General features: G+C 54.0%; 3 protein-coding genes across 9 annotated transcripts; 2 read left to right on the plus strand and 1 right to left on the minus strand.

The window, feature by feature from the left end:
* Positions 1-1,322: 1,322 nt before the first annotated feature.
* On the minus strand, positions 1,323-120,446 carry BRF1 (BRF1 RNA polymerase III transcription initiation factor subunit). Of its 7 annotated transcripts, none has more exons than XM_032621275.1 (18): positions 119,947-120,446; positions 111,762-111,842; positions 93,304-93,477; positions 77,504-77,535; positions 74,300-74,372; positions 17,630-17,779; positions 16,477-16,570; positions 15,126-15,252; positions 14,748-14,787; positions 14,323-14,415; positions 10,040-10,309; positions 8,424-8,485; positions 7,780-7,861; positions 7,547-7,602; positions 6,940-7,196; positions 3,539-3,590; positions 2,849-3,023; positions 1,323-2,382 (listed from the first exon to the last, which is right to left on the minus strand). In XM_032621275.1, exons 1-18 carry the CDS (start codon positions 120,128-120,130, stop codon positions 2,345-2,347), a joined length of 2,040 nt encoding a protein of 679 aa, XP_032477166.1. In that variant the 5' UTR covers positions 120,131-120,446; the 3' UTR covers positions 1,323-2,344. The 7 variants fall into 7 exon arrangements, with proteins under 7 accessions (XP_032477166.1, XP_032477171.1, XP_032477172.1 ...); XM_032621277.1 differs by having other exon boundaries at positions 2,157-2,382; positions 2,849-3,020; XM_032621280.1 differs by lacking the exons at positions 74,300-74,372; positions 77,504-77,535; positions 93,304-93,477; positions 111,762-111,842; positions 119,947-120,446 and adding exons at positions 26,987-27,059; positions 30,185-30,216; positions 45,983-46,156; positions 64,449-64,524 and having other exon boundaries at positions 2,849-3,020.
* Positions 23,424-25,958, plus strand: BTBD6 (BTB domain containing 6). The gene is made up of 4 exons (XM_032621283.1): positions 23,424-23,886; positions 23,974-24,064; positions 24,204-24,322; positions 24,492-25,958. The coding sequence occupies exons 1-4, from the start codon at positions 23,513-23,515 to the stop codon at positions 25,522-25,524; spliced, it is 1,617 nt and encodes a 538-aa protein (XP_032477174.1). The 5' UTR covers positions 23,424-23,512; the 3' UTR covers positions 25,525-25,958.
* On the plus strand, positions 70,737-73,271 carry LOC116748419 (BTB/POZ domain-containing protein 6). Its single transcript, XM_032621284.1, has 4 exons — positions 70,737-71,199; positions 71,287-71,377; positions 71,517-71,635; positions 71,805-73,271. Exons 1-4 carry the CDS (start codon positions 70,826-70,828, stop codon positions 72,835-72,837), a joined length of 1,617 nt encoding a protein of 538 aa, XP_032477175.1. The 5' UTR covers positions 70,737-70,825; the 3' UTR covers positions 72,838-73,271.
* Positions 120,447-129,631: the final 9,185 nt, after the last annotated feature.

Genomic DNA, 129,631 nt, shown 5'->3' on the forward strand with positions numbered 1-129,631 from the left:
CACCGAGAAGCATGGGGGGCCGCCAGGGCCCCTCTCCTGGCCTGGTGCCCAGGCCTCCCCAGGCCCTTGCAGTGCCCACTGCTGCCACGCACCCAGCAGGGCTGCAGACGTGGGGGTGGGGGGAGAGCCGTCAGGCTGGTGTCCTGTCCACACAGCTGCAGGACCTCTCCACACACTGGTGATCCTGGAAGGGGCCGAGACTTGCAGGGTGCTGGGGAGGGAGTGGTAGCCTGAGCCCCTCCCTGTTGGGGGCCACTCCCCAAGGCCTGCACCTGGGAGGGCTCTGGGCCAGCGGCTGGAAGGCCCCGGCTTTCGGCAGATGCCAGGCAGTGTGAGTTCTGGGGCCTTGTCTCCTGGCCTCCCCTCCCTCGATCCTGAGGTCAGACGAACAGGTCGTTCTTTGGGGTGGGAGAATGGCATGCAGATGTGGGACGAAGGTGTACACGGGCCTGCACGTCTCCCTTGGGCCAGCCCGTGGCAGTGGTAGCCTGCCCACAGGGCGTGGGCTGCAGCCCAGAGGCACCCCCAGCCACCCTGGGGCTTGACTCCTCCAACCAGACGCCACCCCCGGTCACCACCACTCGCCCCCAGACCTCCCCTTCCAGCAGCCCCCTGCCTCCCAGCGTCCTGTCCCCAGGGGGGGAGGAGGCAGGGCTGGGGAACCAGCCTCACTTCACCTCTGGGCCTCAGTGCTCCCCTCCAACCTCCCCCACCTCCCACTCCCCTCCACTCCGGCCTCAGCGGCCTCTCCTCCTCTGCACAGAACACCCGCTCGCAGACCTGAGCCTCACCTTATGGGGCTGGGCAGCACCGGCCCCTCCCACCCATCCTCCCATGCCTCCACCCGGACCCCCTTCTTGCCCAGCCTCCCAGGGGAACCATCCAGCCACAGCTCTGTCTTGAGAGCCAGCCCGGCACAGGCACAGCCAACGCGCACCAAGGAAGCCAGCCCTCCCCCTCCCCCCTCCCCTGCCTCCAGCCCACCTCCCGGGAGGTTCCCTGAGCATGCCCCTCCCCGGTCACCTCTGGTCCGGCCCACCATCTGCTCCCTGCGCAATGCAATGAGCCCCCAGCCCATGAGACTCCTCTAAGAGCCGCTGAAGCCAAGCACGTCCTCCTAGCCCCAAGAGGGGCCCAGGGCCAGGATGGCCCACAGCTGGGAACAATGGCACAGGGACTTCCTGTGAAGGTGGACATGTCACTGATGGTCCCCCATCAGTCAAGGCCATGAGCATGGAGCTTGGAGGGCAGGTACCCCTGCCTCAGCCTCACTCCTCCAGGGAGCCAGACAGGGAATTGTAGACCACAGACTCAGTGGGTTTCTGCTTAAGGAACGATCTTTCTGTTTCACCAAGCCAACCCTCCACTCCAGACTTGCAGGAGCCCTGGAGTCCAGGCTGGCTGCATGGTACAGGCCGAGGGGCACAGCCAATGGCCTCAAAATCCACCCCCCACCCCCGCAAACTCTGATGCACTCCGGGAGGGTGCACTCTAGGAGGGGTCTGCCCTCCCCGCAAGGACACCTCCAGGGGAGCGGTGCCCAAGCCCAGACCGAGAGTGGTCCCGGGGCCTTCCAATGAGGAGGCCTGGCCCGGGAGGCTCTGGGTAGCAGGAACCACCCAGAGCAGGGCTGCCAAGCTCGAGGCCCCTCTGCCGGCCATGCCTCTGGACGGCGAGCCTGACCGCAGCTCAGACAGGAAGCACCTCTGGCTCCCTCACCCAGGCGGCCACGCAGGCTACCCGCGGTGGCTGTGCACGTGTCTGCCGAGTGATGCCGGCTGGCCAAGCAGCCTCTAGGCTCTTGGGTGCAGATCTGTGGGGTCCCCAGGGCCCAGGCAGTGGCAGGGAGATGTGAGCGCCTGGCTGGAAACTTCGGCTGGAGATACACAATCAATTCTGGACCAGCGGGACACAAAGTGCTTCTCAGACATGGCAAGGAGGTGAGGGGTGCAGGGAAGCCAGCTCCACACAGGCGAGGAGGGTCCTGGAGCCCGCCCAGCCCTCCGCGCACTTGGACAAGCGGCTGGGGCTCCCCGTGCCTTAGTTTCCTTCCGTGGGACACGACATTGCCGCCTGCAAGCGTTCTTGGGCCGTGAGACCCACCTCTGACCAGATACAGACAGCTGGTCCGGCTCCCCTTGCTGGGCAGAAACACTCCTCACGTTGCTCAAAACACGGTCGCAGCGAACAGCAAGTGCCAGAGGCCCCGTGTGGCTGTGGAAGAGGGCGGCAGGGCAGGCGGGCCGGCACCCATCTTGTCACCAAGTCTCGGCGCTCACGCCTGTGAGCTGGCCCCAGAGGCCCATCTGACCCCTCAGGACACTGCCGGCAGCAAGGTCACGCCTCAGTAGCCATCGTCATCGTCGCCGTCACAGCCGTAATCTGCAAAGTACAAGAGAGTCACGGACACTGAGGGGTGCCGCGTGGTCAAGCAGCCCAGGCGCCACACGCTGCACCCGCCACCGCCCACCTCGTGAGTGGCGCCCCAGGCCACGGCCGCCCCAGAGAGGCTCCAGCCCCAGCCCCGCAGGCCACGGCTGCACGGGCCCCACCACCACTGACGGGGACCACCGCGTCGGTCCCTCCATCTCTGCAGGCCCCGGGGGCAAGCGCCCATGCGAGCGGTGCAGAGAGTGGGAACCTTTCTCCTGCTGGACGGGCAGCCCAGAGCCCCCAGTCTGCACAGCAAGCAGGTCCTGGCCAGCTCCTTCTAGCAGCCTGGGCCTCAAAACCAATACAGCCAATCGTAAGACGCCAGTTCAAATTCCCTTCCGAGGTGCAGGCAGGGGTCTGTGCCTCCTCTCCGGGAACCCCCGCCCCGGCCCAGCCGCTTGAGGAGGCTGCTCACCGTCGCCGCCCACCATCTGCAGGGCGCTGACACAGGGCTCCCCATCTTCCTCGTCGGGGTCCTCCTCGTCCGCGTCCTCCTCTGGGTGGTACGACACTGGCCCACTCTCCACCACGACCGCTGTGGGCCTGACGGGCTCGGCTTCCAGGGAGGGGGGACTCGGGAGCAAGGCCTGCTGGCGAGGGGGTGAGCTCGGGACAGAGCATGGCTCCCAGGCCACCGCAGGGGAGTGCTCTCCGGGGCAGGGTGGACACTCCCCACCCTTCAAGAGTGGTCAGTGAGGACACCCGATCCCCTGAGCCTGCCCCTGCAGCTGCCGTGTGACCCCGCAGGGGCCCTGCCTCTCCCTTTTGTTTCCTAGGCCAGACCAGGACCCCAACAATAAGAAGGGAAGACCCTTGAACCCCAAGACAAGGGAAGAGGGAAGGCCACTGACCACGCTGGACCCTGGGACCTGGGCCTGGCTTCCCACACGGAGGATTGCGATGGCCGTGGGCTGGCACACACGGGTGGGCTCAGGCTTTCAGGCCCCGGGCCGCCCCTGGGCCTCAGGCCTCCCCCTGGCTGGGCTGGGACTGCCGGAGCAGCGGTGCTGGCACTCCCTCCCTGACACGCTGCTCACGGACGCGGTGCCGGGCATCTGCTGTTTCCCAAGGATCCCTGTCCCCCGGCTATGTCCACACAACACACCTCTCCCACGGCCACCTTCTTAGCTGGCTGCGTCGACACCATCGGCCTCAACCTGGAAGAGAGCACAGCACCGTGGCCTCAGCCCAGGCTGCACCATCGGCCACGAGGACACGGGCCCTGCCGGAAGGCCCGTTCTCTGATGGCGGCATCTGGCCAGATGTGAAGGATGACGGTGTACTGAGGCTCCCGTGGCACCACCCTGACTGGGTCTTGTCCACCCAGTGGCTGCGCCTGGGCCCTGAGCGCTGTCCTGTCACCTCCTCCACCCAGGCCTGGCAGCCCACCCTGCCCCGCCCCAGCCCCTGCATTGTCCTTCCCCCGACCCCACCGGCTGGGCAGGTGGCTAGGTGAGTGGGCCGCCCTCTGGGCCTCTTCACGTCTACCCAACAGACATGGCGTAGGCAAGGTTCTTCCCCGGGGCCTGGGTGAGCACCGCACCCATAGGCAGGGCAGGGCCAGGGCGCTGGGGATGGGGGCGCGGGGAGCCAGAAGCAGCCGGAAATCTGGATTTTTGTATGAAAGCTTCTTTTTAAATGTTGGCAGCAAATTCAAATTTCATTGAAGCCACTCTGCAGGGCGACAGAAGGTGCCTCTGGACAGAACCCCCATGTATTCGTCAATACTTGATAAAGGATTAAAAACTAGAATCACACTGCACTCCCGGTCCCCCAGGCCAGCTGTTTTCTGAAGCGGTCCTGGGCCATCTGCTCCCTGCCACCCCCCATACTTCCAGGAGAACGTGTGGAGGCTGCGGGCAGCAGCTGCTGTGGGAGACCCCTGTTCAGTCCTCCCACTGGTCCATCCTGAGTTTTCCCTGTTGCTGGAAGAAGAGGGGGGGAGACGCACGTTCTAAGGCCCAAGCCTGCCCCGTCCCTCCCCTCCCCTCCCCTCCCCTCCCCTCCCAGCCTGAGAGCCTTGGTTGCCCCCTCCACCCCACCAGGCCTACAGCACCCCCCCCAATGGGCTTCTTCTTCCTCCCTCGGACCCTCCAAACACAAAACTCAAGGCGCTTTCTATACAAAACCCACTGCAAGGGGCCGGGGCGCACACCAAGGCTCCCCGGATGCCGCTGACCTGCCCAAGCGTGACGGCAGGACTCCCACGGGAGATGAGGCAGGTCCTCCTCCCAGCCCTGGCCGCAGGAGCCGTCCAGACCCAGGAACCCACCCACCAGACATGTGTAGGGTGGCCAGGGCAGGGGCAGAGTCCACACTGCAGCTGCTTCCCTCCAGGGCACAGCTTGAAGGAAGATGGGCGGGGCGGCCCCAGCCCCGCACACCCGCTACCCTGGACCCTCCTGGCTATCTGGCCCAGCCCTGCTGTGACGTGCCAATGAACGCTGGGCACACGGGGAGTGGACCCCGTAACAGCCTCCGACAGTGGACACCTGACGGCGGGGGTCTGGCCCGTCAGGCCAGGTCTGGGCAGCCCGCCCCGTGAGAGCATCGGAAGCAGTGGCTCTGGGGTCTCACAGGAAGCCCTCGTTCTACACGGTCTGGGGCTGCAGCCTGGAGGGGACAAGGCGGCAGCTCACGCAAGGCTGTGAACAAGCTCAGAGGAAGCCCCTCCCACACGGACGGCTCTCCGGGTCCCCACCCGTCACCTGGGGAGACGTGAGCTTGGAGCCAGAGCCGTAACAACCCGAGGCCCAGCAGAGAAGTCCAGAGTCCCCAGAACCCAGAAGGCGGGAGCCAGTGGCGCGCTCCCTACCGACTGAGGGCCAGCCTGGCTGGGAGAGCGCGCCATCAGCGGATGGGGTGAGAGCGGCTCCTGACATGAGGGCCGGCAGGAGGTGGGTCTGGGTCTCGGGCCCTCCTCTCAAGGAGCGTCCGGCAGCCGTCCACACACGGTCCTGCGGGCGGCCGGGTGACTGGCTGGGCCTCTCAGGGGGCTCTGCGAGCACTTGGGGACACGCTCCTCCCTTCAGCCCACAGCCCCAGCCAGCCGGTGGCCTGGAGGACCCGTGGCTGCCCCACAGGGCCACTGCCCCACCACTTTTGCAAATGCACTGCGGGCATCAGCCACCAAAATGCGCACGGCTGGACGGCGAACACCATGTCCACGAAGGAACGGCCGGACTGTGTGACGGGGCTCGGCCACAGCACCTTCCATTGACAAACACAGGCTGAACCTGAGCTCTGGGAAAGCAGCCCCCTCACCCCCGTGCATGGTGATGGGAGCAGGGGATGCCGAGCTTGGGGGTGAGGCGCCCCCTTGCCAAAGGGCAGGCTGAACGGGACAAGGCTGCCTGCCACGACCCGGGAGCACATGCAGCGGCCACACCGCGTCCAGGTGGGGGGGTGGGGGATGGGCGCTTCCCAGGCTCCAGGAGAGCAGGGGCGGGCCTCCCGCAGTGCCCGCTCTCGTGCCTGTCATCAGAAGGGAGCACGGGGGGCTTCCCTGGTGGCGCAGTGGTTGAGAGTCCGCCTGCCGATGCAGGGGACACGGGTTCGTGCCCCGGTCCGGGAAGATCCCACATGCCGCGGAGCGGCTGGGCCTGTGAGCCACGGCCGCTGGGCCTGCCCGTCCGCTGCCTGTGCTCCGCAACGGGAGAGGCCACAATAGTGAGAGGCCTGCGTACCGCAAAAAAAAAAAAGGGAGCACGGAGACACCCAACAGGACCAGGACCAGCTGTCCGGACACTGACAGGCTGTAGTACTGGGTGCTTGGGGACTTGGGGGTGTGGGGACTCGAGGAACAAGGAAGTGGGGTCACCAAATTACAGAAAAAGTGTCACAAAAACTGCGAAAAATGATTACTCCCACTTTAGAGAACAGAAATGCAAATCAGAACATCTTTACTTCTCAGATGAGTCAGCACTAGAAAACGGTAGCGACAGAGGAAAGGGGGTGGGGTGGTGGGAGTGCAGCCCCACAGGGCCCTCCCCTCTGCAATCCCCCTCGAGCACAGCCTGGAGCCAGGCTGCGGGCACACCGACCAGCCTGGGCCGTGGCAGGGGCTCTCGGCCTGGGGCGAGGGGCACTGCAGAGCTGCCAGGACCTGGCTCCACAGCGGGGGGGTGGCCCCACCAGCCGCCATCAGGAGGGCCCTGTGGTCGAGCTCATATTTTCCCCACCCTACCCCACTTGCCCCATCAGTGGTTTGCTCTCCCTCGGCAGAGAGAGCAGGGGGATGGGGGACAGGCAGGCAGTGCGCAGAGCAAGGCGGGGGCCCTACCGGGAGAACGGACCCCTGGGGTGGAGAATGGGCCCGGCCCACAAGTCTCTTCAAACAGAGCAGACCCCAATGCAGCAGGACCCCTTCCAGGGCTGAAACCCTGCTCAGCTCCTGGCCAGGGCAGCGGGGGCCACGCTGGACACAGACACTGGTTCCCAGCACACACGTGGGGAATGTCCCGCAGCCCCGCGCCCACCCGACACCCAGCCCACCTGGCACGGTACCTTTTCCCCACGCTGGCCACGGGATCAGCCCCGCTCCTCCTGGCTGGCGTTTTCCGCCGAGACAGCTTCCTGGCGCCAGCCCTCTCCTGAGGCCGGGCGTCCTCCCTGTGTGGGCTGCCCCCGCCCTTGCTGTCGAGGTCCCGGAGCACGCTGTAGTTGATCTTGCTGGAGATCTTCTTCTGCTCCAGCATCTTCTCGATGGCCTCCCCAGCCGTGCTAGCCTGGATCGGCTCCCGTCGCTTGCAAGACTTCTTGGGCTCAATGGAAACACAACATTACGCTTCCTGTAGGTCTTGGTCCTATGAACCTGCCAGGTGCCACTCAGGACGTGGGAGCGGGGCTCAAACAATCGGGGTCGGCTGGGGAGTCTTACTCTCCCTGGAGAGTGGGGCACCCGGGCAGTCCAGCACTGTAGGGGCCACTGGGCAGCTGCAATCTGCCCACAGCCCACCGTGCAGAGCCCCGGCCAGGCTGGGCCCCAAGCAGGCTTTCCCAGGTAACAGGGTGGGGGTGGGGGCTGGCCGGGCGTCTGCCAGTGGGAGGCCAGCACAGCGCAGGGTGGGTGGCCGGGAGCTCTCAGGTCCCTGAGGAAGAGGCTGCGCCCTACCTTGTGCTCCTTGTAGATGCCGAGCTCCCTCTCCTTCGCGATTCTCGCTTCTTTCTCTGAAAGGTCAAGGAGCAGGGTCAGTACGGCTGGCGCCCCAGGGCCCCTGGGCAGGTGGGGGTCCGTGAGGCCCGCGTTCCAGGGCGCCTGGGCGGGTGGGGGTCCGCGTCCCAGGGCGCCTGGGCGGGTGGGGGTGCATGGGGCCCGCGTTCCAGGGCGCCTGGGCGGGCACTCACCCCTCTGCTCCCGCAGGTACTCAGCATTCTCCCGCATCCACAGCTCGGCCTTCACGCGGGCTTCGGCCTCGTTCAGGATGTACTGGGGCAGAGCGCAGCATCACAGTCAGAGGGCACACGCAGAGCTCAGCTCTGCCAACGTGCTCCCCTTCATACACACTGGTCAGGAAGCAGGCCTCCGACCCAAGACGGAACGTGTGTGGAGACCCGGCTAACACCTCGGCGTCCTTCACCCTTTCCAGGCCGGCCTGAGGGCCACATCCATGAACCAACCCCGCAGCCAACGCCCCCCGACTCTTGGCAGTTTGCGGTCCCCCTGGGCACGGGAGCCAGGCCAGCCAGAGCGTAGGGACATAGGTCCCGGAGAAGGAACTGAGGTGAGGGCTCAAGACGGTGACTTAAGAACACGCAGGTGGCCTCAAGCACAAGGTGATTGGTGACAAATCAGGGGAAAGGCTTCCCGCCTGCCAGGGAACAAGCACTGCTGGACAAACTGCTAAGAGCCCGTCCGAACGACGGCAGGCCCAGGGGGATATGGAGCTGTGCCCCCAGCCCACAGGAGCTTCCCAATGGGGCGCAGCCTGGCACCCCACGGACCCCAAACAGCACCCCCGGAAAGGCCACTGAGAGCTCACGGCGCTTACCCTGTCAATCTCGAGGTCATCAATGCCGCTGAGGTCTAGCTCACCGTCCCCGGAAGCATCTTCTAAAGGGAAGCACAGCCTGGCGTTTAGGGCCGACGTCCAGTTAAATGAGCGCATACATCACCTGGGCCGTCTCAGGACTCCGGGGTGCGGCCAAGGGCTTCTAGCACCTGCTTCCTCCCGGCCACCGGCCGGTCCCGGCCCCACTCCTACGAGTGCGGGGCACAGGCTGAGGCGACACCCCAGCACCTTGCGGAGGAGGCGCGATGCTAACTCGGAAGACCTTCCAGTCCTCACGCTCTCCCGTACAGAGTGCTTTTCAGATCAACAAGCCCAGGAGAGGGGGCCTCGGGGAGCCTTCCGGGACCATGCTCAGGACACCCCCGTAACCTGTCGGCCACCACCCTCCTGCCCCCGCTGGTCAACAGCACAACCTGCACGGCCCAGAAACCGGGGCTGCCCCTCCTGTGGGCTGCCCTTCCCGTGGGCTGCCCCTCGTCATCCGACGGTTCTCTGCCCCGTCCTGCTGGTTCCAGCCCGACGGGAACCGGGAATGCTCTCCTGCCAGCAGGCTGTCGGGGATGCTCTCCTGTCATGTTGCTGCTCCGCGGCTGAGGCTGGGCGCTCGGACACACCCCCACGCCCCTCTGCGGTCAGCCTTGCTCCCCTTGCTCTCTCAGCTCCAGCCTCTTTCTGTCCAGGTCGCAGTGCCCCCCAGCTGCCTCGGGGCCTTTGCACATGCCCTCTGCTCAGTACACTGTGGGACCTGCCCCGGGTTCCACTCATACGGCAGCCCCTTTGGGGTACAACCCACATGTACCTAACTGATGGGCTGGGTCTGTGTCACATCCCTCTCCCCTCTAGACCACCACGGCCACCAGGGTAGGCGTATGACCGCCCATCGCCACGCCCAGCCACAGGGCACGGGAGGAACACCTGAGCAGCGTCCCTCTCACAGAGGTTCCCTGCACACAGACGCCAAGCCCTTGGTGCCCAGAAGAGAGGAAGCAGGGCCCACCTTATGGTGAAACTGCGACAAGACCAAACCCACCGCCCTCCTGGAGCTGCCTGCACACCAGGGCCCCCTGGGGGAGGAACAGCTGGGCCCCTGCGCAGGCACCCCGGCACTGCAGGCACTGGAGCCCAGCAAGTGACATCCGTCTGACCAGTGGAGATGCCGCCTTTGGCCGACACTTTCCCACCAGGCTGGGTGCAAAGGTGCGGGCAGGGGATGCCAGTCTGTCCCCGTGGCCGCTCTGTAGCATGGGGCCTCTGCAATGGGGCCTCCCGAGTTACACAGGGGCAGGAAGGAGCCTCCAGCCACAGCCCGACCAAACTGAGGGCTCTGGTCAGCGGAGGAGGTCCCAGAGATGCTGACAAGCCCTGTGGCATCCAGGCGTCAGCACAGCTGGGGTCACTGATTGCTCACACAGCCTGCAGCAGAGCTGGCCGTGCCCCTCCCAAGCCCACCCTCCTAGAAGGCCCCTCAGAAGCAGCACCTCCAACTCCCACAGGCAGGCGGGGACGACCCAGACCTGGAAATCCCACCCCACCCGCCCGGAGGAGCCCCCCACCGTCTCTCCATCACCCCCGCTCCCCCAGCCCCGGGCACTCACTGGGGTCCCGGCTCTGGGAGGAGATGCACTCTCGGATGGAGTCCGAGATGCCCAGACTGGCCGCAGTGGGCAGAGGGCCGAGCAGGGACTCCAGGGCGGGGGGCCTACCGCCTCCCTCAGGGCCTCCTGCCGCCTCCGAGCTGCCAGGAATGCCTCCACCAAGGAGCTCCTGGTAAAAGTCCTTGTTCAGGTGGCTGGCAGCGGCCTCCAGCTCTTCATCCTCAGCGTCCTCCTCACCAAATAAGCTGGATGTGGTGTCCTCAACGGAGCCTAGGGACACAATTTCACGCACCACGTGTTAACCAGGCAGGAAGCCAGAGGGCCCGCCTGGTGAAGAGGAGCGTTTCCGCCCAGCAGCAAAAGGCACTTATTCCAGAAGCCGCACCTCATCCCAAGGGCGCCCAACACCCACCCGCCCGTGAACGGGCCTCGGCCCACACTGCACACGCGACGCACAGGTTCACTCAGAAGCGATCAGCTGTGCCCCTAACAGCTAAAACGAGAAACATTCCAGAGAAACAATGGGAAGACAGGTGACCGTGAATTAAACAAAAACTTCTTATACGTGACGCCGAAAGCAGAATCAAGAAAGCACTGATAAGTCGGATTTCATCAAAATTGAGAACTCTAGGGCTTCCCTGATGGCGCAGTGGTTGAGAATCTGCCTGCCGATGCAGGGGACACAGGTTCGAGCCCTGGTCCGGGAAGATCCCACATGCTGCGGAGCAACGAAGCCCGTGTGCCACAACTACTGAGCCTGCGCTCTAGAGACTGTGAGCCACAGCTACTGAGCCCACGCACCTAGAGCCCGTGCTCAGCAGCAAGGGAAGCCGGTGCACCACAACGAAGAGCAGCCCCCGCTCACCACAACGAGAGAAAGCCCACGCGCAGCAACGAAGACACAACGCAGCCGAAAATAAATAAATAAATAAATAAATTAATTAAAACAAAAAACAAAGACAGTTACACGAATGTTCACAGCAGGTTACGTGCAACAGTCCAAGACTGGAAATAATCCCAGGGTCCTTCCACCCAGGACTGGGTGCACTCAGGGACCACTACTCCACAAAGAGGGCTGATCTAGCGACGGATGGCTCACAACTACACCGAGTGAAAAAGCCAGGGGAGAAACGGTACACACTACACGATCCCACGTACGTAAACAACATGCCTAGTTTTCAGCGACAGGAGGCAGCTGCACACCGGGGTGGGCACTCGCCAGGCCCTGGGCCTGGAGTACACACCCCCGACCACGCGCACAGCTCCCTCACGCCCACTCGGCCCCTTGCTTGGAAGCCCACGCCATTACCGTGTGTGTCACCAGACATCCCACAGGAGGGCCAGCAGAGGGAGGACATCGGTCGGTCCACTCTGCCCGCCGTGGGGTCCCAGGGCCCAGCGCCCTGCACGCACGCGACACGTCCTCCGCAGGGAAGGACTCGTACCTGCGTCCGTGGCCCGCGTCCTCCTCCACCCCTCCTCCAGCCCAGCCTCCATCCTCACTGCAGAGGAGGGGACGCGGGAGCTGCGGCTTCCTCGCCGGGGCTGGAGGCTCAGGGGCTGTTTGTGAGGCGGCAACGGATCCGAGGAGCAAGACCCGCGGCCAAGGCGGGCCGGGCCCGGCCCTTCCTTCTTGAGACAACGGACGCAACGTGGAGCTGGTCCAGATAACCAAACGCAGGGGCATGGAGGAGGACACGTCCCCGACGGTCTCCCCAGAAGGGAAACGTGTGAAAAGCTGGAACTGGAGCAGGAGATGAGCGGCCCCTCCACAGCGCCAGGTAAGTGCGACGGCGGCCACTGGCAGCCGGGCGCGGGCAGGAGAGCGAGCCCGCATCCTCGCCACAGCTGGGCAGGTGCGAACAGGTGCTGCCCGAGAAACAGAGGACTGAAGAAACCACGTGAAGGACACCACTGGGACAAAAGCCAGAGCTTCCCAAGGTCCAGAGAACAGCAAGCAGAAAGGCACCTGAGCAGACATAAGAGAGCTCACTTCCACTGCTGGAAGAGAAAAAGCTCTTGGGCTGGATCAGAAAGCAGAGCCCAATTCTCTGCTTCTAGAAGAGGAGGACATGGACGGAAGAGGTGGGGCAGGCAGAGCAGAGACCACCAGGCGTGCCCCCAGGCCGCGGAGGGCGCCAGGCACCAAAAACAAGCCAGCCTCAGCTAAAACACGGCGGCCACCTCCGTCTGCAAGAGGACCTCAAAACTGACGACGCGACCAGTGAGACGCCCCGACAGACACAGAGCCCAGCCCAGCCCAGCTGGACGGGAGCAGAGGGGGCCTCTTCCCAAGCACCACTGGTGTCTCCGACCAGCGCACCTGCGTTGATGGCACAAGGGAGGGACGGCGCCAGCAGCACACCCGGCCACAACGCAGTGCGCGTGGAAGTTAACAACAAAATCAGAAAGCAAAAGCCCCGCCCCAACTCTTAACTCCCTCGCTTGACTCTTAGCACCAAAGACCAATGTACTCCGCGACTGTGAGTGGCGCGAAGCGTCTGGTGCCAGGACAGCGGGTCGCAGCTCTGACGACGCTCGGGCCCTGCCCTGCGTGCGCACGTCAGAGGGAACCAGCCGGGCAGCAACCTCAGTTTAGAGCAAGGAGAGAAGCTGTGAGGAGGACAGAGCAGAGGGAAGCGGAAATCACCAGCAGTGTACAGGAAGGCAGCAGGACTCATAAATCAGTGCAAGAGCTGGTTGAATGGGAAATCAACAACCTAGCTAGGTTAAAAAAACCCAAAAAAACCATAGAAACAAACTATGCAGAATAAGAAAGGATAAAAATGAAAACGACCAGAGAAACAATAAAGTCAAAAGTATCGTAAGATACAAGTTTGTCCAAATCTGTGCCTGGATGGGGCGCTGTGGCAGCCTGAGAACAGAGAGGCACACCGTCTGGCCAGGGAAGGCCTTCCCAGAGCCACGGGACACTGTGGAAATGACGGATCACATTCATTGACCCAGGAAAACCCTGTGTTCCTCTCCGCAGACCCTGCAGACATCAGAAACACTCCCCGACGGCTGAGACAGGACGGTTCAGTGAGAACGGCGGTGGGTGTTTCCTTTACAGGACAACGTGGTATTTCAGCCCAAAGCGTGTAGTGTGTGTCCCGGGCAGCACAGAGGCCTTGCAGGGAAGCCGGATGACGTGCCCGTTGTCACAGGCAAGACTCAGCACGGTCTTTAAGGGTCAAGCAATGGACTAGGCAAGAGCTAGAAAGGAGGGGCCTAAAAATCGTGAAGGGCAGTAAAACACCACTATCTGTAGACGACCTAACTCACCAATTACTTGAACGATCCAATGATGAACGGGGAAGTACTAAGAGCAGTAACAGAACCCCTAACATACAGGCGCACGGAAGCAGCACCTAGAAATTAGCGTCTTCCACAAACACAGCGGAGACGCCACTTACGGCAGCAACAGAGAAGGCAGTGCAGCTGGGACCCAAAGCACCTGACGCAAGGCCTCAGACTCAGAAGGAAACCCCCGGGAGGGAGACACCCCACTCTCGCTCTCGGGGGGAGGAGGCGCCAACCTGCCTCAGGTGATCGACAGAGTGGAGAGCTGGGCTGGCGCGGGCAGCGGCCAGGATGACTCTAAAGATCGGACAAGAAAGTGAACAAGGGCGGCTACAAACCCCAGGGAAGAGGCGGTGAGCAGGTGCTCGCCTTCCAGACTGGATGACTGATGGAACCGACGCTCACTCAGCACCCGTCCCTGTCCTGTGAGCCAGAGAGGGGGTGGGAGGGCGCCGGCCGCGGACCTGCAGCGCGTGTGCGGAGGGGGCGCCCCGAACCAGCCGGGGTGTCCCTGGAGCACGGCAAGGGAGGCAACGTGGGAGAAATGAAAACCACACATGCACAAAGAGATCTGTCCGAGGGGGCTCACGGCAGCTTCGCGAGGCCCCAAACCAGAAACGGGGGTGCGCAAGAGCTGCGATGGGACGCAGGGACAGGCGGCAGCGGGGAGGGCTGTGTGGGCCGCGGCCACGGGCACAGGGCGAGCTCTTTCCCACAGGCAGCGTCTGCCAACGAGTGAGTACCCTGAGGGCAACGGGGACGGGAGACTGGTCCCGAAGACTCGGCCATCCCGGAGCTGCTGGGGGCAGGGTGGCTCGGGGTGTCCTGGGAGCAGCTGACGCCCAGCTTGGCGCGTGGAGGCCTGGGGCGGGGGTGGAGCCAAGAGACAGGACGCACGGCCACGGTGGGGGCGGCAGGAGGGGCAGGTGCCGGACACGGGTGAACCGAGCCAGCGGGCGAGGAGACGTGGCTGGACTCACCATCTTTTGTCAGGCTGGCAAGGGCCCCCTTTGCCTTTGGCCGGCTGTTTTCTAGTTCAATCTCAATTGCGTCCTGGTAGCTGGATATTTCACCTGAAGCAATAAATTAACAGCAAAATGTAAGCACAGGGGACTTCCCTGGTGGTCCAGTGGCTAAGACTCTGCGCTCCCAGTGCAGGGGGCCCGGGTTCGATCCCTGGTCAGGGAACTAGATCCCACATGCGTGACTCAACTAAGGAGCCCATGAGCCACAAATAAGGAGCCCGTGAGCCACAACTAAGGAGCCTGTCTACCACAACGAAGACCCAGTGGAACCAAACAAAGAAACAAATAAATAAATAAAATGTTTTTTTTTTTAAAAAGCAAGCACACAGTCCGTTCCTGTAAGGACCTGAAGTACCCGTACATTAAGATGGGCTGGTTACCTTCCACCTCCTCCAGCTGTTTTGACAGGACCTGTTCCAGCTGAAAAGGCAGAGAACGAATGCATTTAATGAGAGGAGCGAGAGCGGTGCCTGCCAGTACCTGGAGGCCTCTCGACCCCAACGCAGGTCCCTAGCCTGACAAGAGGGACTCGGGCTTCAGGCCCCCAGAGACATGAGCACCAGGGCCCTCAGGGAGGCGGCTTGCCCTGGAAACTGTATGGGATGCACTGAGGGGGGTCCGGGGAGACCCTCAGCAGATGAGATGGCTCTGGGCCCAGGAGGGACTGCGCTCAGTGTGGTGCACCCTGGCCCCCCCTTCAGTCTTCGTAGCTAAGCCACTGTTGCGAAGGAAGAGCAGGAAACGGGCGTGCGGCCCACCTGCTTCATTCGCAGCTTCCTCTGCCCAGCTGTGTACGACGGGGGGTCGCACTCCTCTTCCAGGTCGACCTTCATGAACTCGTCCACAGTCAGCTGACTGGTGGGGGTATCTTCAAACTCCGTGAGCCTGAAACAGACGCTTGAAAGGGAAGATGGTGCCCGAGAACAGCACTCAAACCAGCACCCAGGGCTTCCCTGCTGGCAAAGGGGCTGGGAATCCACCTGCCAATGCAGGGGACACGGGTTCGAGCCCTGGTCCAGGAAGATCCCACATGCCACGGAGTCACTAAGCCCGCGAGCCACAACTACTGAGCCCGCGAGCCACAACTACTGAGCCCGTGTGCCACAACTACTGAAGCCCACACGCCTAGAGCCTGCGCTCCGCAACAAGACAAGCCACCGCGATGAGAAGCCTGCGCACCCCAACGAAGAGGAGCCCCCATTTGCAGCAACTAGCGAAAGCCCACGTGCAGCAAAGATCCAACGCAGCCAAAAAATAAATAAAACAAATTTATAAAAACCCAACACCCCGTTTACAAAACAGTCCCTCGGGGTGCTGGTTCCCAGGCCCAGCACCCTGCCACACACAGCTGTGAGCACAGGCCCGGGGGCTGTCCGGCAGCCTCTCAGCCCCTACTCTATCCTGCCGATAGCTTGGGCCCCAGGGAGAAAAAGGCATGGCACCCTCATTGCTCCCACAGGTAGACTCAAGAAGGCCCCAGAAGGAAGGAGGCCGAGCCACGGGTCCCAGGCAGGCAGGGCTCCTGCACTGCAGTGTGCCCGGCCATAATTAATTCTTGTCCGTTTCCTACATTTCATACAATCTTCAAAATGTTCAACAGAAAAATTTTTAAAGAGAACCAGAGTTCAAGTAAGCAAAATAAATTTCCCTCTGCCTTTGAAAACTGCCACAGGATATGATCTCAGTTGAAAGACAGCCATCAAGAGCTCCAGACTCAGGGTAAATACCCTGTGCTGATGGCTGTGCCAGCGACTCTGGGCCGGTGACTCTCTCGTCACAGTCCACGTGGAGCTCCGCTGGAGCTGCCGTAATGACCCTGTGAACACGGTACCCAAAGCAGGGGCTCGCCCGACCACTCCGTTACAGGGACACAGTGGCCCTCTGCTTGAGCCTGGCTTCCCCCAGAGAGACCAGTCACTCAGGCTGCACCAGCCAGGACACAGGTGAGGCCACTCTCAGTACCTGTTTCCTGACCTGTGAGTCGGGGTGACTTTTCAAACCACTGTCCACCTCAACACAGGGTGGAAGAAAGGGGCCACCACTTGGACGGACTGAGACGCTGTGCAGGGAAGTCTGGCCAAGCCCCCGGCTGCAACAAGAGCGACCCACCTCTTGCGCAGCGTGGATTCGCACACCTTGACCACGCTGATGACCTCTTTGACGGTTCTCCGGAAATCGTGCATCCTGGCTGCAACTAGAAGTGCTGGAAAGGAACACAATGGAGAATTCAGAAACAGGGTGCTCCTGTCCAAACCAGGACCGATCCCGTGCGCGGAGGGCTGACGACCCCATAGTGCGACCAGCTGGAAGACAGTGCCAGAGGGTGCTCCGGGAGCCCCTGGGGCGACACCGTCCTCCTCACCTTACTGCGGGCGGTGCTGCACGGTCTGCACGACTGTCGGAACACCTAAGATCCACCGACCGCTTTGCAGGCAGTTATACAATAATTTTTAAAAACGTAAGAAGTACTGCACATTCCTTTTTTAAACGCGAGAAAAATTAAAATACACTTTTTGAGAACTTTGTGTAAACCTCTCAAAGCAAACGAGTGAACTCTGAGGTGACCTGTGTGGGAAACGCTGGCTGGTGATGGACAAGCCAGGGATCGGGGAGAGAGGGAGTGGGCCCGGGTGTGCTGTGCTGGTGACCATAACTGGCTGGACCCTAGGAGAGGCCCAGATTCTGGACTGCAAACTCGGGAGTTGGGCTTAGAGATGGAAAATGCATCTCAGCAAGCACTGATCCTGCTGGCTGCTGAGCGCTCTGGAAAGGAGTGGACTCGACCTTGTGGGCCAAGGTAAGAGGCTAAGAGGAAGGGTAACGGCCCTCCTGGGGAGGGGCTCCAGGTCCAGGGAGCATCAGGAACAGAGCAGGAGGGCCGTCTGTGGGCTGCTGCCACCTGGAGGGGAGATGAGACAACTGTCCTTTGGGGAACGGGGAGCTAGCCCGAAAGCCCGGGGTGTCCCCTGCAGCAATGACTCAGCACGGCTGCACCTCAACATTCAAGCCTGGGGTCAAGGCCAGGAAGCCTGGCAGCCCGCTTGGCCTCTGAGGGTCCTGCCTGCTCCCCAAGACGGAGGGGAGGCCAACAGGAAGCAGGTGGAAGTCCCCGAGGGCCGGGTGAGGGCCGGGCAAGCGAGGCCAGCAGGCAGCCCTGGAGACAGCCCACTACCTACCGGCTCGGCCTGCTGAAGAGTCGGGACAGAAAGCACCCGCACGCTGGCAGCGGGACGCAGCCAGCGCGACTCCGAGACCGCCTTACCTGCCCCACAGAGGCCCGAAGGGCGCCGGCCCGTGTGCATCCAGTCCCTCTTCATCCTCTGCAGGAGCCTCAGGGCCGTCATGGACACCTCGTGGTTCTTGTCACCGAACTCCAGCAGGTGGGCGAAGCGCGGGATGTACAGGCAGGGGTCTGCAGAAGACACGCACCTCAGCCAGCCGTACGCGCCCTGGGACAGGAGTGTGCAGTGCCAGGAGGCCCTGCGGTGCATGTGCTCCACATCTGGCAGCACACGGAAACCCACCTGGTGCGACAGGTACTCCCCCGCCCCGCCCACCCTCAGGCCACCCTCCCTGTCCTTCCACCGCACAGGCTCCCCAGGGCCCCTTTCCTCCGACACGAGCCCCCCTCCTGGACACGCAGCCTCCTGGAGCAGCTGTAGACACTGCGGCCGGGTGGCTGCTGCACCCAGAGTGGAGCCGGTGGGCAGGACGTGCGTGCCCTGCCACGTGACATGGGGGCCCCAAGCCTGCGTACACATCGCACACGCTCCTGCAGACACATACACAAAACCCGGCTGCTTAATTTGGCATTTTGTGGACTGCTGTGAGTCAGCCAATTTTTTACGTACTTATTTTCTGCACTTACTTTTGTGTAATGCCAGCTTATATCGTCTGCCCTCCTGTCTACGGGCGTGTGCACCTCTTCAGGTGAACACGTCTCTCACTAAGGGAGTGTCAGCCCGGCTCAGGAGGGACCAGAGCCGCCTGCACACACACCCTCTCCCTCCTTACCAGCACTCCCTCACGCAGCTTTGAGCTAGAAGCTTCACAGAGCGGGCAAAAACCACCAAGTAATTTACTCGATTCAGCTAAGCGTCTGGATTGCCATAGGCAACTGAAGGAACCCTACAGAGCTCTATGACAGAGAATAGCGGGGCGAGACCTCCTTTGGACAAGATCATCCAGGAAGGCTGTGCTCAGGGGGCCGTGGCGGAGGCCCGAGGACGGGGTTCCAGGAGGGGACGGGTTGGCCCGGAAGCAGGTGTGTACAGGCGGACGGAGGAGGATGAAGGGCAGGTCGGGAAGACCCTGGGAGGCACAGGACGGAAGGGAACTGGTCAGCTCATCTCTGACACCCCCAACAGCAGCGCAAGCAGGTGTGTCAGAGACCCCAGCTGTTTGCCAACATCCAGCACCGACCTTCTGGGCCCCAGCCTGCCCACTTCTCCTGGCCTCCCTACATCTACAGGGCATTCATGACTGAGCTCTGGTCCCTGGAAGCCCCATAGATCCTACGAGCACCTCTTCCATCCCTGCCGGCCTTGGCTCACATACAGGACCCAGGGAAGGTTTCTGAGGCCACAGCGATTGGCAGTCGCCCCTGAAGCAGCCTGGGTCGCCCGGGACCGCGTGGATTCAGGCGGACAATCCCCTGCACTGACCGAGGAGGCTGTGGTGGCGTAGGGAGCGGAGCAGTGCCTCTTGGTTGCCTTATGCCAGCCGGACCCTAACAGCCACCCAGCTCAGCCCAACCAACACAGTGTGGAAATTAGTAAGGGCAACCTCGAGTAAAACGGAGGCAGGAAGCCCTGAAGGTGGCGCTCCCACACTGGGCCCTCCTTCCCAGCTTGCTTTGCGCTTCTGGGCTGGAAGAAGCTGGTGCGCTACCCGGGGAAGAGGAAGGAAGATTTTCTCCCGGCCCAGCAACAGCCCAGCCAATGAGAAACCGCCACACCCTCAACTCTCACTTTCCTCCAATGGAGACTGGAAAACTTTCAAAGTAGCCCCGCCCAACTTCCTCCCCGCCCCCCCGCCCCCCAATAAAGGAAGGCTCCTCTCCATTGTTGCACGACTTGCTTGTGGTTTGCCATAGCTTGCGGGTCCCGAACTGCAATTCCCCTGCCTCTCCCGAGTAAACTCACGTTGCTGGTAACGTAACTGGCTGTTTTAGGTTGACAACAGGCAGCTACTACCACTTAACCCCCTTTTCAGAGACGACAAGGTGGCCAAGATGGGGCAGAGTCAGTTGAGCCTAGCCAGTCTGGAGCTACACCTACTTCCACTGTGGGTGTTTTGTTTTGGGTTGGTTTGGGGTTTTGGGGGGTTATTTGGTTGCTTAAGATATTATTGGGAGAAAACATATTTTAAAAATATAATTAAAAATATAATTGCTAAGGTTTCTAATTATTTACAATAAAACAAAACCCATCAGAACTAGGGATTAAATTGAAAGCACATTAAAAGATCTCATCCTGATTTGGGTGGAACTTCGACGCTGATTAGTTCTTGAAATAGAAAACTGTAGTACTGTAGTAAAAATTTCAAGGCAAACATGCCAGCAGTCTGGGATAGGTGTGGAATGGACTGGGGCATTTAAAGTAGGGAGAAGAAAAAAAAAGAAACTAGGAGAAAACAACAAACCACAAGTAAGTATATTTAACTTACCACACAATGTAAGTTAAATTCCCTAATCAGCTTGCACAAAAGCGCTAAAACCAGGATATGGTATTTACAAGAGACACTCAAAAATAATGCAAAAAGGTGAAGATCAAAAGGCTATGCTGGGACCCATGAAGCAGGTCACCAGGAGAAAAAGGGCAGCTGTGATGGGAGCAGCAACACGGGACTCAGGGCAAGGGATCACTGAAAGGGACACAGATGAATGTTTCTTATGATGGAAAAGGACAAGATAATCTTAAAGAAGACAGGACAGTCACAAATCTGTAGACACACCGGGAAAGAGAAAGCATTAAATAAAGCAAAAAGTGTTGGAAACAGAAATTTCCACACTTGATATTTTAACATAACCACAATGATATGAGATTTTTAACTCAATTCCCTCAAATTTGACAGACTGGCTTAGCGGAAAAAAAAAGACCAAATGGGGAACTGGATGCCATCACCATAGGCTCAATTTAACAAATATGTTTTAAAGTCAGTACCTTACAAAAAGTAATCATTCTTTTCCAAAGTCTGTGGAACAGTTATGAAAATTGACCATGTATTAAAGAACAAAGAAACCCTCCCTACATCCCAGAGAACAGAAATATTACAGGACGTGCCCTTTGACCTCAAGGGCAAGAAAACTAAAAATTAGCAAGACAAGGGTACACAGCCCCCTCACCTCCAGACAAACTATTAGGAAATTAAAGAACAATTTTCTAGGTAACTTAATAGACTTAAGTGCTTAGCTAAGGACAAAATAATGAACTAAGTAGTTAAATAAAAAACTGACAAAGTGAAATATTTAAAACAGGCAAAAAAGAAGACTTAAATAGACATTTCTCCAAATACGATATACAGATGTCCAACCGGCACATGAGAAACTGCTCAACATCACTAATTATTACAGAAATGAAAATCAAAACTCCAACGAGGTACCACCTCATAACAGTCAGAATGGCCATCAACAAAAAAACTTTACAAAAAATAAATGCTGGAGAGGGTATAGAGAAAAGGGAACCCGGAACCCTCCTACCCTGTTGGTGGGAATGTAAATTGGTACAGCCACTATGGAGAACAGTATGGAGGGTCCTTAAAAAACTACAACTAGAACTACCACATGACCCAGCACTCACAATCCTGTGCATATATCAGGAAAAGACACACGCACCTCGACGTCCACAGCAGCACTATTCACGGTAGCCAAGATGCCCATTGAGAGAGGAGTGGATGAAGATGTGGTACACAGATACAATGGAGTATTAGCCATCAAAAAGAGAAAGAGACTTCCCTGGTGGCACAGTGGTTAAGAATCCACCTGCCAATGCAGGGGCATGGGTTCGATCTCTGGTCTGGGAAGATCCCACATGCCACGGAGCAGCTAAGCCCGTGCACCACAATTACTGAGCCTGCGCTCTAGAGCCTGTGAGCCACAACTACTGAGCCCGTGTGATGCAACTACTGAAGCCCACGCGCCTAGAGCCCGTGCTCCGCAACAAGAGAAGCCACCGCAATGAGAAGCCCCTGCTCCCGCAGCTAGAGAAAGCCCGTGCGCAGCAATGAAGACCCAATGCAGCCAAAAATCTTTTTTAAAGGAAGGAAATAATGCCACTTGCAGCAACATGGATGGACGTAGACATTATCACACTAAGTGAAATAAACCAGAAAAGGACAAACACCATATGATATTGCTTGTATGTGGAATACTAAAAAAACAAAAGAGATACAAACCAACTTATTTACAAAACAGAAAGAGACTCACAGCCATAGCAAACTTATGGTTACCAAAGGGGAAGGGGCGGGGGATGGATAAATTAGGAGGTGGGGATTAACACATATACACCATTATATATAAAATAGATAACCAGTAAGGACCTACTATAAAACACAGGGAACTATACTCAATATTTTGTAATAGCCTATAAGGGAAAATAATCTGAAAAAGTACACAAATATATGTATATACATATGTATCTATATATAATTGAATCAAAGTGCTGTACACCTGAAACTAACATGATATTGTAAATAAACTATACTTCAAAAAAAGCTAACTAAAAAAAAAAGATTACATGAGTGTTGCAAAGCGGGCTAAAAAAGGGGAAATGGAAATATTATTTCTAAAGCCAAATGAAACATTAAAAAAAAAGGTTAAAAACCTCCATCTTAAGAAAAAAAATTAATACAGGAAAAAAGGAGTAATAAAGAAAAGTAAATGTATAAGTAAATTACTTTCACCAGGAAAAGAATTTTAGAAGATAAAACCAAAAACACTATGGTGCTGGTACAAAGACAGATATATAGACCAATAGGACAGAATAGAGAGCTCAGAAACAAACTCACACATGCACAGTCACATGATCTCTGATAAGGGTGCCAGGACTACACAATGGGGACAGGGTAACGTCTTCAACAAATGGTGCTGGGAAAACTGGACACCCACATACAAGAGAAAAAAGATGGACCCTTATCTCACACATCATATACAAAACTCAACTCCAAATGAATTAAAGACCTAACCGTACGACATGAAACTGTAAAACTCCTACAAGAAAACGTCGGGGAAGAGCATGACATTGGAATGTGCAATGACTTCTTGAATATGACACCAAAAGTACAGGCAACAAAAGCAAAAACAGACAAATGGGACTATACCAAACTTAAAACCCTCTGTGCAGCAAAAGAAACAGTCAACAGAGTGAAAAATGCCACCTACAAAATGAGAGGAAGTATTTGCAAATCATGCATCCGGTAAGGTATAAATCTCCAGAATATGCAAAGAACGCCTAAATCTCAGCAATGACAAAACCAACCCGATTCAAAAAGAGGCAAAGGAGTCCAAGACACTTCTCTCCAGAGACACAGAGGTGACCAACAAGCACCTGACGCGGTGCTCCACATCACTGACCGTGAGGAACTCAAACCCACCGTGAGACAGCACCTCACCTGTTAGTTAGGACGGCCGCCCAGGGGGGTCGTCTCTCCGGGAGTTCATCCCGTCCCTTCCGCCCCTGATAGTCCCACGGATTCCGGACCGCACAGGCGCGCAGGCTGCAGGGTGGGCCTCGAAGAGGGACAGCCCCTACGTCGGACCTCGGACCACGCCAAGATCACCAAAGCCGCCGCCGGCCGTCCCGCCGCGGGCACGCGCCCACACGGTCCCTCCAGCATCTCCGCGGCCGGATTCCAGCAAGCGCCCGCGCGGGGCGGGGCGGGGCGGGGCCGGACAGGGGCGGGCGAGCACGTCGGCCGCGCGGGGCGCAGCCGGGCAGGGGGCGGAGCCACAGGCGAGCACGTCGACCGCGCGGGGCGGAGCCGCGCCGCGGCGTGACGCGCGGGCGCCGCGGCGGTGCGGGCGAGGGCGGGCGGGCGGGCGGGCGGGCGGGCTGGAGGCTCCGGCCGGCGGGCGGGGCGGCGCGAGGGAGCAGCGCCCGCCGCCCCGGGCAGGCCGGCCCCCCGCGCGCAGGGCCGCCGCGGCCCCATGCTGCTGCCCCTGGCCTGCCTGCACGGCCGGGTGGCGCAGTGCCTCACCGCGCTCCTGGTGCTCGCAGAGCCGCCCCCGAGGCCCCGGCGCGGCGCGAGGGCGCACGGCGCGCCGCCCCCGCGCGCGGAGGCCGCCCTGCCCGCGAAGATGGCCGCGGAGCTCTACGCGCCCACCGGCGCCGCAGCCGCGGCCGCCACCGCCACGGACATCGCCAACAGCAACGCCGCCGCCGCTGCTGCCGCGGGCAGGAAGGGACGGCCCAGCGCCCCGCTGCCCGCCCTGCCACCGCCCGCGCCCGCGCCGCCCGCACTCGACAACAACAACTTGGAGAGCCCCAACTGGCAGTCCTTCCACCCGACCCTGCGCGAGAGGTGAGCCCGGACCTGCGCCCCCGCCCCTGTCCGCGCCCCGCGCCGACCCGAGCCCCGAGCCGTGTCCTGTGCCTCTGCCCTTTGCAGGAACGCGCTGATGTTCAACAACGAGCTCATGGCCGACGTGCACTTCGTCGTGGGGCCCCCGGGCGCGGCCCGGAGGGTGCCTGCCCACAAGGTTGGTAGAGGCTCGGCCCTTTGAGCTCCCAAAGGCGACCGGCCGCCTCCCGAGTATGGACGGTCCTCTTCCCGGGTGTGGCAGCCGCTGGGGGCAGGGAGGGCCCAGGGCTCAGGGCAGCTCTCTCTCTCATCCACAGTATGTCTTGGCCGTGGGTAGCTCTGTCTTTTATGCCATGTTTTACGGGGACCTGGCAGAAGTCAAGTCAGAAATCCACATCCCTGACGTGGAACCTACAGCTTTTCTCATCTTGTTAAAGTAAGTCTGCCTCCTTAGGGTGCAAGGATGGGGCGGTTCCTCGCTGCCTGGTTCCGCCAGCCAGCTGCCTGCAGCCTCCTGAAGTCCACAAGGATGGAGGGCTCCTCTCCCAGGCCCTGGGTGCGCGGCGTGCCCCACGCGGCCTGTGACTTGGCCCCGTCCTGCCTAGGTACATGTACAGTGACGAGATTGACCTGGAAGCTGACACGGTGCTGGCCACTCTGTATGCCGCCAAGAAGTACATTGTCCCCGCGTTAGCAAAAGCCTGTGTCAACTTCCTGGAGACGAGTCTGGAAGCCAAAAACGCCTGTGTGCTGCTGTCCCAGAGCCGGCTGTTTGAGGAGCCCGAGCTGACCCAGCGCTGCTGGGAGGTCATCGATGCTCAGGCTGAGATGGCCCTGAGGTCCGAAGGCTTCTGTGAAATTGACTGGCAGACGCTGGAGATCATAGTGATGCGGGAGGCCCTCAACACCAAGGAGGCTGTGGTCTTCGAGGCCGTCCTGAGCTGGGCCGAGGCAGAGTGCAAGAGGCAGGGCCTGCCGGCCACCCCGCGCAACAAGAGGCATGTTTTGGGGCCAGCCCTCTACCTGGTCCGAATTCCAACTATGACCCTGGAAGAGTTTGCCAACGGCGCCGCCCAGTCGGACATCCTGACGCTGGAAGAGACCCACAACATCTTCCTGTGGTACACGGCGGCCAACAAGCCCCTCCTCGAATTCCCCCTGACCAAGAGGAAGGGCCTCGCCCCGCAGAGGTGCCACCGCTTCCAGTCCTCCGCCTACCGCAGCAACCAGTGGCGCTACCGCGGCCGCTGCGACAGCATCCAGTTTGCCGTGGACAGGAGAGTATTTATTGCGGGGCTGGGCTTGTACGGCTCTAGCTCTGGGAGAGCGGAGTACAGCGTGAAGATTGAACTCAAGCGGCTGGGGGTGGTCCTGGCGCAGAACTTGACCACGTTTGTCTCCGACGGCTCCAGCAGCACCTTCTCAGTCTGGTTTGAACACCCCGTGCAGGTGGAGCAGGACACCTTCTACACCGCCAGCGCCGTCCTGGATGGCAGTGAGCTCAGCTACTTTGGGCAGGAGGGCATGACCGAGGTGCAGTGCGGGAAGGTGACCTTCCAGTTCCAGTGCTCTTCCGACAGCACCAACGGGACCGGGGTCCAGGGCGGGCAGATCCCCGAGCTCATCTTCTATGCCTGAGGCGCTGTGGGGTGGCAGGGATGCACTGCGAGCGGCAGGCCCTTTCTCTACAGGCAGCCCGTGACCGGCCACCTCAAAGCTTGCGCTCGCGGCGTGCCTCCTCTGCAAGTAGTCGGCTGGAGCCTGAAGCTGTGACACAAGATGCTTTCCTACACAGCCAGAGCCTCGGTCTCTAAATCTCTTGTACGTTGGGGCGCACCTCCCAGGTGGAGGGCAGATTTGGGGGGCACAAGGCAGGCTCCAGATTCCCTCCCAGGGGCACCCACACCGCCTGCTTTGAGGGCTTTGCCGTCCCTCGCATCCTCTTGGATTCTATTCTAAGTGGTTCTAAGCTTAAGATCTTCTGTTCAATCTAAAATGGGAAGAGTCACTCAAAGTAGTTCACCTGTTTAAGTGGATTTTCATAATAAAGTTTTAACAAAATGAGAGCCGTAGATAAATGACTGCGAGTCTCAAATTGCCCTAACAGTGCTTAGTGGGTAGTCCCAAGAGGCCCACCCGTCCCCGAGTTTGCCCTCTGCCGGCAGCCCGGGCCTCCGCCATCTGGGAGGGCTTGCTCTCTGGGCTGCAGCCAGACTGCTCTAGAAAAAGCCAGGTGTCAGGTTGTGTCTACTTCCTCAAGTGTCACTAGCTGCTCAGAATCCTACTGTTTGATTTCGACTGGGTGGGGGCGTGGGGGGTGCTCTGCCGGGCCCAGGGCTCCTGCCCCCGAGAGCGGACCTCCTACCTCAGGCTCCCCAGCAGCCTGCACGCGCGTGCTGTGGCGTCAGGCAGGCTCGCTGGGCCTCTTGCCTCTACCCTCCCTTGCTGCAAACTCCTTAGGCATTTGCTTTGTTTCTGAAAAACCTCCGCATGACCCCCGGAGGGAGGGACCGTGTCACTCGGCACGGGGATACAGCCCCCAGCCCCAGGTCTCCCTGTGCCTGCGGCCCTCCTCCTCCCGGCCCACCCTGCTGGACCGTGCCTTCCCGGCCCCAGGGACCACCCTGTGGGTGACCCAGGACTGCATGCCCTGCCCACCCTCCCTGGCCCCACACACCACCTCCTTAGTACAAGGAGGTGCCTCTAGACGCTGATGGGCGAAGGAGGGAGCAGCCCCTCCAAGCCAACCGTGCAAACAGTCCTCACGGTAAAGCTGCCACAAAGGCCGACCGACCGTGGCTGGGAAAGGCCCGGCTCCATCTGCAGGGGGCCTGCCCACCCCGAGGCACCGTGCTGCCAGGGGTGCTCCTCGAGAGGTGGAGAGACGGGCCCCCATCCACGCAACACTTCCGTCTCACTCCATCCCTACCTGCGGGCACTGACCACAGCATTCCGGTTTTAGACCAGAAATAACCCCCCAGGCTGCTGGGCTCCTGGCAGCCTCCAGGTGAGACACTTCTTCCCTGTTAGGTCCTCGCCCTTGCACACGCCGCCCTCCCACCCAGAGCACCGGCAGCGCGCCCCGTGAGCCCCGCAGTACCTATTGCTGGTGCGTTGATGCAGAGCTCTCTCGCCAAAAGAAGGAACGTCTTCCCCAGCACGTAAACGTTCACCTGTCGTGAAGACACCACAACTAAGAAGGGCGTTCATGTGCAGGAAATGTTTCCCTTTTTATTTCATTGTTCAGTCTTTAAGAGCCCCCCCTGCTGCCCCCCACGAGCCCCCAGAGCAGCCCAGGGCACTCCTTCCCTCCCCCAGGTGGCTTTTTTAGACTCTACCACTATCTCAGCAACGACTGAACTTGCTGAGAAGAAAAGCTGCCTCAAGAGTAGCTGGCTGAGCAGAATCATCAAGGGCGCAAGGCGCCACGACTGCGGGGCCCACGGGGGCATCCTCTTCTGTCCCCACGGGCCAGCTCAGTCCTGGCTGTGGGGTTCTGCAGGCCTCAGTGACCCTACCCTGCTCCCACCTCAGGTCCAGATCCACCGTGGAGCCTGCCCCTGACCCAGTCACCTGCCAGAACCTCCCCGGGTGCGACTGAGCCCGGGGCCTGGCCAGGCACTGTCCTCCCAGCCTGCCTGGCGGTGGCCAAGGGCCAGGCAGCTCGTGGGGAGGATGCTGCTGCGTGGACTTCGACGGCAGGAGTAGTGCAGGGAAGACTCGGATGGCGTGCGGATCCGAGAAAAGCCCAGGCTCTCACCCCAGGCCCAAGCTGTGGGCTTCGCCGTCCCAGCCTGAGCTGGAGAAACCCCTGCCCACCTGCCTTCACCCCAGCCCTGCCCACAGGACGCGGGCCTCACAGGAGGGCTGCCTCTGACCTCCTCAGAGGGCTCCCTCACCTGATCAAGCCTGGCCTGTGAGCCCCTTGGCCCAGCACCCAAGAGGGCACCAGAAAAGGTGCTGAGGAAGAGTGAAGGCCTTGTTGTGTGCCATATCCATCACGGGGCTTGCAGATGGCACACGGGTGCCTGCTGCCGCCAGGGGACCAGGGTGCCAAGGAGTGGTACGATGTTGAGTCTCCTTAGGGGAGGAGATGAGGGTACCTGTGGGCACCAGGCAGCTTGGGGCCTTCCCAGCGGAGGCCAGGCCTCCCTGTCCAGGCAGCAGAGGGCACCCCCCACCCCACTGGCAGTCACTCTCTGTCCTCCAAGATCCCCATCACAAGGGTTGGGGGCTCCCGGGGATGCCTGCCACCAAAGCACGCGTGGCAGCATGCATCCCCTTCCACTGGGTTCCCCCCAGGCTCCTGCATCCCGGCCCTCCTGCCTCATCCTGTGCTGAGGCCAGAGCAGAGTGGACTTGCCACCCAGCGCGGTGTCTCCACCTTCCCTGCAGCACATCCCGACCCTGCCTGCCCACGCCATAACCCCCACCACCCCAACCCCGGCACCGAGGCAGACGAAGCCTGAATGCTGCAGGAAAGCGTTCTCTGAACAACTTCAAGTGGAAAATCAAATTTTAAAAAGGATATGCCTGTAAAATGCGTGGTTATTGCCAGAGACGCTTTGATGGTCACTCTCCCGTGTCTGCGGCTGTGTGTGGGTGGCCAGCCCTCCCTGTGCCCCTACCACATGGCGGGCAGGCTCCGCAGACCTTGAGGGCTCCTGGCTCTGCCTCTGAGGGGCCGGGGCCCAGGCACGTGAGTGCCTATGTGTCAGCCTCACTATCAGGGGGGACAAAGGGACGTCCTGCCAAGACCCTCAGGGTGCAGTGGGCCCTCCACAGCTCCTGCCAGAGGGTGTTGGCTGTGAGCTGAACCCAGGGAGAAGCCCACCTTGGTGCGCGTGAGTGAGAACGGAGTGAGCCCTGAGCCTTCGGCTCACGTCCTCTAAGTGCTCAGCCCTCGGCAGTGCAAGCCTCCAAGTGGGACCCTCACCCGACACGCGTGCTCCACACCCACAGTCAGCTGCAGACATGTGTGTCCTGTGGGTGCTGAGCCTGTCCCAGCCCCTCCAGGGCGGGGCCGGCATGGGAGGCTGGGAGCGGGGGGCTGGGGGGTGACGGTTGCCAGGTCACCTCCCACCTTCCCAGTGCCCAGGCTGGGCTCTGCCCAAGACCAGGGGGCCCGAGGCTCACCCTTCCACCTGAGGTGTTAAAACTGTCTGTGTGTGTCCAGCCTGAACGTACGGGGTCTCACTGGTCAGCACAGTGACTCTCCGCTGGGCCCTGATCCAGCCCCAGGTGAGTGGGTGCATCTACTCTGTCACCCTCTCCCACTTGAACCCTGACTGGTGTCCCACTTCCCAACGTGTGAAGCAAGAAAGTAGTGGAGCACCTCCCCCTCCCTCCCAAGTGGTGCCCAAGCACTTCTGGAGCGCTGTCCTGTGCCAGCCCTCACTCCTGTCCTTCCTGGGAGTCACCAGGATGGAAACCACGCCACGTGGCCTTGCCCTGACCAAACACAGCACATGGAGTGCTGGATTTTCACGATTCCAAGGGATTATGTTTAGCGTGACCCCTGAATATTTCAGCAGGGCTCCTGAGAGATGCCATTTATAAAGGCACCTGGGAGAACACAAATACAGGTGGCATCTGAGTTCAGTGAAGGTCTGTCTGCCGGCACCGAGGGCACTGAAGGCCCAGCACCGGGGCGGCACAGCACCAGGCTTGCGAGGAAGCTTCCCCGTGGGGGTGGGATTCCTATGGATTCTGCATGAGTCCTCACACTGCAGTCACGTCTGCTTTCCATGACATTGGTTTTCCTTCCGAGCCCTCAGTGGAGTGATCACCACAGAGCCCAACTCCAGGGCACGGGGCCAAGCTCGCCCCAGCCCCAGCGCCATCACCAGGGACAAGTGCGGAGTTGCAGTGGCTCCGCCCCGGCGCTGCTCCCACCCCATGAGCGTCCCATCCACACAGGTGTCCCTCTTGTTGGGTCTTTCCATTACCGTCAGGCATTTGGAAATGAGAGGTGCCTTCCTGGGACTCAGAAAGCAAGTTTCCCTAAATAGACTGTACATGTAAGTTTTTATATTGTTTAAAATGTATGCATGTGAGTCCATTTTTTTTTTCCTTTTAAAGAATCTCCCTTGCCTTGGACAAAGTTCACCTGGGTCTCTCCATTGGTTCTAAGGCCAGGGCTGCCCAGCCCCCGGGACAACACCATCACCCTGTGTCCACTGTCTCCCTACCCACTCCATTTGCCAGTTTCCAAACAGAGACCCACACCCTGTGTGTCCTTCGCCTGTGGACCCTCCCAGCCGGGGCAGGAAAGGGCTGAGAAAGGAAACGCATCTACCTGGAGCAGGTCGCTGAGGTCGAGGAGCATGTCTGCAAGGGGAGTCAAGGAGCAGCGCCCGGCCCACAGGCTCCGGCCACCTGACAGCTTCCAGGAGGCAGACCCCTGCTGCAGGTCTAAGCTCAGCACTGGATCGTGAGGGCAGAGTGAGGCAGCCGCGTCAGGGCTCAACTTCTGGGAGACCTCCGAGTCAGTACCGGACGAGGGGGAGTGGAGCTGGGGTGGGGGCCTGCAACACGGTTCTTGGAGTGCAACTGCCTTGGCGGGGCGGCTCCCGCATCTGTGTGGGCCCTGCCCAGCCAGGGGTCCCCTGCTCCAAGGGGCCTCCCGCCCCGGCCTGCCCAAGGAGTGCACAACCACGCTCACTGCGTCTCACGAGCATCCACTGAGCGGCTGCTGGGTGCCCAGCAGTGTCCTGTGTCCCAGGACTCAAGGCTCCTGGGGGACAGACACACACACCAGGCCGCCACTTTTGGTGGCCGGTAGGCACCACTACGGTACTGGTGCTCGAGGGGGCAGCTGTGGGGACTCTGGCGTGGGACCTGTCCTTGCTCTCAGCAGATGGTTAAGTAGTAACCAGAATATGTCCTAAGCGATTCAAAACTCAGCCAGACACATAGCGGACACAGAAATATAAAACACGAGCCACTGAGAAAGGCAACTTGTCAAATGAAGTGAACTTAGCGTCATTCATGGATATGCTATGGCTTTGAGAAGTGACTAAGAAAGAAATCCCCACGATGCTGAACCAGAGCCCAGACCAGGTGTCCAGAGGGAAAGCCTGGGCCCAGCAGAGCAAGGAGAGAGGAAGTCCCAGTGCCAAAGCCTCACACCGGGCGGCCAGCATTGGAACGTGGCCTCCAAGGTCCTCGAATCAAAGGCACCTCATTTCTCAGTCTGAAGGCAGACGTTTCATCAGAGAGTGTAGTCACAGTAAGACATAATACTACAGTGCAGACCAACAAGCTAGTGAGAAGCACTTCGAGAAAAAGAGAAGTGAAATCACAAGAAATGAAAGGAAGAGCACCGCAAATATACAAGCAGGAATCAGTGACAACAGAACAAATCAACATAGCCAAGAGACTATGCGCCCTAAGATTCCAGCTCTATGACATTCTGGAAAAGGCAGTATTGTGGAGACAGTGAAAGGGTCGGGGTGGCCAAGGGTCAGGTGGGAGGATGAACAGACGGGGCACAGGGGATTTTCAGGGCAGCGAAGCTGCTTGTATGATCCCACGATGGTGGACACGTGGCCTTTCACTCGTCAGACGCATGGAGCATGGACCACCGAGAGCGAGCGCTCACATCAGCTATGGACTTCAGTTAACGATACTGTATCAACACGGGTCCATCAATTATAACATACAGCACACTGACATGAGCTGATCACAGGGAAACTCTGTGCTGGGTGGAGAATACAGAACTCTGCACAATTTCTTCATGAATCTAAAACTGCTCTTAAATATGAAGTCTATTTTAAAAATACTACTAATAAAATAAATGCAAAAAAAAGGGCAAAAGTTTTGAACAGATGTTTCATAAGAGAAGCAAAGAGCGCCCCCCTCAGCAGCTATCACAGAAAAGCAAACTAAAGCACCCCTACAACAGCAACAGATGACTGCAGCTGCCACGCCCGCCGGCAGGGCGCCCAGTGGAACACCGGCCCTGCTCGAGGGCCTCCGACCACGTGGAGAGGAAAAAGGAATGTTCACAGCAGCTCCGTGCACAAGAGCAAAAGACCGGGAACAGCCCGGGGGTCCGTCGACAGAGACACCGATGACCTGTCACACACTCGCCCCATGGAGACCAGACGGCAGAGGCCTGCCAGGCGACAGACCTGCAGGAAGAGCACACAGCCGCATCCCGGACAGGGCGTTCCAGAACAAGCAAAACTAACCCACGGGCGTCACCAGGAGAGCGGGTGCCTCTGGGGTGGGGTGTTGGCGCCGCCCTGCATCCTGACAGAAGACCTGGTCGCACAGACACATGCGCTCCTCAGAATTCATCAAATGGCACGATGAAGACTTGTGCATTTCATTTTATGCCAATTTTACCTTAAAAGGAAATAAGAACCATAAACAAATATGGGTATCTAGTCAGTTAATAAGCTGCCTGCTGAAGGGCTTGGGGGCACTGAATAGATGTCTGCACCCTACTTTGAAAAACACCAAAAAAGGACAGGCTGAGGGATGGCTGGCGGGTGGGAGGGGGCCGAGCATAGACTAGCAAGGTGTGGATGGAGACGCTGGGGTGGGGGGCGCCCACTGCATAATCAATCCTTTCAACTTTGCCACATGTTTGATATTTTTCATAATAAAATGATGGGGGGGGTGTGTGTTTTATAAAGGAGATTGGGATTCAACTTTTAACCAAGTTACAATGAAATGACATTTGCTGTCCGTGAAATGACAGTGGCAGGGCACCTGGCCCATGTCCACAGGAACGTCTAGACAGCCCTGGATCCTCTCGGAGCGGGGTGATCTGAATTACGTGCTTCCTGAACAAGCCCCCCCACCCATGCCCCATCCTGGGCCAGAGCCCACCAGCGCCCCCGGGGCCTGGGCCTCAGTGGGTCCAACTGATGGGCGTTTGGGGTTCTATGGCTTGGAAAAGTCTCCTGTCTGGCCGGCCCCTGGGCCAGTGTCTTCCCAGGAGCCGTTCCCTTTTGCTAGGCAGCTGCACCCAACCTCGGTGCAGAGACCCCAGACCCCCAGACCTGCTGGGACGGTAAGTAAGCCCACAGATGAGGCCTGCGTGAAGCCCTGGCTCGGCGTAAGTGTAGTTCTGCTGGCCTCTCTGTCTCCCTCCCATCCTCCTGGGGCCCAGCCGTATTCTAGCAGGCGGCACTTCTGCTCAACGAACACCCACTTGAGTGCCTGTCCTAGAAGAGGTGCATCGGCACAAAGAAGGGTGGCGGATAGAACACCTTCAGAAGATCCTGGACGCTCCTGAGGGTCCAAAGGCCAGAGTGCGTCCAGTGGGTTTAGAAAGCGCGTGGCAGCCCACGCTGGGCGACCACTGTCCCTGGGGCCTGGGAGTAGCTCCGCCCCGAGAGGACGGGAGACCCTCTGGCAAGCCCACACAGCACTGCTGGGAAAACAATCACAGACGGGACCTGATTTAAACTGAGACTCATTTTTGGTCAAAGGAAAAGTTTACAGAGATTTAAATAAGACAGAACTAAAGGTCAAAAGAACGCGATATTCCTCTACGCTGCCTCTGATACAGTGTCTCTCCGGGTGAAAAACTGCCCCTGCACATCCAGAAGGTCCGAAACGTCATGTGTGTGCGTGGACGCCACACCTGAGGACGGACAGTGAGGCCAGGGGGGCAGCCACGTGAGCCCACAGCACCCTCCCGGGGCCGTGCCGGACACGAGCCGGTGAGTCCCAGAACGACGGTGCCATCAGCACTGAAGAGCCGAACCTCGACGTCCCTGAGGACGACCTGCCCAGCAGCCACCCACCCTCTAACCCCGCGGGGCCCCCCTGCCCTGGCGAGCCCTTCTCCAGGCAGCCGGCCCACAGCCCTGTTTAGAGCAGGAGCCCTCAGCCACGCCGTACCAAGGACAAAGGCCACCAGGACACCTGCACCGGTTATTTCCGGGCAGTGCCGCTGTACCTGCACAGCGACATGGAGCCCTGATGTAAGTCTCTAAGAGATCACCCAAGTCCTGGAGGCAGTCCACAAAGGGGCCGGGAGTGGAAGCAGCCATCAAGGGGAGTTACAGGGCTGTGTGACAAGGCGGGGCGGCGCCTGGACGCGGGTCGTGGGGGCGTGGTGGGCGGCAGCCAGGAGCCACCGAGGAAAAGGAAGGGCTTCCCGTTGCGCCAGGGGCCCTGCCAGCTGCCCCTGCTCCCCCTCAGGGTACTGGCTGCCCCCACAGCACCAGGCAGAGGCCAAGGCCACAGCCTGGAGCTCACAGAGCCCCACCCGGGGGAAGATAAAACGGAGGGCTCGGGGACCTCCAAGACAGCCAGCCTCGAGGCGCCCAACTGTCGAGAAGTGGGCCAAACACCACGCACTCAGGCTCCCTCCAGGCCCTGGTCAGGTCCTGCTCCGCACAGGCACAAGGGCGCAGAGGCTTAACGCCACGGCCAGCGGCAGTCAGCCTGGAGAAGAGAAAGTGGGCAGGGACCCCTGTGATGGCACTGCCAGGTCCTGAGCCGAGCACACCCCAAGATGTGCAGTGAGGACCCAGACGGGCCAGCCTCCACTGGGCCCAGGCTAGCTCCCCACAACTCTCTCCCTGCCAGAGGAAACGAAGTCCCCAATTACCCACAGCTGCCACAGGTTTTCAAACACTATACCCAGCACTTCGATAAAAATTTACCAAGCATGACAAGAGACAGGACCAAATAACCAAAACCAAAAGAAAACTCAGGCAATAAAAACAGAACCACCGGGCTTCCCTGGTGGCGCAGTGATTGAGAGTCCACCTGCCGATGCAGGGGACACGGGTTCGTGCCCCGGTCCGGGAAGATCCCACATGCCGCGGAGCGGCTGGGCCCGTGAGCCATGGCCGCTGAGCGTGCACGTCCGGAGCCTGTGCTCCGCAACGGGAGAGGCCACAACAGTGAGAGGCCCGCATACCGCAAAAAAAAAACAAACAAAAAAACCAGAACCACCAATGACCCCACTGTTGGAGTTACTAAAGGCTTTCATATAACTGCAGAGATGGAGAATTTTACCAAAGAACTGGAATCTAATCTAAAGAATCTAATGTAAAACAATCATTGAAGTTAGGAAGTTAACAGATGGGTTTAACAACCAGTTGGACACTGCAAAGGAAAGGATGAAAGAACTCAAGACAGGTCACTGGACAATATTCAGAGTGAAACAGAGACAGGACAAATTTTAAAAACGGAATGGAAAATACACAACACAACCTGAGACATAAGGAAAGGGTCTAACGTGTGTGCAACTGGGATCCTAGAAAGGGAACAGAGAAAGAATGGCAGAGAAACTGTCTGAAAAGATACCTCCCAAGATTTCCCCAAAACAGACAAAAGACATTAAGTCACAAATACCAGAAGTTCTACAAATAACAAACTGGACAAAGAAAACCACATCTAAGTACATCAGCGTCAAACCCCTGAAAGAAAAACAAAGATATTTCTTAGAAGCAGGTAGTGATAAGAGATGGTAACCTTCAAACAGTGACAAGACGATGTAATGCCCACTCCACAGCACCACAGAAGGCAGAAGGCAGAAGCGGGATGACAGCAGTAAAGCTCCAGGAGAAACACCTGCTGCCCCAGAATTCCACACTCGCTGAAAATACCTTTCAAAATGAGGACAAAACAAAGATGTTTTCACATAAACAAAAGCTGAAGGAGTCTTTTCCTAGGAGGCATACTGTTTTTCAGACAGAGGACAATGATCCCAGATGAAACCACAGAAACACAGGAATGGAAAGGGCAGAGCGGGTAGGTGTGAGTGAACACACTAACGGCTGGGGAAGCAGTGCCAACAGCGCCCCTAGCAGTGCCCGGAAGAGCATGTCCTGCTGGGAAAGGCCAGCTTCTAACTTAAGGTCAAGGGCACAGGACACAGTCTCTAGGGTAACCACCAAAGCAGTAATAAGTAAATAAATAACAAAGTATTTGAAGAAAAACAGAATAACGAAATAATTGACTAAGAGGTTGTAAGAAAGGAAAAACAGAACAAATAGAAAAATAGTAAGATATTAGAATTAAATTCAAATATATCAATAAGCACACTGAATTTAAATGGATGAAATTCTCCAATAAAAAATACTTTAAGACTTGGGCTTCCCTGGTGGCGCAGTGGTTGAGAGTCCGCCTGCTGATGCAGGGGACACGGGTTCATGTCCCGGTCTGGGAAGATCCCACATGCCGCGGAGTGGCTGGGCCCGTGAGCCATGGCCGCTGAGCCTGTGCATCCGGAGCCTGTGCTCTGCAACGGGAGAGGCCACAACGGTGAGAGGCCCGCATACCACCAAAAAAAAAAAAAAAAAAATTTAAGACTAGATAAAAAAATTAGACAAATACACATAATTATGTAACCGAGCAGGACCCTGTGGGGCCTCCCCAGAACAGGACTCCTCCACCTCAGCCAGGCCGTCCACCTGCCTTTTGTCTGTAGAAAAACTTTAGTCAAAGAATAAATTTAACCAGAGCAGTGAAAAAAATTGCAGAAAGGAAGGAAAACAGTCAAGCAAGACAAAATAATAATAGTTTAGCCATTAAACAAAGTCAAGGACCTTTAGTTCCTCCTCAAGGGTGAGAGATACTGTTCTGAGCCACCGTCCTTGACACTGTTTTACAGACACTGAAACCCCCACCAGGTGGAAGAAGTTAACTGCATGCTGCCCACACGCACCGAGACCCCAGACCAGTCGGAACCAGAAGGCTGAGGACGTTGACTCCCGACTAGCTCTCCGACAACCCATCAGAAAAGCGTCCGTGAGCTGATCACGCGCCCCACAACCCCCTCCCCCACTCTGTCTTTAAAAACCTTTCCCTGAAAGCCTCTGGGGAGCTAGGCTCTTTTGAGCATTAGTTGCCTGGACTCCTTGCTTGGCGCCTGCAATAAACCCTGCACTTTCCTTCACCACAACCAGTGTCAGTAGGTTGGCTTTACGGTGTGTGGGCAAGAGGACCTAAGTTTGGTTCAGTAGCAATTATATGCTGCTTATAAGACACATTAAATATATCATGAAGGGTTGAATTTTAAAATATGGGGAAAGACAGACCACGCACATACTCAGCAAAAGAAAGCGGGTATAGTTATACTAACACCCAACACAGTAGAATTTAAGGGGAAAAGCATTTGGTGATAAAGAGGGACATTTTATAACGTTAAGCGTCATTTCCACCAGGAAGATACAGAATCCTGAATCTGTATCCTCTTAACACGGCATCAGAATATAATGGGAGGGCTTCCCTGGTGGCACAGTGGTTAAGAATCCGCCTGCCAATGCAAGGGACACGGGTTCGAGCGCTGGTCCGGGAAGATCCCATATGCCGCGGAGCAACTAAGCCCGTGCGCCACAACTACTGAGCCTCCGCTCTAGAACCCGTGAGCCACAACTACTGAAGCTCACGGGCCTAGAGCCCGTGCTCCGCAACAAGAGAAGCCACCGCAATGAGAAGCCCGTGCACTGCAGGAAGAGTAGCCCCTACTCGCCACAACTGGAGAAAAGCCCACGCACAGCAATGAAGACCCAATGCAGCCAAAAAGAACAAAAAATAAATATAATAAAATAAATAAATTTATTAAAAAAAAAGAATATAATGGGAAACCAACAAGATAAAAGGAAAAGTCGATAAGTCCACATCTGCAGTGGGAGTTTTAACACTCTTCTTTAGAACAAGGGGACCGAAAAATCGGTAAGGATGATTTGAACAGGACTAACCAACTTGACCTAATGGACATTTATAGACCGCTCCACCCAACAGGTGCAGATACCCATTCCTTTGAAGTGCACATGACGCGCGGCCACCAAAATAGACCATGCACTGAGCTGTAAATCAAATCTCAGCACACTGGGAAAAAAGGAAAATCGTTCAGTGTTTGTCCTCTGACCACAATGGGATTATACTAGAAACTGATAACACAGAGATAACTAGAAAACTCCCAACTGTTTTCAAAACAAGTGGTACACTTGTAAATGACTTAATATCTAAAAGAAATAAAAATGGAAATTAGAAAATATTTTGAACTGATCATAGTAAAAATGTAACACATCAAAACTGTGTGATGTAACTAAAACCTGCCTAGAGAGAAATTTATAGTCTCAAATTCTTATATTAGGAGAAACAGAAATAATGAAAATCCAGAACCTAAGAAAGCTGAAAAGAGTAAATTAAACTGAAAGAAACTAGAAGGAACGAAATAATAAAAGTAAATCAATGAAATATAAAATAAACGTACAATACAGATAAACAACACAGCGAAAGTCTGGTTCTTTAAGAAGGCTGATAAAAGCGCTGCTGAGGCTGCAGAGGAACTGGAGCCCTCCTACACTGCTGGCAGGAATGCAAAATGGTCCAGCTACTTTGGAAAGCGGTCCAGCCGTGCCTCACAGTTAAACACAGAGCTCCAATGAGAGCTTACATGATCCCATGTACATGAAATGTCCAGAACAGGCAAACAGAGAGTGGCAGAAAGCAGACTCCTGCTTGTTTAGGACTGGCGGCACGAGAGACATGCTTTCTGAGGCGATGACAACGCTCTAGCGTTGACCGTGGTGAGGGCCGCACACTTGTGTGCACGTAACTGAAAACCAGTGACTTGCGCAACGTAACGGGTGAATTTCATCTCAACAAAGCCATTACCAAGGAAAAGACTAAAAAAACTGGCAACCCCCTAGCAACATGGAGCAAAGAGAAAAGGGGCAAAATTACAAACATAAGACATGACAGAGGGGTCGTCACTACAAGTGCCGCAGACACGAAAGGGAAACCGGGAATGTTAAGGATAACTTTACTCTGATACATCTGGTCTCTGAAGTGACACACACAAAGCCTTTGCAAAATACAACCTAGCAAAACTGGAATGAGAAGCAGAAAGGCTGGCTAGTTCCACATCTACTATAGAAATTGAAGCCACAAGTACGATCTTACCACAAAGAAAGCTAAAGGCCCCGATGGCTTCACTGTGAGTTTTCCCAAACATTTCAAGAGGAAACAGTACTGGTCACCACTGGACTGCCCAGGGTGCAGAGCACGAGGGGGCACCTCCCAGCGGTGTCGGGGCAAGCACGACTGCGACACACCCAGTTGACGAGGACACTGCAAGAACACAGGCCACCTGCACAGCTCCACCCAAAATACCAGCAATAACTGGAGAGGGTAACTTGGCATGACCACATCTGGGTATGCAAGGGTGCTTTAACCTTAAAAATCAGTCAGTGTGGTGGTCCAACGGTTAGGACTCCAAGCTCCCACTGCCGGCGGCCCAGGTTAGATCCCTGGTCGGGGAAATAAGCTCCCAAAAGCCGCGTGGTATGGCACCCCCCAAAAAAATCGGTCAGTGTAATTAATTCACCTCGGCGCAGATTAAGGGGAAAAACCCACACGATGATCATACCAACACATACACAGACGACTCAACACCCTTCACTATAAAAGCTCCTGGCAATTAAGGAAAAGGAAACACCTTCAGTCTGTCACCTGATAAAGGCATCTTAGAGCAGACGTCTAAGGCGCTGGAAACACTCTCCGGAGCCAGGACAGAGCCGAGGACGCCCCCCCGCCCCACGCCCTGCTTCACCCCTTCACACCCCACAGGGCACCACAGACATGCAGACAGCCAAGAGAAACACATGACAGGCATACAGATCAGAAGGGAGCAACTAAAACTGGCAGCAGACACAACTGTATACATTAAGAAAACAAAACAAGAGGGCTTCCCTGGTGGCGCAGTGGTTAAGAATCCGCCTGCCAATGTAGGGGACACGGGCTCGAGCCCTGGTCTGGGAAGATCCCACATGCCACGGAGCAACTAAGCCCGTGCGCCACAACTACTGAGCCTGCACTCTAGAGCCCGCAAGCCACAACTACTGAGCCCGCATTCCCCAACGACTGAAGCCCGTGCGCCTAGAGCCCATGCTCTGCAACAAGAAAAGCCACCGCAATGAGAAGTCCACACACCGCAACAAAGAGCAGCCCCCGCTCACCGCAACTAGAGAAAGTTCGCACGCAGCAACGAAGACCCAACGCAGTCAAAAATAAATTAATTAATTAAATTTAAAAAAAAAGAAAAAGAAAACAAAACAAGAGATCCCAAAGCTCAATTAGTAAGGCTACTCACTGAATTTTGTATTTTTAGATATAACATCAACATACCTCAACTGTACTTCTATACACTGTAAACAAAAGATACCATTTACCTTAGCTCAAAACACAAATACTTAGGAATAAATCTAACGAACAAAGTGTAAGACCTCCTCATCAAAAATGAGAGAAAGCAGAGAACACCTCAAGAAATAAGGGAGGGCTTCCCTGGTGGTGCAGTGGTTGGGAATCCACCTGCAAATGCAGGGGACACGGGTTCGAGCCCTGGTTTGGGAAGATCCCACGTGCCACGGAGCAACTAAGCCCGTGCGCCACAACTGCTGAGTCTGTGCTCTGGAGCCACAAGCCACAACTGCTGAGGCAGCATGCCTAGAGCCCAAGCTCCACAACAGGAGAAACCGCTGCAATGAGAGGCCCGCACACTGCAGGGAAGACCGGCCCCTGCTCACTGCAGCTAGAGAGAAGCCCACACGCAGCAAAGAAGACCCAACGCAGCCAAAAATATAAAATAAATAAATTTTAAAAAAGAAAGAAGGGGGCTTCCCTGGTGGCGCAGTGGTTGAGAGTCCGCCTGCCGATGCAGGGGACACGGGTTCATGCCCCGGTCTGGGAAGATCCCACATGCCGTGGAGCGGCTGGGCCCATGAGCCATGGCCGCTGAGCCTGCACGTCCGGAGCCTGTGCTCCGCAACGGAAGAGGCCACAACAGTGAGAGGCCCGTGTACTGCAAAAAAAAAAAAAAAAGAAAAAAAAAAAAAGAAAGAAGGGATATTGATCGATTGGAAGATTCAGTATTGTTAAAATCAATGTCAATTTTCCCCAAACTGATCCACAAACCCCAATCAGAATCCCAGAAGTTTTTTTTACAGAAATGGACAATCTGATTTTAAAATTTATACAGAAAAGCAGAGGGCCACGAACAGCCCAGACACCCCTGAGGCAGAAAAACAGCTGGGATTCAAGGTCTCATGCCACAGGTCCTGAGACAGGTTATAAACCCGCCATACTGAAAACAGTCTGGTATTGGCACAAACAGACCAACAGAAGGGGTCAGGGACAGCAGCAACAGGCCCTCACCTAAGTTCAAAACAGTGGTGCCACCACTGTGCACTGGGAGGAATGGTTGTCAACAGATGGCACCTTGTCACCTGGACACCCAGTGGAAGGCAGCAAACTCTGACCATCTCCTCACAACAGACACACAGACCAACTCCTTAGAAGTCCTCAATCCAATGGGAAATGTAAAACCAAAAGCTTCCAGGAGGCAACACAGGAGAATATTTCCAGGATTTGGGGCAAAGATTTCTTAAACGGGACACAAAAACATTAATCACAAAGGAGAAGATGGATAAATTGTACTTAATTAGAATTAAGAGCTCTGTTCATCAAAAGATACTGCTGAGAGGTGGAGGGCAGCCAGGACGGGGAGGCTACCTTCCACGCTGATGCCCAGCCCCGGCCTCGGCCCAGGACATGCCTGCTGGACCCCAGGGTGCACCCATGCTCAGCATCACTGGATGCTGGCAGGCAGGACACACTGGCCAGCAGGTCACAGAGCTCCAGAGGCCCAAGGCTGGCCAACACTGGGCGGTCCTCTCCATCTCTGCCTGTCATGGGTTTGAAGTTGCAACTTCCTCACGCCCAGTGATGCTGAGTGCCTGCCGACAAAAGCTATTCAGTCACCCTGAGGCCTTCTTTTGACCACATACTCTCTGCATGATACCACAGATACATAACATCGTGTTATACATTCGCCAAGAGTGAGCCCCAAGGTAAACAAACCATGGGCTCTCGGTGATGATGAGGTGTCACTGTGGGTTCACCATTGGCAACAATGCACCGCTCTAGGGGATGTCCATCCTGGGCGATGCTGTACATGTGTGGGGACTGGGGGGTATGGGAAATCTCTGTACCCTCCTCTCAATTTCACTGTGAACCTAAAACTGCTCTTAAAAATAAAGTCTATTTAGGGCTTCCCTGGTGGCGCAGTGGTTGAGAATCCGCCTGCCAATGCAGGGGACACGGGTTCGAGCCCTGGTCCGGCAAGATCCCACATGCCGCAGAGCGGCTAAGCCCATGGGCCACAACTACTGAGGCCTGCACACCTAGAGCCCGTGCTCCACAACGGGAGAAGCCACTGCGATGAGAGGCCTGTGCACTGCAACAAAGAGTAGCCCCTGCTCGCCGCAACTAGAGAAAGCCCGTACACAGCAACGAAGACCCAACACAGCCATAAATAAATAAATAAATACGTTAAAAAAATTTTTTTCTTCAATTCTTAGGTTGTCCCTGGGGAGGCAAGCAGAGGGGGAGGGACGGAGGGAAGCGGGTAATGGTAGGCTGGGGAGAAGGGAGTCCCCAGCTACACTGCCCTCAAAGAAAGAAGATCCCCAGGTGAACCTGAGGAGAGGGACAGAAGCTCATTCTGGAAGCTACCCCCCCACCAGATTTGCAGACCAGAACCTGCTGTTAACAAGACCCTGGGTGTCTGAAGCCTGGGAGAGAAGAAGATCTGAAGGTCACGGTGGGCAGGACACGGCTGTGGCCGTGGGCACGCTCTACACAGAAAGGGTGACAGGTGACAGCAGCCTCCTGGCCTAGACCACTGCTAGGGCTCACCTGCTCATACACAGGCCTGCTGGTAGTTCGGCTGGAACCCAATAAAGACCAAAGACTTAAAAAATGGCTGTGGGCAAAAACACACCTCCCACGGATGTGTTTCACGAAAAGTTGTGGTGGGATTTCCCTAGTGGCACAGTGGATAAGACTCCACGCTCCCAATACAGGGAGTCCGGGTTCGATCCCTGGTCCTGGAACTAGATTCCACATGCATGCCGCAACTTAAACGCTCACATGCCACAACTAAGGAGCCCACGTGCTGCAACTAAGGAGCTGGCAAGCCACAACTAAGGAGCCCGCCTGCCACGACTAAGACCCAGTGCAACCAAATAAATAAATAAATAACTTCCCTGGCGGCCCACTGGTTAAGACTTTGCCTTCAAATGCAGGGAGTGCAGGTTCAATTCCTGGTCAGGGAGCTAAGATCCCACATGCCTCAAGGCCAAAAAAATCAAAACATAAAACAGAAGCAATATTGTAACAAATTCAGTAGGGACTTTGAAGATGGCCTATGTTAAAAAAAAAAGGGGGGGGGATTCCCTGGTGGTCCAGTAGTTAAGACTGTGCTCCCAATGCAAGGGGCTTGGGTTCAATCCCTGCTCTGGGAACTAGATCCCACATGCATGCCACCACTAAGAGTTCACACGATGCTACTGAAGATCCCACGTGCTGCAACTAAGACCTGGTACGGCCAAAACAGATAAATAATAAATAAATATTTTAGAATACATAAATAAATAAATTTTTAAAAAGCTGCAGTAACAATCTGGACACACAGCTCAGGAAGATGCGCTGGCTGGGTCACCGGCCTGGCAGCAACAGGGGTGTCTGCTCACAGCCTGAAAGTTTCTGCCAAATGCCCACCCAGGGACGGACGGTCTAGAGAGCAGGTCTCTCCGCAGCCTGCCCCGGCGAGGGCTTTACCTTCTGTGGGTCGGTGGGGGCGGGGTGGGGGGGAGGTGCTGTCTGCAGGGCCGGTGCAGCCCCAGGCAGCAGAAACAGGAGGGCAGCTGGGGCAAGGAGAGGAGTGTGAATGAAGCCTTCAGATGCGCTCTAGGGGCTTGGAATTTACGTGGAAGGAAAGGAGGTGGCACTGGCGGGGCTTCGGACAAGTCTGGGGACCCCGCTGGGGGATGGGGGCAGGGGAGTGCCGTCAACCAGAAGAGGACAGAGAAGACCGTGTCACACTTGTGCCCCCCCCCGCCGCCCCCAAACGGCCATCCTGAGGGGACCACCGGCAGGCCCAGCGGCCAGAGCGCTGGACTCCCCGCACACTGCTGTCTCAACTTCAACAGCTTCACGAGGTCAAAGTCAGGGCCACAAATGCACCTGTTCAAGGTGTACACTTCAATGGCTCGCAGTCTATTTACAGAGCTATGCAAACATCACCATAATCTAACTTAAGGACATTTTTATCCCTCAAAAAGAACCGCCCCTACCCCCACCCCACCCCCGTCACCGCCCCCCGTCCCCGGCACCCCCGGATCTGCTCTGTCTGGATCTGCCTCATCGGGACGTTTGGTACTCAGGGAATCACACAACGTGCGGCCTCCAGTGCGGCTCCTTCACGGGGCGCCGCGCCGCATCCAGGGTCACGTTCCTCTGCAGGCGGCACGCCGCCGCTCCACAGTGTGGGAGGCGCCCACCCCTCGGGTGTGGGCGAGCCGGGGCTGCTGTGGGCGGGAGGGGCGGGGCTACTGGGCCCGCTCACTCTCCTCCACCCGGGGGCGGGGCCAGGTCTGGACCCCTGGACGAGGTGCCCGCCCCTTCGCCCCAGGGGGGCGGGAGGAGCGCGAGGCGGGGAATGGAGCAGCCGCCTCCAAAGCCCCGCCCGCCCGTACACCTGTGTCCGCTCCCCGACCGCCCCTGCGGCCCCCGCGGCTCCGGCTCGGGCCACGCTCGGGAGGCAGAGCGGGGCCCTGACCCGAGCGCCCCGCACCTCCCTGCAGCCCCCCGGCTCCCCACCCCGCCCGAGCCAGGGCGGGGCAGGCCTCGCCGCGGGGCAAGGCGGTGACCACGGACGGAGCTCCACTGCGCCACCTCGTGGGGCCGCCAGGGCGCGCAGCTTCATCCCTTCAAGCAACAAACGCTCCTTTTATGCTGAAACGGTACCTTTCAAAAACTGAAAGACATTTTAGTGAAAGATTCTGATATTGAGGGTCGCCCACCCACGCACACTGTCTCGAGGACCCTTCCAGCACTCCATGCAAACGGGGGCGACGGCCAGGCCACCCGCCATCGGGGAAAGCCTGCGCGGCACACGGAAGGAACAGCAGGGGAGGAGAGAGCTCAAAGAGGCCACCGCTCCCACGAGAGACCAGACGCCGTGGCTCCCACGAGAGCCTCGCAGGACCGCCTCACGAGGAAGGGTGCGGATAACACGGAGCTGCTCCAGCTGACACCATGAAAGCAGAAACGCAGGCCTGGCTGGAAGATAAACTCTCTCAAAGCAGAAGGTAAGTAAGTGGGAAACAGGAAAGGAGACCAGAAGACGGGTCAGCAGGGCAGCAGAGTGAACACAGAAGACACAAAGGGAGAAGCCACAGTGACTCCAGAAGCCCGAGACGGGAGGCCGCGGGGGAAGAGCCGCTGGGGGCACCGCACGTGGACCTCTGAGCCTGAAGACAAACAGGAGGTGCTACAGCCTGGAGAGCAACGCAGCGTCCCACACAGAGGACCCCGAACCAGGGCATCCACCTGTCCCAAAGGCGCGCGGGACACAGGGAGACTATGGGCACCACTGTCCAAATGCTGAGGAGACCAATTTGCAGCCCAGAATCCTGCCAGACTATCCCCAAAACTTGGGCAGAAGGAAGACCACAGGGGGTCAGATGCTCAGAGGCGCCCATTCTCAGAAGCCACGGGGCACGTGCTGTCACATAAGGAGGAAGACACAGGGCCAGGAGCGTGGGTCCTGCAAGGAGAGGCGAGGGGAAAAGAGACACGAGGAGGCAGCGAGAGCAGAGGCCAAGTGGAGGGGCCAGAAAGCCCCAGAAGGCCCTCTTCAGGAATGCGCGATGGACAGAATTCCCAACACACGCAAACGCCTGCAGGGCAGCCGAGGGCGCCCCACCGTCCAGGCACAAGGGGAGAGCAGAGCACCGTGCTCTCGGAGAAGGCGGGGCTGGCGAGGAGGGGACGAGGTCAGCAGCCCCTCGGGACACCGGCCTGGCTACAACTGGCCAACCGCAGGAAGATGCTGAAGAGTCCTCCCCAGGGGCCGAGGGGGGACGGGCACCCAGCTGCCCAGCTCCTCAATCTGTGAAAGTCTCCTATCCATCCAGACGGTTAATCCAACAAGGTGCTCCAATCAAACACAAACACTAAGCTACTGGGACACAGAGCCCGACGGCAGAGGGAGGCTGACCAAGAGCCAAGATGGGGTCCTCCAAGAGGTCCCCAAACCAAAGGATACGCGGGGTGCCTTCCGTCCGGCACACCAGGTAGAGGCAGGCCGCGATCACGTGGGCCATCTTCCGGCCACGGGTCAGGTGCTTGCTCACGGCCATCTTGAAGAAGTTGAAGGCTGTGTCCAGGCAGTGTTGGTTCAGCTGCAGCTGGTTCCCCAGGTGATGGATCTGACGCCTCCCTAGGACACAACATGAAACGTTACCGCGGGTTCCCAACCGTCCGTTAACTGACAACTTTGTTAAAAATAAAAGGGTCACACAACTGCCTCGGCAATTTAAGATGGAAAGTGAAGATCTACCCTTTTCCTTTGACACTTTTAAGTTCACTTTTTGCATGGGTTCCAGTAAAATTTTATGTATGGACACTGGATGCAAACTTCCTATTATTTCCCGTGCTGTGAGACGCTCTCCTCCAGGCTGGAGTGGCATCAGGCCCAGGGGGCAAGGGCCCTTCTCAAGGGCCTTGAGCTCAGAGTGTCTGGAAAGGGCTCTGTGCAGGCCGGCCAGCCTGGTGCCGAACACCATTAAACAACATGGCCAGCAAGTTCCACACACTCAACCTCAAACGCCCCCTCCCCGTGGGTGAGCTCCCCAGGCTCTGCCTCCTGCTCCCACAGCCAGGGGGTGGGTCACGCCCACGCAGCCTTCCCTAAGGCCCCCACGCCAGCCTCGGTGAGGCCACAGACAGCACAGGCAGATTCGGGGAGGGAGGGGCGCGGGCCCTCGCACGGCCAGGATGTCAGCTGACCCGGGCCACAGTCTGCGTCCACACCTCTTAATGAAGCAAGGCCATCTCAGAAGCTATGGGCCAAAAGACGGCAGCAAGAGAGGAAGCAGACGTGCTGCCCACACACCAGCAGGTCATCGTGGGCCATCCCGCACGCGGCAGCGCGTTGCCCTTGTGAGCCGGAGCGCCCACAGCTTCCTACGTCTCTGCTCCAGGCCCAGCCCACACCCACCTCCGTGTGCTGTGTTGGTACAGCGAGCAGACAGGTCCCAGCACAGACTCCAGTTCCACCCAGTGTCCTCGGCACCCGAGACCCTCTCTCCTCTGGTGAAGGCCGCCCTACGCTGGGCCAGGGACCTCTGCTTCGCCCACAAAGAGCTAAGAGCCGATTCCGCTGCGCTCTCTGACAAGGACCATGGGCTCAGGGAAGCGAGGGCTGTGTGGTCTCCTCCTCCAGACTCGGCCGCTAACGGTATGGCCCGCACCCCCCACACACGCCAACACTGACCGCCGGCCAAAGATGGGCACCCAGGGAGCCAGCGCCCCGGGGAGCCGGCCACAGGCACGCAGGCTGGCAGCCCAGGGATGGGCCTGACGACCGTGGCATCAGGCAGTCAGCATGTCCCAGAAGCGTCCCTGCCCTTTGTGGCCCTGCTCCCTCGACCCCCAGCAAAGCTCGCCTGGAGCCCACACAGCTCTGAGGCCTCTGGTCAGCTTGCAGTGACAAGGGATCACGCTCGCCGCGCCAGAGCCGAGTCTGGGGAACAGCTGACATACTGACCATCTGGACAGAAAGACAGGGAGGCTGGGCACTGGCTCCCCGTCAGCACTGCATGCTCTCACGCCAGACACACCAGACAGACAAACGCGGTCCACCCCGCAGCCCAGCCAGCTCGGAGGTAAACGGGGCGGCAGATGGGAGACCTGCTAATGCCGGGGGCTCGCTCCCAGCCAGCTCCTCAGTGCGCGTTTGGGAGCTCCTGCAACGGAAGGTGAGAGAGAGGTGCTCCCCAGAGGAGCTCACGGATGCCAGGACCCACCCCACCCCCCACACCATGGGCCAGGGGCCCCCCAGCAGCTTGGGGGGCTTGAAGTTATTGCAGTAAGTTGTAACATCTTTACTGCAGTGTAACTCATGCACTGGAACATGTGCCCGCTTGAAATGTTCATAGGTTGAGTGGTTTAGTGTATTCACGGAGTTGTGCAACCCTCACCACACCTTGGTACATTTTCATCACCCAAAAGGAAACCCTGTACCCACTGGCAGTTACTCCCCACCCCCCCAAATGAGTTTTTAATTCACGCAAGTTCAGCAGCACAACTGGCAGACTGAACAAGTCATAGGACGCAGGCATGTGTGCAGCTTTTAAATGCACGAAGATGTTATTAACAAATGCAAACTCATGTAAAACAGACTCCTGATTAGCCAACCACAGCTTCCTCTCCTTGGAATAGTAAATGAATGCAAAAAGGCAACGCACGAGTACATAGGGTGTTCAAATTTTTGACATTTTGTAAAAATAAGGCCCGCTTCTCCCTTCGAGACGGTGGCCAAACAGCATCCTTCCAGGACGGTGGTGACGGCAGAGAGCACGAGAATGACCACAGAGCAGCATGCGGGCAGGCAAGTGCCCCGGGAACATGTGGAAGGAGGGTCTAACCTGGCCCAGCTCAGGAAGCTAAGCCACGACATCACAGGGCTTCCCCCCGAAGCCTCCCTCGGGCCGGAAGGACCTTCACAGCGCCAGCCAGGCCTGTGCAGCTGGCCTGACTCACGGTGCACTAGCATGCCACACCCGTCCCCACGCAGCGACACACTAGAAGCCACTCCCATGGTCACATCCAGGGGCACTCAGAAGCCAATGGGTGCCCCAGGTGGGCGACAGATATAGAGTTCAATTTAAAACCCACATTCGTATAAACATGAACTAACAACTGAGAATCTGTAGAAAACGCCAACATGAAGAGGGAGAAACACCAAGCTCCACAAGCAGACTGCTAACAGAAGAGAGCTTGGCAAGCCCCATCATAACCTCAAAATATTAGAAAGATGCCAATTCATAGAAATGTATGAATAGGTTGTAATTAAAAAGACACAGTCCAGGGCTTCCTTGGTGGCACAGCAGTTAAGAATCCGCCTGCCAATGCAGGGGACACGGGTTCGAGCCCTGGTCCAGAAAGATCCCACATGCAGTGGAGCAACTAAGCCCATGTGCCACAACTACTGAGCCTGTGCACTAGGGCCCACAAGCCACAACTACTGAGCCCGTGCACCCCGACTACTGCAGCCCGTGCACCTAGAGCCCGTGCTCCATAACAAGAGAAGCTACCGCAGTGAGAAGCCCACGCACCGCAACGAAGAATAGCCCCCGCTTGCCGCAAATGGAGAAAGTCCAAGTGCAGCAACGAAGACCCAATGCAGCCAAAAATAAGTAAATAAAATAAATTTATAAATAAATAAATAAAAATAAAAAGAGAGCTAGGAGTTGGAGGAAGGGACCCTCCCAGAATGCAGCCCCAAAGGAGAAGGGCAGCTGCCAGGTGACAAACCACAGAGGGAGGCTCACAGCTGATATGGGCAGGCCTCTCCCTCCAGACAGGGAGCAGACTTTTAGGCAAGAAGGATTATTAGAAATAAAGAGGGCATGTGATAAGAACATATGAACACCACAGGAAGAAATAACAATCCTACAGTGTGGAAATTAATAAGGGCAACCTCGCTTAAAACGGAGGCAGGAAGCCCTGAAGGGGGCGCTCCCACACCAGGCCCTCCTTCCCAGCTTGCTTTGCGCTTCTGGGCAGGAAGAAGCTGGTGCGCTGCCCCGGGAAGAGGAAGGAAGATTTTCTCCCGGCCCAGCAACAGCCCAGCCAATGAGAAACCGCCACCACCCTCAACTCTCACTTTCCTCCAATGGAGACTGGAAAACCTTCAAAGCAGTCCCGCCCAACTTCCTCCTTCCCCCGCCCGCCCCCTACCCATAAAATAAGGCTCCTCTCCATTGTTGCAGGATTCCTGTGGTTTGCCATAGCTTGCGGGTGCCGAACTGCAATTCCCCTGCCTCTCCCGAGTAAACTCATGTTGCTGGTAACATAACTGGCTGTTGTATCTGAAGGTGGGCAACAGTATGTACTTAATAGCTTACTTTCAAAACATACAAAGTAAAACTTGACAGAACTAACAGGAAAGGGACAATGCTACCTGACAGAATTCCGAAGACTAAAATGGTGCGGGGATGAGGGCCTTAGCACAAAAGGCGCTGCTGCAGGAAAGATCTGCTGAGGGCCACTGGGAGCAGCAGGCATGGCTTCAGGGAGAGGCAGGTTATTGCACAGCCACTAAGCTCCTCCCTGCAATCTTCCAGTAACATGTGCACGTTAACATCCCCCCTCCCCGGGGAGGCGGACTCAGTTTCCCTCCCGTTTCTGAGTGCGGCTGGACTCAGTGAGTTGCTTCTAAGGGACAGAGGATGGAAAAGAAACACGTGAGACATTTTGTGGAGGACTCTGGCAGTGTTCTAGGCCAACATCACCAGTGCCAAGTCACATGACCTGAGGTAGCCCTGCTATGGGGCAAAGAGAAAGGCGCCATGTCTCTGTGGGATCTCCCCCCAGAATCCACAGCAAACTCAAACTGAGGAACCTTCTATAAAACACCCACCCAGGACTCTTCCCGTGTGTCCAGGTTGGGAGAAACTGTCACAGATGGGAGGAGACTATGGAAGGTGAGGCTACATGCAGCCCGGGGGCCCTGACTGGACCCTGAAGCAGAGAGGGCATGAGTGGGCAGACCGGGACAGGGAGCCAGATGTGCAGCGTCGTCAGCAGCCCTGTGCCACGTGCCACACCTTCTCAGCATGGATCACTGTGCCAAGGTTATGGACCATGTGTGTGTTACCGGGAAAGCTGGGGACCGGAATGCTCAGGGTGCTATATCTGCAACTCTGCTGTAAGTCTGCAGGTCTGACACTATTTTAAATAAAAACTTTTTAAAAACCCACAGAACTAAAAGGAGAAATAGCTATCTGTAACACAACATGGTAAATCAACTATACTTCGACAACGACAACAACAACAAAAAACAAACAAAAAAAGAAATAGCTATCTCAAAACTTGGAGGTTACAGCTAGACCAAAGCTTAGAGAAATGTACAGCTTAAATACAAATATTAGAAAAAGAAAGCCTGAAAAACTGATGAAGTTTCCAACTTAAGAAGCCAAAAAAGAATAATGAACTACACAGAAGATGTGGAAGAAAGAGAATAATAAAGAACAGAACCCAATCAAATAGCAAACAGACAGCAGAAGATCAACAAAGCCAAATTCACTCTTTGAAAAGATTAACACAATTGCTAAACTGACCAATTCCTAGCAAGATCAATGAAGAGAAAAAGGGATAAAGCGTAAATCACTAATGTCAGGGATAAAAGGAGAGCATCACTAAAAATCTAGGAAACGCAGTAAAAGCATAAGAGGATATCACGAAAGACCATGACAACAAATCTGAATTTGAATTACTGAAACAGATATTAAATTGAAAAGCACATCTTACCAAAACTGACAAGAAGAAATAGAAAACCTAAGTGGTCCCAGTAAAATCCTATTTAAAATTGTCCTGTTAAAGAAATGTATCTGTAATTAAAATCTCCTTACAAGGAAAACTCAAAGCCCAGATGGCTTCGCTAGTAAATTCTTCCACACATTTAAAGAAGAAACAGGCAAATCACACATAGCTCTTACAGAGAACAAAAAAAAGAACAATGCATCGAGACCCAATGAGATTTATTCCAGAAATGTGGGGTGAGCTTCACATTCACAAAATCAATCAGTGTAATTAATTACAATAACAAAATTAACAGAAAATATATATAATCATTTCAATAATACAAAGAAGCATGTGACAAAATGCTAACATCATTCTCAATAACAGAGAAATACTGACCACTTCCCATCACTGTCAGGAATCAGACAAGAACACCCAACCCCACCATTCTATTCAGCACCTCCCTGGAGAGTGTAGCAACACACAGCAATAAAAATGTAACAAAGCCCTGAAAATAAATGATGACCATAAAGACGGGAAAGGAAGAAGCAATAATGTCTAGTCCTAGACCACATGAGTGTTAATGAAGGAGAGAATTTATAAACTATTAGATTTCATAAGTAAGCGAAACAAATTGATCTACAGATTCAATGCAAATCCCAATCAAAAAACTGGCAGGTTTCCCTGTGGAAACCAACAAGCTGATTCTAACATTTATTTTGAAACGCAAAGGAGCTAGAATAGCCAAGACAATCTCGAAGAACAACAACAAAGCTGGAGAACTCACACCACCACGTTACCACTGGAATGCCCAGTGATCAGGACAATGTAGCACTAGCTCAGGACAGACAGACCAACCGACAGCAGTTACAGAGTGTGTCTGTGGTGTCTTACCAGAGTCTGGAATTGACTCCTCCGTCTACGGTCACTTTATTTATGGCAAATGGACCAATGCAATTGACTAGGAAAGAATGGTCTCTTTGACAAATGGTGTTGTAACTGGATGTCCACAGTGAAAAATGCAAACCTCGAGAGAGCGGATCAAGATGGTGGAGAAGTAGGATGCGGAGCTCACCTCCCACAGATACATCAAAAATACATCTACAGGGGCTTCCCTGGCGGTCCAGTGGTTAAGACTCTGCGCTTCCACGGCAGGGGGCGCGGGTTCGATCCCTGGTCAGGGAACTGAGATCCCACATGCTGCGAGGTGCGGCAAAAAATTTTTAAAAATAAAAAATACAATCTACCTGTGGAACTCTCACAGAACATCTACTGAATGCTAGCAAAAGACCTCAGACCTCCAAAAGGGCAAGAAAATCTCCACGTAACTGGGTAGGACAAAAAAAAAGGGAAAAAAGAGAGAAGGGAATCAGGACAGGACCTCTGCCCTGGGAGGGAGCTGTGAAAGAGGAAAGCTTTCCACACACGGGAAGTCCCCTCACTGGTGCGGAGATCTGTCAGGACAGAGGGGAGCGCAGAGCAGAGAGAGACCTGCACAGAGGATCGGTGCCGACAGGCTCTCCACAGTCTGAGACGCCCGTCCACTGGGACCGGTGGGGTCTGGGTGCTGAGGCTTGGGCTTTGGAGGTCAGACCCTGGGGAGAGGACCGGGCTTGGCTGCACGAAGACAGCCTGAGGGGCTGGGGTGTGGTGAGCCACAAATGAGGGAGTCCAGGAAGAAGACTGGGCCTGCCAGAGAGGCAGGGCATCACTGTTGGGGGGCACACAAGGAGAGGAACGGGCCCACCACAGGAGCTTCTTTCTCCATGCTCTCACGCGGCAGGGCACCGCCTGCAAGAGCTCTAGGGGCGGGCGCTAGTCACTGCTGCCATCTCAGACTTCAGAGGCAGTGCGGGCCAGCGCTGCCAAGGGTCCTGTGAGCAGGTGCAGGTCACTGCCCCCACCTTCCCGGAGCATAGGCAGCCCACCACTGCCAAGGGTCCCTCGAGCCGGCGCCAACCACTGCCCCGTCTCCCGAGAGTACGTGCAGCCAGCTGCCTCCACCAGGGACCCATGACCAGAAGCCAACCGCTGCCCTGTGCCCCCGGGAGCATGCGCGTGGGCCATGCACCTGCACGCCCCTCTCAAGGGGATAAATGCCGGCACATGCTGAAGAAGGAGACGGCAAGCGTCCAAAGCAAGAACAGCCCTCACGCCAAAAACATATGAAACCCACACAAGCTACACAGAGACGCGCCGGCATATACACAGCCCTCCGGGACGACAGTAGAGATTTGTTTCTCCTGAACTCACAGAGTAAGAGAAACATAAACAGGGCTTCCCTGGTGGCGCAGTGGTTGAGAGTCCGCCTGCTGATGCAGGGGACACGGGTTCGTGCCCCGGTCCAGGAAGATCCCACATGCCGCGGAGCGGCTGGGCCCGTGGGCCATGGCCGCTGAGCCTGCGCATCTCTGCAACGGGAGAGGCCACAACAGTGAGAGGCCCGCGTACCACAGAAAAAAAAAAGAGAAACATAAACAAAATGAAGAGGCAGAGGAAGCACTCTCACTTAAAAGACCAAGAGAACTCCCCTGAAAGGGCAGTGAAACCTCTTCAGTCTAACAGACACCAGGTTCAAAAAGTCAGTAATGAAAATACTGAAAGAATTAAGAAAGGCTATTGACAGAAATGCAGATTACTGTAAAAAGGAACTAGAACTATAAAGAGGAGCAAAGAAAAATTAGAAAATTCATTTGCTGAGACAAAAGCTGAGCTAAAGGCAGAGAACCAGAATGAATAATGCAGAACAAAGAATAAGTGACCTGGAGGACAGAATAGTGGAAATTGCCCAATCAAATCAGCAGACAGAAAGCCAAATGAAAAGAATGAAAGCAATATAAGAGACATATGGGATAATATAAGCAAGCCAATGTACACATAATAGGGATTCCAGAAGGAGAAGAAAGAGAAAAGGGGACCGAGAATGTGTTTGAAGAAATTGTGGCTGAGAAATTCCCAAACCTAAAGCAGGAAACAGACATCCAGATACTGGAAGTATAGAGGGTCCCAAACAAGATGAACCCAGACAGACATACACCAAGAAATACTATAATGAAAATGACAAATGTAGAGATAAAGAGAAGATTCTAAAGGCAGCAAGAGAAAAACAGAGTTAATTACAAGGGAACTCCCGTAAGGCTATCAGCTGATTTCTCTGCAGAAACACTGCAGGCCAGAAGGGAGTGATAAAATACACTCAAAGTCTTGAAAGAAAAAACTCTGCAACCTACTGTAGAATACTCTACCCAGCAAGATTATCATTTAGAATAGGAAAAATAAAGAATTTCTCAGACAAGCAAAAACGAAAAGAATACAGCAATTACTAAACCTATCCTGAAAGAAATATTGAAAGGTCATCTCTAAATAGAAAAGAAGCAAGAAGATATAGGAAGGAAGAAATCACAATTGGACAGTAAATCACTTAAATTATCCAGTTAACAGATCAAAAAGAAAAAACACCTATTTGTAAAAGCAATGATAAACACAAGGAACAACAAAAGGATAAACATGAAGATGTAAAAAGGGACAACAAAGTCATAAAATGTGGGGAAGGACAGTAAGAAAATGCAGATTCTTTTTCTTTTTTTTTGGAATGTGTTTAAGCCTATATGACTATCAGTCTAAAGCAAGCAGATATAAGGAGGCGTTGACACACTTGAGAAACAGGGCAACCGCAAATCAAAAATATACAACAGATTCACCAAAACCGAAAAGAACACAAGCATGAAAGGAAATCATCAAACCACAAAAAGAAAAACAAAAAGAAAGGAACAAAGAAGAAACAAAGAATCAGCTGCAAAACAAGGTCTGAAATGGCAATAAATATATATGTACCTTAAATGTCAATAGACTGAATGCTCCAATCAAAAGACACAGAGTGGCAGACTGGAGTTTAAAAAAACAAGAGCCAGGCTTCCCTGGTGGTAGATCAGTGGTTAGGAATCCGCCTGCCAATGCAGGGGACATGGGTTCGAGACCTGGTCCAGGAAAATCGCACATGCCGCGGAGCAACTAAGCCTGTGAGCCACAACTACTGAGCCCATGTGCCACAACTACTGAAGCCCACGCGCCTAGAGCCTGTGCTCCACAGCAAGAGAAGCCACCGAAATGAGAAACTCACACACCGCAACAAAGAGTAGCCCCCGCTCACCACAACTAGAGAAAGCCCACGTGCAGCAACAAAGACCCAACACAGCCAAAAATAAATAAATAATTTTTTTTTACAAAAAAGAGCCTATAACACGCTGCCTACAAGAGACCCACTTTAGGGCAAAGGACACACACAAATTGAAAGTGAGGGAATGGAAAAAGACATTTCGTGCAAACTGAAATGACAAAAAAGTGGGAGTCACACTATTCGTATCAGACAAAATAGACTTTAAAACAAAGGCCATGAGGAAAGATAAAGGATCAATAAAAGAAAAGGATTTTACACTCATCAACATATATGCACCTAATATAGGAGCACCAAATACATAAAACAAATACTAACAGAGATAAAGGCAGACAAGGATAGGAATACAATAATAGTAGAAGACTTTAACATCCTACTCATTCAATGGACAGATCTTCCAGACAGAGAATCAATAAGGCAACAGAGGTCCTAAATAATACAACAGTTAGACTTAATTGATACTTTCAGGACATTACATCCAATAAAAAACCACCAGAATACACATTCTTTTCAAACGTACATGGAACACTCTCTAGGACTGACCACATACTAGGGCACAAAACTAACCTCAACAAATTTAAAACTACAGGAATTATTTCAAGCATCTTCTCTGACCAAAATGCCAATGAAACTAGACATCAACCCCAGGAAAGAAATGAGAAAAAAAAAAAAAGACTACATGAAGACTAAATAACATGCTACAAATACCTTAAGACAGACAACAATGAAAGCACAACCGTACACAATCTATGGGATACAGCATGAGCAGTTCTTAGAGGGAAGTTCATAGCAATACAGGTCTTCATCAAAAAACAAGAAAAATCTCAAGTAAACAACCTAACCTACCACCTAAAAGAATCAGAAAAAGAAGAACAAACAAACCTGAAGTCAGCAGAAGGAAGGAAATAATAAAGATCATGGAGGAAATAAATGAGATAGAGATTTTTTAAAAATAGGGGAAAAAATCAGGAAAACCAAGAGCTGGTTCTTTGAAAGGGTAAACACAATTGGCAAACCTCTGGCCAGGCTCACCAAGAAGAAATGAGAACCCAGATAAACATAATAAGAAATGAAAAAGGAGAAATCTCACCTGACACCGCAGAAATACAAAACAAAAAATAAGAGAATACTATGAACAACTATACAGCAACAAATCTGACAACCGAGAAGAAATGAACAACTTTCTAGAAACATACTGCCCATCAAAACTGAATCAAGAAGAAATAGATGATTTGAACAGACCAATCACTAGAAGTGAAATAGAATCTGTTAACAACACAAAACAAAACAAAACAAAAACCTCCCTACAAACAAGTCCAGGACCAGATGGCATCACAAGCGAATTCTACCAAACATACAAAGATGAATTTAGACCAGTCCTTCTCAAACTCTTCCAAAAGAATAAAGAGGAGGGAACACTCCCAAAGACATTCTATGAAGCCACCATCACCTTGATACCAAAACCAGACAAAGACACCACCAAAAAGAAAATGACAGGCCAATATCTCTGATGAACACATATGCAAAAATTCTCAACAAAATATTAGCAAACCGAATCCAATAACACATAAAAAAGATTATACAGGGCGCAGTGATTGAGAGTCCGCCTGCCGATGCAGGGGACACGGGTTCATGCCCCGGTCCGGGAAGATACCACATGCCGCGGAGGAGCTGGGCCCATGAGCCATGGCCGCTGAGCCTGCGCTCCGCAACGGGAGAGGCCACAACAGTGAGAGGCCCGCGTACCACAAAAAAAATAAAAATAAAAAAGATCATACACCACGACCAAGTGGGATTTATCCCAAGTTCACAAGGATGGTTCAACATTCGCAAGCCAATCAATGTAATACACCACATTAACAAAAGAAAAGTCCAAAACCATATGCTCACCTCAAATGATGCAGAAAAAGCATTTGACATGATTCAACATCCATTCATGATCAAAACTCTTACCCAAGTGGGAATAGAGGGAACATATCTCAACATAATAAAAGCCATTTATGACAAACCCACAGCCAATATAATACTCAACAGTGAAAAGCTAAAAGCCCTCCTGCTAAAATCTCAAACAAGTCAAGGATGCCCACTCTCAGCACTTCTATTCAACATAGTATTGGAAGTCCTAGCCACAGCAATCAGACAAGAAAAAGAAATAAAACGTATCCAAATTGGAAGGGAAGAAGTAAAATTGTCACTACATGCAGATGACAGGATACTATATATAGAAAACCCTAAGGACTCCACACAAAAACTACTAGACCTAATAAATGAATTCAGCAAAGTAGCACAATACAAGACCAACAATCAAAAATTGGCTGCATTTCTTTACACCAACAGTGAAATATCAGAAAGAGAATGTAAAAAAAACAATACCTTTTAAAATAACACCAAAAAAATATATATATATATACACACCTAGGAATAAACCTGATCAAGGAGGTAAAAGACTTATATGCTGAGAACTATAAAGCATTAATAAAGGAAATTAAAGAGGATTCAAAGAAATGGAAAGATATCCCATGCTGTTGGATTGGAAGAATTAATATTGTTAAATGGCAATACTATCCAAAGCAATCTACAGATTTAATGTGATCCCTATCAAAATACCCATGACATTTTTCACAGAACAGGAACAGATAACCCAAAAATTTATATGGAACCATAAAAGACCCAGAATTGCCAAAGCAATCCTGAGGAAAAAAAAACACAGCAGGAGGCATAACTCTCCCAGACTTCAGACAATACTGCAAAGCTACAGTAATCAAAATGGTGTGGTATTGGTACAAAAACAGACTTACAGATCAATGGAACACAATAGAGAGCCCAGAAATAAACCCATACACCTACAGTCAATTAATCTTCGACAAAGGAGGCAAGAATATAAAATGGGAAAAAGACAGTCTCTTCAGCAAGTGGTGCTGGGAAAAGTTGGACAGATGCATGTAAATCAATGAAGTTAGAACAACACACTCACACCATACACAAAAATAAACTCAAAATGGCTTAAAGACTTAAACATAAGACATGACACCATAGGGACTTCCCTGGTGGCACAGTGGATTAAGACTCCATGCTCCCAATGCAGGGGGCCTGGGTTTGATTCCTAGTCAGGGAACTAGATGCCACATGCATGCCACAACTAAGAGTTCGCATGCCACAGCTAAGGAGCCTGCATGCTGCAACCAAGGAGCTGGTGAGCCGCAACTAAGGAGCCGAAGAGCTGCAACTAAGGAGCCCGCCTGCCACAACTAAGACCCGCACAACCAAATAAATAAATAAATAAAGGACATGACACCATAAACTCCTAGAAGAGATCATAGTCAAAACATTCTCTGACATAAATTGTACCACTGTTTTCTTAGGTCAGTCTCCCAAGGCAACAGAAATAAAACAAAAATAAACAATGGGACCTAATCAAACTTACAAGCTTTTGCACAGCAAAGGAAACCAGTGATAAAGAATCTGCCTTCCAATGCAGGGGACTCGGGTAGATCCCTGGTCAGAGAATTAACATCCCACGTGCTGCTGGGCAACTAAGCCCTCACGCCACAACTACTGAACTCGTGTACCTCAACGAGAGAGCCCATGTGCCGCAAACTACAGAGGCCCATGTGCCGCAAACTACAGAGCCCACGCGCCGCAACTAGAGAGAAGTCCAGCGCCGCAACAAAGAGCCCAAGCGCCACAAAGAAAGATCCTGCACACCTCACAAAGATCCTGTGTGCCACAACTAAGACCCAATGCAGCCAAAAAAATAAAATGTTAAAAATAAAGAATGTAAAAACGTATTAAAAAAAAAAAAAAGAACACACACGGCAGCCAAAATTGGAGATGCCAAACGTCCATGGATAGGAAAAGCAGATAAATAAGTTGTGGTATATTCACAAATGAAATTCTACGTGGCAATAAACAAAACTGCTGATATACACACACCAAAAGGACATTCTCTGTGATTCTAATTATCTGAAGCAGAAAACCAAGTAAAACTAATCGACAGTGGGGAGCTTCCTGGGGTACAAGAAACATGCTCAACCATGATCTGAGCCCAGGCCTTAAGTCATACACATTAATCAAGCAGTTCACTTAAGGCTGGTATATTTTATGCACTTTACTATACATACGTTATATCAAGAAAAACAGACAAAAAGAATAGAATAAGAAGTTTCCCTGAAAAATGCCTCTCATATGAAAGGGTTCATCAAGTCAGTGACCAATGCTCCAGCCTAGAGGCATTTCAGAACTTCAAAGATAGAGAGAAAACCCAAAAGGTCCAAATTAAGAAAGAAAAAGAGAGTGAGACGGAAACTCAGATTGGACCAAATCCCCTTGCTGGTGCCCAGGATGCCCTTTACACACTAAGTGGGGCGCCCGCTCCAGCCCCTCCCAGGCACCCGGAGGGAAGAGTCCAGGGCTTCTCTCTCACTGAGCTGCACCTCAGTTGGGACCTGAGCACGTTCCCAATAAACCAGAGACGGCCCAAGAGAGGGACCTGTGCGGGCACCACGCCTCCAGGGAGGGAGGGGGCCAGGAGGCGCAGACCCCCGCGTGAACGGAATCACAATCCAAGCCGTCTGTTCCTCTCCCAACTCTCGTTTTCTAAGAAAGGCACCCAAAACCTAACACAAAGAGTAACAGTTGAAGTAAAATCCTAGATTTCAACCCAACCCAACAGACTGGGGGCAGGTGGTGGGAAGTGAAAAGACAGGAGTCCTTCCCCGGGGGAGGACAACAGGTCAGCTCCGGTCCGGTCCGGAGAAAAGAGGCGCCTTGTGGAGAGACGGCACCCCTCGGTCCCTGCAGCCCCCACCCAGACAGAGATAGGACGATAACACCGGGGGAGGCAGCCGAAGACAGGAGGGTACACCTGCCACGGTGGGCAGAGGGAGGGCCAGCCCCTCCTCAGGGGCCAGGCCGCTGGCCGCTGGCCCAGGCAGGAGCCCCGGGAAAGGTGTGAGGAGGACGACAGAGTAGGCTGCCCCCCAGGCTCTGGGCTTCCCCGAACAGCTGAGTGGGCTCCACCTCGGCCTCAGACCTCACCGAGCCCGTTCCGAGGAGTCCGCGAGTTCTGCTTTGATTTTGTACTTAAACCAAGGGCTATTTGAAGTTTTTTTTTAAATTAGGTGGGTTATTTCTCTTTCTTTATTGCTAGTTTCCAGTTTTACTTCCGTGAATATGTCTGCATGATTGCTGCTCTTTACAACTACAACTGATTTGAGTCTGATGTACCACCTATTCTTGGTTTTGGAAATATATACGTTCTTTTTTTTTTTCCTTATAAATTTATTTATTTTCTGGCTGTGTTGGGTCTTCGTTGCTGCGTGCAGGCTTTCTCTAGTTGCGGCGAGCGGGGGCTGCTCTTCGTTGTGGTGCGCAGGCTTCTCATTGCGGTGGCATCTCTTGTTGCCGAGCAACAGGCTCTAGGCGCGTGGGTTTCAGTAGTTGTGGCACATGGGCTCAGCAGTTGTGGCTCGCAGGCTCTAGAGCTCAGGCTCAGCAGCTGTGGTGCATGGGCTTAGCTGCTCCGCAGCATGTGGGATATTCCCAGACCAGGGCTCGAACCCGTGTCCCCTGAATTGGCAGGTGGATTCTTTTTTTTTGCTGTACGCGGGCCTCTCACTGTTGTGGCCTCTCCCGTTGCGGAGCACAGGGCTCCGGACGCGCAGGCTCAGCGGCCACGGCTCACGGGCCCAGCCACTCCGCAGCATGTGGGATCTTCCCGGATCAGCGCACGAACCCGTGTCCCCTGCATTGGCAGGTGGACTCTCAACCACTGCGCCACCAGGGAAGCCCGGCAGGCAGATTCTTAACCACTGTGCCACCAGGGAAGTCCGGAAATAGATACATTCTCTATAGGGGATAAACTTCTTCATGTGCAGAAGATCTTAAAGTCAGCCACAGAGAAAAAGAAACATTATGTGATAGCACCAGCTAGAAGAAAGCAGGTGGAACTAGGCCAGTACAAGTGGGATTGAAGGCCAGAGCACTACTTTAGCAACGGAGACTCAGGCTACCAGCCAGGAATAATTGTGAATTTGTGTTCACTAAGGAGTTCCCTGGTGGTCTAATGGTTAGGGTTCCGGGCTTTCACCACCAGTGGCCTGGGTTCAATCCCTGGTTTAGGAACTGAGATCCTGCAAGCTGCACAGCACGGCCTAAATAAATAAGTTTGTATGCGCTAAACTTCTATACACATAGTCTTAAAACAAGGCAAAACAAAAGACCAACAAAACTATGGGTAGAAATGGACAAACCCACAATCATCACGGAGATCTTAATATGCCCTTTCAGTGACAGACAGACAGACAAGCGGAACCAAAATCAGTGAGCACTGGAGGAAATCTGACCCAAGTGACATGTACAGAACACCCCACTTTTTGCAGAAAAAGATTTTCAAGTGCCCAAACTGATTGTAATTGACCATATGTTGGGCCACAACGCAAGCGTCAAATCATTTCAAAAGACTGAAATCCAACAGAGTATGAGCTCTAAACACAGAAGATTCAAGCTGGAAGAGCCAACAACACTAATAAACCCATGGGGTCAAAGGAAAAAGCTCAATGGAAAAATTTAAAACATTTTGATGCGAGTCATAATTAGAAGCCCACCACCTGCCCTCACGGTAGTCAGCCGACGCGGGTCAGCCGACGCGGATGTCAACCCTACTGGACGGGGAGTTGCGGCCGAGTCCTATGCTGGCCACTCCCATCCACAGCAGCTACAGGAGGCGGGTCCTCGAGAGCCAAGGAGAAGGTGACCAGCATATAGGCAAGGATGCTGGACCTCACCAAGCCCATCTTCCCAGCATGCAAGTGAAGATCGCGGAGCTTAGGGACACACCCAAGACGGAGGCACTCTTATGTGCCGTAACATTCCTGACAGCGTCCTCACAGAGTGTCTGAGAGGTCCCAGCAGAGGGTGTCCCTGGCCTGAGCTGACCACAGCCAACATCACACTTAATGGTGAGAGACTGGACACTTCTCCTGAAATCAGGAATAAAGACACCGGGATTCACCGTGGTGCTGGAGGTTCTAGCCAGGGCTGTCAGGGAAAGAAATTAAAAGGTGTCTAGGGCTTCCCTGGTGGCACAGTGGTTGAGAGTCCACCTGCCGATGCAGGGGACGTGGGTTCGTGCCCTGGTCCGGGAGGATCCCACATGCCGCGGAGCGGCTGGGCCTGTGATCCATGGCCGCTGAGCCCTGCGCGTACCAGAGCCTGTGCTCCGCAACGGGAGAGGCCTCAGCAGTGAGAGGCCCGTGTACCGCAAAAAAAAAAAAAAAAAAGGTGTCTAGATTGGAAAGTATAGCAAAAGCTATATCTATTTTCAGATGTCGTGATCTTATATATAGAAAATTCTCAGGAATCCGCTAAAAAAGCTATTATAATACGTGGGTTTTTCAAGGGCTGCAGGATACAAGATCAATATACGAATACCTCTCATATTTCTATACACTGGCAGCAAACAACCAAAAAATGAAATTTAAAGAGCAAGTCAATTTACAATAGTCAAAAAGAATAAAATATTAGGAATAAATTTAGCAAAGAAATGTACAACTTATACTCTGAAAACCATAAAAATTGTTGAAACAAATTATGGAAGACCTAAATCAATGGAAAGACATTCCACGTGTCAGGTCTCAGAAGACTTCATCTTGTTAAGACAGCAATACTCCCTGAATTGGTCTACAGAGTCAATGTAAATCCCTATCAGAATCCCAGTTGGCTGCCTTTGCAGAAACTGACAAAACTGAACCTAAAATTCATATGTAAATTCAAGGGACTCAGAATAGTCAACAAAACAATGTTAAAAATGAAGAACAAATTGGGAGGACTCACACTTCCTGATTTCAAAACTTGCTACAAAGATGCAATAACCAAAACTGTGTGATACTAGCAAAAGGACAGACACAGACCATGGAACAGAGGGGAGAATCCAAACCCTCACGTTACGGTCACTGACTTTTGACAAGGGTGCCAACTGAATACAGTCTGTTCGGCAAATGATGCTGAGAAAGCTGGATATCCACATGCAAAAGAGTGAAGTAGGGCCCGTACCTTACACTAGACACAAAAACTAACTCAGAGTGGATCAAAACCTCAACCTAAGAGCTAAAACCACAACACTCAGAAGGAAACATAAGCATAAATCTTTGTGATTTGGATTGAATCAGGCAACCTTTCTTACGACACAAAAAGCACAGGCAACAAAAGGAGTAAATAAACCGCACATCATCAAAATTGAAAACCTTTGTGCTTCAAAGCATACCACCAAGAGAGTGAAAAAACCCACAGAATGGTGTGAAAATTTTTCTGCAAATCATATAACTTATAAGAGAGACCTTGTATCTAAAACACATAAAGAATTTTTACAATTCAATAAGAAGACAAATAACCCAATTAAAAACAGGCCAAGGTTTTTTTTTTTTTTTTTAGCGGCACTTGGGCCTCTCACTGTTGTGGCCTCTCCCGTTGCGGAGCACAGGCTCCAGACGCGCAGGCTCGGCGGCCGTGGCTCACGGGCCCAGCCGCTCCGCGGCATGTGGGATCTTCCCGGACCGGGGCACGAACCCGTGTCCCCTGCATCGGCAGGCGGACTCTCAACCACTGCGCCACCAGGGAAGCCCCCAGGCCAAGGTTTGAACAGACATTTCTCCAATCTGTTGCGGACTGGGATGGTTACAAAATACAACAAAAATGGCACCACACATCAAACTGCTATAAATTTGTTTTTCCTGTGCTTATCGCGACTGAAACTGTAACAAACAGGTGTGGGCCCGTTAGGGTCCAGAGACCTCAGAGTAGCCCTGGCAGAGAGCCCCTGCAGGAGGCCCAGGGCACTGCAGGGCACCCAGGCAGGGTCCTGACGACCCGGGGAGGGGACTCTGCCAACAAGTCCTCCCAGAAGTGGGGCCTGCACTGGCTTGGTGACAAGGATGGGGGGTCACGGCAGGCTGTCACTCTTATCCTTCGTCCCACATCCCTGTCCCGCCTCAGGAGCCCACCCCCTTCCAGCAGCACCCACGGCGGGAAATACCGTTCTGCAGGGTCTGTGCTCTTGACTCCTTTCCCAGGTTCACGTGGAAGCCGCCGCCCAGGGTTGGGGTTTTGCCAGCACCTAGAGACACAAATCAGACTCATGAGCCGACGCTGGGCAGAGATCGGTGTCAACAGCCCTTTCGTGCATCAGCGTCTCTGGAGCAAGATTCAGAGCGGCAGGCAGCAGCGAGCATCTCACCGCACCACTCACACCTCTGCCCTGCTAACAGGGTCGTGGCTTTGACCTGGAGCCGAGGGCGTGGACCATGCCCATCTGCATCCTCTAACCATGTCCCAGAAGAGACAGTCACACAGCTCTCCAAACTACGGCCCAGGCCTGGCCCGGCCCAGCTCAGCCCCTCACCTTGGCCCTCTGCGGGCCCTGGGCCAGCCAATTCACATTTATTATCGCATCCATCTCCCGGGGTGGGGGGGAGGGCAGGAGCCAGTCTGCAGGAGACGCTCGCACCTCTACCCACCTGTGTGCTGCCCGCCCACAGAGCAGCAACCTAGGAAGCCCTGGAACCCAACGTGTAGCTATAGCTGCACCTACAGGCGCTCTGTTTTGAACCTCCCACCAACTGCAAGCCTCCCCAGGATGTCTCACGTGCTCCACTCTGCAGGGCTTCAGGGCGGGGACTTCTGCCCTGATACCCCGTGAAGACAGCCAGGTGGACATCCAGATTGTTCACCAGACTTACAAACCCCAGCGCTGAAGCGCGACCTCCAAAGGAGCACCACGCCTAAGTGAGGGGCGCAGGCGGCCAGGCACAGGCGGGGGAGCGGGGAAGCGCTGCGCATCCCACAGGCCAGTGTGCCTGTTACAAAGTACAGAGCAAAGGATTAGAGGCTCCTGAAGTTAGGGAACACGACCTCACACTGTTAGCCACGTGGGGGAGGTAAGGGTGCAGGGCCTGCTGGAGGATGAAATGGAAACTCAGAAGTGACAGGGATCTGGGAAGCCAGATCACTGAAGTCTGAGAATAGGCCCCTGAGGAGAACACGTGGCCCACCTCCTGGGGCCAGCAGGGACCTCTGGGTCATCCATAGGCCGGCTACCAGAACAGACAGCGGAAAACAAGTCGGCCTTCGGCTTCTCTGTGACTGCAACCAAATCCCAAACCAGCACTAACAAGATTCTTTAGAGATCTCAGCAAAACGATTCTAAAGGTCAGCTGGGAAAGAAAGAAATCAGATGGGCTAATAAAACTTTGAAACGAGCAACAAGTAGGCCTGGCTGGGCAGTTAGTGGGCTACGAGCAGCTGGAAGTAGCCGGGAGCACAGCAGGGGGCTGGCTGGCTGGTGGCCCCAGCACCCAGCGTCCCCGCCTCAGCAGCTTCCCTGGGGCTGAGGCCCAGGGCTGGGCAGCGTCCCCCACCAACTCCTGTGGTCCGACAGTGGGGTCTAAGCGCCGGCCCCAGTGGGTACTGGCAGGGAGCCCATGGCTCTCTCACAGTAGGATGTGGAGCCTGGGGACAGGTGGCGGTGCCTGGGGAAGGTTTTTGCTGTCACCCTGGGTGTGCTGGTTTTCTATCACTGCCCTGACAAGTTACCACAAACTTAGTGTCTTCAAGAAGCTGGCCATAGAGGGCAGGGAGGGAGAGGGCCAGGCAGGGCACACTGGGGGCCTGGAGAGGGGCCAGGAGCAGTGCAGGGCCCAGGGGAGACCTGTCCATCCGGCCCAGAAATGAGGAGCCTCCAACACTCCAGTGTTACCTCTGACTCTGCAGAAGCCCGACATGAGCTCACCGGCCTGAGACGGGGTCTGCGTCTTGTTCCCTCCTATTTTGTGGCAGCTTTTATACACTTCAGGATTGTTGTATTTGTGATCTTTTGGACGTAGGGACCACTGGAGAAGCCCACAACCCCTCAGCCCCCTGACGAGGATGGCCACATTTTGACCTGCGTGCAGTGCTGCCCAACTTTTATTGAGAAAAAGGGAAAAAAATCACCACATTGTTTTAACGGAAATCAGCACATGTTTTAAGCAAACAATTACAACAACGTTGCATTAGAAAAGGACAACGTAAGGGTATAAATCCCCTGAAGCCCCACCTTCCAGGCACAAGGACCCTGGGGGGCCTTCCTCCCAGCCAGCTCTCCCTGCTTAGACACAGATGGGAAGCGGCCAGGGCAGGTCACCCAAAGATGCTGCTGAGTAAGAGTGGAGCCTCGTTCTGGGTGAGCGTTGAAGGCACTGCAAGACCTTGAGAGGTCACGCCCTCCCCTCACCCTCTCCCCTCACTCCGCCCCCACCCCCGCACTCCCTGCACGCTCCCCCCTGCACTTCCAGGACCTCTGTTTCCCGCTGCGGTGCTGTCCTTCCCTGTCTCTCCCCAACGCCCCAGTCACGCTTCCTGGGGCTGCCCCGGCCCCGCCTGCTCTGGGAGCTGATGCTTGCTGCCCCGTGCACACTCACGCACGCTCACATATACACACACACCACCTGGTGCTCTCCAAGGCCTTGTACGTAGCCCCAGTCCTGCATGTGCTCCTGGGAGAAACAGGGACTAAGTCCTGGCAAGGAAGGTGCCTTACTAGGTCCAGCCAGCTGGGGGAAGGGAGGGGGCAGGTCAAAACCTGCTTGCCAAATGGATGCATATTCTTTTATTCAACAAATACTACCCACTGGGGATTTGGTTACAGTAGATAACACCTGGAAAGCAGTGGTGGAGCCTATGAAAAGTGCTTACTCAGCAAGTCTCAAATAGCTAACAGCACGGGGCTAGGGTCCCCTGAAGCGTGAAGGAAAGCTTGAGTACCACCTATGACCAAAACCATCAATGCATGCTGTACTCGTCTTTCAGATGCCCTTCATATTATTCCCTCTACTTCTAAAAACATTTGATATTTTCTATAACAAGATCCTGTAACAAACAAGATACAACCAGCTACATCTAACAAGTAGAAGTTGCAGTTCTTATCAGCACAACCGGGCCAAGACTGCCCCCTTGTGGACAGCAGGGGAGGGGCCGGAAATTCCACCCAGAGGCACCTGTGCCCCTCCCAGCTGTGGCTGCAAAAGCAAGAAGGTGCAAAGGCCTGACCCCCTGCAACTTGGTGGGGGGGCGGGTGGGTGCTTCTCGGCCACGCTGAGCACTGAGGACAAAGCCAGCAACACCAACACCCAAGACCGCAAACAGAAAAGCAGCACAAAGCCCCGTCCTCCATTTCACTCACGGATCCCTCCCACATGGGTTAGCAAAACCTTTCCTAAGTCTGTATTCATTTTATTTAAAGTGAGGGGTTTCTGTCACTGCTGTGAAACTCCTTTTTAAGGGGGGACAACTGCACGAGGTCCAGCTGGGCGGTTCCAGGACGGAAGAGGAATCCAGTGGCCCCTCGACCTGAGCTCGGACGTTGGCATAACTCCCCTAAGGCACCCGAAAGACACTCAGCAAGTCCACACTGAGCCCCGGGCATGGGGCTGTGGCTGGACACAGACCTCTCGCGGTCAGTGAATCAACAGCTAAACAGTGGCGGCAGCCTAAACTTCTGTCAACCAGACACAGCTACTGAAGAGCCTGTTTTGTCACGATTAGAAGTCTGATTATGGAAACCACGCAGCATGCAGCATGGCAGGTGATAAAAGCAGCAAATGACATTTTAGGAACAACATTCCTCTCTCACGCAAGTGCCTCCAGGACAAAACTCAGCCATTTCCTGAGAGCAGGTCCCTTCCCGCAGGAACTCAGTGGGGCTCTGAGGGGCCACAAGATAGAAACAGAGATGCAGAACCTCTGAAACTCCAGGATCAGAGCTTGGCCAGGACACCTGGTAGGCTGTGGCCGAGAGAACCCTCTCCGGGCAGGGCACAAGCCAGGCAGAGGGCAGGTGGGTCTGCTGTTCTTTAGGACCCAGGGAGCTGCCCCAGCGAGCACCAAACCTTCCTCATCGTTTTACGCATGGAAAGCACCTCATTACTCATAACCACGAGAACACTAGCACTTACAGACACCTTGACTTCAGGGACAAAGTTTGCAGCGATTTAAAAGCTGTGGTCATGGAACCCTTGGGGGTGCACCCCAGAAGAGGAAGGGAAGGACCCAGGGAAGCAGGAGCTCCCTCTGCCTCTGGGTTTCATCCTGCGGGAGCAGCAGGTACAGCTCCCGGGAGGGGCCCGCAGGCTCACACGTTGCACCATCAACTGCAGGGGGACACCCAGGGGAAAGACCTGCTGTCCTCGAGACCTTCAGCACCAACACCAGGGACGGGATGCTGGCGTGGGCCTGTGCCAGGAAGCCCTACTCTGCCCCTGAGCTCCTTGACGCTCTGGTGAGCCCTTCCCCCATGACTCAGTGGGACCCTCCTCAGGCCCGCAGAGGCCCAGCTGCCCCAGCTCTGCCCACCACCTTGCCATTCTGCAGTCCTCACATCCATCCCTTCTTTCAGCCACGCCCATCCCCTCACCAGCTGCCCATCAACTGAAAGACACAGCCCAGATGTCCCCCGGCACCACCCTTGCTGCCACCACTCTGTGAGTCCAGCCTGGGACGCTGGACTCACACTTTGCCGGTCCTCAAATATCTACCAGGGGACCCAGGGGGACTGGGATTCTTCGCCTCTGGACCCTGGGCGTGGGTCACAGTCAGAAACCCAGCTGGTGACAGGGCCGCTGGCCACAGGGCCCTGACGTCTAATTTACATATTCTCAAGTAAACTGAGGAGCTAACCATCCACCACTCCTTCTCAAAGAGTAAACAAGAACGCTAAGAAAGACAGCGGCCTTGGGCCCTGCACAAGGGCACCCCAGAGAGAAGGCCCAGCTTCCAGGATGAGGCTGGAGCAAAGGAAGAGCTGGGGGGCCAGCTGGCACACACTCCGCACCAGGGAGGCTGACAGCAGCCAGAGCTGACTACCAGGGTGGCTGCTGTTGTGATGGGGAAGGGAGGAGGCCAGGAGTCTGGGAGGGATCCACCCAGGGGAGGGAGGGGCTGCTGGAGGAGGCGGCGCCGCTTGCCCCTCCCTCTCCGCCCTCTACACAGGAGCTGAGAACCCACAACCCCTGCAGCGCTTCCCTCCAGAGAGTGAGCCCACCGGACAGAGCCAGCCCAGGTTCATACCACCTTTAAATCACACCACCAAAGGGCACCCAGCTCTGAGCCTGTGCTCACAGGCCGTGGGACCAACGTCACTGCCCACAGGTGGCAGCACATCTCTCACGTCCAGGACTCCTCTGCACCCAGCTCTGTCGTCCGCAGTGAGGACAGGCTGTCATCAGGTACAAGGGATGCACGCAGCACAGTGCCTCCCATGGGAAACCCTAAGTGTCAGCTACTATGATTATTCCTTCTTACTGTCGTTGTTACTCTCTTCCCAACAGGCATCAAAGTCTTGGATGACTGAGGGGGCAGTTTGGCAACATGTGACAAAGCTGCAAACACAGTGCCAGGGAGACTCCCCCACAGCAGTCCCAGGAAGTTGCTCAGGAAGGACACAAAGACGAAAAAAAAACAAAGAACAACAAAAAGCCGTGTGCCATGCAGAAAACAGGAGAGAAAAAGCAATGAAACCCAAAACTGGTTCTTTGGAAAGATCAAAAAAATTGATAAACTTCCAGCAGGAGAAACAAAGGGAAAAAGAGAGAAGATGCAAAACACCAATATCTGAAAGGAAAATGAGAGGAAGTATTTGCAAATCATGCATCCGGTAAGGTAAAATCTCCAGAATATGCAAAGAACGCCTAAATCTCAGCAATGACAAAACCAACCCGATTCAAAAAGAGGCAAAGGAGTCCAAGACACTTCTCTCCAGAGACACAGAGGTGACCAACAAGCACCTGACGCGGTGCTCCACATCACTGACCGTGAGGAACTCAAACCCACCGTGAGACAGCACCTCACCTGTTAGTTAGGACGGCCGCCCAGGGGGGTCGTCTCTCCGGGAGTTCATCCCGTCCCTTCCGCCCCTGATAGTCCCACGGATTCCGGACCGCACAGGCGCGCAGGCTGCAGGGTGGGCCTCGAAGAGGGACAGCCCCTACGTCGGACCTCGGACCACGCCAAGATCACCAAAGCCGCCGCCGGCCGTCCCGCCGCGGGCACGCGCCCACACGGTCCCTCCAGCATCTCCGCGGCCGGATTCCAGCAAGCGCCCGCGCGGGGCGGGGCGGGGCGGGGCCGGACAGGGGCGGGCGAGCACGTCGGCCGCGCGGGGCGCAGCCGGGCAGGGGGCGGAGCCACAGGCGAGCACGTCGACCGCGCGGGGCGGAGCCGCGCCGCGGCGTGACGCGCGGGCGCCGCGGCGGTGCGGGCGAGGGCGGGCGGGCGGGCGGGCGGGCTGGAGGCTCCGGCCGGCGGGCGGGGCGGCGCGAGGGAGCAGCGCCCGCCGCCCCGGGCAGGCCGGCCCCCCGCGCGCAGGGCCGCCGCGGCCCCATGCTGCTGCCCCTGGCCTGCCTGCACGGCCGGGTGGCGCAGTGCCTCACCGCGCTCCTGGTGCTCGCAGAGCCGCCCCCGAGGCCCCGGCGCGGCGCGAGGGCGCACGGCGCGCCGCCCCCGCGCGCGGAGGCCGCCCTGCCCGCGAAGATGGCCGCGGAGCTCTACGCGCCCACCGGCGCCGCAGCCGCGGCCGCCACCGCCACGGACATCGCCAACAGCAACGCCGCCGCCGCTGCTGCCGCGGGCAGGAAGGGACGGCCCAGCGCCCCGCTGCCCGCCCTGCCACCGCCCGCGCCCGCGCCGCCCGCACTCGACAACAACAACTTGGAGAGCCCCAACTGGCAGTCCTTCCACCCGACCCTGCGCGAGAGGTGAGCCCGGACCTGCGCCCCCGCCCCTGTCCGCGCCCCGCGCCGACCCGAGCCCCGAGCCGTGTCCTGTGCCTCTGCCCTTTGCAGGAACGCGCTGATGTTCAACAACGAGCTCATGGCCGACGTGCACTTCGTCGTGGGGCCCCCGGGCGCGGCCCGGAGGGTGCCTGCCCACAAGGTTGGTAGAGGCTCGGCCCTTTGAGCTCCCAAAGGCGACCGGCCGCCTCCCGAGTATGGACGGTCCTCTTCCCGGGTGTGGCAGCCGCTGGGGGCAGGGAGGGCCCAGGGCTCAGGGCAGCTCTCTCTCTCATCCACAGTATGTCTTGGCCGTGGGTAGCTCTGTCTTTTATGCCATGTTTTACGGGGACCTGGCAGAAGTCAAGTCAGAAATCCACATCCCTGACGTGGAACCTACAGCTTTTCTCATCTTGTTAAAGTAAGTCTGCCTCCTTAGGGTGCAAGGATGGGGCGGTTCCTCGCTGCCTGGTTCCGCCAGCCAGCTGCCTGCAGCCTCCTGAAGTCCACAAGGATGGAGGGCTCCTCTCCCAGGCCCTGGGTGCGCGGCGTGCCCCACGCGGCCTGTGACTTGGCCCCGTCCTGCCTAGGTACATGTACAGTGACGAGATTGACCTGGAAGCTGACACGGTGCTGGCCACTCTGTATGCCGCCAAGAAGTACATTGTCCCCGCGTTAGCAAAAGCCTGTGTCAACTTCCTGGAGACGAGTCTGGAAGCCAAAAACGCCTGTGTGCTGCTGTCCCAGAGCCGGCTGTTTGAGGAGCCCGAGCTGACCCAGCGCTGCTGGGAGGTCATCGATGCTCAGGCTGAGATGGCCCTGAGGTCCGAAGGCTTCTGTGAAATTGACTGGCAGACGCTGGAGATCATAGTGATGCGGGAGGCCCTCAACACCAAGGAGGCTGTGGTCTTCGAGGCCGTCCTGAGCTGGGCCGAGGCAGAGTGCAAGAGGCAGGGCCTGCCGGCCACCCCGCGCAACAAGAGGCATGTTTTGGGGCCAGCCCTCTACCTGGTCCGAATTCCAACTATGACCCTGGAAGAGTTTGCCAACGGCGCCGCCCAGTCGGACATCCTGACGCTGGAAGAGACCCACAACATCTTCCTGTGGTACACGGCGGCCAACAAGCCCCTCCTCGAATTCCCCCTGACCAAGAGGAAGGGCCTCGCCCCGCAGAGGTGCCACCGCTTCCAGTCCTCCGCCTACCGCAGCAACCAGTGGCGCTACCGCGGCCGCTGCGACAGCATCCAGTTTGCCGTGGACAGGAGAGTATTTATTGCGGGGCTGGGCTTGTACGGCTCTAGCTCTGGGAGAGCGGAGTACAGCGTGAAGATTGAACTCAAGCGGCTGGGGGTGGTCCTGGCGCAGAACTTGACCACGTTTGTCTCCGACGGCTCCAGCAGCACCTTCTCAGTCTGGTTTGAACACCCCGTGCAGGTGGAGCAGGACACCTTCTACACCGCCAGCGCCGTCCTGGATGGCAGTGAGCTCAGCTACTTTGGGCAGGAGGGCATGACCGAGGTGCAGTGCGGGAAGGTGACCTTCCAGTTCCAGTGCTCTTCCGACAGCACCAACGGGACCGGGGTCCAGGGCGGGCAGATCCCCGAGCTCATCTTCTATGCCTGAGGCGCTGTGGGGTGGCAGGGATGCACTGCGAGCGGCAGGCCCTTTCTCTACAGGCAGCCCGTGACCGGCCACCTCAAAGCTTGCGCTCGCGGCGTGCCTCCTCTGCAAGTAGTCGGCTGGAGCCTGAAGCTGTGACACAAGATGCTTTCCTACACAGCCAGAGCCTCGGTCTCTAAATCTCTTGTACGTTGGGGCGCACCTCCCAGGTGGAGGGCAGATTTGGGGGGCACAAGGCAGGCTCCAGATTCCCTCCCAGGGGCACCCACACCGCCTGCTTTGAGGGCTTTGCCGTCCCTCGCATCCTCTTGGATTCTATTCTAAGTGGTTCTAAGCTTAAGATCTTCTGTTCAATCTAAAATGGGAAGAGTCACTCAAAGTAGTTCACCTGTTTAAGTGGATTTTCATAATAAAGTTTTAACAAAATGAGAGCCGTAGATAAATGACTGCGAGTCTCAAATTGCCCTAACAGTGCTTAGTGGGTAGTCCCAAGAGGCCCACCCGTCCCCGAGTTTGCCCTCTGCCGGCAGCCCGGGCCTCCGCCATCTGGGAGGGCTTGCTCTCTGGGCTGCAGCCAGACTGCTCTAGAAAAAGCCAGGTGTCAGGTTGTGTCTACTTCCTCAAGTGTCACTAGCTGCTCAGAATCCTACTGTTTGATTTCGACTGGGTGGGGGCGTGGGGGGTGCTCTGCCGGGCCCAGGGCTCCTGCCCCCGAGAGCGGACCTCCTACCTCAGGCTCCCCAGCAGCCTGCACGCGCGTGCTGTGGCGTCAGGCAGGCTCGCTGGGCCTCTTGCCTCTACCCTCCCTTGCTGCAAACTCCTTAGGCATTTGCTTTGTTTCTGAAAAACCTCCGCATGACCCCCGGAGGGAGGGACCGTGTCACTCGGCACGGGGATACAGCCCCCAGCCCCAGGTCTCCCTGTGCCTGCGGCCCTCCTCCTCCCGGCCCACCCTGCTGGACCGTGCCTTCCCGGCCCCAGGGACCACCCTGTGGGTGACCCAGGACTGCATGCCCTGCCCACCCTCCCTGGCCCCACACACCACCTCCTTAGTACAAGGAGGTGCCTCTAGACGCTGATGGGCGAAGGAGGGAGCAGCCCCTCCAAGCCAACCGTGCAAACAGTCCTCACGGTAAAGCTGCCACAAAGGCCGACCGACCGTGGCTGGGAAAGGCCCGGCTCCATCTGCAGGGGGCCTGCCCACCCCGAGGCACCGTGCTGCCAGGGGTGCTCCTCGAGAGGTGGAGAGACGGGCCCCCATCCACGCAACACTTCCGTCTCACTCCATCCCTACCTGCGGGCACTGACCACAGCATTCCGGTTTTAGACCAGAAATAACCCCCCAGGCTGCTGGGCTCCTGGCAGCCTCCAGGTGAGACACTTCTTCCCTGTTAGGTCCTCGCCCTTGCACACGCCGCCCTCCCACCCAGAGCACCGGCAGCGCGCCCCGTGAGCCCCGCAGTACCTATTGCTGGTGCGTTGATGCAGAGCTCTCTCGCCAAAAGAAGGAACGTCTTCCCCAGCACGTAAACGTTCACCTGTCGTGAAGACACCACAACTAAGAAGGGCGTTCATGTGCAGGAAATGTTTCCCTTTTTATTTCATTGTTCAGTCTTTAAGAGCCCCCCCTGCTGCCCCCCACGAGCCCCCAGAGCAGCCCAGGGCACTCCTTCCCTCCCCCAGGTGGCTTTTTTAGACCTACCACTATCTCAGCAACGACTGAACTTGCTGAGAAGAAAAGCTGCCTCAAGAGTAGCTGGCTGAGCAGAATCATCAAGGGCGCAAGGCGCCACGACTGCGGGGCCCACGGGGGCATCCTCTTCTGTCCCCACGGGCCAGCTCAGTCCTGGCTGTGGGGTTCTGCAGGCCTCAGTGACCCTACCCTGCTCCCACCTCAGGTCCAGATCCACCGTGGAGCCTGCCCCTGACCCAGTCACCTGCCAGAACCTCCCCGGGTGCGACTGAGCCCGGGGCCTGGCCAGGCACTGTCCTCCCAGCCTGCCTGGCGGTGGCCAAGGGCCAGGCAGCTCGTGGGGAGGATGCTGCTGCGTGGACTTCGACGGCAGGAGTAGTGCAGGGAAGACTCGGATGGCGTGCGGATCCGAGAAAAGCCCAGGCTCTCACCCCAGGCCCAAGCTGTGGGCTTCGCCGTCCCAGCCTGAGCTGGAGAAACCCCTGCCCACCTGCCTTCACCCCAGCCCTGCCCACAGGACGCGGGCCTCACAGGAGGGCTGCCTCTGACCTCCTCAGAGGGCTCCCTCACCTGATCAAGCCTGGCCTGTGAGCCCCTTGGCCCAGCACCCAAGAGGGCACCAGAAAAGGTGCTGAGGAAGAGTGAAGGCCTTGTTGTGTGCCATATCCATCACGGGGCTTGCAGATGGCACACGGGTGCCTGCTGCCGCCAGGGGACCAGGGTGCCAAGGAGTGGTACGATGTTGAGTCTCCTTAGGGGAGGAGATGAGGGTACCTGTGGGCACCAGGCAGCTTGGGGCCTTCCCAGCGGAGGCCAGGCCTCCCTGTCCAGGCAGCAGAGGGCACCCCCCACCCCACTGGCAGTCACTCTCTGTCCTCCAAGATCCCCATCACAAGGGTTGGGGGCTCCCGGGGATGCCTGCCACCAAAGCACGCGTGGCAGCATGCATCCCCTTCCACTGGGTTCCCCCCAGGCTCCTGCATCCCGGCCCTCCTGCCTCATCCTGTGCTGAGGCCAGAGCAGAGTGGACTTGCCACCCAGCGCGGTGTCTCCACCTTCCCTGCAGCACATCCCGACCCTGCCTGCCCACGCCCCCAAACCCCCACCACCCAACCCCGGCACCGAGGCAGACGAAGCCTGAATGCTGCAGGAAAGCGTTCTCTGAACAACTTCAAGTGGAAAATCAAATTTTAAAAAGGATATGCCTGTAAAATGCGTGGTTATTGCCAGAGACGCTTTGATGGTCACTCTCCCGTGTCTGCGGCTGTGTGTGGGTGGCCAGCCCTCCCTGTGCCCCTACCACATGGCGGGCAGGCTCCGCAGACCTTGAGGGCTCCTGGCTCTGCCTCTGAGGGGCCGGGGCCCAGGCACGTGAGTGCCTATGTGTCAGCCTCACTATCAGGGGGGACAAAGGGACGTCCTGCCAAGACCCTCAGGGTGCAGTGGGCCCTCCACAGCTCCTGCCAGAGGGTGTTGGCTGTGAGCTGAACCCAGGGAGAAGCCCACCTTGGTGCGCGTGAGTGAGAACGGAGTGAGCCCTGAGCCTTCGGCTCACGTCCTCTAAGTGCTCAGCCCTCGGCAGTGCAAGCCTCCAAGTGGGACCCTCACCCGACACGCGTGCTCCACACCCACAGTCAGCTGCAGACATGTGTGTCCTGTGGGTGCTGAGCCTGTCCCAGCCCCTCCAGGGCGGGGCCGGCATGGGAGGCTGGGAGCGGGGGGCTGGGGGGTGACGGTTGCCAGGTCACCTCCCACCTTCCCAGTGCCCAGGCTGGGCTCTGCCCAAGACCAGGGGGCCCGAGGCTCACCCTTCCACCTGAGGTGTTAAAACTGTCTGTGTGTGTCCAGCCTGAACGTACGGGGTCTCACTGGTCAGCACAGTGACTCTCCGCTGGGCCCTGATCCAGCCCCAGGTGAGTGGGTGCATCTACTCTGTCACCCTCTCCCACTTGAACCCTGACTGGTGTCCCACTTCCCAACGTGTGAAGCAAGAAAGTAGTGGAGCACCTCCCCCTCCCTCCCAAGTGGTGCCCAAGCACTTCATGGAGCGCTGTCCTGTGCCAGCCCTCACTCCTGTCCTTCCTGGGAGTCACCAGGATGGAAACCACGCCACGTGGCCTTGCCCTGACCAAACACAGCACATGGAGTGCTGGATTTTCACGATTCCAATGGATTATGTTTAGCGTGACCCCTGAATATTTCAGCAGGGCTCCTGAGAGATGCCATTTTATAAAGGCACCTGGGAGAACACAAATACAGGTGGCCATCTGAGTTCAGTGAAGGTCTGTCTGCCGGCACCGAGGGCACTGAAGGCCCAGCACCGGGGCGGCACAGCACCAGGCTTGCGAGGAAGCTTCCCCGTGGGGGTGGGATTCCTATGGATTCTGCATGAGTCCTCACACTGCAGTCACGTCTGCTTTCCATGACATTGGTTTTTCCTTCCGCGCCCTCAGTGGAGTGATCACCACAGAGCCCCAACTCCAGGGCACGGGGCCAAGCTCGCCCCAGCCCCAGCGCCATCACCAGGGACAAGTGCGGAGTTGCAGTGGCTCCGCCCCGGCGCTGCTCCCACCCCATGAGCGTCCCATCCACACAGGTGTCCCTCTTGTTGGGTCTTTCCATTACCGTCAGGCATTTGGAAATGAGAGGTGCCTTCCTGGGACTCAGAAAGCAAGTTTCCCTAAATAGACTGTACATGTAAGTCTTTTATATTGTTTAAAATGTATGCATGTGAGTCCATTTTTTTTTTCCTTTTAAAGAATCTCCCTTGCCTTGGACAAAGTTCACCTGGGTCTCTCCATTGGTTCTAAGGCCAGGGCTGCCCAGCCCCCGGACAACACCATCACCCTGTGTCCACTGTCTCCCTACCCACTCCATTTGCCAGTTTCCAAACAGAGACCCACACCCTGTGTGTCCCTTCGCCTGTGGACCCTCCCAGCCGGGGCAGGAAAGGGCTGAGAAAGGAAACGCATCTACCTGGAGCAGGTCGCTGAGGTCGAGGAGCATGTCTGCAAGGGGAGTCAAGGAGCAGCGCCCGGCCCACAGGCTCCGGCCACCTGACAGCTTCCAGGAGGCAGACCCCTGCTGCAGGTCTAAGCTCAGCACTGGATCGTCGAGGGCAGAGTGAGGCAGCCGCGTCAGGGCTCAACTTCTGGGAGACCTCCGAGTCAGTACCGGACGAGGGGGAGTGGAGCTGGGGTGGGGGCCTGCAACACGGTTCTTGGAGTGCAACTGCCTTGGCGGGGCGGCTCCCCGCATTCTGTGTGGGCCCTGCCCAGCCAGGGGTCCCCTGCTCCAAGGGGCCTCCCGCCCCGGCCTGCCCAAGGAGTGCACAACCACGCTCACTGCGTCTCACGAGCATCCACTGAGCGGCTGCTGGGTGCCAAGCAGTGTCCTGTGTCCCAGGACTCAAGGCTCCTGGGGGACAGACACACACACCAGGCCGCCACTTTTGGTGGCCGGTAGGCACCACTACGGTACTGGTGCTCGAGGGGGCAGCTGTGGGGACTCTGGCGTGGGACCTGTCCTTGCTCTCAGCAGATGGTTAAGTAGTAACCAGAATATGTCCTAAGCGATTCAACAACTCAGCCAGACACATAGCGGACACAGAAATATAAAACACGAGCCACTGAGAAGGCAACTTGTCAAATGAAGTGAACTTAGCGTCATTCATGGATATGCTATGGCTTTGAGAAGTGACTAAGAAAGAAATCCCCACGATGCTGAACCAGAGCCCAGACCAGGTGTCCAGAGGGAAAGCCTGGCCCAGCAGAGCAAGGAGAGAGGAAGTCCCAGTGCCAAAGCCTCACACCGGGCGGCCAGCATTGGAACGTGGCCTCCAGGTCCTCGAATCAAAGGCACCTCATTTCTCAGTCTGAAGCAGACGTTTCATCAGAGAGTGTAGTCACAGTAAGACATAATACTACAGTGCAGACCAACAAGCTAGTGAGAAGCACTTCGAGAAAAAGAGAAGTGAAATCACAAGAAATGAAAGGAAGAGCACCGCAAATATACAAGCAGGAATCAGTGACAACAGAACAAATCAACATAGCCAAGAGACTATGCGCCCTAAGATTCCAGCTCTATGACATTCTGGAAAAGGCAGTATTGTGGAGACAGTGAAAGGGTCGGGGTGGCCAAGGGTCAGGTGGGAGGATGAACAGACGGGGCACAGGGGATTTTCAGGGCAGCGAAGCTGCTTGTATGATCCCACGATGGTGGACACGTGGCCTTTCACTCGTCAGACGCATGGAGCATGGACCCACCGAGAGCGAGCGCTCACATCAGCTATGGACTTCAGTTAACGATACTGTATCAACACGGGTCCATCAATTATAACATACAGCACACTGACATGAGGCTGATCACAGGGAAACTCTGTGCTGGGTTGGAGAATACAGAACTCTGCACAATTTCTTCATGAATCTAAAACTGCTCTTAAATATGAAGTCTATTTTAAAAATACTACTAATAAAATAAATGCAAAAAAAAAGGGCAAAAGTTTTGAACAGATGTTTCATAAGAGAAGCAAAGAGCGCCCCCCTCAGCAGCTATCACAGAAAGCAAACTAAAGCACCCCTACAACAGCAACAGATGACTGCAGCTGCCACGCCCGCCGGCAGGGCGCCCAGTGGAACACCGGCCCTGCTCGAGGGCCTCCGACCACGTGGAGAGGAAAAAGGAATGTTCACAGCAGCTCCGTGCACAAGAGCAAAAGACCGGGAACAGCCCGGGGGTCCGTCGACAGAGGACACCGATGACCTGTCACACACTCGCCCCATGGAGACCAGACGGCAGAGGCCTGCCAGGCGACAGACCTGCAGGAAGAGCACACAGCCGCATCCCGGACAGGGCGTTCCAGAACAAGCAAAACTAACCCACCGGGCGTCACCAGGAGAGCGGGTGCCTCTGGGGTGGGGTGTTGGCGCCGCCCTGCATCCTGACAGAAGACCTGGTCGCACAGACACATGCGCTCCTCAGAATTCATCAAATGGCACGATGAAGACTTGTGCATTTCATTTTATGCCAATTTTACCTTAAAAGGAAATAAGAACCATAAACAAATATGGGTATCTAGTCAGTTAATAAGCTGCCTGCTGAAGGGCTTGGGGGCACTGAATAGATGTCTGCACCCTACTTTGAAAAACACCAAAAAAAGGGACAGGCTGAGGGATGGATGGCGGGTGGGAGGGGGCCGCGCATAGACTAGCAAGGTGTGGATGGAGACGCTGGGGTGGGGGGGCGCCCACTGCATAATCAATCCTTTCAACTTTGCCACATGTTTGATATTTTTCATAATAAAATGATGGGGGGGGTGTGTGTTTTATAAGGAGATTGGGATTCAACTTTAACCAAGTTACAATGAAATGACATTTTGCTGTCCGTGAAATGACAGTGGCAGGGCACCTGGCCCATGTCCACAGGAACGTCTAGACAGCCCTGGATCCTCTCGGAGCGGGGTGATCTGAATTACGTGCTTCCTGAACAAGCCCCCCCACCCATGCCCCATCCTGGGCCAGAGCCCACCAGCGCCCCCGGGGCCTGGGCCTCAGTGGGTCCAACTGATGGGCGTTTGGGGTTCTATGGCTTGGAAAAGTCTCCTGTCTGGCCGGCCCCTGGCCAGTGTCTTCCCAGGAGCCGTTCCCTTTTGCTAGGCAGCTGCACCCAACCTCGGTGCAGAGACCCCAGACCCCCAGACCTGCTGGGACGGTAAGTAAGCCCACAGATGAGGCCTGCGTGAAGCCCTGGCTCGGCGTAAGTGTAGTTCTGCTGGCCTCTCTGTCTCCCTCCCATCCTCCTGGGGCCCAGCCGTATTCTAGCAGGCGGCACTTCTGCTCAACGAACACCCACTTGAGTGCCTGTCCTAGAAGAGGTGCATCGGCACAAAGAAGGGTGGCGGATAGAACACCTTCAGAAGATCCTGGACGCTCCTGAGGGTCCAAAGGCCAGAGTGCGTCCAGTGGGTTTAGAAAGCGCGTGGCAGCCCACGCTGGGCGACCACTGTCCTGGGGCCTGGGAGTAGCTCCGCCCCGAGAGGACGGGAGACCCTCTGGCAAGCCCACACAGCACTGCTGGGAAAAACAATCACAGACGGGACCTGATTTAAACTGAGACTCATTTTTGGTCAAAGGAAAAGTTTACAGAGATTTAAATAAGACAGAACTAAAGGTCAAAGAACGCGATATTCCTCTACGCTGCCTCTGATACAGTGTCTCTCCGGGTGAAAAACTGCCCCCTGCACATCCAGAAGGTCCGAAACGTCATGTGTGTGCGTGGAACGCCACACCTGAGGACGGACAGTGAGAGCCAGGGGGGCAGCCACGTGAGCCCACAGCACCCTCCCGGGGCCGTGCCGGACACGAGCCGGTGAGTCCCAGAACGACGGTGCCATCAGCACTGAAGAGCCGAACCTCGACGTCCCTGAGGACGACCTGCCCAGCAGCCACCCACCCTCTAACCCCGCGGGGCCCCCCTGCCCTGGCGAGCCCTTCTCCAGGCAGCCGGCCCACAGCCCTGTTTAGAGCAGGAGCCCTCAGCCACGCCGTACCAAGGACAAAGGCCACCAGGACACCTGCACCGGTTATTTCCGCGGGCAGTGCCGCTGTACCTGCACAGCGACATGGAGCCCTGATGTAAGTCTCTAAGAGATCACCCAAGTCCTGGAGGCAGTCCACAAAGGGGCCGGGAGTGGAAGCAGCCATCAAGGGGAGTTACAGGGCTGTGTGACAAGGCGGGGCGGCGCCTGGACGCGGGTCGTGGGGGCGTGGTGGGCGGCAGCCAGGAGCCACCGAGGAAAAGGAAGGGCTTCCGTTGCGCCAGGGGCCCTGCCAGCTGCCCCTGCTCCCCCTCAGGGTACTGGCTGCCCCCACAGCACCAGGCAGAGGCCAAGGCCACAGCCTGGAGCTCACAGAGCCCCACCCGGGGGAAGATAAAACGGAGGGCTCGGGGACCTCCAAGACAGCCAGCCTCGAGGCGCCCAACTGTCGAGAAGTGGGCCAAACACCACGCACTCAGGCTCCCTCCAGGCCCTGGTCAGGTCCTGCTCCGCACAGGCACAAGGGCGCAGAGGCTTAACGCCACGGCCAGCGCAGTCAGCCTGGAGAAGAGAAAGTGGGCAGGGACCCCTGTGATGGCACTGCCAGGTCCTGAGCCGAGCACACCCCAAGATGTGCAGTGAGGACCCAGACGGGCCAGCCTCCACTGGGCCCAGGCTAGCTCCCCACAACTCTCTCCCTGCCAGAGGAAACGAAGTCCCCAATTACCCACAGCTGCCACAGGTTTTCAAACACTATACCCAGCACTTCGATAAAAATTTACCAAGCATGACAAGAGACAGGACCAAATAACCAAAACCAAAAGAAAACTCAGGCAATAAAAACAGAACCACCGGGCTTCCCTGGTGGCGCAGTGATTGAGAGTCCACCTGCCGATGCAGGGGACACGGGTTCGTGCCCCGGTCCGGGAAGATCCCACATGCCGCGGAGCGGCTGGGCCCGTGAGCCATGGCCGCTGAGCGTGCACGTCCGGAGCCTGTGCTCGCAACGGGAGAGGCCACAACAGTGAGAGGCCCGCATACCGCAAAAAAAAAACAAACAAAAAAAACCAGAACCACCAATGACCCCACTGTTGGAGTTACTAAAGGCTTTCATATAACTGCAGAGATGGAGAATTTTACCAAAGAACTGGAATCTAATCTAAAGAATCTAATGTAAAACAATCATTGAAGTTAGGAAGTTAACAGATGGGTTTAACAACCAGTTGGACACTGCAAAGGAAAGGATGAAAGAACTCAAGACAGGTCACTGGACAATATTCAGAGTGAAACAGAGACAGGACAAATTTTAAAACGGAATGGAAAATACACAACACAACCTGAGACATAAGGAAAGGGTCTAACGTGTGGTGCAACTGGGATCCTAGAAAGGGAACAGAGAAAGAATGGCAGAGAAACTGTCTGAAAAGATACCTCCCAAGATTTCCCCAAAACAGACAAAAGACATTAAGTCACAAATACCAGAAGTTCTACAAATAACAAACTGGACAAAGAAACCACATCTAAGTACATCAGCGTCAAACCCCTGAAAGAAAAACAAAGATATTTCTTAGAAGCAGGTAGTGATAAGAGATGGTAACCTTCAAACAGTGACAAGACGATGTAATGCCCACTCCACAGCACCACAGAAGGCAGAAGGCAGAAGCGGGATGACAGCAGTAAAGCTCCAGGAGAAACACCTGCTGCCCCAGAATTCCACACTCGCTGAAAATACCTTTCAAAATGAGGACAAAACAAGATGTTTCACATAAACAAAAGCTGAAGGAGTCTTTTCCTAGGAGGCATACTGTTTTTCAGACAGAGGACAATGATCCCAGATGAAACCACAGAAACACAGGAATGGAAAGGGCAGAGCGGGTAGGTGTGAGTGAACACACTAACGGCTGGGGAAGCAGTGCCAACAGCGCCCCTAGCAGTGCCCGGAAGAGCATGTCCTGCTGGGAAAGGCCAGCTTCTAACTTAAGGTCAAGGGCACAGGACACAGTCTCTAGGGTAACCACCAAAGCAGTAATAAGTAAATAAATAACAAAGTATTTGAAGAAAAACAGAATAACGAAATAATTGACTAAGAGGTTGTAAGAAAGGAAAAACAGAACAAATAGAAAAATAGTAAGATATTAGAATTAAATTCAAATATATCAATAAGCACACTGAATTTAAATGGATGAAATTCTCCAATAAAAAATACTTTAAGACTTGGGCTTCCCTGGTGGCGCAGTGGTTGAGAGTCCGCCTGCTGATGCAGGGGACACGGGTTCATGTCCCGGTCTGGGAAGATCCCACATGCCGCGGAGTGGCTGGGCCCGTGAGCCATGGCCGCTGAGCCTGTGCATCCGGAGCCTGTGCTCTGCAACGGGAGAGGCCACAACGGTGAGAGGCCCGCATACCACCAAAAAAAAAAAAAAAAAAATTTAAGACTAGATAAAAAAATTAGACAAATACACATAATTATGTAACCGAGCAGGACCCTGTGGGGCCTCCCCAGAACAGGACTCCTCCACCTCAGCCAGGGCCGTCCACCTGCCTTTTGTCTGTAGAAAAACTTTAGTCAAAGAATAAATTTAACCAGAGCAGTGAAAAAAATTGCAGAAAGGAAGGAAAACAGTCAAGCAAGACAAAATAATAATAGTTTAGCCATTAAACAAAGTCAAGGACCTTTAGTTCCTCCTCAAGGGTGAGAGATACTGTTCTGAGCCACCGTCCTTGACACTGTTTTACAGACACTGAAACCCCCACCAGGTGGAAGAAGTTAACTGCATGCTGCCCACACGCACCGAGACCCCAGACCAGTCGGAAACCAGAAGGCTGAGGACGTTGACTCCCGACTAGCTCTCCGACAACCCATCAGAAAAGCGTCCGTGAGCTGATCACGCGCCCCACAACCCCCTCCCCCACTCTGTCTTTAAAAACCTTTCCCTGAAAGCCTCTGGGGAGCTAGGCTCTTTTGAGCATTAGTTGCCTGGACTCCTTGCTTGGCGCCTGCAATAAACCCTGCACTTTCCTTCACCACAACCAGTGTCAGTAGGTTGGCTTTACGGTGTGTGGGCAAGAGGACCTAAGTTTGGTTCAGTAGCAATTATATGCTGCTTATAAGACACATTAAATATATCATGAAGGGTTGAATTTTAAAATATGGGGAAAGACAGACCACGCACATACTCAGCAAAAGAAAGCGGGTATAGTTATACTAACACCCAACACAGTAGAATTTAAGGGGAAAGCATTTGGTGATAAAGAGGGACATTTTATAACGTTAAGCGTCATTTCCACCAGGAAGATACAGAATCCTGAATCTGTATCCTCTTAACACGGCATCAGAATATAATGGGAGGGCTTCCCTGGTGGCACAGTGGTTAAGAATCCGCCTGCCAATGCAAGGGACACGGGTTCGAGCGCTGGTCCGGGAAGATCCCATATGCCGCGGAGCAACTAAGCCCGTGCGCCACAACTACTGAGCCTCCGCTCTAGAACCCGTGAGCCACAACTACTGAAGCTCACGGGCCTAGAGCCCGTGCTCCGCAACAAGAGAAGCCACCGCAATGAGAAGCCCGTGCACTGCAGGAAGAGTAGCCCCTACTCGCCACAACTGGAGAAAAGCCCACGCACAGCAATGAAGACCCAATGCAGCCAAAAAGAACAAAAAATAAATATAATAAAATAATAAATTTATTAAAAAAAAGAATATAATGGGAAACCAACAAGATAAAAGGAAAAGTCGATAAGTCCACATCTGCAGTGGGAGTTTTAACACTCTTCTTTAGAACAAGGGGACCGAAAAATCGGTAAGGATGATTTGAACAGGACTAACCAACTTGACCTAATGGACATTTATAGACCGCTCCACCCAACAGGTGCAGATACCCATTCCTTTGAAGTGCACATGACGCGCGGCCACCAAAATAGACCATGCACTGAGCTGTAAATCAAATCTCAGCACACTGGGAAAAAAGGAAAATCGTTCAGTGTTTGTCCTCTGACCACAATGGGATTATACTAGAAACTGATAACACAGAGATAACTAGAAAACTCCCAACTGTTTTCAAAACAAGTGGTACACTTGTAAATGACTTAATATCTAAAAGAAATAAAAATGGAAATTAGAAAATATTTTGAACTGATCATAGTAAAAATGTAACACATCAAAACTGTGTGATGTAACTAAAACCTGCCTAGAGAGAAATTTATAGTCTCAAATTCTTATATTAGGAGAAACAGAAATAATGAAAATCCAGAACCTAAGAAAGCTGAAAAGAGTAAATTAAACTGAAAGAAACTAGAAGGAACGAAATAATAAAAGTAAATCAATGAAATATAAAATAAACGTACAATACAGATAAACAACACAGCGAAAGTCTGGTTCTTTAAGAAGGCTGATAAAAGCGCTGCTGAGGCTGCAGAGGAACTGGAGCCCTCCTACACTGCTGGCAGGAATGCAAAATGGTCCAGCTACTTTGGAAAGCGGTCCAGCCGTGCCTCACAGTTAAACACAGAGCTCCAATGAGAGCTTACATGATCCCATGTACATGAAATGTCCAGAACAGGCAAACAGAGAGTGGCAGAAAGCAGACTCCTGCTTGTTTAGGACTGGCGGCACGAGAGACATGCTTTCTGAGGCGATGACAACGCTCTAGCGTTGACCGTGGTGAGGGCCGCACACTTGTGTGCACGTAACTGAAAACCAGTGACTTGCGCAACGTAACGGGTGAATTCATCTCAACAAAGCCATTACCAAGGAAAAGACTAAAAAAACTGGCAACCCCCTAGCAACATGGAGCAAAGAGAAAAGGGGCAAAATTACAAACATAAGACATGACAGAGGGGTCGTCACTACAAGTGCCGCAGACACGAAAGGGAAACCGGGAATGTTAAGGATAACTTTACTCTGATACATCTGGTCTCTGAAGTGACACACACAAGCCTTTGCAAAATACAACCTAGCAAAACTGGAATGAGAAGCAGAAAGGCTGGCTAGTTCCACATCTACTATAGAAATTGAAGCCACAAGTACGATCTTACCACAAAGAAAGCTAAAGGCCCCGATGGCTTCACTGTGAGTTTTCCCAAACATTTCAAGAGGAAACAGTACTGGTCACCACTGGACTGCCCAGGGTGCAGAGCACGAGGGGGCACCTCCCAGCGGTGTCGGGGCAAGCACGACTGCGACACACCCAGTTGACGAGGACACTGCAAGAACACAGGCCACCTGCACAGCTCCACCCAAAATACCAGCAATAACTGGAGAGGGTAACTTGGCATGACCACATCTGGGTATGCAAGGGTGCTTTAACCTTAAAAATCAGTCAGTGTGGTGGTCCAACGGTTAGGACTCCAAGCTCCCACTGCCGGCGGCCCAGGTTAGATCCCTGGTCGGGGAAATAAGCTCCCAAAAGCCGCGTGGTATGGCACCCCCCAAAAAAATCGGTCAGTGTAATTAATTCACCTCGGCGCAGATTAAGGGGAAAAACCCACACGATGATCATACCAACACATACACAGACGACTCAACACCCTTCACTATAAAAGCTCCTGGCAATTAAGGAAAAGGAAACACCTTCAGTCTGTCACCTGATAAAGGCATCTTAGAGCAGACGTCTAAGGCGCTGGAAACACTCTCCGGAGCCAGGACAGAGCCGAGGACGCCCCCCCGCCCCACGCCCTGCTTCACCCCTTCACACCCCACAGGGCACCACAGACATGCAGACAGCCAAGAGAAACACATGACAGGCATACAGATCAGAAGGGAGCAACTAAAACTGGCAGCAGACACAACTGTATACATTAAGAAAACAAAACAAGAGGGCTTCCCTGGTGGCGCAGTGGTTAAGAATCCGCCTGCCAATGTAGGGGACACGGGCTCGAGCCCTGGTCTGGGAAGATCCCACATGCCACGGAGCAACTAAGCCCGTGCGCCACAACTACTGAGCCTGCACTCTAGAGCCCGCAAGCCACAACTACTGAGCCCGCATTCCCCAACGACTGAAGCCCGTGCGCCTAGAGCCCATGCTCTGCAACAAGAAAAGCCACCGCAATGAGAAGTCCACACACCGCAACAAAGAGCAGCCCCCGCTCACCGCAACTAGAGAAAGTTCGCACGCAGCAACGAAGACCCAACGCAGTCAAAAATAAATTAATTAATTAAATTTAAAAAAAAAGAAAAAGAAAACAAAACAAGAGATCCCAAAGCTCAATTAGTAAGGCTACTCACTGAATTTTGTATTTTTAGATATAACATCAACATACCTCAACTGTACTTCTATACACTGTAAACAAAAGATACCATTTACCTTAGCTCAAAACACAAATACTTAGGAATAAATCTAACGAACAAAGTGTAAGACCTCCTCATCAAAAATGAGAGAAAGCAGAGAACACCTCAAGAAATAAGGGAGGGCTTCCCTGGTGGTGCAGTGGTTGGGAATCCACCTGCAAATGCAGGGGACACGGGTTCGAGCCCTGGTTTGGGAAGATCCCACGTGCCACGGAGCAACTAAGCCCGTGCGCCACAACTGCTGAGTCTGTGCTCTGGAGCCACAAGCCACAACTGCTGAGGCAGCATGCCTAGAGCCCAAGCTCCACAACAGGAGAAACCGCTGCAATGAGAGGCCCGCACACTGCAGGGAAGACCGGCCCCTGCTCACTGCAGCTAGAGAGAAGCCCACACGCAGCAAAGAAGACCCAACGCAGCCAAAAATATAAAATAAATAAATTTTAAAAAGAAAGAAGGGGGCTTCCCTGGTGGCGCAGTGGTTGAGAGTCCGCCTGCCGATGCAGGGGACACGGGTTCATGCCCCGGTCTGGGAAGATCCCACATGCCGTGGAGCGGCTGGGCCCATGAGCCATGGCCGCTGAGCCTGCACGTCCGGAGCCTGTGCTCCGCAACGGAAGAGGCCACAACAGTGAGAGGCCCGTGTACTGCAAAAAAAAAAAAAAAAAGAAAAAAAAAAAAAGAAAGAAGGGATATTGATCGATTGGAAGATTCAGTATTGTTAAAATCAATGTCAATTTTCCCCAAACTGATCCACAAACCCCAATCAGAATCCCAGAAGTTTTTTTTACAGAAATGGACAATCTGATTTTAAAATTTATACAGAAAAGCAGAGGGCCACGAACAGCCCAGACACCCCTGAGGCAGAAAAAACAGCTGGGATTCAAGGTCTCATGCCACAGGTCCTGAGACAGGTTATAAACCCGCCATACTGAAAACAGTCTGGTATTGGCACAAACAGACCAACAGAAGGGGTCAGGGACAGCAGCAACAGGCCCTCACCTAAGTTCAAAACAGTGGTGCCACCACTGTGCACTGGGAGGAATGGTTGTCAACAGATGGCACCTTGTCACCTGGACACCCAGTGGAAGGCAGCAAACTCTGACCATCTCCTCACAACAGACACACAGACCAACTCCTTAGAAGTCCTCAATCCAATGGGAAATGTAAAACCAAAAGCTTCCAGGAGGCAACACAGGAGAATATTTCCAGGATTTGGGGCAAAGATTTCTTAAACGGGACACAAAAACATTAATCACAAAGGAGAAGATGGATAAATTGTACTTAATTAGAATTAAGAGCTCTGTTCATCAAAAGATACTGCTGAGAGGTGGAGGGCAGCCAGGACGGGGAGGCTACCTTCCACGCTGATGCCCAGCCCCGGCCTCGGCCCAGGACATGCCTGCTGGACCCCAGGGTGCACCCATGCTCAGCATCACTGGATGCTGGCAGGCAGGACACACTGGCCAGCAGGTCACAGAGCTCCAGAGGCCCAAGGCTGGCCAACACTGGGCGGTCCTCTCCATCTCTGCCTGTCATGGGTTTGAAGTTGCAACTTCCTCACGCCCAGTGATGCTGAGTGCCTGCCGACAAAAGCTATTCAGTCACCCTGAGGCCTTCTTTTGACCACATACTCTCTGCATGATACCACAGATACATAACATCGTGTTATACATTCGCCAAGAGTGAGCCCCAAGGTAAACAAACCATGGGCTCTCGGTGATGATGAGGTGTCACTGTGGGTTCACCATTGGCAACAATGCACCGCTCTAGGGGATGTCCATCCTGGGCGATGCTGTACATGTGTGGGGACTGGGGGGTATGGGAAATCTCTGTACCCTCCTCTCAATTTCACTGTGAACCTAAAACTGCTCTTAAAAATAAAGTCTATTTAGGGCTTCCCTGGTGGCGCAGTGGTTGAGAATCCGCCTGCCAATGCAGGGGACACGGGTTCGAGCCCTGGTCCGGCAAGATCCCACATGCCGCAGAGCGGCTAAGCCCATGGGCCACAACTACTGAGGCCTGCACACCTAGAGCCCGTGCTCCACAACGGGAGAAGCCACTGCGATGAGAGGCCTGTGCACTGCAACAAAGAGTAGCCCCTGCTCGCCGCAACTAGAGAAAGCCCGTACACAGCAACGAAGACCCAACACAGCCATAAATAAATAAATAAATACGTTAAAAAATTTTTTTCTTCAATTCTTAGGTTGTCCCTGGGGAGGCAAGCAGAGGGGGAGGGACGGAGGGAAGCGGGTAATGGTAGGCTGGGGAGAAGGGAGTCCCCAGCTACACTGCCCTCAAAGAAAGAAGATCCCCAGGTGAACCTGAGGAGAGGGACAGAAGCTCATTCTGGAAGCTACCCCCCCACCAGATTTGCAGACCAGAACCTGCTGTTAACAAGACCCTGGGTGTCTGAAGCCTGGGAGAGAAGAAGATCTGAAGGTCACGGTGGGCAGGACACGGCTGTGGCCGTGGGCACGCTCTACACAGAAAGGGTGACAGGTGACAGCAGCCTCCTGGCCTAGACCACTGCTAGGGCTCACCTGCTCATACACAGGCCTGCTGGTAGTTCGGCTGGAACCCAATAAAGACCAAAGACTTAAAAAATGGCTGTGGGCAAAAACACACCTCCCACGGATGTGTTTCACGAAAAGTTGTGGTGGGATTTCCCTAGTGGCACAGTGGATAAGACTCCACGCTCCCAATACAGGGAGTCCGGGTTCGATCCCTGGTCCTGGAACTAGATTCCACATGCATGCCGCAACTTAAACGCTCACATGCCACAACTAAGGAGCCCACGTGCTGCAACTAAGGAGCTGGCAAGCCACAACTAAGGAGCCCGCCTGCCACGACTAAGACCCAGTGCAACCAAATAAATAAATAAATAACTTCCCTGGCGGCCCACTGGTTAAGACTTTGCCTTCAAATGCAGGGAGTGCAGGTTCAATTCCTGGTCAGGGAGCTAAGATCCCACATGCCTCAAGGCCAAAAAAATCAAAACATAAAACAGAAGCAATATTGTAACAAATTCAGTAGGGACTTTGAAGATGGCCTATGTTAAAAAAAAAAGGGGGGGGGATTCCCTGGTGGTCCAGTAGTTAAGACTGTGCTCCCAATGCAAGGGGCTTGGGTTCAATCCCTGCTCTGGGAACTAGATCCCACATGCATGCCACCACTAAGAGTTCACACGATGCTACTGAAGATCCCACGTGCTGCAACTAAGACCTGGTACGGCCAAAACAGATAAATAATAAATAAATATTTTAGAATACATAAATAAATAAATTTTTAAAAAGCTGCAGTAACAATCTGGACACACAGCTCAGGAAGATGCGCTGGCTGGGTCACCGGCCTGGCAGCAACAGGGGTGTCTGCTCACAGCCTGAAAGTTTCTGCCAAATGCCCACCCAGGGACGGACGGTCTAGAGAGCAGGTCTCTCCGCAGCCTGCCCCGGCGAGGGCTTTACCTTCTGTGGGTCGGTGGGGGCGGGGTGGGGGGGAGGTGCTGTCTGCAGGGCCGGTGCAGCCCCAGGCAGCAGAAACAGGAGGGCAGCTGGGGCAAGGAGAGGAGTGTGAATGAAGCCTTCAGATGCGCTCTAGGGGCTTGGAATTTACGTGGAAGGAAAGGAGGTGGCACTGGCGGGGCTTCGGACAAGTCTGGGGACCCCGCTGGGGGATGGGGGCAGGGGAGTGCCGTCAACCAGAAGAGGACAGAGAAGACCGTGTCACACTTGTGCCCCCCCCCGCCGCCCCCAAACGGCCATCCTGAGGGGACCACCGGCAGGCCCAGCGGCCAGAGCGCTGGACTCCCCGCACACTGCTGTCTCAACTTCAACAGCTTCACGAGGTCAAAGTCAGGGCCACAAATGCACCTGTTCAAGGTGTACACTTCAATGGCTCGCAGTCTATTTACAGAGCTATGCAAACATCACCATAATCTAACTTAAGGACATTTTTATCCCTCAAAAAGAACCGCCCCTACCCCCACCCCACCCCCGTCACCGCCCCCAGTCCCCGGCACCCACGGATCTGCTCTGTCTGGATCTGCCTCATCGGGACGTTTGGTACTCAGGGAATCACACAACGTGCGGCCTCCAGTGCGGCTCCTTCACGGGGCGCCGCGCCGCATCCAGGGTCACGTTCCTCTGCAGGCGGCACGCCGCCGCTCCACAGTGTGGGAGGCGCCCACCCCTCGGTGTGGGCGAGCCGGGGCTGCTGTGGGCGGGAGGGGCGGGGCTACTGGGCCCGCTCACTCTCCTCCACCCGGGGGCGGGGCCAGGTCTGGACCCCTGGACGAGGTGCCCGCCCCTTCGCCCCAGGGGGGCGGGAGGAGCGCGAGGCGGGGAATGGAGCAGCCGCCTCCAAAGCCCCGCCCGCCCGTACACCTGTGTCCGCTCCCCGACCGCCCCTGCGGCCCCCGCGGCTCCGGCTCGGGCCACGCTCGGGAGGCAGAGCGGGGCCCTGACCCGAGCGCCCCGCACCTCCCTGCAGCCCCCCGGCTCCCCACCCCGCCCGAGCCAGGGCGGGGCAGGCCCTCGCCGCGGGGCAAGGCGGTGACCACGGACGGAGCTCCACTGCGCCACCTCGTGGGGCCGCCAGGGCGCGCAGCTTCATCCCTTCAAGCAACAAACGCTCCTTTTATGCTGAAACGGTACCTTTCAAAAACTGAAAGACATTTTAGTGAAAGATTCTGATATTGAGGGTCGCCCACCCACGCACACTGTCTCGAGGACCCTTCCAGCACTCCATGCAAACGGGGGCGACGGCCAGGCCACCCGCCATCGGGGAAAGCCTGCGCGGCACACGGAAGGAACAGCAGGGGAGGAGAGAGCTCAAAGAGGCCACCGCTCCCACGAGAGACCAGACGCCGTGGCTCCCACGAGAGCCTCGCAGGACCGCCTCACGAGGAAGGGTGCGGATAACACGGAGCTGCTCCAGCTGACACCATGAAAGCAGAAACGCAGGCCTGGCTGGAAGATAAACTCTCTCAAAGCAGAAGGTAAGTAAGTGGGAAACAGGAAAGGAGACCAGAAGACGGGTCAGCAGGGCAGCAGAGTGAACACAGAAGACACAAAGGGAGAAGCCACAGTGACTCCAGAAGCCCGAGACGGGAGGCCGCGGGGGAAGAGCCGCTGGGGGCACCGCACGTGGACCTCTGAGCCTGAAGACAAACAGGAGGTGCTACAGCCTGGAGAGCAACGCAGCGTCCCACACAGAGGACCCCGAACCAGGGCATCCACCTGTCCCAAAGGCGCGCGGGACACAGGGAGACTATGGGCACCACTGTCCAAATGCTGAGGAGACCAATTTGCAGCCCAGAATCCTGCCAGACTATCCCCAAAACTTGGGCAGAAGGAAGACCACAGGGGGTCAGATGCTCAGAGGCGCCCATTCTCAGAAGCCACGGGGCACGTGCTGTCACATAAGGAGGAAGACACAGGGCCAGGAGCGTGGGTCCTGCAAGGAGAGGCGAGGGGAAAAGAGACACGAGGAGGCAGCGAGAGCAGAGGCCAAGTGGAGGGGCCAGAAAGCCCCAGAAGGCCCTCTTCAGGAATGCGCGATGGACAGAATTCCCAACACACGCAAACGCCTGCAGGGCAGCCGAGGGCGCCCCACCGTCCAGGCACAAGGGGAGAGCAGAGCACCGTGCTCTCGGAGAAGGCGGGGCTGGCGAGGAGGGGACGAGGTCAGCAGCCCCTCGGGACACCGGCCTGGCTACAACTGGCCAACCGCAGGAAGATGCTGAAGAGTCCTCCCCAGGGGCCGAGGGGGGACGGGCACCCAGCTGCCCAGCTCCTCAATCTGTGAAAGTCTCCTATCCATCCAGACGGTTAATCCAACAAGGTGCTCCAATCAAACACAAACACTAAGCTACTGGGACACAGAGCCCGACGGCAGAGGGAGGCTGACCAAGAGCCAAGATGGGGTCCTCCAAGAGGTCCCCAAACCAAAGGATACGCGGGGTGCCTTCCGTCCGGCACACCAGGTAGAGGCAGGCCGCGATCACGTGGGCCATCTTCCGGCCACGGGTCAGGTGCTTGCTCACGGCCATCTTGAAGAAGTTGAAGGCTGTGTCCAGGCAGTGTTGGTTCAGCTGCAGCTGGTTCCCCAGGTGATGGATCTGACGCCTCCCTAGGACACAACATGAAACGTTACCGCGGGTTCCCAACCGTCCGTTAACTGACAACTTTGTTAAAAATAAAAGGGTCACACAACTGCCTCGGCAATTTAAGATGGAAAGTGAAGATCTACCCTTTTCCTTTGACACTTTTAAGTTCACTTTTTGCATGGGTTCCAGTAAAATTTTATGTATGGACACTGGATGCAAACTTCCTATTATTTCCCGTGCTGTGAGACGCTCTCCTCCAGGCTGGAGTGGCATCAGGCCCAGGGGGCAAGGGCCCTTCTCAAGGGCCTTGAGCTCAGAGTGTCTGGAAAGGGCTCTGTGCAGGCCGGCCAGCCTGGTGCCGAACACCATTAAACAACATGGCCAGCAAGTTCCACACACTCAACCTCAAACGCCCCCTCCCCGTGGGTGAGCTCCCCAGGCTCTGCCTCCTGCTCCCACAGCCAGGGGGTGGGTCACGCCCACGCAGCCTTCCCTAAGGCCCCCACGCCAGCCTCGGTGAGGCCACAGACAGCACAGGCAGATTCGGGGAGGGAGGGGCGCGGGCCCTCGCACGGCCAGGATGTCAGCTGACCCGGGCCACAGTCTGCGTCCACACCTCTTAATGAAGCAAGGCCATCTCAGAAGCTATGGGCCAAAAGACGGCAGCAAGAGAGGAAGCAGACGTGCTGCCCACACACCAGCAGGTCATCGTGGGCCATCCCGCACGCGGCAGCGCGTTGCCCTTGTGAGCCGGAGCGCCCACAGCTTCCTACGTCTCTGCTCCAGGCCCAGCCCACACCCACCTCCGTGTGCTGTGTTGGTACAGCGAGCAGACAGGTCCCAGCACAGACTCCAGTTCCACCCAGTGTCCTCGGCACCCGAGACCCTCTCTCCTCTGGTGAAGGCCGCCCTACGCTGGGCCAGGGACCTCTGCTTCGCCCACAAAGAGCTAAGAGCCGATTCCGCTGCGCTCTCTGACAAGGACCATGGGCTCAGGGAAGCGAGGGCTGTGTGGTCTCCTCCTCCAGACTCGGCCGCTAACGGTATGGCCCGCACCCCCCACACACGCCAACACTGACCGCCGGCCAAAGATGGGCACCCAGGGAGCCAGCGCCCCGGGGAGCCGGCCACAGGCACGCAGGCTGGCAGCCCAGGGATGGGCCTGACGACCGTGGCATCAGGCAGTCAGCATGTCCCAGAAGCGTCCCTGCCCTTTGTGGCCCTGCTCCCTCGACCCCCAGCAAAGCTCGCCTGGAGCCCACACAGCTCTGAGGCCTCTGGTCAGCTTGCAGTGACAAGGGATCACGCTCGCCGCGCCAGAGCCGAGTCTGGGGAACAGCTGACATACTGACCATCTGGACAGAAAGACAGGGAGGCTGGGCACTGGCTCCCCGTCAGCACTGCATGCTCTCACGCCAGACACACCAGACAGACAAACGCGGTCCACCCCGCAGCCCAGCCAGCTCGGAGGTAAACGGGGCGGCAGATGGGAGACCTGCTAATGCCGGGGGCTCGCTCCCAGCCAGCTCCTCAGTGCGCGTTTGGGAGCTCCTGCAACGGAAGGTGAGAGAGAGGTGCTCCCCAGAGGAGCTCACGGATGCCAGGACCCACCCCACCCCCCACACCATGGGCCAGGGGCCCCCCAGCAGCTTGGGGGGCTTGAAGTTATTGCAGTAAGTTGTAACATCTTTACTGCAGTGTAACTCATGCACTGGAACATGTGCCCGCTTGAAATGTTCATAGGTTGAGTGGTTTAGTGTATTCACGGAGTTGTGCAACCCTCACCACACCTTGGTACATTTTCATCACCCAAAAGGAAACCCTGTACCCACTGGCAGTTACTCCCCACCCCCCCAAATGAGTTTTTAATTCACGCAAGTTCAGCAGCACAACTGGCAGACTGAACAAGTCATAGGACGCAGGCATGTGTGCAGCTTTTAAATGCACGAAGATGTTATTAACAAATGCAAACTCATGTAAAACAGACTCCTGATTAGCCAACCACAGCTTCCTCTCCTTGGAATAGTAAATGAATGCAAAAAGGCAACGCACGAGTACATAGGGTGTTCAAATTTTTGACATTTTGTAAAAATAAGGCCCGCTTCTCCCTTCGAGACGGTGGCCAAACAGCATCCTTCCAGGACGGTGGTGACGGCAGAGAGCACGAGAATGACCACAGAGCAGCATGCGGGCAGGCAAGTGCCCCGGGAACATGTGGAAGGAGGGTCTAACCTGGCCCAGCTCAGGAAGCTAAGCCACGACATCACAGGGCTTCCCCCCGAAGCCTCCCTCGGGCCGGAAGGACCTTCACAGCGCCAGCCAGGCCTGTGCAGCTGGCCTGACTCACGGTGCACTAGCATGCCACACCCGTCCCCACGCAGCGACACACTAGAAGCCACTCCCATGGTCACATCCAGGGGCACTCAGAAGCCAATGGGTGCCCCAGGTGGGCGACAGATATAGAGTTCAATTTAAAACCCACATTCGTATAAACATGAACTAACAACTGAGAATCTGTAGAAAACGCCAACATGAAGAGGGAGAAACACCAAGCTCCACAAGCAGACTGCTAACAGAAGAGAGCTTGGCAAGCCCCATCATAACCTCAAAATATTAGAAAGATGCCAATTCATAGAAATGTATGAATAGGTTGTAATTAAAAAGACACAGTCCAGGGCTTCCTTGGTGGCACAGCAGTTAAGAATCCGCCTGCCAATGCAGGGGACACGGGTTCGAGCCCTGGTCCAGAAAGATCCCACATGCAGTGGAGCAACTAAGCCCATGTGCCACAACTACTGAGCCTGTGCACTAGGGCCCACAAGCCACAACTACTGAGCCCGTGCACCCCGACTACTGCAGCCCGTGCACCTAGAGCCCGTGCTCCATAACAAGAGAAGCTACCGCAGTGAGAAGCCCACGCACCGCAACGAAGAATAGCCCCCGCTTGCCGCAAATGGAGAAAGTCCAAGTGCAGCAACGAAGACCCAATGCAGCCAAAAATAAGTAAATAAAATAAATTTATAAATAAATAAATAAAAATAAAAAGAGAGCTAGGAGTTGGAGGAAGGGACCCTCCCAGAATGCAGCCCCAAAGGAGAAGGGCAGCTGCCAGGTGACAAACCACAGAGGGAGGCTCACAGCTGATATGGGCAGGCCTCTCCCTCCAGACAGGGAGCAGACTTTTAGGCAAGAAGGATTATTAGAAATAAAGAGGGCATGTGATAAGAACATATGAACACCACAGGAAGAAATAACAATCCTACAGTGTGGAAATTAATAAGGGCAACCTCGCTTAAAACGGAGGCAGGAAGCCCTGAAGGGGGCGCTCCCACACCAGGCCCTCCTTCCCAGCTTGCTTTGCGCTTCTGGGCAGGAAGAAGCTGGTGCGCTGCCCCGGGAAGAGGAAGGAAGATTTTCTCCCGGCCCAGCAACAGCCCAGCCAATGAGAAACCGCCACCACCCTCAACTCTCACTTTCCTCCAATGGAGACTGGAAAACCTTCAAAGCAGTCCCGCCCAACTTCCTCCTTCCCCCGCCCGCCCCCTACCCATAAAATAAGGCTCCTCTCCATTGTTGCAGGATTCCTGTGGTTTGCCATAGCTTGCGGGTGCCGAACTGCAATTCCCCTGCCTCTCCCGAGTAAACTCATGTTGCTGGTAACATAACTGGCTGTTGTATCTGAAGGTGGGCAACAGTATGTACTTAATAGCTTACTTTCAAAACATACAAAGTAAAACTTGACAGAACTAACAGGAAAGGGACAATGCTACCTGACAGAATTCCGAAGACTAAAATGGTGCGGGGATGAGGGCCTTAGCACAAAAGGCGCTGCTGCAGGAAAGATCTGCTGAGGGCCACTGGGAGCAGCAGGCATGGCTTCAGGGAGAGGCAGGTTATTGCACAGCCACTAAGCTCCTCCCTGCAATCTTCCAGTAACATGTGCACGTTAACATCCCCCCTCCCCGGGGAGGCGGACTCAGTTTCCCTCCCGTTTCTGAGTGCGGCTGGACTCAGTGAGTTGCTTCTAAGGGACAGAGGATGGAAAAGAAACACGTGAGACATTTTGTGGAGGACTCTGGCAGTGTTCTAGGCCAACATCACCAGTGCCAAGTCACATGACCTGAGGTAGCCCTGCTATGGGGCAAAGAGAAAGGCGCCATGTCTCTGTGGGATCTCCCCCCAGAATCCACAGCAAACTCAAACTGAGGAACCTTCTATAAAACACCCACCCAGGACTCTTCCCGTGTGTCCAGGTTGGGAGAAACTGTCACAGATGGGAGGAGACTATGGAAGGTGAGGCTACATGCAGCCCGGGGGCCCTGACTGGACCCTGAAGCAGAGAGGGCATGAGTGGGCAGACCGGGACAGGGAGCCAGATGTGCAGCGTCGTCAGCAGCCCTGTGCCACGTGCCACACCTTCTCAGCATGGATCACTGTGCCAAGGTTATGGACCATGTGTGTGTTACCGGGAAAGCTGGGGACCGGAATGCTCAGGGTGCTATATCTGCAACTCTGCTGTAAGTCTGCAGGTCTGACACTATTTTAAATAAAAACTTTTTAAAAACCCACAGAACTAAAAGGAGAAATAGCTATCTGTAACACAACATGGTAAATCAACTATACTTCGACAACGACAACAACAACAAAAAACAAACAAAAAAAGAAATAGCTATCTCAAAACTTGGAGGTTACAGCTAGACCAAAGCTTAGAGAAATGTACAGCTTAAATACAAATATTAGAAAAAGAAAGCCTGAAAAACTGATGAAGTTTCCAACTTAAGAAGCCAAAAAAGAATAATGAACTACACAGAAGATGTGGAAGAAAGAGAATAATAAAGAACAGAACCCAATCAAATAGCAAACAGACAGCAGAAGATCAACAAAGCCAAATTCACTCTTTGAAAAGATTAACACAATTGCTAAACTGACCAATTCCTAGCAAGATCAATGAAGAGAAAAAGGGATAAAGCGTAAATCACTAATGTCAGGGATAAAAGGAGAGCATCACTAAAAATCTAGGAAACGCAGTAAAAGCATAAGAGGATATCACGAAAGACCATGACAACAAATCTGAATTTGAATTACTGAAACAGATATTAAATTGAAAAGCACATCTTACCAAAACTGACAAGAAGAAATAGAAAACCTAAGTGGTCCCAGTAAAATCCTATTTAAAATTGTCCTGTTAAAGAAATGTATCTGTAATTAAAATCTCCTTACAAGGAAAACTCAAAGCCCAGATGGCTTCGCTAGTAAATTCTTCCACACATTTAAAGAAGAAACAGGCAAATCACACATAGCTCTTACAGAGAACAAAAAAAAGAACAATGCATCGAGACCCAATGAGATTTATTCCAGAAATGTGGGGTGAGCTTCACATTCACAAAATCAATCAGTGTAATTAATTACAATAACAAAATTAACAGAAAATATATATAATCATTTCAATAATACAAAGAAGCATGTGACAAAATGCTAACATCATTCTCAATAACAGAGAAATACTGACCACTTCCCATCACTGTCAGGAATCAGACAAGAACACCCAACCCCACCATTCTATTCAGCACCTCCCTGGAGAGTGTAGCAACACACAGCAATAAAAATGTAACAAAGCCCTGAAAATAAATGATGACCATAAAGACGGGAAAGGAAGAAGCAATAATGTCTAGTCCTAGACCACATGAGTGTTAATGAAGGAGAGAATTTATAAACTATTAGATTTCATAAGTAAGCGAAACAAATTGATCTACAGATTCAATGCAAATCCCAATCAAAAAACTGGCAGGTTTCCCTGTGGAAACCAACAAGCTGATTCTAACATTTATTTTGAAACGCAAAGGAGCTAGAATAGCCAAGACAATCTCGAAGAACAACAACAAAGCTGGAGAACTCACACCACCACGTTACCACTGGAATGCCCAGTGATCAGGACAATGTAGCACTAGCTCAGGACAGACAGACCAACCGACAGCAGTTACAGAGTGTGTCTGTGGTGTCTTACCAGAGTCTGGAATTGACTCCTCCGTCTACGGTCACTTTATTTATGGCAAATGGACCAATGCAATTGACTAGGAAAGAATGGTCTCTTTGACAAATGGTGTTGTAACTGGATGTCCACAGTGAAAAATGCAAACCTCGAGAGAGCGGATCAAGATGGTGGAGAAGTAGGATGCGGAGCTCACCTCCCACAGATACATCAAAAATACATCTACAGGGGCTTCCCTGGCGGTCCAGTGGTTAAGACTCTGCGCTTCCACGGCAGGGGGCGCGGGTTCGATCCCTGGTCAGGGAACTGAGATCCCACATGCTGCGAGGTGCGGCAAAAAATTTTTAAAAATAAAAAATACAATCTACCTGTGGAACTCTCACAGAACATCTACTGAATGCTAGCAAAAGACCTCAGACCTCCAAAAGGGCAAGAAAATCTCCACGTAACTGGGTAGGACAAAAAAAAAGGGAAAAAAGAGAGAAGGGAATCAGGACAGGACCTCTGCCCTGGGAGGGAGCTGTGAAAGAGGAAAGCTTTCCACACACGGGAAGTCCCCTCACTGGTGCGGAGATCTGTCAGGACAGAGGGGAGCGCAGAGCAGAGAGAGACCTGCACAGAGGATCGGTGCCGACAGGCTCTCCACAGTCTGAGACGCCCGTCCACTGGGACCGGTGGGGTCTGGGTGCTGAGGCTTGGGCTTTGGAGGTCAGACCCTGGGGAGAGGACCGGGCTTGGCTGCACGAAGACAGCCTGAGGGGCTGGGGTGTGGTGAGCCACAAATGAGGGAGTCCAGGAAGAAGACTGGGCCTGCCAGAGAGGCAGGGCATCACTGTTGGGGGGCACACAAGGAGAGGAACGGGCCCACCACAGGAGCTTCTTTCTCCATGCTCTCACGCGGCAGGGCACCGCCTGCAAGAGCTCTAGGGGCGGGCGCTAGTCACTGCTGCCATCTCAGACTTCAGAGGCAGTGCGGGCCAGCGCTGCCAAGGGTCCTGTGAGCAGGTGCAGGTCACTGCCCCCACCTTCCCGGAGCATAGGCAGCCCACCACTGCCAAGGGTCCCTCGAGCCGGCGCCAACCACTGCCCCGTCTCCCGAGAGTACGTGCAGCCAGCTGCCTCCACCAGGGACCCATGACCAGAAGCCAACCGCTGCCCTGTGCCCCCGGGAGCATGCGCGTGGGCCATGCACCTGCACGCCCCTCTCAAGGGGATAAATGCCGGCACATGCTGAAGAAGGAGACGGCAAGCGTCCAAAGCAAGAACAGCCCTCACGCCAAAAACATATGAAACCCACACAAGCTACACAGAGACGCGCCGGCATATACACAGCCCTCCGGGACGACAGTAGAGATTTGTTTCTCCTGAACTCACAGAGTAAGAGAAACATAAACAGGGCTTCCCTGGTGGCGCAGTGGTTGAGAGTCCGCCTGCTGATGCAGGGGACACGGGTTCGTGCCCCGGTCCAGGAAGATCCCACATGCCGCGGAGCGGCTGGGCCCGTGGGCCATGGCCGCTGAGCCTGCGCATCTCTGCAACGGGAGAGGCCACAACAGTGAGAGGCCCGCGTACCACAGAAAAAAAAAAGAGAAACATAAACAAAATGAAGAGGCAGAGGAAGCACTCTCACTTAAAAGACCAAGAGAACTCCCCTGAAAGGGCAGTGAAACCTCTTCAGTCTAACAGACACCAGGTTCAAAAAGTCAGTAATGAAAATACTGAAAGAATTAAGAAAGGCTATTGACAGAAATGCAGATTACTGTAAAAAGGAACTAGAACTATAAAGAGGAGCAAAGAAAAATTAGAAAATTCATTTGCTGAGACAAAAGCTGAGCTAAAGGCAGAGAACCAGAATGAATAATGCAGAACAAAGAATAAGTGACCTGGAGGACAGAATAGTGGAAATTGCCCAATCAAATCAGCAGACAGAAAGCCAAATGAAAAGAATGAAAGCAATATAAGAGACATATGGGATAATATAAAGCAAGCCAATGTACACATAATAGGGATTCCAGAAGGAGAAGAAAGAGAAAAGGGGACCGAGAATGTGTTTGAAGAAATTGTGGCTGAGAAATTCCCAAACCTAAAGCAGGAAACAGACATCCAGATACTGGAAGTATAGAGGGTCCCAAACAAGATGAACCCAGACAGACATACACCAAGAAATACTATAATGAAAATGACAAATGTAGAGATAAAGAGAAGATTCTAAAGGCAGCAAGAGAAAAACAGAGTTAATTACAAGGGAACTCCCGTAAGGCTATCAGCTGATTTCTCTGCAGAAACACTGCAGGCCAGAAGGGAGTGATAAAATACACTCAAAGTCTTGAAAGAAAAAACTCTGCAACCTACTGTAGAATACTCTACCCAGCAAGATTATCATTTAGAATAGGAAAAATAAAGAATTTCTCAGACAAGCAAAAACGAAAAGAATACAGCAATTACTAAACCTATCCTGAAAGAAATATTGAAAGGTCATCTCTAAATAGAAAAGAAGCAAGAAGATATAGGAAGGAAGAAATCACAATTGGACAGTAAATCACTTAAATTATCCAGTTAACAGATCAAAAAGAAAAAACACCTATTTGTAAAAGCAATGATAAACACAAGGAACAACAAAAGGATAAACATGAAGATGTAAAAAGGGACAACAAAGTCATAAAATGTGGGGAAGGACAGTAAGAAAATGCAGATTCTTTTTCTTTTTTTTTGGAATGTGTTTAAGCCTATATGACTATCAGTCTAAAGCAAGCAGATATAAGGAGGCGTTGACACACTTGAGAAACAGGGCAACCGCAAATCAAAAATATACAACAGATTCACCAAAACCGAAAAGAACACAAGCATGAAAGGAAATCATCAAACCACAAAAAGAAAAACAAAAAGAAAGGAACAAAGAAGAAACAAAGAATCAGCTGCAAAACAAGGTCTGAAATGGCAATAAATATATATGTACCTTAAATGTCAATAGACTGAATGCTCCAATCAAAAGACACAGAGTGGCAGACTGGAGTTTAAAAAAACAAGAGCCAGGCTTCCCTGGTGGTAGATCAGTGGTTAGGAATCCGCCTGCCAATGCAGGGGACATGGGTTCGAGACCTGGTCCAGGAAAATCGCACATGCCGCGGAGCAACTAAGCCTGTGAGCCACAACTACTGAGCCCATGTGCCACAACTACTGAAGCCCACGCGCCTAGAGCCTGTGCTCCACAGCAAGAGAAGCCACCGAAATGAGAAACTCACACACCGCAACAAAGAGTAGCCCCCGCTCACCACAACTAGAGAAAGCCCACGTGCAGCAACAAAGACCCAACACAGCCAAAAATAAATAAATAATTTTTTTTTACAAAAAAGAGCCTATAACACGCTGCCTACAAGAGACCCACTTTAGGGCAAAGGACACACACAAATTGAAAGTGAGGGAATGGAAAAAGACATTTCGTGCAAACTGAAATGACAAAAAAGTGGGAGTCACACTATTCGTATCAGACAAAATAGACTTTAAAACAAAGGCCATGAGGAAAGATAAAGGATCAATAAAAGAAAAGGATTTTACACTCATCAACATATATGCACCTAATATAGGAGCACCAAATACATAAAACAAATACTAACAGAGATAAAGGCAGACAAGGATAGGAATACAATAATAGTAGAAGACTTTAACATCCTACTCATTCAATGGACAGATCTTCCAGACAGAGAATCAATAAGGCAACAGAGGTCCTAAATAATACAACAGTTAGACTTAATTGATACTTTCAGGACATTACATCCAATAAAAAACCACCAGAATACACATTCTTTTCAAACGTACATGGAACACTCTCTAGGACTGACCACATACTAGGGCACAAAACTAACCTCAACAAATTTAAAACTACAGGAATTATTTCAAGCATCTTCTCTGACCAAAATGCCAATGAAACTAGACATCAACCCCAGGAAAGAAATGAGAAAAAAAAAAAAAGACTACATGAAGACTAAATAACATGCTACAAATACCTTAAGACAGACAACAATGAAAGCACAACCGTACACAATCTATGGGATACAGCATGAGCAGTTCTTAGAGGGAAGTTCATAGCAATACAGGTCTTCATCAAAAAACAAGAAAAATCTCAAGTAAACAACCTAACCTACCACCTAAAAGAATCAGAAAAAGAAGAACAAACAAAACCTGAAGTCAGCAGAAGGAAGGAAATAATAAAGATCATGGAGGAAATAAATGAGATAGAGATTTTTAAAAATAGGGGAAAAAATCAGGAAAACCAAGAGCTGGTTCTTTGAAAGGGTAAACACAATTGGCAAACCTCTGGCCAGGCTCACCAAGAAGAAATGAGAACCCAGATAAACATAATAAGAAATGAAAAAGGAGAAATCTCACCTGACACCGCAGAAATACAAAACAAAAAATAAGAGAATACTATGAACAACTATACAGCAACAAATCTGACAACCGAGAAGAAATGAACAACTTTCTAGAAACATACTGCCCATCAAAACTGAATCAAGAAGAAATAGATGATTTGAACAGACCAATCACTAGAAGTGAAATAGAATCTGTTAACAACACAAAACAAAACAAAACAAAAACCTCCCTACAAACAAGTCCAGGACCAGATGGCATCACAAGCGAATTCTACCAAACATACAAAGATGAATTTAGACCAGTCCTTCTCAAACTCTTCCAAAAGAATAAAGAGGAGGGAACACTCCCAAAGACATTCTATGAAGCCACCATCACCTTGATACCAAAACCAGACAAAGACACCACCAAAAAAGAAAATGACAGGCCAATATCTCTGATGAACACATATGCAAAAATTCTCAACAAAATATTAGCAAACCGAATCCAATAACACATAAAAAAGATTATACAGGGCGCAGTGATTGAGAGTCCGCCTGCCGATGCAGGGGACACGGGTTCATGCCCCGGTCCGGGAAGATACCACATGCCGCGGAGGAGCTGGGCCCATGAGCCATGGCCGCTGAGCCTGCGCTCCGCAACGGGAGAGGCCACAACAGTGAGAGGCCCGCGTACCACAAAAAAAAATAAAAATAAAAAAGATCATACACCACGACCAAGTGGGATTTATCCCAAGTTCACAAGGATGGTTCAACATTCGCAAGCCAATCAATGTAATACACCACATTAACAAAAGAAAAGTCCAAAACCATATGCTCACCTCAAATGATGCAGAAAAAGCATTTGACATGATTCAACATCCATTCATGATCAAAACTCTTACCCAAGTGGGAATAGAGGGAACATATCTCAACATAATAAAAGCCATTTATGACAAACCCACAGCCAATATAATACTCAACAGTGAAAAGCTAAAAGCCCTCCTGCTAAAATCTCAAACAAGTCAAGGATGCCCACTCTCAGCACTTCTATTCAACATAGTATTGGAAGTCCTAGCCACAGCAATCAGACAAGAAAAAGAAATAAAACGTATCCAAATTGGAAGGGAAGAAGTAAAATTGTCACTACATGCAGATGACAGGATACTATATATAGAAAACCCTAAGGACTCCACACAAAAACTACTAGACCTAATAAATGAATTCAGCAAAGTAGCACAATACAAGACCAACAATCAAAAATTGGCTGCATTTCTTTACACCAACAGTGAAATATCAGAAAGAGAATGTAAAAAAAACAATACCTTTTAAAATAACACCAAAAAAATATATATATATATACACACCTAGGAATAAACCTGATCAAGGAGGTAAAAGACTTATATGCTGAGAACTATAAAGCATTAATAAAGGAAATTAAAGAGGATTCAAAGAAATGGAAAGATATCCCATGCTGTTGGATTGGAAGAATTAATATTGTTAAAATGGCAATACTATCCAAAGCAATCTACAGATTTAATGTGATCCCTATCAAAATACCCATGACATTTTTCACAGAACAGGAACAGATAACCCAAAAATTTATATGGAACCATAAAAGACCCAGAATTGCCAAAGCAATCCTGAGGAAAAAAAACACAGCAGGAGGCATAACTCTCCCAGACTTCAGACAATACTGCAAAGCTACAGTAATCAAAATGGTGTGGTATTGGTACAAAAACAGACTTACAGATCAATGGAACACAATAGAGAGCCCAGAAATAAACCCATACACCTACAGTCAATTAATCTTCGACAAAGGAGGCAAGAATATAAAATGGGAAAAAGACAGTCTCTTCAGCAAGTGGTGCTGGGAAAAGTTGGACAGATGCATGTAAATCAATGAAGTTAGAAAACACACTCACACCATACACAAAAATAAACTCAAAATGGCTTAAAGACTTAAACATAAGACATGACACCATAGGGACTTCCCTGGTGGCACAGTGGATAAGACTCCATGCTCCCAATGCAGGGGGCCTGGGTTTGATTCCTAGTCAGGGAACTAGATGCCACATGCATGCCACAACTAAGAGTTCGCATGCCACAGCTAAGGAGCCTGCATGCTGCAACCAAGGAGCTGGTGAGCCGCAACTAAGGAGCCGAAGAGCTGCAACTAAGGAGCCCGCCTGCCACAACTAAGACCCGGCACAACCAAATAAATAAATAAATAAAGGACATGACACCATAAAACTCCTAGAAGAGATCATAGTCAAAACATTCTCTGACATAAATTGTACCACTGTTTTCTTAGGTCAGTCTCCCAAGGCAACAGAAATAAAAACAAAAATAAACAAATGGGACCTAATCAAACTTACAAGCTTTTGCACAGCAAAGGAAACCAGTGATAAAGAATCTGCCTTCCAATGCAGGGGACTCGGGTAGATCCCTGGTCAGAGAATTAACATCCCACGTGCTGCTGGGCAACTAAGCCCTCACGCCACAACTACTGAACTCGTGTACCTCAACGAGAGAGCCCATGTGCCGCAAACTACAGAGCCCATGTGCCGCAAACTACAGAGCCCACGCGCCGCAACTAGAGAGAAGTCCAGCGCCGCAACAAAGAGCCCAAGCGCCACAAAGAAAGATCCTGCACACCTCAACAAAGATCCTGTGTGCCACAACTAAGACCCAATGCAGCCAAAAAAATAAAATGTTAAAAATAAAGAATGTAAAAACGTATTAAAAAAAAAAAAAAAGAACACACACGGCAGCCAAAATTGGAGATGCCAAACGTCCATGGATAGGAAAAGCAGATAAATAAGTTGTGGTATATTCACAAATGAAATTCTACGTGGCAATAAACAAACTGCTGATATACACACACCAAAAGGACATTCTCTGTGATTCTAATTATCTGAAGCAGAAAACCAAGTAAAACTAATCGACAGTGGGGAGCTTCCTGGGGTACAAGAAACATGCTCAACCATGATCTGAGCCCAGGCCTTAAGTCATACACATTAATCAAGCAGTTCACTTAAGGCTGGTATATTTTATGCACTTTACTATACATACGTTATATCAAGAAAAACAGACAAAAAGAATAGAATAAGAAGTTTCCCTGAAAAATGCCTCTCATATGAAAGGGTTCATCAAGTCAGTGACCAATGCTCCAGCCTAGAGGCATTTCAGAACTTCAAAGATAGAGAGAAAACCCCAAAAGGTCCAAATTAAGAAAGAAAAAGAGAGTGAGACGGAAACTCAGATTGGACCAAATCCCCTTGCTGGTGCCCAGGATGCCCTTTACACACTAAGTGGGGCGCCCGCTCCAGCCCCTCCCAGGCACCCGGAGGGAAGAGTCCAGGGCTTCTCTCTCACTGAGCTGCACCTCAGTTGGGACCTGAGCACGTTCCCAATAAACCAGAGACGGCCCAAGAGAGGGACCTGTGCGGGCACCACGCCTCCAGGGAGGGAGGGGGGCCAGGAGGCGCAGACCCCCGCGTGAACGGAATCACAATCCAAGCCGTCTGTTCCTCTCCCAACTCTCGTTTTCTAAGAAAGGCACCCAAAACCTAACACAAAGAGTAACAGTTGAAGTAAAATCCATAGATTTCAACCCAACCCAACAGACTGGGGGCAGGTGGTGGGAAGTGAAAAGACAGGAGTCTTCCCCGGGGGAGGACAACAGGTCAGCTCCGGTCCGGTCCGGAGAAAAGAGGCGCCTTGTGGAGAGACGGCACCCCTCGGTCCCTGCAGCCCCCACCCAGACAGAGATAGGACGATAACACCGGGGGAGGCAGCCGAAGACAGGAGGGTACACCTGCCACGGTGGGCAGAGGGAGGGCCAGCCCCTCCTCAGGGGCCAGGCCGCTGGCCGCTGGCCCCAGGCAGGAGCCCCGGGAAAGGTGTGAGGAGGACGACAGAGTAGGCTGCCCCCCAGGCTCTGGGCTTCCCCGAACAGCTGAGTGGGCTCCACCTCGGCCTCAGACCTCACCGAGCCCGTTCCGAGGAGTCCGCGAGTTCTGCTTTGATTTTGTACTTAAACCAAGGGCTATTTGAAGTTTTTTTTTAAATTAGGTGGGTTATTTCTCTTTCTTTATTGCTAGTTTCCAGTTTTACTTCCGTGAATATGTCTGCATGATTGCTGCTCTTTACAACTACAACTGATTTGAGTCTGATGTACCACCTATTCTTGGTTTTTGGAAATATATACGTTCTTTTTTTTTTTTCCTTATAAATTTATTTATTTCTGGCTGTGTTGGGTCTTCGTTGCTGCGTGCAGGCTTTCTCTAGTTGCGGCGAGCGGGGGCTGCTCTTCGTTGTGGTGCGCAGGCTTCTCATTGCGGTGGCATCTCTTGTTGCCGAGCACAGGCTCTAGGCGCGTGGGTTTCAGTAGTTGTGGCACATGGGCTCAGCAGTTGTGGCTCGCAGGCTCTAGAGCTCAGGCTCAGCAGCTGTGGTGCATGGGCTTAGCTGCTCCGCAGCATGTGGGATATTCCCAGACCAGGGCTCGAACCCGTGTCCCCTGAATTGGCAGGTGGATTCTTTTTTTTGCTGTACGCGGGCCTCTCACTGTTGTGGCCTCTCCCGTTGCGGAGCACAGGCTCCGGACGCGCAGGCTCAGCGGCCACGGCTCACGGGCCCAGCCACTCCGCAGCATGTGGGATCTTCCCGGATCAGCGCACGAACCCGTGTCCCCTGCATTGGCAGGTGGACTCTCAACCACTGCGCCACCAGGGAAGCCCGGCAGGCAGATTCTTAACCACTGTGCCACCAGGGAAGTCCGGAAATAGATACATTCTCTATAGGGGATAAACTTCTTCATGTGCAGAAGATCTTAAAGTCAGCCACAGAGAAAAAGAAACATTATGTGATAGCACCAGCTAGAAGAAAGCAGGTGGAACTAGGCCAGTACAAGTGGGATTGAAGGCCAGAGCACTACTTTAGCAACGGAGACTCAGGCTACCAGCCAGGAATAATTGTGAATTTGTGTTCACTAAGGAGTTCCCTGGTGGTCTAATGGTTAGGGTTCCGGGCTTTCACCACCGTGGCCTGGGTTCAATCCCTGGTTTAGGAACTGAGATCCTGCAAGCTGCACAGCACGGCCTAAATAAATAAGTTTGTATGCGCTAAACTTCTATACACATAGTCTTAAAACAGGCAAAACAAAAGACCAACAAAACTATGGGTAGAAATGGACAAACCCACAATCATCACGGAGATCTTAATATGCCCTTTCAGTGACAGACAGACAGACAAGCGGAACCAAAATCAGTGAGCACTGGGAGGAAATCTGACCCAAGTGACATGTACAGAACACCCCACTTTTTGCAGAAAAAGATTTTCAAGTGCCCAAACTGATTGTAATTGACCATATGTTGGGCCACAACGCAAGCGTCAAATCATTTCAAAAGACTGAAATCCAACAGAGTATGAGCTCTAAACACAGAAGATTCAAGCTGGAAGAGCCAACAACACTAATAAACCCATGGGGTCAAAGGAAAAAGCTCAATGGAAAATTTAAAACATTTTGATGCGAGTCATAATTAGAAGCCCACCACCTGCCCTCACGGTAGTCAGCCGACGCGGTCAGCCGACGCGGATGTCAACCCTACTGGACGGGGGAGTTGCGGCCGAGTCTATGCTGGCCACTCCCATCCACAGCAGCTACAGGAGGCGGGTCCTCGAGAGCCAAGGAGAAGGTGACCAGCATATAGGCAAGGATGCTGGACCTCACCAAGCCCATCTTCCCAGCATGCAAGTGAAGATCGCGGAGCTTAGGGACACACCCAAGACGGAGGCACTCTTATGTGCCGTAACATTCCTGACAGCGTCCTCACAGAGTGTCTGAGAGGTCCCAGCAGAGGGTGTCCCTGCCTGAGCTGACCACAGCCAACATCACACTTAATGGTGAGAGACTGGACACTTCTCCTGAAATCAGGAATAAGACACCGGGATTCACCGTGGTGCTGGAGGTTCTAGCCAGGGCTGTCAGGGAAGAAAATTAAAAGGTGTCTAGGGCTTCCCTGGTGGCACAGTGGTTGAGAGTCCACCTGCCGATGCAGGGGACGTGGGTTCGTGCCCTGGTCCGGGAGGATCCCACATGCCGCGGAGCGGCTGGGCCTGTGATCCATGGCCGCTGAGCCTGCGCGTCCAGAGCCTGTGCTCCGCAACGGGAGAGGCCTCAGCAGTGAGAGGCCCGTGTACCGCAAAAAAAAAAAAAAAGGTGTCTAGATTGGAAAGTATAGCAAAGCTATATCTATTTTCAGATGTCGTGATCTTATATATAGAAAATTCTCAGGAATCCGCTAAAAAAGCTATTATAATACGTGGGTTTTTCAAGGGCTGCAGGATACAAGATCAATATACGAATACCTCTCATATTTCTATACACTGGCAGCAAACAACCAAAAAATGAAATTTAAAGAGCAAGTCAATTTACAATAGTCAAAAAGAATAAAATATTTAGGAATAAATTTAGCAAAGAAATGTACAACTTATACTCTGAAAACCATAAAAATTGTTGAAACAAATTATGGAAGACCTAAATCAATGGAAAGACATTCCACGTTCAGGTCTCAGAAGACTTCATCTTGTTAAGACAGCAATACTCCCTGAATTGGTCTACAGAGTCAATGTAAATCCCTATCAGAATCCCAGTTGGCTGCTTTGCAGAAACTGACAAACTGAACCTAAAATTCATATGTAAATTCAAGGGACTCAGAATAGTCAACAAAACAATGTTAAAAATGAAGAACAAATTGGGAGGACTCACACTTCCTGATTTCAAAACTTGCTACAAAGATGCAATAACCAAAACTGTGTGATACTAGCAAAAGGACAGACACAGACCAATGGAACAGAGGGGAGAATCCAAACCCTCACGTTTACGGTCACTGACTTTTGACAAGGGTGCCAACTGAATACAGTCTGTTCGGCAAATGATGCTGAGAAAGCTGGATATCCACATGCAAAAGAGTGAAGTAGGGCCCGTACCTTACACTAGACACAAAAACTAACTCAGAGTGGATCAAAACCTCAACCTAAGAGCTAAAACCACAACACTCAGAAGGAAACATAAGCATAAATCTTTGTGATTTGGATTGAATCAGGCAACCTTTCTTACGACACAAAAAGCACAGGCAACAAAGGAGTAAATAAACCGCACATCATCAAAATTGAAAACCTTTGTGCTTCAAAGCATACCACCAAGAGAGTGAAAAAACCCACAGAATGGGTGAAAATTTTCTGCAAATCATATAACTTATAAGAGAGACTTGTATCTAAAACACATAAAGAATTTTTACAATTCAATAAGAAGACAAATAACCCAATTAAAAACAGGCCAAGGTTTTTTTTTTTTTTTTTTAGCGGCACTTGGGCCTCTCACTGTTGTGGCCTCTCCCGTTGCGGAGCACAGGCTCCAGACGCGCAGGCTCGGCGGCCGTGGCTCACGGGCCCAGCCGCTCCGCGGCATGTGGGATCTTCCCGGACCGGGGCACGAACCCGTGTCCCCTGCATCGGCAGGCGGACTCTCAACCACTGCGCCACCAGGGAAGCCCCCAGGCCAAGGTTTGAACAGACATTTCTCCAATCTGTTGCGGACTGGGATGGTTACAAAATACAACAAAAATGGCACCACACATCAAACTGCTATAAATTTGTTTTTCCTGTGCTTATCGCGACTGAAACTGTAACAAACAGGTGTGGGCCCGTTAGGGTCCAGAGACCTCAGAGTAGCCCTGGCAGAGAGCCCCTGCAGGAGGCCCAGGGCACTGCAGGGCACCCAGGCAGGGTCCTGACGACCCGGGGAGGGGACTCTGCCAACAAGTCCTCCCAGAAGTGGGGCCTGCACTGGCTTGGTGACAAGGATGGGGGGTCACGGCAGGCTGTCACTCTTATCCTTCGTCCCACATCCCTGTCCCGCCTCAGGAGCCCACCCCCTTCCAGCAGCACCCACGGCGGGAAATACCGTTCTGCAGGGTCTGTGCTCTTGACTCCTTTCCCAGGTTCACGTGGAAGCCGCCGCCCAGGGTTGGGGTTTTGCCAGCACCTAGAGACACAAATCAGACTCATGAGCCGACGCTGGGCAGAGATCGGTGTCAACAGCCCTTTCGTGCATCAGCGTCTCTGGAGCAAGATTCAGAGCGGCAGGCAGCAGCGAGCATCTCACCGCACCACTCACACCTCTGCCCTGCTAACAGGGTCGTGGCTTTGACCTGGAGCCGAGGGCGTGGACCATGCCCATCTGCATCCTCTAACCATGTCCCAGAAGAGACAGTCACACAGCTCTCCAAACTACGGCCCAGGCCTGGCCCGGCCCAGCTCAGCCCCTCACCTTGGCCCTCTGCGGGCCCTGGGCCAGCCAATTCACATTTATTATCGCATCCATCTCCCGGGGTGGGGGGGAGGGCAGGAGCCAGTCTGCAGGAGACGCTCGCACCTCTACCCACCTGTGTGCTGCCCGCCCACAGAGCAGCAACCTAGGAAGCCCTGGAACCCAACGTGTAGCTATAGCTGCACCTACAGGCGCTCTGTTTTGAACCTCCCACCAACTGCAAGCCTCCCCAGGATGTCTCACGTGCTCCACTCTGCAGGGCTTCAGGGCGGGGACTTCTGCCCTGATACCCCGTGAAGACAGCCAGGTGGACATCCAGATTGTTCACCAGACTTACAAACCCCAGCGCTGAAGCGCGACCTCCAAAGGAGCACCACGCCTAAGTGAGGGGCGCAGGCGGCCAGGCACAGGCGGGGGAGCGGGGAAGCGCTGCGCATCCCACAGGCCAGTGTGCCTGTTACAAAGTACAGAGCAAAGGATTAGAGGCTCCTGAAGTTAGGGAACACGACCTCACACTGTTAGCCACGTGGGGGAGGTAAGGGTGCAGGGCCTGCTGGAGGATGAAATGGAAACTCAGAAGTGACAGGGATCTGGGAAGCCAGATCACTGAAGTCTGAGAATAGGCCCCTGAGGAGAACACGTGGCCCACCTCCTGGGGCCAGCAGGGACCTCTGGGTCATCCATAGGCCGGCTACCAGAACAGACAGCGGAAAACAAGTCGGCCTTCGGCTTCTCTGTGACTGCAACCAAATCCCAAACCAGCACTAACAAGATTCTTTAGAGATCTCAGCAAAACGATTCTAAAGGTCAGCTGGGAAAGAAAGAAATCAGATGGGCTAATAAAACTTTGAAACGAGCAACAAGTAGGCCTGGCTGGGCAGTTAGTGGGCTACGAGCAGCTGGAAGTAGCCGGGAGCACAGCAGGGGGCTGGCTGGCTGGTGGCCCCAGCACCCAGCGTCCCCGCCTCAGCAGCTTCCCTGGGGCTGAGGCCCAGGGCTGGGCAGCGTCCCCCACCAACTCCTGTGGTCCGACAGTGGGGTCTAAGCGCCGGCCCCAGTGGGTACTGGCAGGGAGCCCATGGCTCTCTCACAGTAGGATGTGGAGCCTGGGGACAGGTGGCGGTGCCTGGGGAAGGTTTTGCTGTCACCCTGGGTGTGCTGGTTTTCTATCACTGCCCTGACAAGTTACCACAAACTTAGTGTCTTCAAGAAGCTGGCCATAGAGGGCAGGGAGGGAGAGGGCCAGGCAGGGCACACTGGGGGCCTGGAGAGGGGCCAGGAGCAGTGCAGGGCCCAGGGGAGACCTGTCCATCCGGCCCAGAAATGAGGAGCCTCCAACACTCCAGTGTTACCTCTGACTCTGCAGAAGCCCGACATGAGCTCACCGGCCTGAGACGGGGTCTGCGTCTTGTTCCCTCCTATTTTGTGGCAGCTTTTATACACTTCAGGATTGTTGTATTTGTGATCTTTTGGACGTAGGGACCACTGGAGAAGCCCACAACCCCTCAGCCCCCTGACGAGGATGGCCACATTTTGACCTGCGTGCAGTGCTGCCCAACTTTTATTTGAGAAAAAGGGAAAAAAATCACCACATTGTTTTAACGGAAATCAGCACATGTTTTAAGCAAACAATTACAACAACGTTGCATTAGAAAAAGGACAACGTAAGGGTATAAATCCCCTGAAGCCCCACCTTCCAGGCACAAGGACCCTGGGGGGCCTTCCTCCCAGCCAGCTCTCCCTGCTTAGACACAGATGGGAAGCGGCCAGGGCAGGTCACCCAAAGATGCTGCTGAGTAAGAGTGGAGCCTCGTTCTGGGTGAGCGTTGAAGGCACTGCAAGACCTTGAGAGGTCACGCCCTCCCCTCACCCTCTCCCCTCACTCCGCCCCCACCCCCGCACTCCCTGCACGCTCCCCCCTGCACTTCCAGGACCTCTGTTTCCCGCTGCGGTGCTGTCCTTCCCTGTCTCTCCCCAACGCCCCAGTCACGCTTCCTGGGGCTGCCCCGGCCCCGCCTGCTCTGGGAGCTGATGCTTGCTGCCCCGTGCACACTCACGCACGCTCACATATACACACACACCACCTGGTGCTCTCCAAGGCCTTGTACGTAGCCCCAGTCCTGCATGTGCTCCTGGGAGAAACAGGGACTAAGTCCTGGCAAGGAAGGTGCCTTACTAGGTCCAGCCAGCTGGGGGAAGGGAGGGGGCAGGTCAAAACCTGCTTGCCAAATGGATGCATATTCTTTTATTCAACAAATACTACCCACTGGGGATTTGGTTACAGTAGATAACACCTGGAAAGCAGTGGTGGAGCCTATGAAAAGTGCTTACTCAGCAAGTCTCAAATAGCTAACAGCACGGGGCTAGGGTCCCCTGAAGCGTGAAGGAAAGCTTGAGTACCACCTATGACCAAAACCATCAATGCATGCTGTACTCGTCTTTCAGATGCCCTTCATATTATTCCCTCTACTTCTAAAAACATTTGATATTTTCTATAACAAGATCCTGTAACAAACAAGATACAACCAGCTACATCTAACAAGTAGAAGTTGCAGTTCTTATCAGCACAACCGGGCCAAGACTGCCCCCTTGTGGACAGCAGGGGAGGGGCCGGAAATTCCACCCAGAGGCACCTGTGCCCCTCCCAGCTGTGGCTGCAAAAGCAAGAAGGTGCAAAGGCCTGACCCCTGCAACTTGGTGGGGGGGCGGGTGGGTGCTTCTCGGCCACGCTGAGCACTGAGGACAAAGCCAGCAACACCAACACCCCAAGACCGCAAACAGAAAAGCAGCACAAAGCCCCGTCCTCCATTTCACTCACGGATCCCTCCCACATGGGTTAGCAAAACCTTTCCTAAGTCTGTATTCATTTTATTTAAAGTGAGGGGTTTCTGTCACTGCTGTGAAACTCCTTTTAAGGGGGGACAACTGCACGAGGTCCAGCTGGGCGGTTCCAGGACGGAAGAGGAATCCAGTGGCCCCTCGACCTGAGCTCGGACGTTGGCATAACTCCCCTAAGGCACCCGAAAGACACTCAGCAAGTCCACACTGAGCCCCGGGCATGGGGCTGTGGCTGGACACAGACCTCTCGCGGTCAGTGAATCAACAGCTAAACAGTGGCGGCAGCCTAAACTTCTGTCAACCAGACACAGCTACTGAAGAGCCTGTTTTGTCACGATTAGAAGTCTGATTATGGAAACCACGCAGCATGCAGCATGGCAGGTGATAAAAGCAGCAAATGACATTTTAGGAACAACATTCCTCTCTCACGCAAGTGCCTCCAGGACAAAACTCAGCCATTTCCTGAGAGCAGGTCCCTTCCCGCAGGAACTCAGTGGGGCTCTGAGGGGCCACAAGATAGAAACAGAGATGCAGAACCTCTGAAACTCCAGGATCAGAGCTTGGCCAGGACACCTGGTAGGCTGTGGCCGAGAGAACCCTCTCCGGGCAGGGCACAAGCCAGGCAGAGGGCAGGTGGGTCTGCTGTTCTTTAGGACCCAGGGAGCTGCCCCAGCGAGCACCAAACCTTCCTCATCGTTTTACGCATGGAAAGCACCTCATTACTCATAACCACGAGAACACTAGCACTTACAGACACCTTGACTTCAGGGACAAAGTTTGCAGCGATTAAAAGCTGTGGTCATGGAACCCTTGGGGGTGCACCCCAGAAGAGGAAGGGAAGGACCCAGGGAAGCAGGAGCTCCCTCTGCCTCTGGGTTTCATCCTGCGGGAGCAGCAGGTACAGCTCCCGGGAGGGGCCCGCAGGCTCACCGTGCACCATCAACTGCAGGGGACACCCAGGGGAAAGACCTGCTGTCCTCGAGACCTTCAGCACCAACACCAGGGACGGGATGCTGGCGTGGGCCTGTGCCAGGAAGCCCTACTCTGCCCCTGAGCTCCTTGACGCTCTGGTGAGCCCTTCCCCCATGACTCAGTGGGACCCTCCTCAGGCCCGCAGAGGCCCAGCTGCCCCAGCTCTGCCCACCACCTTGCCATTCTGCAGTCCTCACATCCATCCCTTCTTTCAGCCACGCCCATCCCCTCACCAGCTGCCCATCAACTGAAAGACACAGCCCAGATGTCCCCGGCACCACCCTTGCTGCCACCACTCTGTGAGTCCAGCCTGGGACGCTGGACTCACACTTTGCCGGTCCTCAAATATCTACCAGGGGACCCAGGGGGACTGGGATTCTTCGCCTCTGGACCCTGGGCGTGGGTCACAGTCAGAAACCCAGCTGGTGACAGGGCCGCTGGCCACAGGGCCCTGACGTCTAATTTACATATTCTCAAGTAAACTGAGGAGCTAACCATCCACCACTCCTTCTCAAAGAGTAAACAAGAACGCTTAAGAAAGACAGCGGCCTTGGGCCCTGCACAAGGGCACCCCAGAGAGAAGGCCCAGCTTCCAGGATGAGGCTGGAGCAAAGGAAGAGCTGGGGGGCCAGCTGGGCACACACTCCGCACCAGGGAGGCTGACAGCAGCCAGAGCTGACTACCAGGGTGGCTGCTGTTGTGATGGGGAAGGGAGGAGGCCAGGAGTCTGGGAGGGATCCACCCAGGGGAGGGAGGGGCTGCTGGAGGAGGCGGCGCCGCTTGCCCCTCCCTCTCCGCCCTCTACACAGGAGCTGAGAACCCACAACCCCTGCAGCGCTTCCCTCCAGAGAGTGAGCCCACCGGACAGAGCCAGCCCAGGTTCATACCACCTTTAAATCACACCACCAAAGGGCACCCAGCTCTGAGCCTGTGCTCACAGGCCGTGGGACCAACGTCACTGCCCACAGGTGGCAGCACATCTCTCACGTCCAGGACTCCTCTGCACCCAGCTCTGTCGTCCGCAGTGAGGACAGGCTGTCATCAGGTACAAGGGATGCACGCAGCACAGTGCCTCCCATGGGAAACCCTAAGTGTCAGCTACTATGATTATTCCTTCTTACTGTCGTTGTTACTCTCTTCCCAACAGGCATCAAAGTCTTGGATGACTGAGGGGGCAGTTTGGCAACATGTGACAAAGCTGCAAACACAGTGCCAGGGAGACTCCCCCACAGCAGTCCCAGGAAGTTGCTCAGGAAGGACACAAAGACGAAAAAAAAACAAAGAACAACAAAAAGCCGTGTGCCATGCAGAAAACAGGAGAGAAAAAGCAATGAAACCCAAAACTGGTTCTTTGGAAAGATCAAAAAAATTGATAAACTTCCAGCAGGAGAAACAAAGGGAAAAAGAGAGAAGATGCAAAACACCAATATCTGAAAGGAAAATGAGACACCACTACAGACCCTGCAGACATCCAAAGAATAAGGGAATAGTACCAACAACTCTACGTGCATAAATTCAGCAACTTAGATCAAATGGACCAAATCCTCAAAACAACAAACTCACCCGACATGAAAGAGATATTCTAAAATATAAATAAAACCTACAACTATTAAAGAAACTGAACCTGTAATTAAAAACTTCTGAAAAAGAAACCTCCAGGCCCAGATAGCTACATTAGTAGATTCCACCAGTCAGAGAAATAACACCAATTCTACACAATCCTTCCAGAAAACGGAAGAGAAGGGAACATTTCCCAACTCATTCCAGGAGGCGCATTACCTTGACGTCAAAACCAGACAAAGACATTACAAGAAAACTGCACACTAATATACCATGTGAACAAAAATGTAAGACTTCCCAACAAAAGATCAACAAATCTAATTTAGCAACACATACAAAGAATAATACCCAGTGATCGAGTGGGTTTACCCTAGGAATGCAAAGCACGTTGAACATTCAAAAACGAGCCACACTGACAGACCAAAGAAGAAAAACAAAACTCATCATCCGCTCATGATAAAAACTTTCAGCGAACTAGGAGTGGAAAGAGAACGTCCTCAACTTTACTGATGAAGAACAGGTATCAAAAACCTATAGCTAACATCATATTGCGTGGGAGGAGAGGGAATGCTTCCCTCTAAGACTGGGAAGAAGGCAAGCATGTCTGCTCAAAAGCAAGAAACAGGAACAAAAGAAAGAAAACAGCCCCTATTTAGAGATAATATGATTGTCTACATCAAGAATCCCAAGGAATCTATTTTTAAAAATACTCCTAGAACTAGTAAGTTTCGCAAGCTCACAGGAAACAGGCCAATGGCAGAAATCAACGGTATTCCTATATGCCAGCCATGAACAACTGAAAACTGAATTTCTGAAAAATACTATTGACAACAGCTCTATTTGGGTCTCAGGTAAACATCTAAAATATGTACAGGAGCTATATGCTGAAAACTTCAAACCATGATGGAAGATCACTGGAAACCTAACGAATGGAGAGACATCTGTGCTCATGGATTGGAAGACACAATACAGTAAAAATGGCAAATCTCTCCAAATTTATCAAGAGATTTAATGCAATTCCAGTCAAAGCCCCAGCAAGATTTTTTGTAAGTATACACAAACTTATTCTAAAATTGAATGAAAAGGGAAGGGAACTACAATAACTAAAACAATTCTGAAAAGGAAGAGCAAAGCTGGAGGAATCACAACATCTGATTTCAAGACTCACTACCGGGGGCTTCCCTGGTGGCGCACTGGTTGAAAATCTGCCTGCCAATGCAGGGGACACGGGTTTGAGCCCTGGTCCGGGAAGATCCCACATGCTGCGAAGTAACTAAGCCCATGTGCCACAACTACTGAGCCTGCGCTCTAGAGCCCGCGAGCCACAACTACTGAGCCCGCGTGCCTAGAGCCCATGCTCTGCAACAAGAGAAAAGTACAATCCATGAAAGAAAAAAAAATCAATAAAGTGGACTGCATCAAATTTTAAAACTTTTAATCAAAATTTTAAACTTCTGCTCTGCAAATCACGTATCTAACAAAGGACTTGTAACTACAATATTTAAAGAATGCTCAAAACTCAACAGTAAGGAAACAAACAACCTGAATATAAAATGAGCAAAAAGCTACTTGAACAGACATTTCAGCAAGGGGGATTAAGGGATGGCAAATAAGCACATTAAATGCTGTTTAACATCACTGTGCATTAGGAAAATGCATCAACACGGAGATGAGGCACCACAACACACTAGAAACACACCCAAAATATATAGAAACACTGAGACAACACCAAGTTCTGGTGAAGCAATTAGTGAGAATGCAAAACGGTGCCAGCCACATTGAAAATCCATTTGGTGGTTTGTTATAAGGTTAAACATACGGCTACCATCCACTCCTGGGTAACCACCCTAGAGAAATGAAAACCTGTGTCCACGGAAGAAGCCATCCTCGAAGTTTTTAGCAGCTCTATTCATAATCACCCCCAACTGGAAACAAACCAAAGGTCCTTCAGCAAATCGTGGGCCGTGCACAGGAAGGAGCCCAGATCCTCGCAACAGCCTGGGCGAATCCCAAAGGCACAGGGCTGAGGGACAGAAGCCAGTCTCCGAAGGTGGCCCACGGGCTGGTTCCATTTACGCGGCCTTCCTGAAAAACAAGACTGCAGGGACGGAGGGCAGCTGCCGCTGCGGGGAGGCGTGGGGCTGTGGAACCCTATCCTCGTGTTACTCGAATCCAAATGTGTTTAAATTCATACAACTGTAACCCGAAAGGAGCTGGATCGACTATGATGACTGAGAGGGGACGCGTTGACGTCCCCGACCCCCAGATTCAAACAACTGTCCCCCCAAGGAGCGAAGGGACTGCGCTGAGGGGGATGGGCCACGACCCCGACCCCAGGCCGCATCCTGTCCCCTGTTCCGGTAAGTTCCGTTACTAAAGCCAGAACCGCACACGCACGGAGGCCACTGGCCACCCGGTCCTCCGCCCCGCCAGCCCCGCCGGGACCCACCGTCCAGCGACACGAACTGGCCCACGGCCGACGAGCCTCCGCCGCTGTTCTCCACGAACTGCACCTCGGACACGATGATGTTGTCCTCGAGCACCGAGCCGCAGCCGGTGCACACGGCGTCGCCGCGCGCCGCGTCCAGCTCGATGTCGGTGCCGCCGCAGCCGCGGCACACGCGGCCAGTCATGCCGGCGGCTCCAGGCCGGGCCCCCGCCCGCCGGCCCCGGCTCCAGTCAGCCCGCCGGTCCGCGCGTCCGCCGGGCCCGTCCGCGGGCCCGTCCGCAGCCGCGTCCGCGCCGCCCAGACTCTCGCGAGGCCGCCGCCGCCGAGCCCGCCGATTCGCAGCGGCAGATTCGCCGCGCGGGCCGGGACGGCGCTGCCCGCCACGGTCGCGCCCCGCGGAACGGGCACGGGCTCCGGGGCCGCGGCGAAGACGCGACTACTCGAACCCGCGGCCTCCGGGCCAGGACGCAACCACCAGGCCTCGGAACCTGGGACCTACAGTCCGCAACGGCACCGCGCCAGCAGCAGGAGGAAAGGCTGAACGGCCTGCGGGGGCGGGGCCAGATGGGCGGGACCGCGGTTTGTGGGCGGGGCCTTAGGAGCGAGAGCAGGGGAGTGGTGGGCGGGACCTGAGGGCCTTATGGGCGGGACCAGGGACTGTGGGCGTACCTTGTTGTGGGCGGGGCCTCAGGCGGGGTCTGAGAAGCAGAGCTCTGCGACGGATTGGCGCAGGTTGAGGGTGGAGACCCTCGCCCGGGACCGCCCGGGACCGCCCGCCCCTCCCTCCGGGCTTGTGGGCAGGCTCCGCGGCTCTTAATGGCTCCGCGGGCTCCGTCTGGCGGTGCCCTTACGCCCCGATGCAACCCCGCTCCCTGTTGTGTGGACCCCCCCCGTGTCTCCCCACCCCCTGACGGTCACTTGTGCCACCTGTGGTTACCGGTGTCATCACGTTTCCGTGTCCCTCTCACCCGCGCCCTCAGTTATCTTCAGATGCCATTCACGGTCGCCGAAACACCCATGCGGTCCCCGGGAATGAGCCCGAAAAGAAATGTGCAAGACCACATTTTTTTTTTTTTTTTTTTTTTGGCCGCGCGGCTTGCGGGATTTCAGTTACGGGGACCGAACCCGGGTCGCAGAAATGAAAGCCCAGAATCTTAACCGCTAGGCCAACGGAGAACTCCCAAGACCACGTTTTTCAAAAACCATTAAACCTTGACTGTAGGATTGACAGGAGCTCTAACTGAATCAGAAAAGGCCTTATTCCCACTTGAAAGCAATGTTGTAAATACTTAAAATCTTCACGAGTCAGTTTGTAAAGTCGATTTAATCCCCACCAAAATGTCAACAGGATTTTCAAGTGACTTGATAAGCTGACCCTAAAGTCATCTGGAAGAGATACTGCACAAGAACAGTCAAGAAAATTCTAAAAAGGACTTTCCTGGTGGCGCAGTGGTTAAGAATCCGCCTGCCAATGCAGGGTAAACGGGTTCGAACCCTGGTCCGGGAAGATCCCACATGCTGTGGAGCAACTAAGCCCGTGCGCCACAACTACTGAGCCTGTGCTCTAGAGCCCGCGAGCCACAGCTTCTGAGCCCGTGTGCCACAACTACTGAAGCCTGCGCACCTAGAGCCTGTGCTCCGCAGCAAGAGAAGCCACCGCAATGAGAAGCCCGTGCACCACAACGAAGAGTAGTCCCCGCTCACCACAGCTAGAGGAAGCCCATGCGCAGCAACGAAGACCCAACGCAGCCATAAATAAATAAATTTATTTAAAAAAAAAAAAAAGAAAATTCTAAAAGAAGAGGAAAATTGCCCTTCTGTATATCAAAGTATTATATCAAATTACATCCATTAAACCACGAGGTATTTGTACAGGGACAAGTGGAATAAAACCAGGAGTCCAGAAACAAACCCAACTATACACGGAAATTTAGGGGCCTCAATCATTGTGAAAAAGACAGACTTTTCAGTGGGGCTGGGGTTTCCGTTTAGAGGAGGAAAAGGGTAAATTGAGCCCCAACCTCACCCTGTTCTAAAAATAAATCCCAAATGGCATTAAATGCTGAACTTAGAAACAGAACTGCGATGACTCCTGGAATAAGATACAAGAGGGTATTGTAAATCTGCAGTGGATCTCTGTCATGATGGGAGGGTGCCTGGCCTCTGAGCCCCATTGATGTGTGGCTCATCATCGCCTCACCCTGCAGGTGGCCACCCTCACCGCAGGGCGTGGGCAGTCGAGCCGGTTAAGCTAGAAGACAGTGCACGTATGGTCAGGACAACATAGTCTTTTGTTGGAAGGACAGAGCAGAATTTTGGTCACCGGTCTCATGCTGAGGAAACAGGTTGCTGCAGTGATGACCCTTGTCTTCGTGCCCCCACGCACACATGGATGTTCCTCAAGGGGCATCACTGGAGTGCAGAGTATTCCTACACTCAACACACCACACATGGGCAAACTGATCCCCAAAATTGTCGCATGAAATTACTGTCTCATAGTTCAATACTGTTCCACATTTTGGCCAACTTTTTGTATGCTCATTACCAATTGCTGCCTAACAAACAACCACAAAAGTTCGCAGCTTCAAATGACAAACTTATCATCTCACAGTTTCTGTGGGTCAGGGCTCTGGGAGAGGCTTCGTGGGACAGTTCTGGCCCGGGTCTCCCGAGGTCACGGCCAAAGTGTGGGCCAGGGCCGCGTCCTCTGAAGACTTGGCCAGAACTAGGGGCTCTGCCTCCAAGCTCCCTCATGTGGCTCCTGGTGGGGCCTGAGCGCCTCACCCGGCGGCCCCCACAGCATCCTCACAGGGGCGCTGGGGGCCGGGACCTGCAGGACAGGAGCTGCGAGGCTTGGCTGACCGACCTGCCAGTGCCATCGCTGCACCAGCTCCACTTGGGCGTCCTGCCCACACCCGAGGGGGGAGGACCCGGAACATGTTTAAAAGCGCCACCGGCTGCCCCCCTGACCCGACCTGACACACACACGGGGCACCAGACGACCAGCGCCACCCTGGGCACCCAGACCCCTGCAGGCTTCTGAGGGAGGGGGACCAGCGCGCGGACCCCACTGCAGCCAGCGCGGGAGAGACCTGGGGTCCGGGAGCCCCGAGAGTGCCTCGCGACCCACACAGAGGAGAGAAGTGTCCAGAACAGAGAGCCAGGCCAGCCCCGGACGAGCAGATGCGGAGGACGCTGGACGGCTGTCTCCCTCCCGCACCTGTCACCCGATAGAGGGAAGGAGGAGAGGCTGCCCGGGCGTGGGACGGGGCTCCCCAGCCAGCTGGGCCCCGAGTCAGAGCAGTGGGCTCCCAGGCCCCACCTGGAGCAGCAGGCTGGAGGGCGCCTCCCTCCCAAGGCCGAGGTGCAGGCTGCAGGCCGGGGGGTGGGGGTGGGGGCGGGGGCTGGAGAGACACCTGCCTGCCTTGCAGGGAGTCCTGGGGGCAGGTGGCTTTTCTCCTCCCCATCCCTCGGGGAGAGGAGTGGGGGTCGACCCCGGGTTCTTGTGAGGAGAGATGGGGGCGCCTGGAGGAGGGAGCCTGCCCCTCGCCCTGGCTGGGGACCTGCCCAGCTGCAGGAATCCTCGGTGTGGACGCCCGAGGTGGGGATATGAGAGGGTGTGGGGGGCTTGACGAGTGTAGAGTGCACGAGGGACCCTACAGCCTGGCCGCTGCCCTCGGTGGTGGGACGCAGGTGGGAGCAGCTGGGCAGCTGGAGAGGGGACAGGGCCCCGCGGGAGTGGCCATGCTGCCGGTAACCAAGATAGAATTGGAAGCTGTCAGTCATTTCCCTTCAGCAATTTCAAGTCTCATTCCATGGTCTTCTTTGCATCATTTCTGTTGAAAAAGTCTGTTTTTTATCTGTTTTGTTGCACTTTGAAGTTAAGCTACAATTTTTTCCTGGATGCTTTTAAAATTTTTAAATCTCTTTCTAGGATTCCAACTACACCCATGTTAGATTTTTGCTATGTCCTATATGCCTCTGTATTTTGACACATTTTTCCCCCCTCCTTGTTTCCATCTGGGTATTTTCTACTTACATAATTTTCATTTCACTAATCCTCTCTTCTGCTCTGTGTAATCTGCTTTTAAAACCATCTATCCTGTTGTTCATTTCAGCTATTTTATATTTCAATTCTAGAATTTTCATGATTATTTTTCTTTAGATTTCAATTCTCTGATGAAATTCTCCATTTTTTAAAATTTATTTTCTGAATATATTAATCCCATTTTAAGGTTCATTCTAATCATTCCATATTGGTGACCTATGGATTTATGTCTATCGTTTTTCTTGGCTTATGTGAAACCGTTTCCTGGCACACCTGGTAATTTTGGACTAAATGATGATCATTGTAAAGAAAAACTGTGAGGCTCGGAGATGTTTTTGTCATTCAGAGAGAATTTATTTTCCTTCGGTCAGTCACACAGGTGGGGGCGACCCATACCTTGATGCAATCAGGCGCTGATAGGATTCCAAGCTTTACTCCAGGCTTTGCAGGGTTCTCTGTCTTCCTGCTTTTCAGGCACCGTCTTTCAAAGGCAGTTGTCTCTGCGTCTGTCACCTTACCACACCTGATTAAAACACATCTCGGGTACATTTGAGATGGGCTGGGACCTGGGACCCTTTGCTGCAGGGCTTGCACCTGGACACACCTCTCCTCTGGCAACGAAATACAAAGAAACTATAAGGGACTGAAAATAAATGCGTGCATGCAAACAGCTGGGGCAAATTATGGACAACAACATATAAAAAGACCAAAAAGCCCAGCTGATGCTTCTGAAGAGCCCAGAGCAAAAGCAGGGTACTGCGCATGCCCGCTGCACACAGCACCGCCCAAGGGGTAGGCAAGCTACCTCAGCCACCCCTGCAGCCTGACCCCTGCTCTCCTTACCCGTTATAAGGAACCAGCTTGCCCTACCTCGGGGAGCAAGTAAGGGAGCCTACTACCTCTCCCTCTCCCCTGCTGTAGCAGGGGCCCCAGTAAAGCCTTGCGTGAATTTCTTGTCTGGCCTCTGATCAATTTCTATCGACTAAGGAGGACAAGAACCCTGGTCGGTAACACATTTGCAACACTTCCCCACCGTGTGGCGGTCAGCACAGGTGAGAGGACCGGGCTGGGCACGCAAGCTTCCATCACCGCACCTGAAAATCAGCGGCTCAGTGCCCGTGGGCGAGGTCTCCAAGTTTCTATCTCCTCGTCTGCATAGCAGAGGTGATGGCACCTCCATCCCAGCATTGGCGGGGGCAGAGCAGGGGAAATGGCGTATGTGCTACAGACTGCAGTGACGATCGCAGACCACCCAGAACGCAGGCTCCTGTCTCTGTCTGTTCTGCCCACCCTCATGTGCCACTGAGCGGGGGGCGGGGGGGGCAGTCCATCTTCCGCCACAGAAGCCATGGGCCGGCGCCCTCGTGTCCCACCTCCTGGGCCGACGCACAGTGGGTCACAGGCTCCCGCCTCCACCAGGGGTGAGAGGGGTCCCTGGTGTAGCGGGCCACCTGCCCCACCTGCATCTCTCTGGTTCCTCCCGTGGACGGAGTGACGGGGGCCTGACCCCTTTCTACAGCTCCTTCCACGCCTGAATTCTGCGGCCGCCGGACAGCTCCTGAACTCCAGACATCTGGAACGTCCGCAGGTACAGTGAGCCTCCCCAGGAGGAGGGGTGTGGCTGCGGCTGCTGCCTTTCGGGGATAGAGGCTTTCCTGGTTCCATCTGCTCAGAGAAGGTGCCTCCTCGACTGTCGGGAGGACCTTCACCTGGGGATGTGCCGAGATGGGCCAGGGAGAGCGACGGCCAGCCGTGTACAGTTTAGCAAGGCTGGGATCACCCCATCCTCACCAGTGCAAGACGGTCATCAGGACCAAAGTATTAAGGACTTGACTTGGCACAAACGAAGAATCTAAGGACGCGTGGGTGCTACGTTCTCTGGCTCTGAGGCCGCCTACAGCCAAGGTGTCACCTCCCCTGACTGTTCCTGGGGCCACACTGAGGGCCCCCTTCAGGTGCATGCTCCGGGTCCAGAGGATCTGAGAGAGGAATGCCGCACCAGGCCTCCTTGGGGAGTGTACCCCAAGGTCAAAGCCCAGGGTCCCCTGGATGTCCTCATATCTCCAAGCCCTGGCTGACCCCCGTGACTCCAATATATGTCCCAAGAAGGAAAGGACCTGGGGAGGGGACAGCACAGCGGTGACACAGCCCCTGCACCAGGGTCATACTGGATGAGAGAAATCAGCATGCAATGTTAGTACAATAGCTGCGGTTATTTTTTGCTTTTTTTTTTTTAGCTGAACCTGTTTTTGCAAACCTCCAGCCTACTGCAAAATTTAATATTATGTACAAACACATAATCTTCCCCAAAGGGGAAGACACCTACTAGTTATTCGCTGGATGGGTAAGTTTTCCTCCTTTGCACACGCTCTCCTCTGGGCTGGCTCGGCCACGCAGAGCTCATGCCCGCCCTCCACGTCATGCAGGCGGCCCTTGGGGTGAATGTGCCACTCTCTGTGCAATTCCTGCCCATCCCAGCTAAAGTTACCCCTTGACAGACCTGTCAGGGGACTCTCACTAGTTCGCAGTGCCTGAAGTTTCCTGGGAGATGTGCTGTGTCTGTGTGATTCGGTGTCCCTGTGCAGCGTACAACACAGGGCCAGGCTCCCCACCCGACAGTTCTGCGTCCCAGACACTCTCCCGTTTTTTCCTTTGTGTGTTTGTTTTGCTTTCTGTACTGCATCTCCCCCTCAGGAATTTTGCTCGTTCTCCTGGGAGACTGTCAGTTTCCAAGCCTGAGCTGGTTTTTACTCCTCTCTTCCCCTCTGCCCCAAACCCAAGTGTTCACCAGGTCGTACCCAGGCGCACCTACCCGTGGCTCTCAGCAGCCAGCTAGGCCCACCCCCGGCAGTGGCAGTGCACCCCTGGTGCCCCAGATGTCCCTGTCCCATGTGCCACGCGACCAACACCAATATTTGAAAAATGCTGTGTCACTCAGGTCTCTTTTTGCTTAAAACTGCACAAAGCCTGGCACTCGGGGCCCACCCTCCACTGGTCCGACTTTTTTTCTTCTGCTTGAGAAATAATGTTGCTTTCAAGCATCAAAAACATGTTTGCTAATTGTAAAACATCAGAAAAACAAAGAAAATTCTAAGGAAAACCGGAAATCATTCCTATGTTAATCTGAACAGCACTGAGGTCGAACATTGATTCATGGGCGCTGCCACCATGGTGTTCCACCTTTTGTGAATTACCCGGGAATGTCGTCTGTTGATGTCTGTGTTAGGGCCTTGTTGTTTTCTTTTCCAACATTTAACTCTTGTACTGACTTGTTGTGACACAATTTCCATTGTGGGGAACACAGAAAAGTATTAAAATGTAACTACAGGGCTTCTCTGGTGGCACAGTGGTTGGGAGTCTGCCTGCCGATGCAGGGGATGCGGGTTCGTGCCCCGGTCCGGGAAGATCCCACATGCCGCGGAGTAGTTAGGCCCGTGAGCCGTGGCTGCTGAGCCTGCGCGTCCAGAGCCTGTGCTCCGCAACGGGAGAGGCCACAACAGTGAGAGGCCCGCGTACAGCAAAAAAAAAAAAAAAAAAAAGTAACTACAAAGGCGCCCCTTACACTCAGGGCCCAGAACAAGAGGCAGGAGGGCTCCCATGCGTTCTCCTGACCCCAGGGGTGCTGTCTGTTCAGCTGCACGCCCTGATTTTCTCACACAGTCATGTGCAGTGGGCTTTCTCCCCGCTGCTGAAGCCGCACAGTCACCCGTTTTACTGGCGCCTTCATGTTGCACGGGCCGCCCGTGCCATTTGACCACAGAAGCCGCTATTCTTTTCCTTTATTTTCGTGGTACAATTAATACATATTCATCATAGAGAAAATATGAGGTAAAGAGAAGCAAAAAGAAAAGCTCGATCAACTGAATTCCTGCCAAAGAGATAATTTCTTAACACTTTGGATTCATTTTTAACCTTCCGTATTGTCCTTGTACTTTGAAAATAGGCCTTTTACGCGTATAATCACTTGCACGTAAATATATATTTTACATGTACATGCATTTACACACACATTTTGTTAACCAAAAAGGATCGTACTTTTAGCCATGTCCTAACTTACCATTTCGCACAGCTGTATGCTCCAGGGGGTGGCTGTGCGGTGGCCGGCTTGACCTCCCCTGGCTCTGCAACCCTGGACGTGATTCCAGGCTTCACTCTGAGAAGCCCCGCTGGCCCAGCCCCGGGCCTACGAGGCTCCCACAGGTCAGAGGTGACCTCAGGAACCTCCTGCAGTGTGGCTGCAGGGCAGTACCACCTGCGGGGTCCTGTGTTCCTGACCCCTCCTCCTCTGGTTCCCCCAGAGGGGGCCTGATACAGCCCCTCCAGTGCACCAGCACCCGTTTCCTACCAGCGCCAACGCAGGGATCCCGGTGTTAGATCCTCAAACTCTCAGGGCGAAACGGGTGTCTCTGTATGTGGGAATTCGATTCCCATGACTGCCGGCCAACCCACCTCCATCTACCGGTCTTCTGGAATGCCTTCCCCTGTCTGCATCGCTCCTATCCACTTGTAGGTGGTCGTTAGGTAACCAGGTTACCACCCTTGGCCTACGACATACATTCCAAACATTCTTCTCCCTTTTAACTTTGCTGACAGTGGATTTTTGGCTTCGGAGACAGTGGACATCTCCAGGTACACAGACACCGCGGGCTATCAGCCAGTTCCTAGAGTGTTTCTATGTTCAGAAAGTCCCCTCAAGTCCAGAGGTGGCTTTGCCATATTTGACGCCTAACTGTGCCGTCCACCTGGGTTTCGCGTAGGTGTTCTGCACGAGGGAGGCTCACACCTGATTTTCTGGCAAGCAGCCTTGAGAAGAGCCTTCCTCTCACCTGTGCTACTGACCACCTCTTGGATTCTTGCAGTGACAGGCATGGCTTCGGTCACTGTCATCTCATGAGACAGTTGGTTAGGACACCTCCGCTTCCCTTCCAAAGCCTGGTAGTAGCGATGATGCCAACACTGCCCATTTCTCCTGTGCCTTCTGGGCAGCAGCTCCACACGTTCACACCCACCCCCGTGGCTGATCCCACGACGAGGCAGCGTGGGCACTATAGTCACCCCATCTCACAAGTGAGAAGATGGGCTACTGCAGTCACCCCGTCTCACAGGTATGACCCCTTGTTTATTCTTCCAGTTGAACTTTAGCATCAGTTTCTCAAGCTCCCTGTGGTACTCGGGGTTCTCCAGAGGCGCAGACGAATAGGACGTACACCGACAGGGAGGTTTGTTATGCGGGGTCGGCTCACGTGGTCACGGAGGCCAAGAAGTCCCACGAGCTGCCGTCCGCAGGCTGGGGACCCAGGGAGCAGGTGGTGTGATTCATCCCAAGTCCGAGGGCCTGAGAACCTGGGGAGCCGATGGCATCACTCCCATCCGAGGACAGGCGATGAGACGAGACCAGCTCAATGGTGAGGCGGGTGCAAAAGGGCAAATCCCTCCTTCTTCCACCTTCTGTTCTATTCAGACCTTCAGCGGATGGATGAGGCCCACCTGTACTGGGGGGGGTCACCTGCACTGGGGAGGGTCACCTGTGTTACAGGTCCACCTGTCCAAGTGCTGATCTCATCCAGTAACACCCTCACACACACCCAGAAACAGTGCTTAATCTGGGCACCTGTGGCCATCGGGTCAACACAAAAT

This window comes from Phocoena sinus, chromosome 2 (genome assembly GCF_008692025.1).
Source record: "Phocoena sinus isolate mPhoSin1 chromosome 2, mPhoSin1.pri, whole genome shotgun sequence".
NCBI lineage: Eukaryota > Metazoa > Chordata > Mammalia > Artiodactyla > Phocoenidae > Phocoena > Phocoena sinus.

What these genes read in the sequence shown, in the direction of transcription:
- LOC116748419 (XM_032621284.1), top strand. Translation starts at nt 70,826, where the DNA reads ATGCTGCTGCCCCTGGCCTGCCTGCACGGCCGGGTGGCGCAGTGCCTC. An exon ending in CACCCGACCCTGCGCGAGAG is followed by an intron (nt 71,200 to 71,286) that starts GTGAGCCCGGAC and finishes TGCCCTTTGCAG; the next exon opens with GAACGCGCTGATGTTCAACA. An exon ending in GCTTTTCTCATCTTGTTAAA is followed by an intron (nt 71,636 to 71,804) that starts GTAAGTCTGCCT and finishes CGTCCTGCCTAG; the next exon opens with GTACATGTACAGTGACGAGA.
- BTBD6 (XM_032621283.1), top strand. Translation starts at nt 23,513, where the DNA reads ATGCTGCTGCCCCTGGCCTGCCTGCACGGCCGGGTGGCGCAGTGCCTC. An exon ending in CACCCGACCCTGCGCGAGAG is followed by an intron (nt 23,887 to 23,973) that starts GTGAGCCCGGAC and finishes TGCCCTTTGCAG; the next exon opens with GAACGCGCTGATGTTCAACA. An exon ending in GGAGGGTGCCTGCCCACAAG is followed by an intron (nt 24,065 to 24,203) that starts GTTGGTAGAGGC and finishes TCTCATCCACAG; the next exon opens with TATGTCTTGGCCGTGGGTAG.
- BRF1 (XM_032621275.1), bottom strand. Translation starts at nt 120,130, where the DNA reads ATGACTGGCCGCGTGTGCCGCGGCTGCGGCGGCACCGACATCGAGCTG. An exon ending in CCAGTTCGTGTCGCTGGACG is followed by an intron (nt 111,843 to 119,946) that starts GTGGGTCCCGGC and finishes TTGTGTCTCTAG; the next exon opens with GTGCTGGCAAAACCCCAACC. An exon ending in GCAGATGGTGGGCGGCGACG is followed by an intron (nt 2,383 to 2,848) that starts GTGAGCAGCCTC and finishes TGTACTTTGCAG; the next exon opens with ATTACGGCTGTGACGGCGAC.